Source organism: Calypte anna, chromosome 1 (assembly GCF_003957555.1).
Source record: "Calypte anna isolate BGI_N300 chromosome 1, bCalAnn1_v1.p, whole genome shotgun sequence".
Classification (NCBI taxonomy): Eukaryota; Metazoa; Chordata; class Aves; order Apodiformes; family Trochilidae; genus Calypte; species Calypte anna.
In genome coordinates this window covers 4,061,272-4,204,790 of record NC_044244.1, presented here as the reverse complement: position 1 = coordinate 4,204,790, position 143,519 = coordinate 4,061,272, and the positions used below count along the sequence as shown (strand labels likewise).

Sequence of the window (143,519 nt, the reverse complement as noted above, 5' to 3'; positions counted from 1 at the left end):
AGCTCCCAACTGCTTCTGACCCCAGGATTCCAGCCTGGACTTTCCAGGGCTGCCCTGCAGCCTCAGTGGGGATGTGAGAGTTCTTGGGGGAGAAGGGGGAGGATTGTGGTATAAATTTTCCTGTATATTTGTATATATTTAGTAATTTTTCCTTTTTATCATTACTGTATCATTAAAGCTGTGTAGTTTAGTTTCCAATCCATAAATCTCTCTCCCTTATTCTCTCTCCTTCCTTTATCTGGGAGGGGGATTAATAGAGGTTTAATTGCTGGGCCAGTGTTAAGCTGTGACACTGAGCCACAGAGACTGTCAGAGCTCAACCAGTGCAGAGTGAACCCATGGTCCTATAGGACCTGTAGGAAGGACATGAAAGCCAAGGGCATCCTAGGCTGCATCAAAAGAAGGGTGGCCAGCAGATGAAGAGAAAGAAGAAGAGAAGAGAAGAGAAAGAAGAGAAGAGAAGAGAAGAGAAGAGAAGAGAAGAGAAGAGAAGAGAAAGAGAAGAGAAGAGAAGAGAAGAGAAGAGAAGAGAAGAGAAGAGAAGAGAAGAGAAGGAAGAGAAGAGAAGAGGAGAAGAGAAGAGAAGAGAAGAGAAGAGAAGAGAGAGAAGAGAAGAGAAGAGAAGAAGAGAAGAGAAGAGAAGAGAAGAGAAGAGAAGAGAAGAGAAGAGAAGAGAAGAGAAGAGAAGAGAAGAGAAGAGAAGAGAAGAAGAGAAGAGAAGAGAAGAGAAGAGAAGAGAAGAGAAGAGGAGAAGAGAAGAGAAGAGAAGAGAAGAGAAGAGAAGAGAAGAGAAGAGAAGAGAAGAGAAGAGAAGAGAAGAGAAGAGAAGAGAAGAGAAGAAGAAAGAAGAGAAGAGAAGAGAAGAGAAGAGAAGAGAAGAGAAGAGAAGAGAAGAGAAGAGGAGAGGAGGCTCTCGGGGGACCTAATAACTGTGGAAGCTCCATCCCTGGAAGTGTTCAAGGCCAAGCTGGATGGGGCTCTGGGCACCCTGGGCTGGTGGGAAGTGTCCCTGCCCATGCAGAGGGATTGGAACTGGATGATCTGTAAGGTCCCTTCCAACTCAAACTATTCTATGATTCCATGAGCTACGGTCTGACATGGGAGCAGAAAATCCACTTAATGAAAAAAAGATTTTTTTTCTTCTTAATTATTAACCCACAGCCATGTCTTGCTCAACAGAATCCTAGTAAGGGAAGAATTTATACACCTTCCCTCCCTATCCCTGGATTGAGGCACTTAGTGCTGAGCTCATTATGACCTTAAATATGTTACCTATTACCTTTAATGGCATATTGTAGACTCCTCCACTCATATGCATCCCTATTAAATGTGCTTAGCAACCTGGCAGTGAAGAAATGGAAGTGTCAGCTTCTTCAAATTAAAATAAAAAATCAATTATGCTCTTAGGGGCAGATGGAGATGAAGCTGAATACAATGTACATTTACACTGCTGTGGAAGCCGGGGCCTTGATGTGCAATTAGTGGCATTTCAATCTTACTCTTCCTCCTTAATAGAGAAGGGGCCATTAAAAGAGGAAAAGCCATCCACAAGGCCATTCCACAGTCAGCTTCAGAGAGATGCTTCCAAGTGCATCATTTTCATCTTTGTTTTGTAAAGAAATACATTTATTTATATGATGATTTAATTCTTTGCTGTTATTTTTGGGGGATGGTGGTGGATGGGGGCTGGAAGGAGGGAGGAGAAGGTCGAGTGTAGAATCACAAGATCAATTTTTGTTGCAAGGGGAAGTGTTTGCCAGAGAAACTTGAACATGGATGGGCTTTCCAGCTGCTGTGGGAACATGCCAGGATATTTCTGCCCATGGCTGACCAATCCATATATCTGATTCAATACCAAAAATGTGGAAGTACCCAGCCTGGCTTTAGAGTCCCCTATGCAGGCAGGGCACATGGAGAGCCAAACCAATTCAATATTTTACACACTGTAACACAATTCAGTCATTGAGCAGAAACTGCTCTGATCCCTCAGAGCAATACAGAAACACAATATGTGAGGCACACTTTACATTTTTTAATAAGCCATGAGCTCCTGGTCATCCTTCTCAGTCAGAAGTGTGGGTCTTGTTCTGCCATGGTGGAGACTCCTGTGCTCAAGGGAGAGAAGGCAAAAGGAGAAACAACTTGTTTAGCATCACAGAGTTGGATAGAAACATCCCTGAGAGTGCTGCCCTGCTTCAGGGGTCTGCATCCATCCCTCTTACTGCAGCCTTCCCTGAGACTGCACATTGTGGAAAGAGCTCAGCTCCTCCTGCCTCAGTTTCCTCAGCCTCCCCAACACCAGCTAACCAAACCAGAAGGTTTTTTTCCTGCTTAGCAAAAGCCTGTGAATCCTCAAAATAAATAGGGAAGCAGTTAATAAATGGCTGAAATGAGCAAGCTCTTGAAATAGGAGTGGATCTTTTCTGTAGAGCAGGTGTAATCAATAGGACTCAGCTATGAGCCTCAGTATTGAACCTCAGTGCTGTGATTTATTGGATATAACATGTGCTTCCTTTTCATTTACTGCTAAGGTGGAAGAGCTATTGTTTAGCACTGGGGCCAGGCTTTCGAGGCATTCTTGAGCTGCAGATGTGATGCACTTTGGTTCAGTTTTTCAAGTTAATGTTACAGCCAGACATTGCCTCTCTGCTGAGTAGTTACAACCCTTACACAGCAATTTCTGGTCAACAGACAGTAAAAATAAATAACATTTGGTGATTAAGCTGTCATGAAGACTGCTTTGGGCTGGGGAGTTGCTGTGTGGGTCCTGGCAGGGGGGCTGCAGGGCTGCCTGGCCCTGACACCTCCCATTTGAGGGGACCATCCCTTTGCCAGGGTGTCCCTTATGCTGCTGGCAGGAGAAGGGGTACATCAGGGGACCAATTTTATTTTTTTTTTTACCCCTCCATCTACCATTCTCAGGGCTGGTGTTGTCAAGGAAGAGGTGCAAAGCCGTGTGAGGCTCTAACCTGGTGAGCACTTGCTGCATCTCAAGCCAGTAATCTCCTTGATCTTCACAGCGTTTAAGAAGCAAGACTTTTTTACTGTGAAGCCTAACGAGGGAGTTTAAATTTTGGATTAACTTCAGTGGTGCTAATCTCTTCTTCAGATCATGCCTTTAGCACCTGCCTTCAAAGCGTTGGGCTCCCCAGGGTAAAGCCGATGGGGGAAAAAAAAAAAAAAAGCTATCTGCAAAATGCAGCCTAAATGGGATATCCTTCTCCAGGAGATGGCACTGTGAAACAAGTCTTTCAGCATCCCAGGACCGACATCTCTCTGAATTAGGGCTGATGATCAAACCCCAAAATGACTTAGGTGTAAGTAAGTGACAGCCCAGAGATACCCTGAAATTAAGGTTTTATGGTGACTTTTCCTCCTCGTAAAGATTGAGCATGAGGTGGGCTGAGTGCTCTAAGACTTTGCAGTTGAAGGTTTTGCTGTGTGGAGGGGAGAAAGTCCAGTTCAGGAGCAGTCCCACAGAGGTGGCTGTGCCGGAGGGACCAGCAACAGGAGCTCCACTTGGCAATAAAGATCACCCCAAATTATGTCCTTTTGGTCTCCTTTCTGACATCAAGCTCCTGTCAGACATCCTCCCCTCTTCAGCTGACTCAGTTTGGATACCTCCAACCACCCCAAACAATTCAGCAGAGCCAGCAGCCCAGCTTTGCCTCTTTTGGGGTTTGATGGCAGCATCCCAAAGCCAGCAGATACCTTCCCAAAGTGGAGCTGCTTTGGCTGCTACCAAAGAACTTCTGCCCAGCCTGGTAATGTTTATTCCAGATGAATCTCCTGAGCCTGAATTTTGCCACTTAACCTATAGGAAGGTTGGCTCAGATCCTACCATTTGCACTATTTGCCAGGCTGATGCCATTCCCTCGTGTTTATGACTGTTTCTAAACACGGTGTGCAAAGACAGACCCCATCCCAGCACCACGTTAAGCCTGTGGAGTACCCTTGAGCCCTTCAGGCAAAATTTGGGCCAGGAACAGACACCCAGGTGCACAGCCATCCACACACAAATCCTACAACATCCCCCATGGCAATTATCTTCTGAGCCAGGAGGAAAGAGAGAAATTGGGAGTGTTGATGCCATGAGGACTCTGTGTGCATGTGCTAGGGTTGCTTTGTGTAGGGGACTTTTTTCACATCCCCACCTGTGCCTTAAAAAATGAACAAGCTGAAGATGACAGCCTGGAAAATGCACATTTCTCTTGTTCAGCCATGGTAAATTTGGGGTGGGAATAGTTGCATCCTTTGGTGTGCCCAGCAGAGGTGAGGGCAGGCAGATGATCATCACAGCTTAGGTACTTGGTACTCAGATAAATCTCATTTTCTATCAGTTATCTGCATAAAAACATGTTTGTTTGTTTGTTTGTTTGTTTGTTTTGTTGTTGTGTGTGTTTTTTTATTTGAACACTTCAAATTTCAGCTGTGAAACTTCTATTCCCAACAGGAAACACAAGTTTGGTGTCACGTAGCTGCCAGCAGATGTGGCATTAAACAGCATGGAGAGCAGTGAAACTGATGGAGCCAAGTTGCTTTTAATCAGTTGAAGATCCATCCCTGAGAACAGAGTGTCCCTGAGGCTAAGACAGGAGTTAACCTTGGTGTGGCTTCTTCAACAGGGATTAAATCCATTTTCTATCTTCTGATACTGTTCTGGAACAATTCAGTATCTCTCAAAGTTCTCTTTTCCTCTCCAGTGATGCTCTAAAAAGTAGTATTAAAATGAAACCTCTCACCTATTAATGCAGTTCATGTGCACTAAACCAATTTGTATTCTCAGCTGTGAGGAAGATCCAAACACCAGGAGCTGTTATAGGCATCTTCAGATCAGACCTGACACAAACCTCCACCTTTTCATTCATACCTGAAAGCCTTATTGTAGCAAGACCTTAAAAAAAAAAAATTCCAGAGATATTTTCTTCCTCAGCTTTGCTTTTGTTTTGGTTTTTTTGTTTGTTTGTTTGTTTGTTTGGGTTTTTTGATTTTGTTGTAATTTTTGTTTGGTTTTTTGTTTTATTGTTTTGTTGGGGTTTTTTTTGTTTTTTAAATCCACCTCTTTGGACATCTTCCACAGAGTCAATTTAGATCACAAACTCCTTGGACAAAGATAATGCTTTCCTCTACATCTCTACATACAGGGACAAATATATTATCAGTGCTTCAGAAATAACCTCTAAATAAAAATAAAAGAGGGCAGGGTAGAGAGAAAACAAGGCCAAGGGGGAAGAAGGAGCTCTAGAGAGGTCAGTGGAAACAAAGCTTCTTCAAAGAGCACTTAAGTGTGAATGGAAATAAAGCATAAAGGAATCTGGAGTTAATGGAAAGGGAATGGAAACATCTGAAATGCTGTGGAGTGTCCCTGTGCTGGATGACAGTGGTGTCACCTGCCATCCCTTTTGGAGTCAAATCCTCTGCAGCAAGAGGAATCTCAATGTAAACTGGTTTAGAGCAGGCAAAGAGGAGCAAAAGCACAGGCATGGTGTTTGCAGAGCAGCCTCCTCACAAAAGGATGTTGAAAATCTGAAATGTCACCAAGCTGAAAATGTCACCACTTCTACAGCTAACTGGAGGAACGGGGCTTTGGTGCTTTCCTGGCATCTGTTGGGTTTTTGGGTTTATTTTGAAGTTCCAACAGTGTTCCCTTGCTGGTTGGAAATCCCATCCAACCCAAAACCTGAAAAAAAAAAATAAAAGATGAACTGTTTGATTTGTATGTTTTACATGAACTCTGCTGGAGCAGGATGGGCTGAACACATCTCCATGACGTTTCAGAGCTGAATGCTGTATGGCAAGGAGGCAGATTCTGGTGAAGAAGTGCACCATCTGCATTATTTGCTCTTTTCTCCACTCATCTTCTCCACAAATGTTTGTCAGAAAAAAAAAATAAAATTAAGAATCTTACTTTTCTTCATCTCTGCTTGCACAGCCCCCCTTGTGCTGTGTCTGTGAGGGGCTGGTGGAAAAGAAAGGGTCTGAGGAGAGTGGAAGAGAAAAGGGATGGGGAGGTTCAGGGGTGAATCCTCAATGAGAAACACCAAGTGTGAAAGGTGTTGGTGGTCACAGTGGGACAGAGGAGAGCTGGGGCCAGAGGTGGGAGTGCTCTGCTGGGTCCTGAGTGTGACACCCACCTCTCTGCAGCACCTCCTGCTCCTGCAGGAAGGGATGCACAGAGGATCGTCTGGAAACTCCAAACCTCAGCTCCTGGAGAAGAGGAAGTGGAGGCAGCAATGGCATCTGAGACTGTTTGGTGAGGTTCTAATTTGACAGCTTGGGTGAAGAGGCAGGCAGACACACCAGCTTTTGGACTAATTTCAGGGGGGAAAGGACAAAATTCAGGGCTGGCTGCTACCCCTTCCCTCCAGACCTGTTGAATATGTGAGTGCTGAGCCAGCCCATATCCCTGAGGATGCTCCAAAAGCATCCACCTGCATCCTCAGCTCTGTCAGGCTGAGGAGGAAAGAATTAGGGCTCCAAAAATCCCCAGCAAAGAAAAATTATGCTGCCCCTGGGCAGGGCTGCAGGAGGGGCAGTGAAATCCCTCCAAAATCCTCCCCACAACCCCAGCCCCACTGCTGAGCAAACCTGGGTGGGAAAAGCTCACGACTCGTCCTGGTACCACCCGTCGGGACATCCCGAATGTGTGTGAGGTTTATCCCCATCCTGCCCCCAGGGGATTTTTTTTTTTTTTGACATCTCCAAGAGCAGGAACAGGGCGGGCATGGGGAAGGGGGTGTGGGGGGGAAAGGCAATGTTTTGTGGCCAGGTTTCCCGCCCCTGCATGGGGACCGATTTTCTCGAAAGATAAAAAAAAAAAAAAAAGGAAAAATCAGAAAAATCCCGCAGTGTAGGTGCAAACCATCCCCCCTACCCCCGCACAGCCGCACACACCGCCGCTCAGCGCCGTTCTGCCGCGAAATCTCTGCAACCGCTAAATAACCAAAAAAAGAAAACAACAAAAAAACCACCACGAAAAACCAAAACCCACCCCCAAAAATACCCTAACGTACGCACGACAGAAAGTTGCGCGTCTCCTGCGCGGCGGGAGGGGCGCAGGGGTGCGCACCAGTTGATTTTACATCGTGCCTTTGCTTCCTTGGTTTGTTGTGGTTTTTTTTTTTTTAATTAATTTTTATTTATTTTCCGCATCAGGGAATAAGCAGGTAAGGCTGGAGCGTTGGGGGGGGGGTCAGGGGGAGGGCGAGAGAGGACGCGGAGCATTTTTCCTTCCCGTTTCCCCCCCATCTCCCCGCCTGGAAGTTTCTTGGCGCTACGAAATGGGGAGAGAAACCGAAATAAAAGGTTGTGGAGAGGGAGGGGAAAAATCCGAGGCAGAGCTCCCAGCACTTTCCTGCCGGTATAAAATGCTTTGTGATATTGCACAGAGTGTTTAAAAGCGCGGAGGGAGAAGCCGCGTTGCGCACTGCCCCGCGCAGCGCGGCGGAACCGCGGGATCAATTTCACGAGTGGATTTCTAATCCTCCCCTGGGTTTTTTAGTCCTATCCCCCCACCCACCCTCCAGAGCAGGCACGACTCGGGGAGTGGAGGGACCGCAGACGCGGAGCGCGGCGGAGCCGGATGGTGATGGGGGTTGGGATGTGTATGTACTTTTTTTTTTTTTTTTTTTTTTTTTAATAATTTTTTTTTAAACTGCTGAAAAAGGTCACTGGAGGAGTTGGCTGCTAAATAAAAAAAAAAAAAAAAAAAAAAAGCCCTAAAAAAGAGCGGCAGGCATGCGCACTGCGCGGATGCCATATTGGAATGAGTCTGCCGCGAGTGCGGGCGGAGGGACGGGTCGGCTCCGCGCCGCGCAGCTCCGCGCACCGCGGGGGGTTCGCTGAGGCGCGGAAAAAAAAAAAAAAAAAGGAAAGGGAAAGATCTTTTAAAAAAAAACCCAAACAGAGCCAAAAGCCAAACTTGGGCCAGGTAAGATACCGCTCCCGGCAGCTTCCCCCTAAAACCCTCCCGGCTGGAATTTCCCTTTATTTTATTTATCGGGTTTAGCAGCGCTTGGGTGGAGAGAATCGCTTTATACCCGTCCAAAATTTATTCATTAAAATAAAATAATTTATTACTAAGGGGGGAAGATGGGTGTGGATTTTTAGTCTTTAATTTTCCAAAAGGGGGAAACAAAAAAAAAGAGTTTTTGGGAAGTGTTGGGGGAGCAACCGGTACCTGCGCTGGGTCGGGGCGGTGGATCCCGCTCCGGCCGCGCTGATGTCCCCGGACCAGGGGGCACCCCTGGAGTTGTCACGGGCAGGGTTTGCTGTGCCCCTGCAATTAATTGTAATTAATGGGGTTTATTTTGTGTGTGTGTATGGCATTTGAGATGCGCTCATTCCTCTTCCTCGCCCTCCCTTCCCCCCCTCCTCATTTTTTTTATCTTTTAAAGTAGTATCTCTGGTTTTGGTGCTTTCCCGAGAAATGCTTGTGAGACCTCCTGGTGAATTTTTCCTAAGCTCTTCCCGAGATGCACGTCTCGGGAAGAGTTATTTTGGGGGTACGGGTGGGTTTCTTCTGGATCTGCAGAGGAGAGGGGAGGAAAAAACAAGCTGCTGCAAAACGGCAGCGGGGAAGAAAAGAGAAGGAAAGAAAAAAAGAAAAGCAAGCACTCAGCTGTGCCAAAATGTGCAGCTCTGATACGTACGTGTTTTTTTTTTTTTTTTCCCCGAACTGCGGTAAATGAATATTTATAAAGCTTGTCAGCTCAACATGGCGGGTTAAGGTGTTTTTAAAAACTGCAAATAAACATTTTGGAAAGAGAGAAAAAAGAAGAAAAAAAAAAAAAAAAAGAGGGAAGCCGAGGTGTCACACGTTGGTTTCAACTCTTTTGTTGCTCGGAGAGGTGCGCGGGTGGGTGAAATGCAGAGGGAAGAGGATGGGGTCGGTCCTGGGGGTGTCCACCCCTCTGTCTCCCGCAGGATTCGGTGGTGGGAAAAGTGTAGGATTGGGGAGGAACCATGGGAAGGGGCATGTGGGTTTAGGAGCCGTGTCGATTTGCCTTTGAATGCCAAAATTGCAGACATGCCACGAGAGGCAAAAAAAAAAAAAAAAAAGGGAAAAAAAAAATAATAAAAAACCCGCCGAGAGACACAGCGATGATTTATTTTGCGTTAACAGTAGAGATGTCATGGGATGAGATGTCCTGTTGGAGCTGTCAAGATTTCTCCCCGCTTGCCTCAGCGCAGTCAACCGGGGATGTGGGGGTTGTTTTGTGTGGTTTCTTTTTTTTTTTTTTTCTTTTTTTTTTTTCCCTGTTGTTGAGCAGAAACGCTCTGCAGTTGCTACACGTGGAAATTTGGGCTGCCAAACAAGTGATTTTACAGTGAGGGCTACAGCCAGAGGCTCTTTTGCAGAAAGACCCTAAAAATTTAGCACAGGGGGAGGGAAATGAGGGGCAGCTTTGGCAGAGTGAGTCAAGGGAGAGCTTGTCAGGAGTTTTCAGGGAGTTTGTACCCGTCCCAGCTGCCTCTAGGAAATGTATTTTCCAGGAGAGTGGAGGAGTGAGGCTGTCTCAGAGGCGGGAGAAACTTCCTTTTTCCAGGGCAGGGAGCATTTCCATGGCTGCATGTTCTGGGGTAGTTGTCACTGGAGATTGTAAGATGTTAAACTTTTAGAGCATCTGTGGTTTTGCAGCCCTGGGAAGCTCCAGCATCCCAGGCTGTCAGTGCTTGGGTTGGGATGGAGGAGCCAGAGGTGATGCAGGGAGCTGATCTGCCAGACCATTTGCTTCTTCCTCTTGGGAGATGCTCTCCAGAAACCCACAATACTTTTATTTTATCAGGAGATGCTGTTTACACACCCTGTCATGGAGGTTGGAGTTTTCCCTTCCAAAAGGGCTCTGCTTCATCTTTCCACCCCATTCCCAGCCTCCTCCTCCTCTCTCCACCCCCTACCCCAAGCTTTGCTGCTCAGCAAACTCCATCGCAGGATATGGTAGTGGGGAGAAGGGCAGAGAAGAAGACTGAGTAGGGGAAGAATTGTGGTTTCTTATCAAACTAGCAGAAAATAGCATTAATTCTAAGCAAAGCATCTTGGAAGGTGGCTGTCAAACAGTGGTGGGTCTTGGGTGTCAGAATCCTAAGAGCTTCAGTGGAAGGGTGAGGGGTTTTCTGTGGGGTGGGAAGGGATGGAACCATGGCAGAACAGGAAGACACTTCTCCCCCCACTGCTTCTCATGCATCTCTCCACCCCCAAGTTTGCTGCCCCTTGGACAGGACAGCTTTTGAAATCAGTGTTCTGGGGTAGAAAATGTTGTAGCAGAGTGACCTGGTGGTTTCTGAGAAGAGAAGCAACTTCACCTGGTTGCGTGCTGTGGATATGGGATAGAGGAGGATTGCAGAGGTCTCTGCAGTTCCCTCTGTGTCTGGGGTCTTGCCTTTCTCCTTTTCCCCACTTTTTTTTTTTTTTTTTTTTTTTTTTTTTTTAATCTACGTTGAGGGTTTTGCTTAAAAATGGCAAAAGCAGTCTAAAAATGTCTTTTTCCTTGCAAACTGTGCTTTCTGATGGGAACACCTTGCTTTGGGTTAACGTTGCCCATTTCAGGCTCCTCCAGACACCACCCCACCCAGCTTGGGGTGAGTCCTTGGCTCTTTATCACCTGGGGGAGAACCCACATCAGCCAAAGGGGATATATTTATGGGATGGCTCTGCTCCTCCCCAGTTGTGCTCCTCTTTCCTTCAGAGAGATGTGGAGGGTCCTGTTGCTGCTCAAAGCCCCTGCAGCCACCTCCTGCATCTCTCCTGCAGCCCTAGCCAGGTTAGGGCATTAGGGTTAACCAGGCAAACCTCCTCCCTTGATTTTTTTTTCCCTGCAGCAGCAGGGAGATGCTGGCCACGATTTAGTGCAAGTTGCTTTTCCTCCCAAGAAGCCCATAGGTCCAAACAAATTTGATTTTCTTTGCTGAGGGTAAAGAGGGGGGAGCAGGCAAGGTATGTTTTCTCTCTGGGGTTGAGATTGTTGCCTGGGGAAGCAGGGTTACAACTGGGTTTTTTTATTTATTTTTCTCTTTTATGTATGTATTTATTTTTTTGGTCTCCACAACGGATTATTTATGTAAGGGAAAAAAGTATCCTCACAAGTCTAATAACTTTAGTGCTTATAAAGGATTAGGTCCTAATAGCTCCTCTGATAAGATGGAGGCTCAGTGTAATCTGTCACTAAGTGAAAATCTAAGAGCCATTTAAATAGAAATGGCAAAGAGCTATCAAGAGACTAGTATGTTGTAAACAACAAGGAATTACCTTTGTAATGATTTTAGGAGGTGCATGGGGTAGTGAGGCAGTAGGTGCATTATAAGCCAGACAGTATCAATTTATTTACACACTGAGAAAACATAAAAGTATTCAACAGATGAGATAAGGACTTTGCAGAGGTGGAGAGTGTGTTTTGCACAGCTGTAAGAACATCTGTAGAAGGTGGTGTGTACCTAGATAGCTGTTATTATAAGTGATAATTGACTGGCTGGACAGACATGAAGCATTTATTCAAAGTTTATGGTGGTGTTACTATAAATAAATAAATGCTGCAGGCGTCAGCTCTTCAGGCTGGGGATGCTTTTCCCCTGACTCTTGGCTTGTGCTGTGCTGAGCATGCAGCTGGCCCATGAAATACATATATGTATGTGTCCTGAGTAACTGTTTCTGGCCTTGCTGCAGCCACAGGGTTGCTGGCTTGGGACCAGAGCATCAGCAAGAGGGTGTGAGCATTGCCTTACTGAAGGACAGGAGGTGGTAGAGAAGGTTTTTTAAATTATTTGTTTCTTTAAGGGCTTTTGGCTAAATTCATGCTGGTGTGGGGTAAGGAGAGGTACAGAAAGCATCCCAGGTGGTTCTCAAGGAGGTGGCTGGACCTGTGTCCAAATGACAAGTAAAGCAGTTGTGGAAAACTCTAAAATTTGGGACAAGTAGTCAGAACTTGAAGCAGAGGAGCCAAGAGGCACCTTTTTGAAGGTCCACAGGGAAAAATTAATGTGGTGACCACACCACGGGTTCCAGGTGACCTGAAGGCAGTGGAGGTGTCAAGAGGTTTTTTTATTACTTTATGTATTGACAAATACAGAATTCAGCTGGTGCAACAGGGTCCTCAGTGCTGGACATGAAATGCTGTTGTTGTTCAGAGAGATGCTGTTTGGGAATACTGAATTTGTTCTAGCTGGTTCCTAGGAACAGTTTTTTTTAGGACTAGAGTAGCTGATGGTACATTGTCAATATTTAAACCTCATAATTTGAAACTGTTGATCTTTCCACACTAGTAATCCCTGATGAAACCAGTCAAATCCATCCTATGGGTTTTCTGCCAGCAGGTTTCTCTTTATTTTCTGTTGTCTCAGGTGGGACTCTACAGTGATTGAAAACATTGGGTTGCAGAGTAGGCGAACACAAATATGAACAAAGTCTCTGTCATTGACATTTAACAAGTTTTATTTTGAGATTGGCCTTTTGCAAGACCTAAAACAACACATTCTTGTGAGGGCTGGTGTGGAAAATGTGTTCGCAGTTGCTACGTTTTTATGAATCAGGAGCATCTGCTCTAAAATTAAAGAGTAATAAAAAGAAAAACACCCAAGCAGTTCTTGACAGCTGACCAAGAGATCATTTCTGAGTAGGTGTGAGGCTTAAAAAAAGGTACATGCAGAATCCTTGCTACTTTTACTCTTGCTTTCATGATTAATACTCTTAGCATCTCTGGTGTCTTGTGCAAGGGAGTCCTGTGTTTTGGGGTAAAATCCTGAGACCCAGTTTGAATATAAATTACCAGAAAGTTTTGTGTTAATTTTCTTAGCAAGGAAGGTGAATTCCCTTCAGTAAAATCCAGGAGGTGACATTTTCCTTGCCCTTGCAGTGTAATAGATCAGACAAGATGACCATAGGCTGAGCATCTTTGAAGTCTAAGGAGCCAGAAGTCCCTTGCCAGGACTTTTGGGCAGAAAAAGGTAAAAATAAAGGGCAGGAAGAAATGCTATTTAACTGTTTCTTCGAAAGTCTTTTGAGCAAAGTAAAGGTTTAAGACCGGACTCCACCATGGTATGGGTGATGGTGGGTCATGAAACCTCAATGTCCTGGAGCAGCTGATGTGTTCACTAAGGCACCTCTTAGAGGCAAACAAAAAAGGAAATTCAGATTGTTTTTTCTGAGAGAAATGGGGTGGAACTAGCCCCATTAATATGCCTTCCAATTCTCTGAGTTAAAATGTCTTGTGGAATTTAGTTCTGGATAGTCCTTAGAAGAAATCTTAGCAGGTTTTGTTTTTTGGCAAATGCTGCCAGTCAGTGAAGCTGCTTCTGAATGTAAAGCACTAAAAAGGGATGTAAGCATGTGTAGGACTAAGCCCAAGCTGTGCTGGTTAAGTGAACCAAAGAGTGCCAAGCCCTGAAATGTCATTTTCCCTAAAAAGTGCTGGAATCAGATGGCAGATGTTTCCTGGATTCAGGTTTGCTTTTTTTATGCTTTTTTGGAAAACAGTTCCAACTTATACCAAGCACCACAACATAGAAAGCAGAACTGATTGCCCTGGGTGATGGGGAGTTTTGGTTGATGAGGGATCTCTGAATTGGGTCTGAATTTTTTTTTTTTTTTGTATCCATGTAGTTGGTTTTTTTGGATGATAAGCATCAGATGACATGTTTCAGGATGATAAGCAGCTGTGAGTGTTCTTCAAGTTATTCATCTGAAACTCATCCTGGTTTCAGCTCCCTTTCAGGGCATGCAGGTGGGAGAAGTGAGGGCATTGCACGTGGTTGATGTTGCTTCAGTTCTGTTGTAAAGGGAATGCTGATTGGAAATCAACATTGGGAATGTTGATTCAGTCCTCTTCGTGGCCCTGATTCAGCTGAGAGCTCTAGAAGATGCCTGATCTTAAATATGCAGTGGTCTGAAAGTAGTTGGTGATGGTTGGGTCCTTAGTGTGGGTAGAAGTGCTTTACTACAGGAGGAGTTAATTGTGGAAATTGCCTGTTTTCTCCTAGAGAAGGTGACAGCCACCTAGTAGGTGACACAACAGCTGGAAAGGAGAAGGATTGGTACACAGGGACCTTGCTCTCCCTGGTCTGGCACTTTACACTGAGATTCATGTCCATGGAAATAAGATGTAAAATACCAGGACTATGTAAAATCCCCTCCTGTCAGCTTGGAATGTTACTTGCTTGGAATGAGCATCAGTAATGTGAATGCAGAGTAGGGTAAAGGCACCTGCTTGCCTTGCCTGGATATTTGGGGCAGATGAGGGGTTGTTTGGGGTCAGCACCTGATGTTGGCATCCGAATCTGAGAAGCTTCCTCAGCCAGCTGGCCTGGACACTGAGGACAGGATTGTGCTGCTGGGAGGAGGTTGTAGTGAGAGGGGGTTGGTCCCTTCTTGAAAGTGATATAATGAGGAAATGGCCTCAAATTGTGCCATAAGGAAGTCTGGATTGAATATTAGGAGCAATGGCTTCCCAGAGAGGGTTGTAAGACCCTAGCACAAGCTGCCCAGAGAGTGGTGGAGTCCCCATCCCTGGAGGGATTTAAAAACTGTGTAGTTGTGGTGCTGAGGGACATGGTTTAATGATAGACTTGGCAGTGCTGGGTAAACAGTTGGACTTAATGATCTTTAAGGTCTTTTCTGGCCTAATCAGTTCTATGGTTCCATGTGCTCTGTGTGATGCTGAAGGTGGGGATTTCCAGGGTGAACAGGGATGATGGCAAAGGGTACACGTGTGGTAGCTATACCTTGGTTATAAAGCATCCAGGTGACTTGGAAGAAGGGAAATGTAATGAAAAAGTACTTTTTGTTTTAGAGCTTTGACTGAGTCCTTATGACATTTGTGGCAAGTTTTTGCTTTAAGTCCACCTGTAGGTCCCTAGCTTATATTTCCCCATAGGCAGCTAAGAGTGAAATATGGACCTGTCTTGTGTGCCTGCCTGTTGTCTGGGGTTTTTTTTTTTTTATTATTTTTGGTTTGTTTTTTTTTTTTGTCCTAGTACTGCACAGCTTTTTGCTGCAAATGAGTTAGTTTCTCTAATTAGGTTTATTTTAATTTCTGTTATCTTCTCTTACTACTTAATATCTCTGGGTGTATTCTGGACTCTGGGTTGTGCCAGGTAGGGAGGATGAGAAAATTGCCTTGTGAAACAGGTTTGTGTCTGTTGGCATAAAAAGTGTGAGACGTTTGGCACCAGTGCAAGAAGAGAGGAGAGCAAGGACCTGCTGAGTTGTGAAGGGCTGACACCACCTCATATGATCCTCATGTGAGGAAGTTGATGCTATTAAGTCTGGAAAAGGTTCCAGGGAGAACTTCGGGTACTTCCAGTACCTAAAGGAGTGGGAAAGCTGGAGGGGGACTTTTTACTAGGGCATGGAGTGATAGGACATGGGGTGATAGTTTTAAGATGGAAAAAGGGAGATTTAGGTAAGACATCAGGAAAAAATTCTTCACTATGTGGGTGGTGAGACATTGGCCCAGGTTTCCTAAGGAAAATCCCTCATCCCTGGAAGTGTTGAAGGCCAGGTTGGATGGGGCTTGGAGCATCCTGGTCTAGTGTGAAGTGTCCCTGCCCATGCAGGGAGGTTGGAACTGGGTGACTTTCCAACCCAAACCATTCTGTTTCTTCACTATCTATCTTCAGAGCCGTTTTGTTCCTGTCCTCTCCTGTTTCAAGATGGATAATCCAGATCTCCTCTCTTCTGATTTCCCATTTTGCATGCTTTACTTCCAGACTTAGTAATTTATTTTCTGTGCTGCTGCAGAAGTGATACTGGTGCTTGACTTCTAGAGCAGAAAGATCTCCTATTGAGTGTCTGGGGCAGGAGAGCAGGAAGGGACTTCCATGGCCATCTCTTACCCCGGGGAAGGATAAACTGCACCAAATTATATTTCAGGATTAATAAGCATCTTAACCTCTCCAAAAAACATTTCTGTGCGCTCTTCACATATTCTTCCCACTTCTTCACCAGTTTTATTATTAGTGATTTCTTCTCATGCCCAACTCAAATGTTCCCTCCTGTAGTTCAAACCCAAACTTTCCTCTTGGTTCCAACAAGAACATAGAAAACAGGTTATACTCTTCCCCCATTCATGTTTTTTTATATATTTGGACATTGTGAACATCCCTAGTTCTCCAGATTTGATGGGATTTGTTTCTTCCACCCTAGGGTACATCTGAGCCAACACGGCACTGTTCAAAGCAGTAATTTGCCCCTCATAAAATCCTGTGAGGTGTTTAATATGGAAGAGAAAATGTTGCTTGATGTAAGTGAAAACATTTGGTGAGGAAAGCTCTCAAACAACAATAATAATAATACTAAAAGGACAGGAATTAGGAAGAAGTGATCCTTAAAAGGTTTCCAACTGGTACTTTGTCTGAGAAGAGAGACAGGCTCTTTCTCTGGGAGGTGAAAGCTGTTCCTTGATGTGTTCAATAGCCCTCACAAATGAGCCTCCATTTGCATTGTGCAGATGCTCAGAGGGTGTAAATATTGTGGCATGCTGCCACCAGCAGTCCTGCCTGAAGTGTGGTTTTATTTAGGGACTTTTGCCCAGAGGAGGCACAGTGTTGCCCCCACACATTCTCATCCTAAATCACAGAGAATCACAATTGTCATGGATGGAAAACACCTCTAAGATCTCTGCATCCAGCCATCAACATCTTCCCCAATAAAATAACTAAAGTACATTTATCAGTGTCTGTATCACCATGCCCACTAGAGCATCTCCTGAAGTGCCTCATCTACACGGTTTTTAAATACCTCCAGGGATGGTGACTCCACCACCTGCCCAGGCAGCCCATTCCAGAGCATGACTACTCTCTTGGTAAAGAAATTGTCCCTAATATCTAGTCTAAACCTCCCCTGGTGCAAATTCAGGCCATATCCTCTAGTCCAATCGTTATTTACTTAAGAGTCCAGCACCCACCCCCCCCCTCCAACCTCCTTTCAGGTATTTGTAGAGAGCAATAAGGTTTCCTCTCAGCCTCTTCCAAACTAAACATTCCGAATTCCCTCAGCCTCTCCTCATAGGGCTTGTTTTCCAGACCCTTCCCCAACTTGGTTGCTCTTCTCTGAACTTGCTCCAGCAGCTCAATGTTCTTGTAGCCAGGGGCTCAGAACTGAACACAGCACTAAAGGCAGGAGGATGATTTCCAGCATTGCCCGTGAACTGGATTTTGGGGAGCTGGAGACTGGATTTACCATTGCCTGCCTGCTCTTGGAGGGGGTCTCTGAGCATTGCAAAAGGTCACCTGCATTGCTGGAAGCAAGGGATGGAGATCCAGACTTCTAGACCCAGAAGGGGTTCACTGTTGACTTGATGTGAGCTGTTAAAATCAGAGCGTGGTGGGGTTTGTGCCTACTGGAAAGACTTCATCTCAGTGATTACTGGGGATGGGGTCCAAAGGGGCATGGGTATCAGCAGGCAAGGGAGGCAACCAGAAAGGCTGCAATGAGCTGAGTTTTGGGTAAGAAGTCTAAAGGAGAAAGGAGGTGCCATAGAGAAAAGTGCTGGAGGGTGGGCAGGATATCAACATTTTGGTTTTTGTCCTGACTCCTGGTTGATGCCCTGGTCTCAGGTTATGTCCCTGTGGGTGAGAAGATAGCTTGTTGGGTCACCTGAGAATGGAGGGCATGATTCAGGATCACTCTCTGGGAGCCAGTTCTCACATATCCTACATCTAATCCTTCAGGGCTGAGTCCTCCTTCACCCTGCTCCACACTCAGGGTCACAGAGCATCTGAGCATCATGCTTCTTCAGTTTGCTTGCTGGCAAGTTTGGATGGCTAAAATCTTAGCAAGTGCTGTTCAAAACCAGGCACCCCCTGAGGGTGTTTTGTCTGATCCAGATTTGGGGTGATGTGGGTGATCTGAACTTCAGAAATCATCCCTTGGAGGTGCTTTCATTTAGGTGCAAATGATCGACTAGGTGAGGTAGGCTTGGTGGGCATAATTTCTTGTGCTGTTTTCTGGGGATTTGCTTTGATGGAAAACCCCAAGGTGAAGTCAACACTGGAGTCAGGACCTGGTCTGGTATTATCTGTGTCATTCTTAAGCTTCTGCTCCATCTGCTCAGGCTTGGATGCTCCCATATGAGGTGTGGGGGCATTTCCAGAGAAGTGGAGTCACCATTGCTGAAAGTGTTAGAAGACATCTGGACGTGGTATTTGGAGACATGGTGGTGGTGGTGGTGTTGGGTTAAGGTTTGGACTTGATGATCCTAGATGTCTTTTCCAGCCCTAATGATTCTAAGATTTCTGTCAATCCCAATTAACCAAGCATGTGTTGGAGGGAGAACACAAGTTTTTCAGGACTAACTTAAGGGAGAGCCATGGAGTTTGTGTGTGTGGGTAGGGGACCTCACCTTGCAGGGGATTCCTGCAAAGGAAGGAAATCCAAGGTGGAATCATCAGAAGATGAGAAATGTGAGATGGTGCAAGGAAGCCAGCTCTGACACACAAAGAGACAATGTTGATAGAGATGAGAAGGCAGTGAGTCTGAGATCATGGCATGACAGCCGTGGGAAGGAGGAAATAAAAGAGATTTTTTTTTATTTAAATGTTGCCTGGCTTTTTCTGCCTGTGAATTAGGAGTCAGGATTTGAATTAAATACCAGGGGAAATGGGGGTTGCATGGGGAAAAAAAAATCAGATCCATGTGAACCACCACTGTGCAGAAACAATGAACAAGAGATCTGGAACCAGGGAATGTCCCCCCCCCCTCCCCCTCCTGCCCTGCTCTTTCAGATGCATTTCTTAATATTTTTCTTGGTGTTTCTGCCCAGTGTACCTCTTTTCCTGTTGGTTCCCATCCTCTGGGTTACAGGCTGGGTCTTGTAGTCCTTAATTTGGTTCCCAATGGACACGTCTTCAGACTGCCAGGGGAGGGGGGGTACAGGGGTGGGTGCTGCTTGTTCAGTCTTGATGGTTGCACGGCAGTCAGTGTGCTGCTGGTACCAGTATGGCTGGGGACTCTGTTTGAAGTGTTAATTAGCAGCAATTAATAAGAAGTGAAAAATTAATACCCTCTGTCAGCTTTCCGTGCTGGTTAGTTAGATCAACACTGGGGCTCAGAGCTATCTTGAAGCTTCTGTTTGCATAAGAGTTTTGTGATGTTTTCACACAATATTGGCAAAATACTTGAATTCTCTCCTACCATAGTTATACCCAAAATCAGGAGGTGAGCCATGGCCTCTGACAAAGTCAGTTTTCTCAGGATGTAGATCTCTCCACGTGACATTTTGAAAACAATTTATCTTCAGTTAAATTACATTAAAATACAGATCAAACCAAACAAAAATCTTTTTGATATTGCTGCCTCTGGCTGAGAGATTCTGCATTGACTCCTCTGAATCCATGTGGACTCAAGTCCAGCTTGTGGCCACCAGGGATGGATCCCAGCCATGTCCTGAACACCTCAGACAGGTTCCTGCTGATTTTTCCTCTCCATTTTCCATTTTTGTTGTGAGATTCTGTGACCCAGGGGAATGAGCATTTCTCATGGGTCTGGTGGCAGATTTTGGGGCTTGACTGCGTATGAAGCAGCAAAAAAAAAAAAAAAAAGCATCATCTGATTGGATGTCTTCAGCTTTCTGTCAGTTCATAACTTTGTCTTCTCAGCATCACAGGACCATCACAAGATTTATCTACCCTATGAAGCAGCTTATCTTTTTTCTTGGTATTTATATTGTTACCCCTGAGTTCTGTTTGAGCTGATTGATTTGTTGTGTTTCAGTGGATGTCTCTGTTTCTCTCCAGTCTTTTTTTTTTTTTTTTTTCAGTAGACCAATATTGCCTTTGATCCTGGTCCTAGACAAAAATGAAAAGAGCTGAATCCATTCAAGGTTTAGCTGTTGCTGATACTTCGCTTCCTCTCACATTGGCCAAGTTTGTTGTAAAATCCTGATACTTCACCGATTTGTTGTTAATTTAGGGAAGTATTCTACACCAAAAGAGAAGTGTTTTTGGACTTTCAGTGGACTGATTAGTTCTGGTTTCAGAGTTAATTGAAACTTAATACACACTGGGGATGAGTGATGTGTATGTTCTGAGGTTTGCTGCACTCGGAATACTCATAGCATTTAATGCACTTAATTCATTAGCAAGTCTCATGTCAACAAGGAATAAAGACAAAGTGCTGTAGTGGCCATCACAGTGGGGGAGTGATCATTATTATTTATGGACTGCTCAAAGTATATGAAGCACTTTGCAGAGAAACCTGCAGCCTTGCTCTGAATTGGTTTACAGTCTCCTTTTAAAAAAATACGTATTTTTTTTCCTTTCATTAAATGTGTTTCTTTGGAGGGAGGGGAATACAGATTGCTGATAGGGGTCTAACTGTGCAACCAGCCTTCAGTTGAGACAGTTTCTATCACCTGCCTTCGTAATTTGCTTTCACCAGTGATGCTTTGTGAAACAGCCCTGCCTTTAGCATGGTTCATTTGCAGTCACCATGGTGCTATTGTGATTGCTCCAACTTGGGTCAGTTCATGACTATGACACTCTTGACATGCTCCTCGTCTTTTTTTTTCACTTCTTCCTGTAACTGCTCACACTTGTCACCATGAGGGTAGTGGAAAAATGGAGCAGGTTGCCCAGGGAGGTGGTTGAAGCCTCATCCCTGGAGATATTCAAGGTAAGGCTTGAGGAGGCTCTGAGCATCCTGATCTAGTTGAGGGTGTCCCTGCTTACTGCAGGGTGGTTGGACTGGGTGACCTTTAGAGGTCCCTTCCAACCCAGATTCTTCTGTGATGCTATGTCCATTTCATAGGTTTCATTTGAACAGCCTTAAAAACTGGGAATGAAAAATCTATTGCACAACACTCAACTTTTTTTTCTCCTGTGCCCAGCTGGTCTTCCTGAGTATTTCTCCTGAATAGTAAAAGCTGAAAAAAATCTCGTATTTTTTTACAGTCTTATTACCTCCTTCTTTGCCTGGTCTCTGGCAGTAAACTATTTTCCTACTTGTAGTCATGCTTCTTGTAGAACATTTGGCTTCAGTGCTGCCAGTGTTGTCCTCTCCATCGTATAGTCTTGGAGGCATCCACTAATAAGCAGGATGAGTCCTCCCACAGTGTGTATTCTTGACTCACATTTTCCCTACTACCTTTAGTGTATCTTATATGAGCAGCTGCTTCCCTGTGTGCCTATAACCTGAACCCTTGGTTTTTCTTTTTCAGTCCTCCTCTGACACCTTGTAAGTCATCACCATCTCAGAGTTTTACTGAAAAACTCACTTTGGAGTTTTTTTTAACCTTCTCCTAAAGGTCTGTCTCTGGGTAGTGCTTGCCCAGTGGCTGACTCTAGCTGGAAATATAGATCTCAAATAGTCTGGTGTCTGGTTCAAGATCTAGTCAGACTGTATTCCCTTTCTTCTATCATTTTTCATCTCTGCATGTTTTTATTCCACTTTGTATTTACTGTGGTCATTCTTTCTAGGAGGATCTCCTATGCCAACATAACCCAGTCTATATCTGATATAAAATATCTAATATTTCCCCCCCCTTCATGGTACTTACTGGTGCAGTTCCCTTAGGTCAGTCTTCAGTCAAAAGACAGCTGCAGCCAGCACTGTTTCATTAGGGTATCTAAAATTTTCATTCTGGACTTTATTTTCTTGAGTTATTCCTGTCTCTCCCAAGTACTTTCCCCTCAGTGTTTCCTGTTTCATTATCACAAATCTCTCCCTTCAGAAATCTGAATATTTGTGAAATGAGGTGGTAGCCATTGAAAAGTTGGAATTCAAGGGCTGGGATTACTGAAGGATGGCTGAGTTGACCTTTCCTGCCTTTTTGGGTTTTTTTTGGTATGGGTCATGCCACCTTACAGGCTGGCTCTTTCCTCTCCGATGGTGGTACAGTGAGCTGGACTTATTTTGAGATCTGAATCCTGTGGATGCTATTTTTTATGGAATCCCACCATTGATTAGGATGGAAAAGATCTTTAAGATCATCAGGTCCAACCATTAGCCTAGCACCCTGCCAAGTCAACCTCTAAACCATGTCCCTAAGCACCACACCTACACATCTTCGAAATATCTCCAGGGGTGGCGACTTGGCTGCTTCCCTGGGCAGCCTCTGCCAGTGTCTGACAAAATTACCTCATTATCCTCTTTTTTTTTGTTATTATTGTCATTGATGTTACAGTATTATTCCCATGGGCTCCTTCATTGCCATTCCTCATCCAACTCCAGCTTCGCCTTGTTGGAGAGAGCAGGGTTGAGGAGTTGCAGTCAGCATGGGACAACGTGAAAACCATGAGGAAAGGCTGATTGAACAGAGCACTAATTTACTTACGTATTTATTTGTTTTTCTTTTACCTAGGTCCTCTAGGTGCTCCCTGCTGCAGGATGAAATAGGAAAGCAAGGCTTCTGCCTCTGAACCATGGAGACAAGGGCATCTTTCATCGCCAGCATGCAAGAGACCCAGCACCTCTCCCCAGAGAAGGGTCAGAGCCCAGCCAATGGCAATGGGGAGCAATTTGATTCAGGTGAGCTCTCCTTTACCTCCGTGGGCTGTCTGCACTGGTACAGCCCTCCACCTGGTCACCAGTAACGGTGGGGACAGTGGTGTTGCCAGGGGAACACTGGGAATGGTTGCACAGCTTGAAGGCCTTTTTTTGAGTCTTGGATTGGGCCATGTCCAGTGGTTGATGGGTTGGGAAATTTTAGCTTTTCTTCTTCTGGATCTCTTCTACAGGATGTAGGAGCTATTAAGAATTTAGCCCAAAAGAGTTAGAAAGCCTTTTCCAGGGCATCATCTTGTGTTCTTCCAATTTCCCCACCTATTTTTTTTATTTTGTTGAAGTTTTGTTGTCAAAGAGAGGAAATGAAGATTCAGAAATTACAGCATTTCACCTTTGTTTTGCTCTTCATCCCCTTTTCTGCACAATTTTTGGAGTGCTTCGGGTGAGAGGGCTTCACAAACATTAAACCAGCCAGTGGAGAGCTGGGTGCATGTTGCCTTTCTGCTCATCAGGATGATTGGATGCTCAGTAATGTTCTGGGTTGGGCACCTGAAGCTCAGTATTTACTGTGTGAAATTTGGGCATTGTCATGGTATGTACAGAAAAATAAGTGGTAGCTTCTGGTGATTTTTACTGGAATTAGCTGCTTCCCATCTTTTGTCCTAATGGGAGGAGACTGTATGTTATGGTGAGCTTGCAAATCATGGCTAGACCCAATCTGCTTTCATTCTGATACCAAAATGGGAGAAACCCTCTTTATGTCTTCTCTTGTACCATCTCTACTGCTGATCACACCCTGGGCTGAGTCAATTAACTCACCGACCCAACAGAAAGATAATATTAAAAAGTGAATAATTTTCTGCCAATTTTGTGAGTTGTACTGGCTGGAAGAAGAGAGAGGTTCAGAGCATGTACTGGTAGGAATGGGATCTCTCCCAGTGGTACTGAATTGGTAATTTAGCTTATCTATAACTTGTAGCTTCATCCTTGCTATTGGGGCATGCAATGGGATAGGCATGGGGTAGCTCAACTGATGAACTTGTGGAGGACACCACTGAGCTATCAGTCACCTAATCATACAAAAATTACCATTTTTGCATTGTGGTACTTGTGGTGATGCTCATAGGCTTGAATGCTTTTCCAGAACTTGCTTGAATTTCTGTAAGAGTTATTGTTAACAAAAGGTTTCTGAAATGTAAGTGGTAGATGAAAGTCTGAACTTGCACAGGGCCTCCTAAGGGGCTGCTTGAAGGTTAATTCTATGGAAATAGATGGCCTCACCAGTGACAACTCAATGATTAGGGAAGAGTGGCTGAAAAGCTGCTGAGTGGAAAAGGACCTGGGGATGCTGGTTGACGGGGGGCTAAATGAGCAGCCAGCAGTTTCTCCCCACTGAAGACAGCAAACCCCTGCTGGAGCAGAGGGGAACATCTCAATCCTTGTTGTTTATGTGATGTGGACCCTTCTCTGGAGGTGGGATTCATGTCCTCAAATTCAGACATTTCCAGAGGGGACACCTGCAGCTTCATGTAGTCACCACTGGATCCATGTAGGTCCATGGGAGAGAGCTAGGAGCCTCTAGGATGAGGTCAGTTGGCCAACCATAGGCATTGGTGTTGGAATGAGAAAAACTGGCCTGTGGTGCCTTCATTTCTTTGGGGTACGTATTTTGGTGACAATCCCAAGGCCATGCCAGGGGTTTGTGGTTGATAGAGTCCCATCTGCCCACAGCTGTCAGCACACTTGGGGGCTGAACTTCTAAAGCATTTCTCTTCTCTATTCATTCAGAAGTCATGAATGGATCTGTGTGTTATAAATAAGACAGCTCAGCAACCCACCACAGATCCATTCTTCTTCAGTGAAGCCTGGGAAAAATCTGTGTTGCTGAAGCCACAAGTTTTGGGCCTTTTATCCCCTTTATTTCCCCAAGCCAAACATCCTGGGAGGCTGTTAACAGCTGGAACAGTTGCATTTTTACAGTGTCAATGCACGAGCACTTTAAAGCCATTGAGAGGCTCACAGATAATGATAAATGAGGCTCACAGATAAACTTGTTGGTTTTATTTGCCATCCTAGGCTTGTTTACACATCACTGTGTTGCAGGCTTAGCCAGCCTTGACTCTTTCATTAAGAAAGAGTCTCCAATAATGGGAGAGGGAGCTGAATAAGTAAAAAAGGCCTAATGCCAAATTTGTCATCTCGCAGGGATGCTCTGTGAAATGCTGGCATCTGGGGCTTTGCAGCTCTCCAGCATAGCCAGGACTTTGTTCTTGGAGTGTGTGACTTCAGAAGCAACAAGGAGATCAGCTTTGATAAACATTACTTAAGTGGGCTCAGTCTCTGTTGTCATATATCATGAGAATCATAAGAAGGGCATCATTGAGAGACTTTGCATTTCTCTGTCTGTGATTTAATCAGGGGATCTCCTGGTAACTGGGACACATCAGCAAGAGGTCCTCTTCTTAGCAGCAAGGGTTTTTCTGGTGGATGAGATTTGTGTAGAGTCCTGTTAAGGGCATGAATAGGGTTGGGTCCCTTGGGCTGATCTCATTCCTGGACCGTGCTGTCTCTGCTCTGGATGCCCTCTTGCCAGATTCCTAGGAGGGAACAAAGCCTGTAATAAACCATTTTGGAAACTTACAGTCCCTTCAGAATCCTTTATGATAAAGCTAAGCAAAATAAAGCACTGATAGTGTGATAAATGAGTACTGTGATATTATTTTTACAGACCTTGTAAAAGTAATTTCCTGATAAAGTCTGGGGATAAAACACAGTTAGAGTAGTCAGGCTTGTGATGTGTCAGAGAAATGGAACAAGGAGAGAAGGCTTCAGCTTCTATGCTGCCACCCCCTGGGGTCTTAAAGCCTCTCTGGGTTTAGAAAGGAGTAATTTTGGTGAGACACTGGCCCAGGTTGCCCAGAGAACCTGTGGCTGCCCCTTATCTGTGGAAGGCCAGATTGGATGGGGCTTGGAGCATGCTCCATCTGTGGGACACCTAGTGGGAAGTTTACGTGCCCATGGAAATAGATGATTTTTAAGGTCCCTCCCAACCCAAACTATTCTGTGAATCTCTGGTTCTATGATCTGGGTGATCTGCTTTTAAACAGGAGCTGTTGGGAGTTTTGCTGGACTGCATGGTGGTGGGACCTGGTGGTGGGAACAGTGGGTTCAGTGGGTCTCTCCATGCTGGCACATGACAGAGTAGGTCATGTGTAATAAGATTATGAAGTACATAAGGACTTGGCAATTTCTGGAGAAGATTTTATCACCCTGCTCCTTGCAGGGGCTGGAGGTTGTATACTGAGCTGCCTAAAAATCCCTGCTTTCACTGTTCTGCAGAATGGCTCCTCCAATGAGACTGCCAAGGAAGGCTGAACAAAAGGAGATGCTTGTCTGAAATCACCTAGCAAGGTAGAGCCAAAAGGCAGTAAAAAAACTGGAAGTGTAGAGAGGGCATCATGGGCTGAGAGTAATGCCTCGTGCTCTGCAGGAGAAATATCACAGAATCATAGACTTTGGTTGCAAAAGACCTTTAAGGTCATCAAGTCCAACCATTAACCCAGCACTGCCAAGTCCACCATAAGCTGTGTCCCTCAGCACCACATCTGCATGGCTTTTAAATTCCTTCAGGGATGGTGACTCCCCCACTTCCCTGGGCAGCCTGGGCCAGGGCTTGAAAACCCCTTCAGGGAAGAAAACTTTCCTAATATCCAATCTGTACGTCATTTGGCACAACTTGAGGCCATTTTCTCTTGTTCTGTTGCTTTTTACCTGGGAGAGAGACGAAGTCCCACCTTGTGGCAACCTTCTTTCAAGTATCTGGGCAGAAGATGAGAGAGCGTAGGGCTGGAAATGTCATGTCCCTGTCAGATGCCCTGAGGTGAAGATGTCATTGGGGTTGCTGAGCAGTCTATCCCAACACCACAAACATGATAGGATACAGAAGTTGAGAACAACCAGGGAGAAGGGATGAGCTTTTAGCTTTTGATTTCCATGTCAGGTGTTGTTGACTTTCAGTGGCACGGGGACTGCTTGTGCTTAGGGTGGAAAGTTGCTTAAGCATCAGAGTAATTTTAAGCCTGGTCTGGTTAACCATATCTGTCCATCTACTCGTGGTCTCATGTGCTTCATTTTGGAGGCTCAGCCTTTGAAATCTTTGCCTCTTCTCTAAAATACTAACTCTGCAGGGTTGCAGACATTTCCCTGGTCATCTAGGTTGCTTGTCTGCATGATGGAGACGAAGGAAACTCTTATTTCACTTTTGCACTGAGCTCCTACCTTGTGTTTAAGCTGTGGCTTGTCTCTCAGTCAAGAATAAACAGACCCCTCATTTGGGGTCAGATACCACAAAAAGAGTCAGCTTCTATACCTGGAAGATTTTTTGCAATGATTGGAAGAAACAGAGCAAGGCCCATCCAGTATTCTTCATTTGAATTATCTATTGTCAGGTTGTAACCATGGAGTTGGGAAATTTCTTCTCTTGCTGAGTTGAAAAGTCACCTGGTGGCTGCTTAATCACAGGAGTAAATGTTGATTTACATCTTCATATTTAAGCAGGTTAATTGAGTTTAAGGCAAGGAGTCAGACCTCAGACATGATGCAGAAGTGTGGGAAGTGTTTAACAGCCATGACAGCTCCGTACTCCTCCTTGACTTCCCAGACAGATCTTTACCCTCCACCAGCTCTGTCTCCAAAACCTTCTTCTGATACATTCCCTCCCCCCTTGCCTATGTAAATCTGGCTCTGTAGGCAGCAAATAAAACCTGTGTCTTCTTCTTTTAATAACGAGAGATTCCCACTGCACGACATAATTTTCTGGTCCTGAAAACTGAGAGACCTGTAGCAATAATTGCAATAAATTAACCCTGCCTTTTTCTTCATAAAACTGTCTGGGGATGTTTCTTAATCTGGTTTGTCATGAGTCACTTTAATTACATCATGGCTACGCTGATGAATGTTTGGGCAGGTAAGGGTCTTGCAGAGTTTGCCTGATAAATGCCTACTGCAAAAGGGCTCGTTGCTGGACTGTAAATATTTTTGCTCTGGGGATGGAACTGGATTTGTGAGATTGCTTGGGAACAAAATGAAAACAATCAGATTTGGCTGGTTCTCTATAAGTGAAAGAAGATTTATTTTTAATTATTGCCGTGTGTGCTTCAGCGATGGTTTGAGGCCTCAGCTCTGCTCTGCTCAGAGTGGTTATAACAAAAACAAACAAACAAAAGTCGGAAAAAAAAAAAGGCAAGAAAATAGAGTAATAGTGGTCTGGTGAGGGGTGTTGGGGGGCTTAGGGGAAAGCAGATGTAGCCTTGGGGGAAGAGGGAGGCATGGAGGTCTTGGCTGAGATCTTTGGGTGGAGGGATGCTGAAGAAGGGGAGAGAAAGGGTGACAGGACTGGCTCTTGGGGCTTTTAGGGCTCAAGGGTTGAGGTGTTCCTTCTACACACTTGCTCAGCCAACAGAGACAACTTCTAATATTATCACCAGGGCACTGCTGTAATTAACAGCACTGGGTGACCTGGTTTTAGGGCACCCTTGCACCCCAGTGATAGTGGACAGGCAGCCACCTCCCATGCAGCCAGTGAGTTGTCAAATAGAAAAGAAAAAGAGCACAAGTGCCTGTTGCAGTCTGATGGGTTTGTTGCCCCTCTCTGTGATAGCAGAGTCATTTCTGGTTTTGAAGTGTTGGCTGCTGAAGTCCCAAAATCTGCTTGGAAGTGTAGTGAGAGTCGGTCAGAGCAGATGAACACAGATCTTTAAGCCAAGCTTTCTGTTTTCCCTCGTGTTGGTGTTGGTTGCCGTTCTCACCCCGAGCTCTTTGGCCCAACTTTTGCCCCCCTTTGGCTGCATTTTAGGCTGCTTTTCTTTCTTTTTCTTTTTGCTTTTTGAACAGATGAGGGCTCCAGCGTTGAGGACACGGACTTCAACTGGGATGAGTTCCTGGAGGAAACAGGAGCCAGCGCTGCTCCCCACACCTCTTTCAAACACGTACGTGCTTCAGCTGAGCCTCCTGGGCATTGCACATGGTCTTTTTTCTGGTTTTAAGGGTAGTCCCTAGAGAACTGAGGTGGGGCCTGAGCATTCTGGGGAGAATTTGTCCCTCTGGGGATGTGGCAGCTTGTGTAGGTATGGGCTCCAGCCGGTGTTAGGTGAACTTGGTGTGTTTGCATTATCTGCAGTCACAGCTTGAAGCATTGTGTCTGTCCATACCACTTGTTTGGATTGAAATTTTCTGTTTTTGAGGGTTTCTGTTGATCTCCTTTGGTTTAAAATACATCAGTTTTGTTTTTTTTTCTCTTCTAGTTTTTTTTTTCTTCTCTGTTCATTACTATCCATCCCTGTAGAGATGCATCTCACAAGAGTGTCTTATTTCTCCAAAGTTGTTGTCTTTATGCAAGGTTTACTGACTAGCAGGGTCACTCAGCACTAGAGTCCAGCATGGCCCATAGGAAACCATCCCTCATCCTCCTTTGTGGAGATGTTGTGAGTGTGAGAACCATGTGCTTGGGTAGGTAATGCTTTTCCTGGGTAAATGTAATTGACATTGACAACCATGGTAGTTCCAGAAGGGTCTGTTGCTCTGGTCCATGTTAGCACAAGTAGCGTTCAAAATCTCTGAAATCTTGACTGATGAAGAAGATCAGAGCCTACTTTGAAGAAAGGACTCTGTCTCCAAGTAGAGCCCATCATGGTCAAAGATATTGTTAACTGGGACCAGCTGCTCCATCCACCACCAGTTGCTGTCCCTCTTCAGCTCCATGCGTGTGGTGTCACATGGAACAGAAATTAAGCTGAGACGAGTTCTTCAGTGGCAGAATTTTCCAGGACATCTTTGTCATTCAACCACAAGACTGCTGTCAGAGATACTGAGGCCTCCATCTGAGTAAAGCCATGACAAGTCATGGTGGTTCTCTGTCCTCACTGCAAGTCCCATGAAGGTGGTGCTGCTCATCCTCCTACCTGACCCATCAGATACAGGGAGCAGCCTGTTCTGCTGCAGCTGTTGTGCTAGGTCTTCTCCCATCTTCACTTGTATGGTCCTCTGGAGGATGTGTATATCTGTAGCAGGGAGAGAGGGGTTTTAGCTGGCAGAGATGCCCTTTGGGAACAGTGTAATTGTGCTGTAACAAGAGGGAACCTTCTGAAGTTGCATACCAGTCATCTCTTAGATGTAGGCACCTGGTCTTACCATTGATGGAGGGCCTCTTTGGGACCTTGCATGATGGGGTATATGCCAATGAAGAAGGAATGGTCGTGCCCAGATGAATTGTGAAGGGTTGGTTGGATTAAGGAGCACAGTCAGCTCATATCCTATCTCAGCTGTTCCTTAAGGACAGCATTATCTTGCTTAGCCAGGGAGGAGGCTCTGCCTGCAAAGAAGCAAAGGTAACACCATGTCTTTCTCATTTTCTAAGGTTGAAATCAGCCTTCAAAGCAGTTTCCAACCAGGAATGAAGTTAGAAGTGGCCAACAAGAGCAATCCAGACACATACTGGGTGGCTACAATCATTACAACGTGTGGACAGCTCTTGCTGCTTCGTTACTGTGGCTACGGAGATGATCGCAGGGCAGATTTCTGGTGTGATGTGATGACAGCAGAGCTTCACCCTGTTGGATGGTGTACACAGAATAACAAGGTCCTGATGCCTCCAGATGGTGAGTTCTGTGTGGGTTTTTTGGTTTGGTTTTTTTTTTTTTTTTTTTTTTGGGTCGTGCTCTGGTATTGGGCTGGACTTTTACTCTCCAGATTTGTAGTTGATCTGGTCCAGATCCTCAGCTGGTGTTGGGTGAGACAGTCAGAATCAGGTCCCCATGGTGATAGTTTGCCATTTGGAAAGGCAGTTTTGCTCTGATTGGTACAACAGAAGGTGTTCCTGTAGGAAGTTGTCTTAGCCAAGAAACTTGCTGCTGAATTGCAGAGCTGTGGTTTTCAATTAAGGGAGAAAATTCCCCTCTTATAGGAAGGAGGAGTTAAACTCAGAGTGGTTATAAACTAAAATAAACAAGACCACGTTGGGTGTAACCAAAACCAGAAGTTGGATGTCAACTGAAAAGTTTTGCCCTGAAAGTTTCAAAACCTCCCACTGATGGATTCTTGCAGCTTTTAATGCCAATGGCAGATACCAACCCTAAAAGACAGCAACATTTGGTCAGCATAGGTTAGGACACATCCTAATTTTCAGCTTATAGGTACACAAAAGCTGAATGGAAGAGCTGTAGGTTGCTGAGTGGCCCATGTGGAGCAGTTTGTTAATATATTTTGATCCTATTAAGAAAAATACAGGTTTATTTGGCTGGGTACAGCTGGGAATCCCTACCAGTACATAGCTCAAAACAGGGGCAAACTTGGGAAGAAATACATTAGGAAGAAATTCTTTTCTGTGAGGATGGTGAGACTGTGGCCAAGGTTGCCCCAAGAAACTGTGGCTGCCCCATCCCTGGAATTGCTGAAGGCCAGATTGGATGGGGCTTGGAGCATCCTGGTCTGGTGGGAGGTGTCCCTGCCCATGGCAGAGGGGTTGGAACTTGGTGATCTTTAATGGTCCGTTCCAACTCAAACCATTCTGTGATTCTGTGAAGACAAACGTGTCTGAGAAGGCTTTTGGCTTAGCACTAGTAAACTGATGTGAGAAGGTTTAGGTATTTTATTTGTCTCTTACTACTTTGCATTATGTGGGATATGATTGGTCTTGCCTGAAAGGTGTACAGCATCACAAACTAAATCACCAAAATGCCACCATCAAGGGGAAAGGGATCTTAACAACTGTTGTAATTGAAAGTAATAATTGTTTTATAACTGGAGGCAGCTGCTTTTCATGGAATCTTGGAATCTGCCCTTTGGGTTAAGGGGATTTTATGTGAATTTTCTTGCTTGACTGACTGCAAATGTACAGTGCATCAGACCCCCTTCCTCCCCTGTCTGGGTGTCGGAACTGTGTACCAGGGTCCTAAATTTGGGAAACTTGCCACTTTTATTTGGTTGGTTTCAGTTTTTTGTTTTGTTTTGTTTTCCAATTTTCTTTCTCCATGGAGAAAGACCTTGGGAGTCCTAGTGGACAGTAAATTCTCCGTGGGACAGAATGTGCCCTTGTGGTGAAGAGGCCAATGATATCCTGGGATGCATTAGGTGTGTCCAATGGGTCTAGGAACATCATTCTCCCTCCCTACTCTGACCTGATGAGACCACACCTGGAATCCTGCATCCAGTTTTGGGATCCCCAGTTCAAAAGAGACAGGGATCTACTGGAGAGAGTCCAACAGGGAGCTACGAGGATGATTAAGGGATTTGAGCATCTCTGCTATGAAGAAAGACTGAGAGAAATGGAGTGTTTTGCCCTGAGAAAAGAAGGGTGAGAGGGGATCTTAAAAATGTGTATAAATGTCTGAGGGGTGGGTGTCAAGAGGAAGGGATCAGTCTCTTTTTGACAGTGCCCAGTAATAGGACAGGGAAGAATGGGTATAAACTGGAACATGGGAAGTTCCACCTCGATATGTGGAGAACTATTCTGTGAGGGTGACAGAGCCCTGGCCCAGGCTGCCCAGAGAGGTTGTGGAATCTCCTTCTCTGGAGATCTTCCAAACCTGTCTGGATGTGTTCCTGTGTGTTTCTGCCCTAGGTTATCCTGCTTTGGCAGGGGAACTGGACCAGGTGATCTCTAGAGGTCCCTTCCAGCCCCTAACATTCTGTGATTCTAGTCTCAGTGAATAAACTCGTATTGAATATGTCTTAGTGTAGTTTTCAGAAAGAGTAAAATCAGTGTGTAGGTTGTAATTTCAAAAGAGATTTAAACATTTAAGATGTTGAGTCATATTTTGGAATGAGGCATCTAAAATGCCCAGGGGGATTTGATCCTTCAGGACTTTTCTTGTAAAGGAGAGAGGTCCTAAATGTGCTCATAAATTGCATAGACCCTCTGGGTGATGGCCTGCAGGGTTCAGAGGTGGGGTTTCAATAGATCATGGCTCCCATTGGGACACCAGAGGGAAGAAGCTGAATTTTCAAGAGTTCTTGTCTTCTAAAGGGAGAACTGAGGTTTGACCAGCTTTTAGAAGTAGCTTGTGAATTCTAGACCTGGTGCACATACGTATCTGGAGTTTGTCCTGGGTTTAGCAGTTTTCTCCTTAGAACTCCATGGAAGTTGTTTTGGTTTTTTTCACTTTTTTAGCATGGCACACTCTTTTGTTGCCGAACTCTTAGAGTGAGGATATCTGCTGGCAAGACAGTGCAAACAGTGTTCTCTGTCATTAGGGTCTGAATGAGGCTGCATCTCAAGTGCTGTGCTCAGTTTGGGGCCCCTCACTACCAGAAGGACATTGACCTAAAGTGGGTCCAGAGAAGAGCAACCCAGCTGGTGAAGGGTCTGGAGGAGAAGAGTCTCCTCCGTGTGAAGAGAGGCTGAAGGGAATTGGGAATGTTTAGTTTGGAGAAGATGAGGATGAGAGGAGACCTTATTGCTCTCTACAAATACCTGAAATGAGGTTGTAGGGAGGTGGGTGTTGGACTCTTAAGTAAATAATGATGGGATTAGAAGATATGGCCTGGATTTGCACCAGGGGATGTTTGGACTAGATATTAGGGACAATTTCTTTACTGAGGGAGTAGTCATGCTACGGAATGGGCTGCCTGGGGAGGTGGTGGAGTCACCATCCCTGAAGGTATTTAAAAACTGTGTAGATGAGGCACTTCAGGAGATGCTCTAGTGGGCATTGTGATACAGATATTGATAACTTTTATTAATTTTATTGGGGGAAAGATATTGGTGGTTGGTGCAGTTGTCTTTTCCAACCATGACAATTATGTAATTCTGTAGATTTAATCAGGAGTTCAAGGCTTTGCTTAAAAAGCAGAGCTGCAAGGAAGGACTTGAGTAACGGGGCAAATACCAGCATTGGGACAGTGCTGTCTGTCTGGAAGTACAAATCAGATTGGTCTGATTGGCATCACATTTCTGAGATGACTGCCTGACTAGAATGGGACAGAGTAATAGGATGAAGAAGTTCATTAGATGATGTAAAAAAACAACCAAACAAAAAGAACCCCAACCAAAAACCCATGCCAGTTCAGTTTAGCAGATCAATAGACCTTGATTTAATGCTCAGCACACACGGAGCTTGTAAGGGGAAGCTGCCAAATAATTACAGTTTGTGATCCCAATAGAAGGAAGTAATTTAATTTACAAACCATAACGTGGTCATTTATTGGGTGATGTTAGTCTTGCATCATGGTGCCTGGCAGTACGATGTCAGGTCCTGGTATGTACTCCTGTGACATTACAATGCAGTGTCCTGGCATAGGACTGACCAAGCCAAATACTTGAGTTTGCAGTGAAATGTATTGGGTTATGATGGTGAGAATGTGTGTGTGCCAGTGGGCTTCAGCCTCCACCTCCTCCTTCCCTGCAGGAAATCAAAAGAGTAAAATTGTAGTTACTTCAAGCTTTGCCATTAATTATATTTTTCTCATTACAAATCGGTGTGTAATTTGAATTGCAAACTCAACTATCCTGGCAGAATAGATCTGTTTACCATTCAAAGCAAAATGAAAATTATTTAAATTAGTTAATACAGAGCTCATTTGAATGAATTGGATGTTTATTCATGAACTAGCTGAGGCAAGTGTGAAGCTGTCCTTATGGTCTGTAGCTTTGGCACTGATCAGCTCTAAAGTCATGTCCTGGGACAGGGATTTCTTTTTTATTGCATATTAACTGTGGTGTAGCTTCTGGTATCTACTGCCTGATGTATCAGAGTGTGAAATTTTCATCCTTTCTGCCAGGACCCCTCAGCAATAGTGATTCAGATTAAGAAGAACTCCCTTCTTCAGAGTTCATTGACAGTGTCAGGGCTGTGGTTGCATAGCAGGATTTGATTTTTGTGCTGTAGGGGTGGGATGTGACATAAACTTTCCATCAGTTAGTGAAAAGTTCCCTTTTATATTAGCCTGCATGGGAAAAGGGGCAGCCTTTATCCCCTCCAGTGTCTTACCCAAGCACTGTCCTCCTTGGCACAGAGCTGACGTGCTTGTTTTTCAGCATCCTCCATCTCTTGGGGTATTTGACCTGTTGACCATTAAAAATGAAAGTCCAGCTCAACTTTCCCTTCCTAGGAACTCCTTTAGCTGTGGCAGGCAAAGAGGTCTCTTGCCCCCTTTAGCCTATTGTGTCCATGTGCTGTTTCCCTTTGTTGATGACACTTGGGTTCATGACCACAATTACCATGGAGTAGAAGAGCAGCATGGAGAAGCCTTCTAACTAAATTATGTGTTGTGAACCACATGGACAGTGGGGGACATCTCTTGATTGACACTTGGGTGTTTCTGTGCAGATTGCAGACTCACAGCTGAGCCAACAGAGCCGAAGCTCTCCTGGCATCATCTTCATGCATTCTGAAGATGCTGGACGACAAGATTGTTGTGTACACTTGTAATTGCCGTGGTGGTTCTGCTGTAATGGTGTTGACAGATGGAAATTCAAATAGGGCATTTCAGTCTGCAGATCCACGTGGTGAGCTCCAGTCTGCTCACTGTGCAGGCTGGAAGATGGAAGAGACTGGAGAGGTAAAGAAATAAAGCAGGGAGAGAACCAGGTCTTGGTTTTGATTTTTATGATTAATCGATACAGATGAGGAAATCTCTGTCCTTGAATTGAGTGATGAAGGTGATCAGTGGTACTGTGATTGTGTGTAGAAAAGACACCTTTAGTTCTCTCTTACATTAACATAAGGAGGATTAAAGCTGAAAAATTTGATCCTGGGATGAAGTGAGTCCCTCTTGAAAGGTGCTGAGCATCATGGAGTGAAATATGCATGAAGAGTAGTGGAAATAAAGCATTTGGCTTGCCAGGCTTTCTGAGAAGGTGATCATCATCATTTGGCCACTATTTGAAAAAGGTCTTTGTGTTTCACTCAGGTCAAGGTAACTTACAGCCTTGATCCAGAGTAAAGGAGGGGACTTCGACTCAGATTCGAAGTGCTGGATCTGATTATGGGCAGGGTCTTGATAAAAAAGGAGAAAACTTGTGCCACAGAAACCCTGGTTGTCTTCAAATGACAACTTTTTTTTTTTTTTTTGTTTTTTTGTTTTGTTTTTTTTTGTTTTGTTTTTTAGATTTTTGTTTTGTTTTTTGTTTTGTTATGATTATCTGAATTTGTCAGAGAGCTAAATCCTGCTCTGAGATCACTGGTGTAAAGGGGAGGAGAGACGTGAATCTGGTTGGCCACATCAAAACTTAGGGGATTGGGACTCACCAGACTCTGCATAGTCAAGAGATGGTTGGCTGCATTGCACAGCCTATTGGTGTGCAAGATGCCAGGTGGATTAATAGATAGAATAATGAAAAAAAGTTCACTTGGAGCCATTTTTTTCCATTTAATCAGTGTTTGGGAGAAAACAGTGATGGATGTAAAAGTCAGAACAGATGCTGGGGCTGGGCTATAGGTGAAAGTAGTGGAATTCAGAGACAAGGGGGCACAGGGCATGGGAACAGGAACAGCAAAGAGAGATGGTGAGATGGGATCAAGGAGAAGAGCAAACCTTGAAAAGTCACTTTCTGCATGGGGTGTGGATTCCATGTCATTCAAAACTCTGTAGGTGCACAGGAGGCTTTTTTGAGGGGCACAGTTGTTGTTAGTGGAGGTGTGGTCCATACCCTTGCCTTTCAGCATCATCCCTGGAGATCATGTGTGTCTAAAAAGTTTGTCTGCAGGTTCTTCAGAAAGTAGCTCTGGGACAAAGTTCCTGAAAATAGATGAGGACCTCCAGAGCTGCTGTCTCAGAAAGTACAATCATGGGTTTATTTTTTTTTTTTTCCAGCAAAGCCAACTTTCCCTTGGTAATCTCATCTCAGAGGAAGTAAAACTTAAACTATGCCTTCAGGTCTGAGGTAGTGGTTCAGGTAGAGGGATCAGATGGGCAGGGTGGACTTTTTATCCTGGTGAGGACTTGGCTCACTTCCCACCAACTTATCTGAGATGAGTTTGCTTTTCTTCTGGTGTAATTGAGAGCAGATCTGGCTCTGGTCTAGCTCTTTCACTAAAGGCTCACCTGAAATATTACTTCCTAAGAGCTTGAGGCTGGAGAAAATCAGTAAGCATTCACTGAGCTTATGCTGTTTTACATCAGCTAAGAACAGGGCCCTCGAGCCAAGTAAAATGAAACTGGGAAATCTTCTTTGGCAGCTTGTACTGTCAAAGACTGTGGGTATTTCTAAAGTACTACATAGATTTTTTTAATCTCTTTTTTTTCCTCCCCAATCCTTATTTTCTTCCTCTGTCGAATTCATGTTTAGACTAAGCTAGTGTAAATAGATTGCAGGATTTCTGTATTTTAAATACTGCAAATGACTCCTAGTGCAGGGTTTTTCGAGTGCTTTTCAAGTCGACTTCAGCAGAGTATTAATTATGCAGGGGTGACGTTAGCATAAATAACTAGTCAGCAAATAAATGTCAATTAAATATTCTATTAGCATAGTAGGCAGCTTTATGCATTGGCATAGAACATTTAGCAGATTATACTTAACGAGCATCTAAAAAAATAGCATATTTTTTTTTCTTTGCTCTCCTAATAACAGGAGAGGAGAGAACGAGGGGTAAGAATAATGCCAGCTTTGGCTGAAGTGCCTGGGGGTGTTTAGGCTGAAATTTGCCCTAGTAATACCTGTGTCCTTTGACTGTGTTACCTCCTGGGAGCTGGCAGCAGCTGGGAATCTCTGGAGCATCTCGTGGCTCAGCATCTCTCCACCAGCCCCATGTAGCCCCTCACAGACTTCTTCCCAAGAAGAAAATAATTTTCTTTACAGCATCCATGGGAGTTTTTCCTTCTCTTCCTTGACATGGCTCAGATGGCTCGGTCTGGGATATGAAAATTCAAGAGTTGTTAGCCCATTTCTCCTGTGGCATCAGGATGATGTTGCCTTGATGAGGAAAATGGTCTTTTCCTTGCTGTGTGAAGCTGCCAATCTTTTGCATCTGCTGCTGGCTTTAGTTGCTTTCAGAGGACTTGGTACTGCCAACTGAGGCTGTTTTGGGGTAAACTGAGTGTAGCAACCCCCTGTGTGTCTTTTGGGAATAAAAGTAATTTGTTGAGCTATGGTGCAAATGTGGCAAAGCTGGAGTAGGGGGGCAAAAAGTTGTGCAATTTATCACTGGAATTGTTCAAAGCCAGGCTGGATGGGGCATGGAGCAACCTGGTCTAGGGAAAGTCCTCCCTGCCCATAGCAGGGAGGATTGGAACTAGATGTTCTTTAAGATCTCCTCCAACGTAAGCCATTCTATGTTTGGGATTCTGTGATTCTATGAAATACAGACTTTTTGAGCATCTCCAGGTCTGCAGACCAACAGTCCAACTCTTTTGTTTTTCCTTCCAATATAATTTTTCAGGTCTGGACACAAAGTTGCCAGGTTTTTTTGTAGGGACAAGATGTCAGGCTTGTAAGGTGGGCTCAGAGTAAATGATCCTGGTGTTTCTGTTGTGAAACTCAGACAAAGAAACACATTGTGAGTGGGAAATGCAAGGTGTTCACTGCTATGACTTTAGCTGGGACTGCCATGAGTGATGGAGGCTGTTGAGGGGAAAAATCAATGCTTGGTTAAACATAGGTCCTTTTGTTTCAGGTTTTATGGAAGTGCAGTGGAGGTGCTCCTTAGGGAGTGTACCTACCATCAAGCTCCCAGCCTTGGCTCTGAAATGACCTCCTGGCTTAGGTAGTGGGAAGATTTCCTCTGGGATGAAGGATGTTTCCCTTCATCCCCATCAGCTGGGATCACTCTTTGTCCTTTTCTGTTGAGATTTTGGTGGAACTGACTTAGAAAAGGTGTTTTTTCCCCTTTGCAAAAACCATAAATGTGAAGCTTCTGTCTCATCAATATTTTCCTTTGGAAAAAAGACCACGGGTTTTTTTTTCCCTCAAAACTATCAGGACAGTTGTTTCTGGAGTTAAATACCCAAAGTATTTTCTTCATTTGCAACTGTGCCTTATGCAGTTCATTTGTGGGTGATGCTCCTTCCTTCCGGTTAGGCTTTGTCCCACAAGGGCCTGGTCTCTCTGCATCCCAAGATTCCTTCTCCTCAATCCCCTGTGAGATGCTTTTATACCTGGGGAACCCAGTCCTTGCTGAAGATCAAGCATTTGAAAAATCAAAGTCATGCAAAATGGTTCAGATTTCCAGTTAAAAATAAGCCCAGAGCTTGCACAGGAAGCAGGCTCAGTTTATTAAAAGCAAGAAAAGAGCACACTTTAATCAAAACCTAATTTTGCAGTAAGAAGCCATTTCAGCAGAAACAAGCCGAGTTTCCAGGGACAACAACATCTGCTTATGCTGTATTTTTATTTATTTAGTCACACAAACAAATAGAGTAAGGGAAACAGGAGCAGGCCTGACCCAGACAGCTTGTGATCCAGCAAGGTTGGGCTACTTGCAGTGACTGTGGCCACCAAAACTGTGTGGGGACCACCAAAGTGCCTCCTCGGCATCTGTTTTGAGTGGGTTTTTTTATATTTCAGAATTATTTGGGGAAATGAGATTTGGTCCAAACCCAGGTTAGGGGTCAGGGCAAGTTGTTAGAGAGTTTCACTGCTGTCATTGTCCTTGCACAGTCCAAATGCAAGTCCTGGATTTTTTGCACACTTATAGGTGGAAAGTACTTTCATTTGCATCTCTTAAGGATATCCTGTCCTCATTCCTGTACTGGACTGAGTCTAGATAGTCCAATAAAAATAGTAAAACAATATGACATAGTTTTACAGCTACCACTGAGGGTAGTGTAACTCTGTCCATGCTGGGGTGTTGTGGAGCATTGGTTTCATCTGGATCTTGTCTGACAGCCAAGAGAGGGTTCAAGAAAGGGTTTAACCAATGGAGTGAGGTTTGATAAAAATGACTCAGGCACATGAATGCTATTTCTGACTGCTTTTCCCTTGCCTGGATGGAGTCTGTCTGCCCTGACTTCTATTTCCATGTACATGGTTCCTTCCTCCATAAAGGGAAGATGTTGGTATTCCCATAGCAGGAGTAGGGTGAAGCACCAGTGTGCAATGAATCCCTTTTGGGTGGTACAGGGAATAATGCACTTCCCATCCCTTCCTCAGTCCCTACCCACAAAACCAGCAGGTTGTATCATACATCATGTGCAGGGGCAAGTTCACCTGTCGGTCTGTGACCAGCTCAGCTTTCCCACATCCTTTCTCAGCAGCTCATAAGGCAATTGACAGCAGCCCTAAAGAATTAGGGTGGATAAAAGGGAGCTAGAGGTTTGAAGAAGTTACAGGAGTGGTTTCAAACAAAGAAAGAGACAGCAGACAGTAATTGCACTTGAGAGCTGCATGGAGTGCCTGTCACCTAACATCCAGCTATAATCTGCCAGCAACCAAGCCAGTGAAGGGTCTGGAGGAGAAGTCTTAGGAAGGAATTGTGATTATTTATTCTGAAGAATAGGAGGCTGAGTGGAGACCTCATCGTTCTCTACAACTACCTGAAAGGTTGTAGGGTGGTGAGTGTCAGCTCTTCTCCCACATCACTGGTGATAGGATAGGAGAAAATGGCCTCAAGCTGAACCAGGGAGGGTGCAGATTGGATATTAGGAAAAATTTATTAAATGAAAGAGTGGTCAGAGGTTGGAACAGGCTGCCCATGGTAGTGGTGGAGTCAGCATCCTCTGAGGTGTTAAGAACACGTGGATGTCCCACTTGAGGACATGGTTTAGTTGGAGTGGTATTGTTGGGTTGACAGCTGGACTTGATGATCTTAGGGGTCTCTTCCAACCTGTTCATATGATTTGAACTACAACTGTCCAATTATGATTAAAGAAGCAGGGCCTTGTGAACAAGTAACAGTGGAGCTGACGATCAGTCTTACTGCAATGAAAACTGAAAGCTCTGTTCTTTTGTAAATGATCTGGATGGAGGTGGTGGAAAGAAAAGCAGTGATTTTGTGGGACTTTGACAAGCTATAAATATATCCTGAGTGAAACCAGTAGTGTGGAGCTTTATGAAAGCTTTAATTAATAAATATTTCATGCCCACATGGTGCTTCTTCAGTAACGCCTGCTGTCAGAAAAAAGCAATAAACAAAGAACCTCCTTCAGGGTTTGTTTGGGATTTTAAATTAAATTAATTTAATCAACTTTTTCAGTCAAGCTTTATATTAGTTCATTTCTTTACACAGCACTGTACTTGGATCTGTTTGTTTTCTCCTGATACCTGCTCTCTACTTGGGAGATGCTTGAATATCAAAGACTGATTTGTTTCATCCTGCCTCTGCAGTGCCCATCTGGGTTTTCAAGGCAGAGAGCATCATCTGACCTTATCCTTATCCTACAGCTTGAGGGATCAGCAATCCTCTGCCATCACAAGTGGAGGTGTTGTGGGACCCCAGCTGAGGTTTTCATTATCCAGCAGGGAGCTCCCTTAAAAGCATGATGGCCATTTCTGAATGCAAGCAGTCAGGTATCTTTTGAGTTTTGGGAGCCCTCAGCACCCATTTTGCTGCTGCTTGAAGGACCAGAACTATCCAAAAGTGCTCTGGGATCTGGGTTCACGTGAGCAGCAAGGCTTGCACACTTCTGCAGTGGATTTCTCCAAAGATTGCTTTAGGGAGATGAAAATGCTCTTCCAGCTCAGGACACTGGCAGGCTGGGGCTTGTATTCACTTGTGCCATTGCTTTGTGATTGAATATCACAACAAATACCCAGGCAGAGATCAGGATATGTGTTTCCTCGGTGTCTCTGTGCTCCATGTCTTTGCAATACTTTAAAAAAGTTCCTCAAAGACCTTATTTTCCTTTGGAACAGCAGGACTGTGGTCAGTTGATTCTTTCACAGCTGGACCAGGCAGGTGAAGAACAGACAAGACACAGCAGGGTGGTAAAAGCAAATGTGGTCAGAGGGGTAGAGCCAGCTTTGGGGAGGCATCTGTGAACAGAGCTGCTCAGACTTGGACACTGATGCTCCTTTCCATGGGATGTAGGGCTGGACACAGGTACATGGAACAGGGCATTTCTCACCTGCTCTTACCAAGAAAGGGAGTAAAAGTGTTGGATAATAAAAGTGTTGGATAAACTCCTCTCCCCTAGTCAGTGATCAAAAGCAACTGGTTTCAGAAGTGGGCAGCTTTGGGAACTGAAATTTATCCCTTATGGCTGGATGGTGTATGTGCCCATGAGATTTGTGCCACACTGTCACAAAACAGAGGGGCTGCAGTAGAAACTGAGGAATTTTGCTTGTCCAAACCCATGTAGATCTATAATGCATTTATTTTTTTAGTGTTACTTGGCCACATGTGAGATTGGGTCTGCATAGATTAAAGCCCAAGCCACGCACACAGCAAAAAAGTTCAACTTTGGCAAAGACTGATGGAGCAAAACTCCTCCTGCTGGGCTGCAATCATTGACTGATCCAGCCCAAACCAGTTTCTACAGCAGCTCCTGGCCTCCTGCAAGAAAATCACGTTTCAATGAGTCTTGAGCTCCGTTCAGGATGCTCAAAAGGCTTAGGATGAGCAGTTGAGACCCCATGGCTTTGCCTTCTGTTGCTCCCAATTCTGGTCACAGTCCACAGGATAATTGCAGCCGTGGCTGGGACTAAGCCATTGGTTTTGGACCTGACATTTAGTGCAAGTTGTGCTGGGGGAACAAAGATATGGGAGGAAAAGAGTAATTGAAGCATGAGGCAGAGACTGTGAATGAGAAGCTGTATTTCCACCGAAATACCGGAGGAGAGCAGGCATAATTTTTTTTCTGTGAGTAGAGATTTCCTAAGATTTCTTTCTTTTTTAGCAGCAGATGAAATGGGGTGGATTTTCAAAAGGAACCTTTGCCACCATTTCAGGTGAAATCTTCCTTGAGTGATTCATGTGAAAAAAAACTCCTCCCATTGCACAAAGAGCAGAATCCACCTTTCAAGGTAATTAAGTGCCAAAGGATGGAAGAATGTAAATTATTTTACAGTTAATGAGTCCCAATGAGTCTCCTAAGAAAAAATCTGGTTGAGAAGACAATATGTTTTAGAAGTCCTGGCCCTCTTGCTTTGTGTTGAGCCACAATTTCACATCATCCAATGGTATTTGGTGCAAACCTTGTGAATAGAGATTAATGTGCAGAACAGTTGAGATCTGTGATCATGTGCAAAATGGTAGCATTGACCCTGGAAGCATAAAACTGGATGCAAATCACTCTTTTTTTTGACATTGTCAACTTACCTAATGTCCAGCTGAGTAAATTTTTTTACAGAATGTTCTTTAAAAATAATAATTGAGAGCTTCTAAGTAGCCATTCTTGGTAATTGCATGTAATTTCCCTTCCTGTAATTTCCCCCAGAGGAGTTATGGAATGGAAATGCTATCTTGCTCATAAGAGCAGGCCTAGGTAGTTAATCTGGTGGTATAAGTAAACCATTGACACACTTAAATAATGGCCACTGGAGACACCTGTGGACACTTGGAATACAAATGATGGGTTGTTTTTTTTTTTTAAAGTTAGACACAGCTTGGACCCTTTATCTCAGAGAAAGTGACTTTCTGTGCATGACTGGTGGAGCTGGGAGAGGTAAATAGCACAAGGGACTTTATCCAGAGAGTGCTGCAGTTGACGTACACTCTTTTTCGGGAGATCTTTCTTGGATCAGGTTGAAGATTAAGTTACATCTGTTCAAGCTGAGCAGATACGAGAGGATTTGATGTGCTCTTTCAGGCCAAGGACAAGCCACCATGTGTAGTGTCATGTCTTCAGCAGAGTGTTCCTTCAGATGCACTGAGGGGCACCTTAGATTTTGTTGGTGAGGAGCGTGCATACAGCGAGCTCAGGAAGCTGCTAGTGGCAGATGCGAGCGCCAGCGTGATCCCAAACCAGCTGTGACTTGCAGTTGATTTTTCCCTCATTATGCATGATAATGTGGGCTCCCAGTCACTGTGGAAGGGGCTTGCTTCCCAAAGCAGACCATATGCTCCTGGAGCCCGTGGAGGTAGCTCTTACGCAGTGCAGAGATTTAAGTGATGCTCCCATAAAGCTTTTTCCCGGTGGCAATTAAAAAACGGTTCCTCTAACCCAGATTCCAAATTCTCTGTCAGTTCTTTACCCTTTTGTGCTACCTTGGAAAGCTTTTTGCTGCAAATTTCTGTTTGCTCTTGTTTCTGTTTGAGTTTGCTCACAAAAGAAAATTAAATCCAACCAGCAAATAAGCTTAAGGACGTGCTGAAAGCCTTCCTGATTGATGGTTTATTTTGTGTTGTCAGGCAGAGCATCCACCTCCTGCATTTGTAGTAAAAAAACCACCCAACTTTTTCCCACACTATCACTGTTGGGAATGGATGAAGAAACAAGGGAAAAGTAATTTTCAGGTTGTAAGGTGAAAATTCAGATTCTTTCTAAAGTGCTGGAGTTCATCTGGAAGATGTATCCAGGAAGAAGTTTGCCAAACTCAGGAAACTATCCTCCTGGGTATTGTACGAATGTTACTAAACAGGCTCTGTCATGATGAATATGGAGCCTAAAGAGGGAGGAATCCTGTAATTCTGCCATGCTAGGGAACCCTGGGAAGGCCACTGAGGAGTCCCTGGCTGTGTGAGGAATTTACACCCTGAGCCCTTGCCTGCTAAACCTACTTCTTTCGTAGGGTCTTGCTTTGTTTTGAGCTGTTCTGCTGTTGCCCTTGGACTTGTCAGCCTGGACATCAGCAGGTGGCTCCATTTTTAGACCTTCCTTCCTGTAGAATGTTTACAAAGTGTGTTTAGAAGCTAAAGTTGTAGAATTCAGAGGAGGTTTGCAGAACTGTGGAAATGCTGCAGGCATTTCAGCTCCTGTAACACATCTTCATTTTAGTTCCAGATGATGTCTTGCATGATGTTCCATGTTGATCTCTGGTTCAGATCTAAACTCTTCAAAGTTTGGGGGGTGTTTTTGATCCTGGGATTTACAGTTCAAGCCCATTCCTGGTTTCAAGTGCGGAAAACTTATGTTTAGCGAGCGCAAAATGAGCCTTGATGGAGCAATTCTTTGATGGTGTTGCAGTGATTAATGTGAATTTACATTTTGTGCATAGGATGTTAAGCACCTCATGGGGCCTGGCTGTGCTCAGGCTGCACCATTAATTTGGGGAAGGATGTGTGATGAATGCTCATCAGGTCTTCAAGGGTTCTGCTTCTGGTGCTGACATCACGCAGCCGAGTGGCTCCAAAGTGATTAAATGAGGTTTGGTCATTAGGAGCTGGCAATGCAGTTCCAGAATGCAGATTGCAAAAAGAGTTTCTTAGGTTTTCTTTAGAAACAGAAGTTGCTGCTTTGTGAGGTGTCAGAAGGTGAAGCCATATAATCGTAGTTTGAAAAGGTTGAAAGGGACTTTATGGATGATGTAAAAAATCCCACTGCATGGGCAGGGACACCTCCCACCAGCCCAGGCTGCTCCAAGCCCCATCCAACCTGGCCTGAGACACTGCCAGGGATGGGGCAGCCACAGTTTCTCTGGGCAACCTGTCCCAGATTCTCACCAACCTCACAGTAAAGAATTTCTTCCTAATATCTAATTTAAATCTCAATTCTTCTAGTTTAAAGCCATTGTCCTATATCCTACTACTATGTTCCCTTGTGAAAAGTCCCTCTCCAGCTTTCTTGTAATACTTTTTCTTTTGTAATTTTTTTTTCTTGAACTTTTTACAAGGATGTATAGTGAAGTCACGGTGACTGAGGCTTGTTGGCTATTTCCATGATAATTTTGGATTGTGCTGGCTTATTCTTGGGTCATGGGGATGGTTAGATTTCCAGTGTTGACCCATGCTATGAGTGTGAGCAGCAAGATTTGGGGAGAACCATGAGCAAATCCTTAAATATAGGACCTTGCACATCCTACTTTGCTGTTGATACCTCCTAGGACTGTAGTAGCCACCTTCTGCCAGGGTTTTCCCACAAGGTGTAATGGTTTGCTTTTTACTGCGTTGGTTGTGTTTCAGAGGCAGAGTTTGAGGCTGTCAGTCAGAGAGATGTTTCACCTCCCTGTAGCCAGAACAGCTGATAATTCCAGAAAATGTGAGTTGAGACACTTAAATTTTAGATAGATTGTATAGGCTGAGATGAATCGAGACTTGTAGGGTCTGTCTAAAGGCAGAAGTGAAAAAAAATGTGTACATTTGGCTATTGTCTGGATTTCATCTTTATCTGGTAAATTTGATAAAACCTCTAAAATAACCTTCCATTTGTTCTATTTTATTTTACTTTTTTTTATATATATATATCAGTGTTTTCCACCAGAGCTAATAGAGTTGTATTCATTATTCTTCTGTAGTGTACGAAGCAATACAAAGCACATAATAAATTGCCAGCATCCCCACTAGTTCTCACCTTTCTGCAGAGGATGAAAAATTAAAAAAACAAACCTAAAGTGGATTTCTTGGACATCAGGTCCCCTTACATGTCTCCTGTGTTTTGATGCTTTTGTTCAGAGTGGGTATTTGCTGGAGACTGTTGGCACTGCCAGGGAAAAAAGGTAATTGTGCAGTGAATTGGGTTGTGCTTTCTGTAAGAACATTGTGCTGCTGTAAATTTGTCACATTTTACAGAGCTGTCTCTGAAGAGCAGCCTTCAGAAGGTGACTGTGGGATTTAGAAGTGAGAAAAGGCACTTAGGATGTGAGATAATTGGATGGAGTTTGGAGGCTTGAGGTCAGAGCCCTGGGCACAATATTTATACTGCAGTGGCATCCCCTGACAGAATGGCCCCATAACTTTTAGATGTTGTTATACCACAAGCATCCATTTGAGATGGATTTGAGATCCCAAAGAGATAGAGCATCAAAATGCCTCTCATGTCCATTTGCAGAGGTGAGGCAAGGGGGGAGAGTGTTTGGCATTTGGATCAGCATCAGGTAACCTCCATCTCTCCTCCATGAGCTCCACTTCCTGGCATCAGAGAGCTCTGGTGCAATGCAGGGTTATGTGGAAGACCCCCACCCTAATTCGTAACAACTACTCACAAGGTCCAGGGTGTGCCCAGGGGTGGTCAGAGATACTGATTCAGGGTAATTGAAGCAAGCTGAGGGCTGGATTACAGTAATTTCTGGATATGGTTCTGAATTCTAGCTGAGATGGGGATGCATCTTGGATTTACTGCGTTTTTATACGATAATACAATCATTAAAGCTGGAGAAAAAATTAAAAACCCCCCACATTTAGGTTGTGGAGTAAAGCTAACTGTTCTAGGTCCCACTTTACCATGACATTAATGTTTTAAACACCTCCAGCGATGGTGACTCTACCACTTCATGGGCAGCCTGTTCCAATGCCTGACTATTCTTTCAGTAAAAGCATTTTTCCTAATATCTAGTCTGAACCTCCCATGGCACAACCTGAGGCTATTCCCTCTTTTTCTATCATATGTAACTTGGGAGAAGAGGCCAACACCCTCCTCCCTACAACCTTCTTTCAAGTAGTTGTAGGGAGCAATAAAGTCTCCCCTCATCCTCCTCTTCTTCAGATGAAACAACCCCAGTTTCTCAGATTTGCTCTTCAGACCCTTCCCCAGCTTCATTGCCCTTCTCTGGACATTCTCCAGCTCCTCAATATCTTTCTTGTAGTGAGGGATCCAAAACTGAACCCAGAATTTGAGGTGTGGCCTCAGCAATGCCAAGTACGGGGGAACAATAATTTTTTTTTTTTTTTAGATGGACATAACTTCTTCCTCTGTCTGAGTATCTCTTCTGGAACTAGTACATTGGGAGCATATGAAATAGAGTAGGTGGGCTTTACCAGGGTGATGATGGGCAAGCAGCATTCATACATCCTTCCTAGTGGCTTTTGAAAATTTTAATTTAGGATTTTACAAAGCGTTTGGGCATCTCTGTCTCCCTGCAACAGCAAATCTCTGTCCCTGCAGAGGTGGCTGAAGGCTGCCTTGGTTTTCATCAAGCTTGGAAGGAAATAGCTGAGCACCTGCCTGCTCAGGGCAGTTTTGTGCAGGGAATCTGGTGTATGGACTCTCATCTTCTGTAGGTGCACACATCACCCCTCCGCTGCATTCATACTCTGAGCTCTGTATCTTGGGCTGCTTCTGAGAACATAAGGTGCTGATTTTGCCTGGAAAACAGACCTATTATGGCTTTTATTTATTTTTTTTAATCTGTAGACTATAAAAAATGAATTCAGAAATTACAGTGAAAACACTGCTCCCCCCCCTCCCCTCCCTGAATTGCTGATTTACAAGGTGTTCATTAAGACTCCTGGGTCTGCAGGTTGGGATTTGGAGCTCTCATCCCACATGCTCCCTCTCCTCTGCGTGCTGAGCATGGAGCTTAATGCAGGCAGAGGAGCAAAATAATCAAGGAATGTGCATGGGGGGGCTTGGGGTTAAGTGGTGAGAGCTGTGGAGTTTGGATGCTCATTTTCACAGTGAGCCATCACCCTAATGGACATGGATACTAATGACAGAGGAACCCCCGTGGTTATATGGTTTGCTCAGAGCTTTGCTTGGCTTTCAGAAGCATCTTCCAGGAACTCTGTGTGTGTGTCTGAGACCATTTCAGTCATCTGTTCCTGCTTAATTTGTAATAGGGTTGTTGATAGCAGTGAAATGTAGTTGCCTTGTACCTAGAATTGAATCAGACAGGGAGCAATGTTGTTGCTGCGTGTAAAGAGTATATAATCTCTGGTTAGGTGAGAGTGAAGGTTATAAATTGTGGAGAAATAAAAATTATTTGCTCTGAGTGCTAAACTGACCTTTGTAGTTATGCATCAGGTTTCTGCCTAATTTATCACATTGGTAACTGAGAATGGAATCAGTCTCTTTTTTTTTTAATTTTTTTTTTTTACCAACCATAGTTGGTTGCTATGACAAAATCAGAATAATCATCCTTTATTCATGCCTGCAGATCCAACACGTAACTGACCCAAGTCAAAATGTGTCTGGAGGATCTTGTGTTCCTCAGTAAGCAGCCAGGTGGCTGCTGGTCACAGTTCCTGGGGATGTAATGTTTTTTTTTTTTTTCTCTTGCTTGGTACCCAGCCTGGGTGGCATAGTTTCAGAACTACATTCCATATGATGTTACTGAAAAAAAACCCCACAAAAACAACATAACTTCAGAGAACAAGTAAACAGGGTTACACATGGTAGTAAATGCTCTGAAAAGTTGAATGCTTCATCACTGAATGCCACCCTGTTGAGGTTGGATGGCTGCAGGTGATGTGTAGTTATGCTGAGGGGTCAGGTGAATGAGTTGGTTTCATCTCTGCAAGGCCAAGGATGGGAAGAGATGAGTCTCCTGCCATCTCCCACCTGCATCTCCCTCTCCCTCCTCCCCACTTCCAAGGAGGTGGTCCCTGATTGTGGTTCCATGAAGTCTTCTTACAGTGAATGGGTGTGACAAGTACAAACAGAGCTGATATAAATGTGCTGCTGTTCTTTATCTACATAATCTGATTGAAATTGATAGGTGATGCCACCAAGATAGAGCAGAGCTGCTTCCCATTAATGAGACACTTCTCTTTATCCTTTTTTTTTTTTCTTCAATTTTAAGTAATCCAGTACGAGTAGAGTATTGATTTTAACTGAAGGGAAGTAATTAATCACAGTACTTATGAGCAGACAATTGACTGCAGCTTGCATGCAGGATGGGAACCCGAGGCAGTTGTACTCAGTCAGTCAGGGCAGACTGGTTACAGGTTCATGGCACATGGGTCACTGTGCTGTTGGGATATATTAGGCAATTTTTCTTCTGATTTTGGGCAGTTTAACTTACAAGCAGAAAACCAGAGCAGCAAGCTCTCAGGAAGACTGTTCTGTGTTTGGGGTGAAGACAGATGAACCTACTGGGTAGAAGTGCCTCAGCAGGTGCTGGTGGTGATATTCCTGCCAGATTTTCTTGGCAAGGTGTCTTGGTAGGTGTCCTGAGCTGCAGTGGGGTTGCTGTAGAATCTTGCACCATTAAAAAAACAAAAAGCAAAACTTCTTTGTCATAGCATCCACCCTGCCTGGCTGAAAACACACGAGCACTTTTCTCCCCACAGCATCCCTTATCTGGGAGCTTTCCTTCTTCCATCCATCATTCCCACAGCTGGCTTGGAGATGCAGCTCAGGCCAGAGGAAGCTTCAAGGAATGAAAAGCAACTCCCAACCCCCCAGCTGCTTTTTTATTGATAAAAAGATAACAGTTAATTAAGGATGAGAGAAACCCCAGGGGAATAGTGCGTGCATGTCTGTGAAGGACTCGAAGGCTGTTGGGAAACAAAGCCTCCTGTGGACAGTGAAACAGGTTTTTTGCATGTGACCTTTCTTGTTTTGACTGATAAAGAGTAAGTGGATCAGTTCTGGGTACCTTGAATGGCAGCAGGGAGGATAACAGTTGCAATTCAGTGTAATTGCATGGAAAAAATTATATCTAAAAACCCCTGTTCATGCTTTTTTTAATTTTTACTTCTCTTTAGTTTTTCTAATCCAAAAAACATGCATGCAGAATCAGGTCTGCAAGGATTGAATTCTCTGCATTGACCCTTTCTTGTCCCATGACCATCAAAAATGCAACCTGGGTAATTTCTTAGGAATGGGACCAGGTGTTTTGGGTAGCCCAAAAACCCAGAGAATATTCTGAAGACAATTAAAAAAATCATGCAGAGTATTCTTATTATATGAAGAAGCTCACATGTGCTAAACAATTAATATTGATCTGATTTATGTAATTTTCAGGGTTTTTTCAATTAAAAATATTAGGTAATTAACATTTAAAAGAGCTGGTAGATAGCTGACAACTTCAAGTAGCATCTTCTAGCAGTAAACAAGAGCCACAGATCCCACTCTTCCTTCTAGCACCTGTTTATTTATATTACCTGTTGTAAATCCATTTGGATGGGAGCACAGTGCACTGCTGGCTCCAGGAATGTAGGGTTTGAGCATATATATTCTTTAATGCAGATGTGCTTATAACTTCTGGTCCTCATGAAAATCCCTTATATAAAATGTATTTGAAGGGTTTCCAGATTTCAGGCAGGAGTATGGAAGGTGATGCCTGGGCTCTGAAGTTGTTATCTCTTGGTATTTATGGCTGCATCATTAGGAAATCAGATCAGCAGTTTGTGATGCACTTTTTTTTCCTTTGCACTGCATTTTCATGAGTTTGTGATCCAAGTCAAACCACAGAACTCTACTGTTTGAGAACAGAAACTTTTGTGAAGTTTTAGGTAAGAAAGTTGTTTGAAGGTGTCTCCAGCTTCACTTGACTTTTTCCAGGGAGCCCCCAAAAGAGTCCAGAATGCATTTATTATAGAAAATACCCTTGAAGCACATAGCAGCTTTTTCATTCTTAATTTATTTTTGATTTATTTTATTTTTGAAATGCCTGATGGAGGGGATTTTGTACTAGGTTTGCAGGGCATGCAGCAGAGGATATTCCCTGCCCTGGGAGACTCAAAAGCAGCTTGGACACAACCTGAGCCCTTTGTGAAGGGGGGAGCACAACACTCACACCCTCATCTATTTTCACATCCTGTTTGGTTCACCAGGATGTATGTAATTCAATCTGAATGAAAATGTGTGGATTCCACTGTTTTCTGTGAGAAAGCTGTGTTTATCAAAATGGAAATATTTAGTGAGAACATGTCAGTTTTGACAAATTGTTTTGATGGGTGAAGTCTAAACAAATTGTTTAAGTGTTCTGTGATACTTTGATATAAAGACAACTCATTTTGACTGGCATTTAGACCTTTATAACATAGTTATAATATTTACAGGTTATGCCTTTTATAAGCTGTAAATATTGCATGTGATAATTTTTAAAATAAAATAAAACAAAATAGCATTATAAGGCTTCTATATTTGTGCAAAATGCTATTTACCTTTTAAAAACTGCATATCTGAACTACCTATAGAATATCTGTATATAAACTTCTGAACATTATGACTGGTTTAGATTTATTTTTTAATATGAAATCCAGATATTATATCTGGATTATAAAATATGAAAATCTGGATATATCCAGTTATTTCATAACTGACTGACAAAAATTACCCAAGTCCAATCTGGTTAGAAGTCCTTTTGTTAACTATTTTTGCTTCTTCTAGTTTTAGGAAGGAGTTAAATTTTTAGTAATAAGAATAGCTGCCCCAATGAGAGTGTTAACACTTTGCTGGCTGATCTAAAAGATTTGAAACCATTTTATAAAGCTGTTTCAGGTGCTGTTCTTTCCCCACATCATGTATGAGAAAGCTGAGATGCTGTTTAGAGGTTGATGGGGTCCAGTGGTGATTCTCCAGCAGAGGTGTCAACAGATTGGAGGTGATCCTGCATTATTTAAAAAAACACAAAGCAACATGAAAAACTTTTTGTTTTCATTTTTTCATTACAGATAAGGACAAAAAGGAGCATAATTTGATGTTATTACTTGTCTTTGGCCCTGGTACTGGTGGCAGCAGCTCAGGTCCTCTCTGATGAGCTGGTGTTGGGCAGGGTTGTACTCAAGGTGCTCACATCCTAGGTACAGGTATCAGTCATACACTGTGTTATTTTGTGTTATCATTTCTGTATTATTTTGAAGTAATGGCACACTACTTGCTCTGTAGTTCCTGGTGGCTGGAAGCCTGATCTTGGCCCACCCAAACTTTGTTTGTGCTTCTTACACTTTCCTTTATGTCTGGGAAGGGCAAGGAACCCACAGGGTACATAAAAGAGGAGTAGTGTAACTCCATAAAGTATTTGTGCTACTCTTAATTCCTTTTACTGAATGCAGCAGTTCACATTCCTTACTCTTGCTCTTGCCAGTTGAGGGAGTGGTTTGGGGGGAAAAAACCAACCCTCATATAAAAGGCAAACAATTAAAAAAAAGTGCATGTTCTTTCCACTGTCTTCTCAGTCTTTCATATTTCAGGTTTTGCCCTGTGCTTTGCACTGCACATTTCTTGCAAAAAAAATAAATTAAGAAAATAAAAATGAAAATTAGTATTTTCATATAAACCCACGGCCCTGGGAGAAGTGGCTTCAAGAAAAACAGCAACTAGTAGGAGACTAGATGAAATGCCAAGAGTTGGTAATGTAATAATAGTGTCTCATATTTAGTGAATGGAGCACCTGTGGCTCAGTGCTTTCATGGGACCGTAAATGTTCTTTTAATCTCTTATTTCTCTAGAGAGGGAGATAAATCTGAACCCATTACAGGCTGGGGCTGAGGCAGGGCAAAGAGATTTACAGCAGCACAGAGGCAGCAGGTTGTGCTCCAGGAATGAAGCTGCTGTTCTGGCTCTCAGGCACATGGTTTGTGGGATGGTGTGATGGCAAATCTGGCCTTTTTGGAGAGGTATTTGCATGGTTTTCCTGGTCAGCAGTCACAGTGTAAGGGGAAAGGGATGGGTTGATGGTGAAAACCTGGTGCAGAGTGAGTGGTACTTTGGATGTCAAGCAGGGATGCTGCCATGGTGCAGGGGTTTGGAGCAGTCAGGTCCAGCCACAGCCTGGAGTTGGGAAAATCATAGAATTATGGAATAGAATCATAGAATCATTCAGATGGAGAAGACCTCTAAGGACAAGTTCAACCATCAACCCAACACCACCAGCCTACTAAGCCGTGTCCTCAAGTGCTACATCTGCATGTTCTTTCAGCATCTCCAAAGATGGTGACTCCACCACAGTCCTGGGCAACTTGTTCAATGCCTGAGCATTCTTCCAGTAAAGAAGTTTTTCCTAAAGCCTCCTGGTGTGATTCCTAAAATAGGTTTTCCTAAAACCTCCTGGTTTTTCTTAAACCTCTCCTGGTGCAACTTGAGGCCTGGTGAGGCAACACCTTGAGTACTGTGTCCATTTCTGGACCCCTCAGTTTAGGAAGGATATCGAGGTCCTGGAGCAGGTCCAAAGGAGGGCAACTAAACTGGTGAAGGGACTTAAGCACATATCCTATGAAGAGAGGCTGAGGAAGCTGGGGCTGTTCAGCCTGGAGAAGAGGAGGCTCAGAGGAGACCTCATCACTCTCTACAACTCCCTGAAAGGAGGTTGGAGCCAGGGCGGGTTGGGCTCTTTTCCCAGGCAACTCTCAGCAAGACAAGAGGGCATGGTCTTAAGTTGGGCCAGGGGAGGTTTAGGTTGGATATGAGAAAGGATTTCTTTCTGGAGAGGGTGATCAGCCATTGGAATGGGCTGCCCAGGGAAGTAGTGGATTCTCCGTGTCTGGTGATATTTCAAAAGAGCCTGGATGTGGCACTGAGTGCCATGGGCTGGGAACTGCAGTGGGAGTGGATCAAGGGTTGGACTTGATGATCTCTGAGGTCCCTTCCAACCCAGTTGATTCTATGATTCTATGATTCATTACCTCTTGTTGTGGAAGAATGAGACAAATGAGTAAAAGTCAGAAAATGGCAGGGAGACAGAAGGGGAGAGAAGAATGGGAGTCAGAGAGGTTTGGGACAGGGTAAACTGAGCAGATGAAGAAGTGGGAAGTATTATTATTATTATTATTATTTGAGGGATGTTGGATGTTTATTCGTTTTTTGATGGAGTTCAGCCCTGTGGAAGGGGAACTCAGTTTTGTATGTACTGCCACTGCTTTGGAAATAAATAGTCTTAATGTGGAAAAATCCCATTTTCTTTCCAATTTTGGAATTTGCTGTAATATCTGCCAGACTGGGACTTCTGCTCTCTGAATACCATTCTCACTGGAGGAGACAGGAGGGCTTTGTGTTTTCCCACAGGAGGGACACAAAGGCTGCAGCAGGGCATGGAGACTTGGATTTTACTTTTTGCTGGTGTGGATAATTTCCCTGAGGTGTGTAAGGAGGTGGCAAAGCCTGGACTCAGCCTGGGTGATGAGTCTTGGACTGGGTGCATCACCACAACTGCTCCTCCGAGAGTAGGGGGAGAAATGTGAGATCTTAACTGAGTTCTTTTTGGGGTGATCCAGATCCAGATGGATCTTACTCTTTTTGCAGTGAGTGCAGTCTGGACCAGAACTGTTGGCTCTGCTATGGATGTGCTTTGGCCCATCAACTTGCAGATCTGAGCTCTGTTTTGGGCTGCTGTGCTCTAGGGCAGGTGGTTCTGTGGCATTTTGATGGCAGGAAGATGCTTTAAAGCCTTTGGCCTAGGAGCTGCAGAGGTGTGAAAACAACCACGCACACCAGCTCTGAGATGAACTGAACCCCATCCAAAGGGAAGAGGCACATCTGCCTACACAAGCTGTGGCTCCAAAAAGGGCTTTTGGTGTTGCTTGCTAAGCCTGGAATAAAAAGTAGTTGCAAGAAAATTGGCATGTCAGAAGCATCTCTTCATGTGATGCATGCCTTGTGTTGGGGCTATGCTGTGCCTAATGTGGTACAAGCTCTGACCAATGCTTTATCCACGGGGAGAGTGTTGCTAAAACTTGTCTCCAGTCTGGGTTATCAAGTGTTTAATCATGATTTAGCTCACTGGAAACTGATTCAGCTCACCCAGTGGCCTTGGCATCCCTGGGATCACTACACTGAATCTGCCTTTCTGCTACTACATCTCCCCTCATCTTGATTTGTTTGCACTCACTGCAATAAATTGGGATGCAGTTGGCCCACCAAGGTCTCGGGCCATTCCACAATCTCATATTGGTCACTTCTCTGCACAGTAGACACCTGTCCTGGTTTGGGCCAGGATAAAGGTGATTTTCTGTCTTGTACTTTTGCTTTCAGCTCAGTCTCTTGTCAGGAGCTGCACTTGCTGAAATTCACAGCAAGTTTCTCAGGCAGTGTCTGCTGCTGGGACTGATCCCACTCCATGGTTAGAGTTACTGCTGGAGAATGGGCTGCAGAGCCAAGGACACTGCTCAGCTCTGAGGAACATTTTACCCTCCAGAAGGAATAAAGAGGTCCCACCTGCAACCCTCCTGTGGGGAGGAACAGACAAGATAGATGCCAGAATTGACCAAACAGAGTATTTCATCCCATACACCTCATACTAAGCATAAATTTGAGGGATCACGAGGGTCAAACCCCTTCCTGCTTCCCCTTCTTCCCCTCTCCCTGTTTGCTTCAGCATCCTGGGAGGATTCCATCCCTTCCTCTGCCTGTGCTCCTGATCCATCCCAGCATGAATCTGTGTGTTCCTGCCTCCAGCTCCCAACTGCTCCTGACCCCAGGATTCCAGCCTGGACTTTCCCAGGACTGCCCTGCAGCCTTGGTGGGGATGGGAGAGTTATTGGGGGAAAGGGGGGAAGGAACTTGGGATCAATTTCCCTGTATATTTGTATATATTTAGTAATTTTTCCTATTTATCATTCCTGTTTCATTAAAGTTGTGTAGTTTAGTTTCCAACCCATAAGTCTGTCTCCCTTATTCTCTCTCCTTTCTTTATCAGGGAGGATTAATAGAGAGATTAGTAGAGAGCATCTGTTAATTGGTTTAATTGCTGAGCCAGTGTTAAACTGTGACAACATCGTGCAGGACCATGGGACTGGCACAAAATGGGTCACTGTCAGATCTGGCAATAGTGGGACTTGTGACTGAGCTGTGTGCTCATAGAGCATCAAAACCTCCTGCTGGAGGGGACCAATGTCTCCTCTGAAGACAGGCCAGGAGAGTTGGGATTGTTCAGCCTGGAAATGAGAAGGCTCTTTTGAGACTTTACAGCACCTGAAGAGGCAATAGGAAAGCTGGGGAGGGACCTGGAACAAGGGTATCCTGGGACAGGACAAAAGGGAATGGTTTCAAAGTGAAAGACGGGAGATTTAGATGGGATATTAGGAAGAAATTACTTCTGTGAGGGTGGTGAGACACTGGCACAGGTTGCCTAGAAGAGTTGGGCTGCCCTATCCTTGGAAGTGCTCAAGTCCAGGTTGGATGGGGCTTGGAGCAACCACGGCTGGTGGGAGGTGTCCCTGCCCATGGGAGGGGACTTGGAACTGGATGATCTTTAAAGTCTTCTCCAACCCAAACTAGTCTGTGATTCTGTGGATCAATGGGCTTATGTTACTGTTCCCTTGGTCAAGCAAACCATCTCTGCTTAGAGTATAATTTCCAAAGTAGCCTCAGTGTAGCCAGGGTACCCCAAATACTTTTTGTTACTGAGCTTTTGTGGAACTCCTTTCTGCTGTGGGTGACCATCCCTTCCCAAGGTGCCATCTTCACATGTGAGCTGTGCCTGGTGAAGATTCTTGTGTAACATTTTGCTTGGTCCTTGAAGGCTTTTTGCAGGTACTGTAATGATTCAGATTCACTTCATTAGTAATAAAAACTGTTTGCATAGTAATGACTTGAACGTAATACTGAGAAGGATGATTATGGTCTGAAGGCACAGAAAAAGGTGCAAATCCCCATTCCTAAAATTTCCAGTTAAATCTGTTCTTTCCCTGAGGTTTTCAGATTCCTTTTATCCATATCACAAAAGGAGAATAAAATAAGATAAAACACAAGGTACTAGATTTTTTCAGAGAGAATGGCTCTGAAACCATTCAGAAACTGGGAATAACTTTTTTCCTTTTTCACCTGAATATTTTTAGCCTGAAAAAAAAAGGTCACCTTGGAATTTCTGGGCTTTGGAAGCCTGTAATCCAGAGTTGAATGTAGAGAAGGGCACCATCTTATTCAGGTATCAAAAAGCTGTGAGGTGCCATCTTTTTAAAAAAGATGAGGGATTTTTTTTAATTTTTTAAATTTTTTTTTGAGAGAGAGGCATAAGAAGGGGGACTGACTGACAGACAGCAAGATCTGTAAACCAGGCACCATTAAGATATCTCAAATTGGGCATCTGGAAATGAAGGCCCCCTGAAATCTGTTGACAACTTTGAAAATCGTAGGATTTTTTTTTTTCCCCCTCCTGCCAGCTTTGAAAGTTTGAACCATGTTCTTTTTATCACATTTGTCATTCCTTAGTAATGAAGCTCTGGCATTCAAAATTTGGCTGACAACTTTGTGGATTTGAGCCAAAATGAAGTTCAACTTGCACCTTTCTCTGATGCTCCCAGTGCTGCTCACAGGGAGAGGCAGAAGTCTGAACTAGAGGGACTCCACTCTCATTCATTATGGCAATTACTCTTTTTTCTCTGATGCCAAAATGAGGCTTGTTTCCTTTACTCTAATATAGGTAGACAGGAACAGATGAGGTATATGCAACGGGAGTGTTGAGAGAGAGTGCAGTGTATAAACCATTTCTTCTTGGGCTGTCCCTTCGTCTGAAATAATTAATGTACAAGTCATAAATCCTCTGGAAATCATGCAAAAGCAGTGCTTGAAAAGACTTAGAGCAGTTCTAGGCAAATTTAGGTATTATTTTATAGAAGCTTAAGCCTAGCACTTTAAAGTTTGCTAATTTTAAGTAAGTTTAAATGCACTTTTAAGGTCATTGAGATCTATAAACCAATGGATGGTTGAAGTGACAGAAGGAGAACTGGCTTTTGGGGAAGGAGCACAACTCAGGCATGAGGTGTGGATGTACAGCCTGCTGAGCGTGTCTTCTGTCTTCATCCATGGCCAGCTGTATAGATTGCATAAGATATTTAGTGTATGAGTATGGGCCAGAGTCCAGGTGTGCCAAGGTACCATGCTGGAAGCAAACCCAACCATGAGCACATTTTGTGGCAGTGTGATACAAATGTTCTCAGGCAAATCCAGTGTTCCCTTTTTGCATTTCTTGATTAATTTTTTTTTTGGCAGCAGGTGGTTGGAAGGATGCATTCTGCAAAGGTTCAGGTTTGATGTTCTTGTCTGGAGGTAATAGTAGCAATATTTCATAGAATCATAGAATCATAGAATCCTTGGGGTTGAAAGGGACCTCGAAAGATCATCTAGTCCAACCCCCCCTGCCAGAGCAGGGCCACCTAGAGCACTTCGCATAGGAACGTGTCCAGGCGGGTTTTGAATGTCTCCAGTGAAGGAGACTCCACGACCCCCCTGGGCAGCCTGTTCCAGGGCTCTGTCACCCTTACAGTAAAACATTTTTTCGAATATTCAACTTGAACCTCCTATGCTCCAATTTACACCCATTACCCCTTGTCCTATCACTGGTCACCACTGAGAAGAGCCTAACTCCATCTCCCTGACACTCACCCCTTACATATTTGAAAACATTGATGAGGTCACCCCTCAGTCTCCTTTTCTCCAAACTAAAGAGACCCAGCTCCCTCAGCCTTTCCTCATAAGGGAGATGTTCCACTCCCTTAATCATCTTAGTAGCTCTGCGCTGGACTCTTTCAAGCACTTCCCTGTCCTTCTTGAACTTCCACAATGCTGTTTGCACTGACAGTCTGGGGTCCTCCCATTCTAACCACTGAGCTCGGACCTTCTCAGAGGTCCCACACTTCAGGTTCTGCATCATCAAGGAAGGGCTCAGCAGTCACCAAACTATTAAAACATGAAGAAATCCCACCCGGGTTGGTGTGAAAGCTCAGTGTGCTTCAATCTGGATTGCTCTTGGTTGAGTAAAGTATTTGCTGAAAGTGAGGAGCAAAGGACATTGCTTCCCCCGGGCAAAAGATGAGGGCTGCTATCATTTAATTGGGGACCTACTCTGGTTGATTACAGCCCTTCCTGAGCTCCCCCTTGGAGTAATGGTCTTTAAACCACATATCCAATTGTTTGTTCAAGATGAAATGTTTTGATTTTCAAATGCTTGGGATTCTTTTTTGTAGGTGCTGCTATGTTAGCAGCATAATTATATCACTGTTGATTATCTTACACATAAGCAGGACTTTTTGGGGAGACAAAAAGGTTTTGGGGAGAGAAAAAATTAATTCCCAGTTATGGAACTCAAGTCTAATTTCTGGATTTCTGAGTGGAAATGCACAATGCATTTGAAGAGGCATCTGAATCTCTGAAGCTGAGATTTGCTGAATTGCCTCTTGATGCCCAACCTTTGCTCATTTCAACAAGAATTGGACCCAAAGTTGACCCCCAGTGGTGACATTTATGTGTTTCAGTTCAGATCTTCTGCAACAGTGTGAATACAGATCCCAAAAGTAACTCATGCTCATAGAGTTCAGCTCAGAAATTATTCAGCCATTTTTTTTTTAATTAAAGAGATTTTCCTCCTAAGTTCTTTTAAGTCTTTCTTCTCACAAGTGTATTGACTCTGTAGCTGACATACGATATTCTCAGGGTTGATTTTTCTGCTTTGTGGGTGCAAGCACCCAGGGTTTCTGTTGTCCTGTTGAGGAACTGAAAGCAGGTACAGCTTTTTTTTTTTTTCCGTAGATCATTAGCAAATGTACAAAAGGACTTTATAAATCATATCTGGGCCTACGTGGTAAGCAGGAAAGGAGTGGTTACACAATCAGTGGTGAGCTTTGAAAGGGAGAGATGGAGATGATAAAGTGTGCTGTTGTAAACTGTGGTCAGTGGCTACAGTGGAGCAAGATTTGGGTTGGGAACATTCTTTTCACTGAGAGGGTTGCAAGGCACTGGAACACAATGTTCAGGGAAGTGGTGGCACCACCATCCCTGAAGGGATTACCTCTTCTGTGAGGATAGGCTGCGGATGTTGAGGTTGTTCAGCCTGGAGATGAGGAGGCTCCAGTGAGGACCTTGTAGGGGTCTTCAGTACCTAAAGGGGCTACAGCAAATCTGGGAAGGGGCTTTTTATAAGGGAGTATAGTAATAGGACAAAGGGGAATGGTTTTAGGATGGAAGAGGGCAGGTTTAGATTAGATATTAGGAAGAAATTCTTTAGCCTGAGGGTGGTGAGGCAGTGGCTCTGGTTGCCCAGGGAAGTTGTGGCTGTCCCATTCTTGGAAGTGTTCAGGGCCAGGTTGGATGGGGCTTGGAGCAACCTGGTCTGGTGGGAGTGTCCCTGATCATGACAGAGGGCTGGCGTTAGGTGATCTTTGAAATCCCTTCCAACCAAAAGCATTTTAGGATTCCCTGATGATTCTGTGATTAAAAAAGATGGTGTTGGTGCTTAGAGACAAGGTTTAGTGGTGGAATTGGTAGCACTTGGTTAATGGTTAGGCTTGAGGATCTTAAAGGCCCTTTCCAGCCAAAATGATTCTGTGATTTTAAGATCTTCTCTTATTTTGGGATGTAACCACGTGCATGCATTGGCCAAGGAACTGGACGACGAGCCCGCTCTAGACTGCAGTCAGAAACTTCAGAGCTGGTGTGAGCCCTGAGGAGATGCCTCTGAAAATATACGTGGCAAGCCTGTTGCTGTTTGTTGTGCTAAGCTTTTCTTTTCTTTTCTCCTCCTCCCCAGCCATCAAAGAGAAGTACATGGACTGGACAGAGTTTCTGATCCATGATTTGACCGGCGCCCGGACTGCACCTGCAAATTTACTGGAAGGCGTATGTATTAGATTGCAGTTTTATCCCATCTCTGGTGTCACAGTGTGCAGGGCTGTGTGCTTGTAGTGTTTGTGTGCTGGCAGCTGGGGCTTCTCCAGCCCTGGCCAAAAATCAGTGGTGATGTTGCCTTGACTCTGCTGGCTCTTCTTCTGACCCAGGGATGTGCTGGGTGTTCTGACTTGAGTGCTTAGAAAGTTAGGTATGCAAAAAAAAAAGAAAAAAAAAGGCTGGGTGGGAGTCTGTAGAAAGGAAGCCACAGCCCTTCAGGACCTGTTGGATCCACCAAATTGATGACCTGAGCTTTCAAGTCAAAACATAGGCTGGAGCAGGTTGATGGGGCGCTCTGTCAGATTTCTGTCCATGTGGAAGGAGCTTCTCCAAGGACATTCCTTTCACTTGAGCAGAGCAGTCAGATTTAGCAGGGAGCTTGGGTGAGGTGGCCTTAGTGGTCAGGAGAAAGGAAGGGGCTGGTTGGTTTTGGTGAAACCACATGGCCCAGTCTGTGCAGCATATTCCAAGGTGACTTGTACATGGGGCAGCCTCAACATGCCTTGATATCTTGGCCAAAAATTGCTACAAATTCACCTTTAAAAGCTGTGGGATGAGGGCACCTTCTCTCCATCAGGACCTGGCCTACTTTTGTGTGGATGCATCACAGGAAATTTCTGCACAGCATCCCCAGCATTGGACACTTTTAAAAATTAGTTCTTCAGGGTGCTGGGCCATTTTTTCTTGACTATGCTCTTGGCAGGGAAGGTTGGACCATATGATCCTTGAGGTCCCTTCCAACCTGGCATTCTGTAACTTGGAGAGAAGGCAGCCCATCCAGCAGGAATTAATTCCCTCTTCCCTTCTGTATTTAGACTGAAAGGGAAGGCAAGTAGGCTGTTGACCTTTGAGGGAACACTCATGTTTGGCTTATGGAAGTGTGCATCCAGGAACCATTTTTGGTCATTTTGCCCCAGGGACATCCACATCCTTTCTCCACATGGCTCTACCAGCTGCCTGGCAGGGCGAATTTGTAGTGTATCATCAGGGATTTTTCCCCACCCAGTCTGTTATCTGAACAAGCTCTGGCACACCCAAAATAATGCCCATCCTCACCCAAAATAATGCTGCACCCCCATTCCTGGAGCACTCCCAGGAGGCACACACAAAACCCATGTCCAGCACCTGTCCCCATTGTGAACCCCTCCCTCCCCTTTCCTCAGGTCAGAGAAAAGAGGCAGAAATGCAGAGAGAGAAAACATTGTGTAGGTTTGAAACAGTTTCTGCCACTCTTTTTTTTTTTTTTCCTGATGTTTTCTGTAATCTCTGTGCTTAGTGCTGTCTGTGTCGTGCAATGTCTGTAACCCCATGTCAACAAATTTGCTGTTGGTGAGTGCTGCAGATTATTGTTGGGCTGTAAAATCAATAGATTTCAGACTGGTTGGGTTTTTGTTATTATTATTTATTTTTTTTTTACATGCTGGCTGTGTATAAACAGAGTTCTTATGTTATGGTAACTTTAATATTTCATGCAAGCCAATTATTAATCATAGCCATTCAGTTCTCAGGGGTAAGTGACAACCTATTGGCTTCAAATTTAGCACACAAATCAGAGAAGCAATGTTGGCTTGTTTTACAGCCAGGGATTTATGACAATAAGTTAAATCATTACACCATCGTTTCATATTAATGTTTTGTTTCAGTGAAGCATTTGTGCAAGGGAAAAAAAAAACCCACATTAAAATAGATTTCTTGTATATTATTAAATTCTGACACTGCATTATGCCATGAAATAATACTTGAAGAGATTATACAGGTGTTTGTAGCTTACATTACAAGGGAGTGATTTATAATGGCAAATATATTGTTCTAAGAAATATCTATTAATCATGGAGCTGTTGAACACTGTATGTGTGATAGGGTTATAGTTAATTCTAATTGTATTTTTTACCAAATTCTCATTCTGTTGCCTGCATTTTAGGGTTATGAGAAATGTAGTCCAAATTGGTTTCATTATAAAATTTTTAATATTTTCAAAAATCTGTAAAAAAAAGAGAGTTTTCTCCTCTCTGGTTGTTCTTTTTTTTGGTTTTGTTTTTGGGTTTTTTGGTTTTTTGTTTTTGTTTTTGTTGCTTTAGAGTTTTTTTCCCTACCCACCCCTAGAAAGAACCATCCTGGACATGCTCTAATTTACAGAATTAATATTTAAAAAAATACTTTGAAAGGTTTATACTGTTTAATTGAGCAGAAGTGGAACAAACACACACACAAAAAGTTCTTCTTTTTAATATACTTTGCCTGCTCTTAGCATCTCCTTTGAGTACCAATGTGGGTAACTCTTGGGGTGCTTTTCACTGCTGCTCTTAAAGCCCTGGAACTGAGAAATTGCATAAGAATTGGAACTTGCATTTAAAAAGAAAAAAAAAAATCTTACAGTTACAGTGGTGGGGAAATGCTTGACAGCAGAGATGCTCACAAGCACGAAACAAAAGCACTGAGCCCCAGAGGCATCATTCTGCAAAGCATCTCATGGTTTTTTAATGCCTGTGGTTGGCAGCTTTGCAGGTGTAAAGTTAAGCACATGTGTTAAGTGGTAGCAAAACAGAGATCACAGAAGATACTACACAGTGTGCAAGCAGACAACCTCATGCACTGAGGTTTCTTGAGCATGGATCTGTCAAATCCTCTGTACTTTGGGGTTTGGTCCCAAGGCCACTTAGCTGATGTAAACGTGGCATTGGCTTGGGGTTTTGGAATATCCACCATAGACTCTGATAGCTGTGGCAGTGAGGAGTAATTTATGTGCCATTGGTGCTCTACATCACCAAAGAGGTAAAACCTTTGGTGGGGAACATCAGTGCACAGAGGGCAGTTTCAGGGTCATGCCCAAAGCAGTCACCCTTTAGATAAATGTCAGTGTCCAGGCCTGTGATTGGTTCTTGCTGGCTGCAATCAATGAGAATTTGGTTTGAAATCTTCCAATATAACTGGGCTCTGAGTTGTTCAGGAGCACCCTAAGTGGATGTGCCTTCTGAGCTCTTCCACCTTTTGTTATTCTACTTTTTGTTGTTGTTGTCGATGATGCTGGTTGAGAAATTAGCACAACTGTTGTTTTCTGTTTTACTTCTGAATTTGCACTTGGAAGACATTGGGTAAAATAGAAGAAGAACAGACTGTTTGCTGATCGCTTGGATGATGGTGTGAAAAACAAAAATAATCTTCTGCTGTCATCTGTTTCCTTGAGAAGTCTTCAAATAAAGTTTAAAATAAGGAGTTTTGCTTCTATTCAAACAGCCTCTGCGAGGAAAAAACCCTGTAGACCTCATTACAGTTGATTCCTTAATAGAGCTGCAGGATTCCCAGAATCCCTTTCAGTACTGGATAGTTAGTGTGGTTGAAAATGTTGGAGGAAGATTACGCCTTCGCTATGTGGGATTGGAGGAGACTGAATCCTATGACCAGTGGTTGTTTTACTTGGATTGCAGACTTCGACCAGTCGGTTGGTGTCAAGAGAATAAATACAGAATGGACCCACCTGCAGGTAAAGAGCCTCCTAAAAATGCTGTCTTGTCTTCATGGTGTTTACTGATGTTTTGAGATGCAACCCCATTTCTGCTTCTCCAGCATTCACGTTGCTTTGACAGTAGTTTCGAGCTGGAACACAGATGGTATGTGATAGCCATCTGATTTAGGTTCAAGATGGGTCAGCTAAACTGTATTAAATTCATTTAATTGATTCAGTTGAGTTGAAAGGAAGCAGTGTCCAATATGAGCAGCTTTGTGTGTTGTTCTGCCAAAAGACAGAGCTGATGAGGATGGTCCAAGGATGTGCCTGGTTGCCCAACCCTTTTCAGTAGCATTTCAGTGTCCAGGTCTTCCTGTCCGTACTGTAGATACCTTGGTGGAGGCCTCACTGGTAGCCAGTCTTCTGTTGTCTCTATCAAGTCTTAAGTGACACCTTCTAGGCTGTAACAGGCTCCATTTACTTTCTACCAACATGTCTCATCCATTTGTCTTTCTGTGGTCACACACATTTCTCTTGAGTAGCAGAAGATCTCCATGAAATTTCCCTGAGTGGTTGTAGAAATTGTTTTGGGGCCTTTATGGTCCCTTTATTGTAGGTCTTTAATGTTCTGCTGTGGTGCTGGACTTATGGGTTGTCTTTTGCTAGAAGCAAAGAAGATCCTTTAAGTAAGGGTAGATGGGTCTTTGAGGTGTAGAAGACCACAGATTTTGTCCCAAGTTTTCTCCTAGGGGGTGAAGTCTTTGCAAATCTGTCAGTATTTGCAAGGCTTTCAAAGTATTTGCAAGCGGATTTAGCATCTGGAGATGGTGACTTGGTGAAGCAGCTCTCCAGAGCTGAGTTTGGGGTTCACAGCAGCTTGGAAGGAGGGAGATAGGGACTGCAGGGACCTCTGAAACTGGAGGTCACAAAACCAGGGACAGGAGCCAGACAGAATCAGGCACGAACAGGTTGGGCCAGGAGGGTGGGAAAGGGCAAGTTTAGGGATAAACAGCTGGAATAAACTCCAAAGAGTGGGATTGGCTTTGGCAAAAGGAGCAGGATCAACCAGCAAGGCAAGAAGGAAGGCAAGGCTGAGTAGAAAACAGGTCATCAAGCTGAACATGAGCTAGGGACCACAGCAGGGGCTCAGGACTTCTTGCAGAAATGCTTGCAGTGGCCTTCACTGACAGGTTCTGGGCTGGATCTGAAGATGTGCTTCCATCCCTTACAGTGGGGGATGACTGGGAGAGTGGATTTTTTCCACCACCCAATAACATTAGGTCAAAAAATTTGGGAGAATTTCTGGGCAGTTGGGTTTCTCTCTACTTACCTAAAGCTTTTGGCTCTGCATTGGTCTGACTTGAGTTGGCTGAGTAAAGTTGGTTGATGGATTTCTCTTGGAGCTGAGATCTTTTTAAACATCATAGTTTAGACTGTTGCAAGCATGGTCTTTGAAGCAAAAAGTGTGCAACATCTGTAGTAATCATAAAACTCTGTCTTATACCTGGGGCCAGGAAGCTGTTTGCCCAGTCCTGGGGAGCATGGCCCCCCATTTGCTACCTTATTGCACCTCCAAGCTGGATACCCCAGGGCCACCATTTCCTTTGCAAGATGAGGTGCTTTCTTGGTTAATGCACAGATTTTGACCCACCTGAACTATTCCACCTTTTCCTGTGCAGGTGAGCAGCTTGCCAAGGTCCTTGCCACATTTTCCTTGTGCTGTGGGTGAAGTTCTTCCATGGGTGTCAAGTGAAAGGTAGCTCTCTTTTGGGTGGTTTGTTACACATGATTCAGAGAGGTTACCCCCATACATGCTGAATGTGATCCAGCAGCTTGCCCAGGTGGCCAAGAAGGCCAACAGCATCTTGGGTTGTATCACCAATAGTGTGGGCAGCATTGTACTGGGCATTGGTGAGTCTGCACCTTGAATCCTGTGTAAAGTTTTGGGCCCCTTTCAACAAGAAGGACATTGAGGGGTCAGAACATGTCCAGAGAAGGGCAACAAAGCTGAGGGAAGGGTCTGGAGCACAAGTCCTAGGAGACAAGGAGGCTGATGGAGATCTTACCGCTCTCTACAACTACCTGAAAGGAGGTTGTAGCCAGGTAGGGGTTGGTCTCTTCTCCCAAGAACAAGAGGAAATGATCGCAAGTTGTGCCAGGGGAGGTTTAGATAGGATGTTAGGAAAAATTTCTTCACCAAAAGTGTGGTCAGACACTGGAACAGGCTTCCCAGGGAAGTGATGGAGTCACCTTCCTTGGAGGTATTTAAAAGATGTGTAGAGGTGGTGCTGGGGACATGGTTTAGTGGTGGACTTGGCAGTTTGCTAGGTTAATGGTTGGACTTGGTGTTCTTAAAGGTCTTCTGCAACCCAGTTAGTACTATGAGAAAAAGAAGTGGCTAAGATATGTCTAACAGGTCAGATGAGACATCTTTTGTCATGAGCCTGTTTTTTCCAGTTAGAGGATTAAAAGCACCAAAACCTGTTTGTCTAACTTGAAATCTGCAGCCAGATGAGATGACTGCTTGTTTGAAAACAGGAACAGCCTTTGAATCTATATCAGAGCTGTTATGAATCCCCTTCAGAAAGATGCTGAGGACACACAGCTCCTCCCAAATTGGTCTCTGTGTTCAGTTGCTATCTTCAGTTGCTGAAGATGTTCAGAGTCCCATCAGTTCTGCAGGTTCTGAAAGTGCTTTCCCTACCCTTGACTTGGATGCTGCTTATATTTCCCTCGTGTCTGGGCTGTGATATTTATGTCACCCACAACTGGGACCCACGAAATGGGATTTCACCTTGCACATCACTTTGAGGTCAATCTTTCAAGATACAAAACATCTCACATAAAGGAGATTCCATGGATCCCTCTGCCGTATTTTGGGTCTCTTTTCTGAATCCAGCCACATCCTAGTGCCCACTTAATGTACAAGAATATGCAAGAGGGATTGCATCCTGGCTGTCTTCTCCAAATAGCAACTCTCAGGGACTTTCTGTCTCACAAGCCCTAATAACTTTGAGGCAAAGAGGTCATAGGATGTTTTTCCCCTCAGATCTGAATCCAAAATAAGCCCCCTTGAAAGTGCAAATTGGCACAGGCTGCTTGAGACAGAGCCACTGATGCTCTTGCCTCGACTGCTCATGCAGGGAAGAGATCGTTTCATTTTATCTTACTTAAAGACAAATTGGCAATCACTTTAATTTTTAATTGCTTGCTTCTTGTTAACCTAAATCCAAGTTGACACAGTACACTTTGCTCAATTACCTGCAGCCCCTATCACTTGAACAAAGGGCTTGGTGCTCTTTGACTGATGTGATTTAGTGCCTATATTCTTGCCAACCTCATTAAATGCACATATGATATTCTTTGCTGTTTTTTTAAACCATCAGACTTGTCTTGATCTCTCGAAGTTTGCTGAGACTGGCCAATAAAGTTACCTTGGGCAAAATCACCCAAAATGCCATTTTCTTCCTCTTTCCTGTACTTCACTTCCATTAGGGTAGAAACCGAGGGTTTTCAGCTTGAGGGGGAGCATCCAACAGTGTTTTCCAAAACACAATTTTATTTTTTTTTTTTTAGTTGAAACAACACGCTGGCTGCAGCTTGGGGCCAGATCATGTTGTATAACCCTGTTTTCATCATTGAAGCCAAAAAAGAAAGAAACAAAGTGACTCTTTCCCCTCCTTCCCTTCAAGCTGATCACATCTCCTGCAAGTGACAGAGAACTGGAGCAACAAGGCTATAAAATAATGAATAGATAAGGAGTGAACTTCTTCAGACGTGTGACCTGCACACTTTGTAAACGAAGACTTGAAATGAATATTCCCATTAATAACCATATAGTTGAGGAATTAAAAAATACAGCCCCAAGAGGTTAACATTTCCCTTTAAGGGTGTTTAAATTCATACTCATGTCCTTGGTGTCTGTTCTGAAGTAGTGAGGTTTGATATAGTGGAAGGATGAATACATCCACTTCCAGTGAGTGATTCTGCAAATCCTGTTTTGATAAGGTCTTAAATCTGTTGAGATCTGAGCATGAAATTCTCTTGTACCACCAGTGCTAGGTGAAAACAGTGCTTATCAATTCCTTTTTTATATATATTTTTATTTCCTCTTTCAGAATTGTAAGATGCAGCAGTAAATCTTTCTTAGCTAGTAACTATGTATGGTTATTAGATGTATGGAATTTAAATGCAAATTAGGCCAAATTGAAGGGTGATGTAAGTGTGTGAAGCTTTACACTACTCACTCTGCATCAAGGTGCAAGTTTATTACTGAGTAAATGTTCAGATCCATTTTAATAATTGTTGCAATCTATCTACCTATCTTGTCTACTTAAGACCTTGTTATGGATGTTCTGCAATAACTTGTTATGTGCAGGGTACAATATGCTTTTTAGGGCAGAAGTAAATCTAATATAATGTTCTTCATCATGCTATTGTTTCCTTTATTGTTACCTTTGATGATTCATAGGCACTTCACTGCACTGAGCCATAAAAGGCTTCTTAATATAATGATTTAATAATATTAAACCTATTTAAAGGAACTCGCTGAAAGCAATGTGAATGGGCACAAGGATGTTACCTAAATGTATAATGATGAAAAATCATGAGTGTAAGTCTTGGAGTTGGTGTGATAACCTGGCTTGACTGTTGTACCAGCAAATGAGTCTGGGTAGAGATCGAGCTGAAATGTTCCTTCCCACACCCACCCACTGCAAAAAAAAAAAAAATCCCTCAATCCTACAACAATAACAGTAAAAAAAAGTCTTTCCAATGAACAGAAGCCTTGTAAAGATATTTCTGGTTTTGTTCAAATATAACTTATATTGGTTGAGGACCTGAGGCTCCTCAAGCTGGAAAACATGAGGTACTTTGAGAATTGAAAATCAAAAGAGAGTTTTTGTTATTTTCAAGTAATGAGATAGTACCTGTTCTCATTTCTTGAGCAGAGGAGGAAGGATGTGTATTTTTCTGGGTTTTACTCCAGGATATAAAACATAATCCTCCACCACTGTGCCCCTGCTAGTTGCTTTTGTGTTGAATTTGTCCTTGCTGTACAGCTCGGAATATACATCCTTGTACTGCTCATTTCTGTGACATGTAAACTTTAGTCTTTCAAAAAATGTTTGATCCTCAAGCAGTCACCTCTTGGTTTTGTTGTTTGTTTTGTTGTCATCACTTTAGATATCTATTCTCTGAAGACTATATCTGAGTGGAAATGTGCTCTGGAAAAATCCCTTAACGATGCAGCAAATTTTCCTCTTCCGATGGAAGTGTTCAAGGTAAAAGAGACACATTTTCCCTTCATTTACAGAGCCCACAAAGAATAAATACCATACAGTGGTCAGTGGCTTATGGTAAACTTTTTCAGGAGAGGCTGTAGCTCTGTTTCATCACCCTGAAAGGTCACGAGTGAGATGTTTGTATAAAATACAGGATTTTGTGGTTAGGGTTCCATCCTAAGACCTGATTTCTTGCAGTCAGTGTATTTAGGGTCGGGGGGGTGATCAGCATTGAATTCCCCAACTTTTTTTTTAATGTGTCTTATCCTGTTAGACCTGTGCAAAGGCATTGGATACAACAGTGAATTTTAAGACAAATATGGAAGTTGACATAAGCTGGACAGATTTCTGTGAGCCTTACATCAAAATTTTCATCTGATCATAAGCCACAAGGCAGAGAAGCCTCCTTCAGGGACTTACAGTGGAAGGGGGAGATAATTTTACTCCCACATCTTTTCTTTTTCTTTTTCTTTTTTTTTCTTCTCTTCTCACTCTGTTTTTTAATAGTCAGAGATGTTCTTCATCCCTGAGGCACAGGCTTTAATTTCCCATCCAGATCTGCACTGGTATTCATCATGATGGCTCCAGATAATCCTGATTTCTGTCTGGTTTGGAACAGCTGCATCCTGGCTGTGCTGTGGAGTGATGGGCAGCGAGCTGGTGGCTTCCAGGGGAATCCTGATTTCTAGCTGTGCCTGTCTGGTTTGGAACAGCTGCATCCTGGCTGTGCTGTGGAGTGATGGGCAGCGAGCTGGTGGCTTCCAGAGGGTGCTTGGGGGGGTATTGAAACCTAGTGGTGCCTCACTGTCTCTGGTGTCACCTCCTGCTTGGGGATCTGGCAGATCACTGTGCCCTCCCGCCACATTCCTGGCTCATTTCCTCTGAGGATCTTCCCTCTGGGATCCTTCACTTCCCCTTAAGGAGCATTGCACTGGGATGCTCCAGAACCGTGCAGCTGGTGCAGATGTGGCACTTAAGGACATGGTTTGGTGGTGGACTCCTAAGTGTTAAGTCTATGGTTGGACTCAGTGGTCTTAAAGGTCTTCTCTAACCTAAATGATTTTGTGATTTTACGATTTTAAAATTGGAAGAAGGCACTCAGTGTGTCCCATCCTGGCTGGGATGCTGGGAAGCTCCAGGTCTGCCTTCACCCTTTCCTGGGGGATGTGCTTGCAGCTTCCCATGATGGATCCAGGCTCCTGGCCCAGCTGAGATGCACTTGAATTAGCACCATTAATTGGGGAATGCTTTGCTTCTGGCCCAGGCAGTGTCTCATTTGCTTGCAATGTGAAAGCTCTGCTAGGCTGGGAGAAGTGGGAAGATTTGTGTGCTCTTTCGGCATGAACGTGGCTTGGGAGAAGTCCTGGGTAGTGATGGGAGTGGCATGGCAGGAGTTTTGATTTTCTGCTGTTCATCTCAAACCACAGTTCCATCCACCAGCTCAGTTGAAGTTTCAGGATCAAAAATGCATTGTGTGAGGCAGGGCTGGAGTCACAATGGGGAATGTCTAATGTATTGATTTTATTCCTGCCTATATGAAGGAGGGAAGAATGTTTCTGATGAGGATCATAAAACATCCTCTTTTTTTTCTTTTTTCTTTTTTTTTAAAGTTTATAACTAACAGCTGTTTTGCTGCCTTTTCTCAGCATGCCTCTTCTCAAACCCATTTATTTTAATTATTGCATGAGGGTTGTAAATTTAAATTCAGCAACTCCCAGTTGCCATGCCATGCGGTTCGAGCTTGCTAAGATGTTCCTCTTAGAAGACAAATACAAATTCCAATTGCAAGACTTTGGAATGCTTGAATGGCCCAAGAAGAGAGTTACTTCAGGGACAAATGTGACAAAATGGTAGGGTTAGGTCAATGGGACTTATTTATTTGTAATGTGAAAGCTGAGGACAAGATGAGCTGAGTTCAGTGTCTGGTGTTACCTGTGCCCCAGGTTCTGGTGTTGGGAGGGCAGGAGGCTGAATAAATTGTGTGTTGGCCTCACTTTTCCCCATCGAGGGTGAATCAACCTCATCTTGTGCTTCTTAATGAAGGAGAAAAATGGGAGAGCTTGTCCATGGCCATGAACAAGTTTTCCTTTAGTAATGACTTAAACATGGGTTAAGGAAAGACTTTAGGAGACTAAATGAGAGTACACTTGTCTGATCTTACAAGATAAGGTTGTATGTATGTGCAGGAGATTATGTGAAGGAGAGTTGCAGATCCCAGCAAAAAGTGTTGAATTCAAAGTGTCTTTTATAATTTTCTTTTTTTTTTTTTTTTTTTCCCAACCCAGCACAGAGGTAATGTCATTACACAGTGCCTGGGGCTCCATGGTACTGTAATTGTCTTGAGGTGTAAAACATGGGGTTTGAAAGCTGGCAACTCTTAATTGATGTTTGGGAAAGCAGGAAATGTTTATTTTGGTGGACGTGGTAAACTTCACACCACTTTATTCCACATTTCCCCACAAAAATCCATCACTGAGGAGAGTGTGTGCTTGCTCTGCAGGTATGAGTGGTCCTTGTGGATATCTGACTGGATTAGGATTGAAGTCACTGTTGTCCTTTGGTCTCCATGGCTGTGGGCAGTGTCACTCGTGTGTCCTCAAACTGGTCCCAGGTGTTGGATCCAGGAGAGCAGATTTCCATTTACAGTGCAAGGAGTGGCTTCTCTGATGGGTCTGTCAGGCCATTGCTGCTGTCAGTGGTCATGGTCTTTGGATTTGGTGTCATAGGACTGGGTTTTGAGCCCTCATAAACCAAGGATTTTGAGCCTGAATTATCAGCTATGGCAGAGCCATAGTTAGAAGTGGTGATCTTCAGCAGCAGCTCCAGAAATCCTTTGCAAAAGTGCATCCTTCATCCCTTCTTGGCATCCAAAGAGAGGACACCAGCCACCAAACCACATGAGCTGGTTTGCAGAAGTCATGGAGAAGGCTGCAAACTGTATCTTCCTTTTTTCTGGTGCAGTGTTCCATTTCTCCAAATGCTGAAAGTGTTTGAAAAATGCTTCAGGATCCTTTGAGAAAGAACGTGATGTTCAACTGCCAGAAAATGCTGCTATTATTTAGCTACTAAACATAGTGTTTTGCTAACTGCACATCCTGGAATAAGTTTCTTCTTCACAAAAGCTTTTTTGCAGCCCACCTGCTGCTTTGCTGTTCTGTTCTTTTCAGAAAACATGTTGATCCTTAAAGAAAACTAAATGCAGAAAGGACTTTCAAAGGTGTTTCAGTGGTTTAGGAGCACAGATCCTTCCAAAAAGCCACAACCAAGGAGATGTGTCCTTTGCTGTTTCTGCTCTGATTTCAGGGTGCTGTAGGGATCTCCCCATGCTTACCTAAGTGCCAGGTCCCAAATGATGTCTTCGGCTGCAGAGGATGCCTGAGAAAACAGCCAGGGTATAAATGAGGATGGTTAAATTGTTACCAAGGCCTGATGACAAGATTAGTGTGACAATTTCAGCACTTTCCTTCAGTGAAGGTGTTACTGAAGCCTTGCATCAGGAAGCCAGGCTGCAAACACACCACCTTCTAGACTTAGTATTTATGAATCAATGCATTTTTTTTTATAGTTAAATCCTGTAGCTTGGCTAAGATGAAAGCTGGACACAAATCATGGGTTTTAATTTCCTAATGAGAGGTAGATAGCATCCTAGGGATGTTCTCTGACATCCCATTAGGCTTCTCCTGGTCTCCTGTGCTGTATCTCTGGGTCCCATGCAGATCCCGTGGATCCTCAGGTGTCATTCAGCTCACACCAAAAATCTCTGTATGGGCAACTAAATCCTGCCCAGGATTTGAGGGGCTCATCATCTTCCCATGGGTGGTGTGTATGGGCATCCTATTTGCAGTTCTCTCTGATTGCTGTAAAGTGGGTCCTGGTGGCTTGCTTGGATGGACCCGTCACCAGCCACACTTCAAGACCAAACTTATCTGAACTGCTTGAAGAGCACAGATGCTTAGGAAGGAGAGGTATTAGCTAAGAAGGTGACAGTTCCTGATTTATTTGTCCCATTCCACTTGTCTCCACCTGCTGGTCCTCTTTTCCTAAAGGTGGTTTTTTACTAGCTTGAAATTGCTTTCTTTCTGGGAAAAAAGCCCCCTCTACACTATGTCCAGCCCATTGTGCTCCTATTTCTGGCTGGAGTTTATGGATGTTTCCTGTAATCGTTAATAGTATTAATTAATGGTAAGGCTAATGACATTGAAGGAAACAGCTGGTACTCCCATGAGGAGAATGATGGAGGGAGAACCCATCACCCAGGCAAGAGCTGCCCCCTGAACTTCAGACTGGAATGGTGGTTCTAGTTCTACTCTTGACAGTATGAAGACAAATACTAAACAGGATTTCTTCCCCCACCTCTAAAATACATTTTTGTTGGCAGATGAATTGTGAATTTTAATTCTAAGACTAAGATGGATTATTTCTCCAAAGCTTCAGATTTATTTTTATTTAAATGGTGGGTAACAATGAGAGCAGCCCTAAGAAGAAGACTTGTGGGTGGTGATCAATGAAAAGCTCAATGTGAGCTGGCAATGTGTGCTTGCAGCTCAGAAAGCCAACCCAAACCATTCTGTGATTCTCTGACCTCTTAAGAGTTAAGAAACCCTTTGGGTATTTTCTTGGAATTCCGTGGTATTCTGAAGGAGTTGAAGAGTAGGATAGAGAAACCCAAGGGTTACTTCCTGCTCAGAGACAGGATAGACTTGAAATATGGATAGACTTGAAGTCCAACAGGTTTTTCTATACCAGCTGGGCAGGTGCTGATGCAGCAGCTGAAAATGAACACGCTTTTGGATGCTCTTGGAAGCCAAATCCCAACATACGCCATCCCCAGCCCCTTCATGCCCTGATGGCTTGGCTGCTCCTTGCAGCCCATGCTGTGCTTTAATAACCCACCAGTCACCATGTAGTTTGCAGGCTGCCAGATTATTTATACTCCATCTGTTCTTCCCCATCCATAGCACTTCCCAGCTCTTCTCCCTGACTGCTGTTTGCCCAGGGTTGGAGACGTGCGTGGCATCCTCATCCCTCTGTTCTTGGGCTGCCTTTTGACCTGCTCCTGGTGTGGCTTCCTGAAGCCATTTATCTTTGTAGGACCTAACAACCATAATGAGGAGTTGACCACAAATGTCCTTGGAAACGTAGCTGCCTTCATGGCTCTTGGGAAGGAGGATGTGTCCCCTGTCAAAGGTGCCAAAGTGGAGGCAAAGTGGAGTCTGGTGGGACCTCTGTGGACCAGGGAGAAGTTCTGACCTCTCTGCAGCTCCCTCTTGCCCTCAGGCTTTGCAAGGAAGAGGGCAGGGAGAGCAATAAAGGGAGGTGAATGAAGCCAACTTCCATCTGAGATTCCTTGAGAGTCTTTTTGTATGGAAGTCAGGGTTGGAAGAGAAAAGCTGGTGACAGTTTAAGGAAAGCAGACAGGCTGAGTGTGAACCAGGTCCCTCAGCCTTCTTAGTCCCTCTGGCTTTCTATTTAGCACATGTGGGAATGGAAACCCCACAAAATGTTTTTTTTTTTAAATCCATTACATGTTGGGGGCTCAGGATGTCAAAAGGGCCTGATCCAGTGTACACACTGCATCCAGGCTCAGTGTGGGGGAGTTTTTGCATGGCAAAGTGAGCTCTTGGCACCCACATCCTTGGGCATGACCGTGCCACTGAGAGGTCTCAGCACCCTCAGCTGGAGCCTGCTCCCAGGTAGGGGGTACCTGGAACTGGTGAGGATGTGTTCAGTTCTGGGATCCTCACTCCAAGAAAGGCATTGAGGTCCTGGAATATTTCCAGAGGCTGGTGAGGAGCCTAGAGAAAAAGTCATATGAGGAGTGGCTGAGGGAACTGTGCATGTTTAGTTTGGAGGAGAGGAGGCTGAGAGGAGACCTCATTGCCCTCTAAAATTCCTTGAAAAGAGGTTGCAGGGAGGTGGGTGTTGGGTTCTTCTCCCAAGTGAATAATGACAGGACCAGGGGAAATGGCCTGAAGTTGAGGCATGGGAGGTTTAGACTGGATATTAGGAAGAATTTCTTTACTGAGAGATTCGTGAGGCACTGGAATGGGCTGCCCAGGGTGGTGGTGGAGTTGCCATCCCTGAAGGCATTAAAAAACATGTGGCTGTGGCATTATTTTTAGTTGGCATGGTGGTGCTGGGTTAAGCCTTGGAACTGATGGTCTGAGAGGTCTTTTCTACCTTTGTTTTTCTTTCTATTTGACTTTCCCACCTGTGAGATGGGACCCATACCTATAACGCAACCAGGACTGGTGTTACTTGTGGAGTGGCTGGGCAGTCCTGAATGCTGCAAGTTGTTAAAAAAAAAACAAACCCAAACACACACAAACACAAAGAAACCCAAGTGGATGCCTTTCTGTCTCTTTCACCTCTTGCCTCCTGTGCATCCAGCAGGAGCTGCGTAGGAGGGAATATTTGTCCTAATGCCATCTGCAGCAGGCCAAGCCATATGGAAAAGGTGTATTTGGATTTAGACTGGCTACTCTGCAGTGTTGCAGTTTCCATGGTAACTGGGTTTTGGGTTGGTTTTTTTTTTTTTCAATTTTTATTATTCAACAAGAGGAGCTTAAAATCTGTAGGACTAAATTTGATCCTTGGCAGAAGCATCCGCACTTTTCAAGGGGCTCTTCAGGAGGTGCAGTTGGTAGCTGACTCTCCTGCTCCTTACTTCAGGGTTATGGTATCTCCAAAGCTTCCCTCTCAGCACCCTTTCTGCTTCATCTCACCCCAGATCACTGTGTTCTGGTCTTCCTCTGACTGCAGTTGTCAAACCAAGGGACAACTTGCCCCTCTTGCATCTTGCTGGGGGATTTCTGTCTCCCCACAGAGAGTGTCCTTAGGTCAGGCTGCTCCATGTTCAACAAAGGCAAATGGTGACTTATAAACAAGAGAAGTTCATCTGCAAATAATGCAGATTGCACTTGGGAGGGATTCTTTATTTATTTTTTTTTCTCAATTAGAAAGAAGAAAAAAAAAAGTAAATACCAGATCCTTGTAGAGGCAGCTGAACCACTGCTATTACTGTGTTTGTGTTACCACACATGAGCTTTGTGATTAAAATTTAGGCTATCAGAAGCAGTCAGTTTCTTGGACTATTAGAGAAAACACTGGGGGAAGCTATTTCTTGGAAAAAAAAATAGTAAATAGTAAACCAAAATCAAATAGGATGTTTCAAATCATACCAGATGGGGCCTTCTTCTTCTGTGTCTTTTAGTGGGGTGATCCAAGGGGGATGTGACTGAAGGCAATAGGATTTCACACCATTTACAATTGGTGAGGATTAAAAGAGGCTCAGGTTGATCATTTATTAAGTGCTCATTTTTTTCTAACAAGCCTCTCAACTTTGCAGCTCTCTTCAGACTTCTGAATTTTTGCATGAAGTGGCACCCTTATAAATCTGACTAGCACAGGCTGAAAAAGCTTTGAGTTTTAGGGTATGTGAAAATCAGAGTTCAAATTAGAGCCTTTTCCTCTTACTTATACACTGTGTAAGCTGCTGGGTTTGAAATGAGATGGCTCCAATGCTTGAGCAGAATTGGCTGAAAATGAGCATTTCTCAGCCTGCAGGCAATGCCCTTCCTTGGGTTTGTGGACACAGCTGGAGCAACCCCGGTCCATAGTTCAGTTTCCATGGATGTCAGAGGCAAAAGCAGCTTAGCCAAGCCCCTCTGCTCTGTCTGTATCACCTGGTGTGCTGTAAAATTAACTGATCTTCACCCTTTTGGTGACCAGAACACTACTATGACATGGGAAGTTCGTGTTTGCTTACACTTAAATGACATTTGTTGAGTAGAAATATTCAGAAAGCAGATGCAGGAATGTGTTTAGGTTGCAGAAAGAGCAAGTGGCTATGATGATTTTAAACTTTTGAGGGTTGGGGTTTTGTTTGTTTGTTTGTGGGGTTTTTTTGTTTGTTTTTTTTATTTATTTTATTTCTTTTTATTTTAAACCTTTTGAGTTCAAGACCTAAGAGCATTGCTTTAGTGACTTTATTGTTAGGACCTCACCATGTCACCTGCCCAGGTACTTCCCTAAAGCTTTTCAGCATCCTTATCAATCTGGAAACTCTATAAATCTGTGCATGGGTCTCTTCTGGAATGATATTTAGGCTCCCAAGTCACCTGACATGTTTGAACCCTGCACTTCTAGTGACTCCTTAGCTCTGAAGGAGTAAATTATGCAACTGCCTCAGTACCTAAAGAAAATGTTTGGGAATTAAGAGCCTGGTTCCCTTCCCAGCACTGTTACTGACTTGTTATTTGCTCTTCAGGCATTCCAGCTTTCAGCCCTGCAGGTGTTGCTGGTTGCAGGGAGCTGTTGCAAAACCCATCAGTATTTTTGCAGAAGGGTTGCTGTAACACATGCCAGTGGAAGATGGAGATAATGATGCAGATGCCTATCAAAGTGGGGCTGTCTTTTGGGTGGCCCAGGGGGTCACAGCCTCTGCAGGATGGCAAATCTGCAAGTGCATGATGCTGAAAAGCTGTGGGGCTGAGTTTAATTCCTTCTTCTGGGGGTTGTGGGGAGAGGTGTGGGAGCCCTGGCTTTTGCTGTTGTGTTTGGGCTGTAAGTGACAGAAGTTCATTCAGCAGAGGGTTATGCAATTTTCCACTCATTACCCATGAGCATCCTGGCAGGCTCTGAGCCATCGTGTTGGAGTCTGTGACCCTTTGAATAAGCAAATGTGTGCTTGCAGCCCAGAAAGCCAACAGCATCTTGGACTACATCACAAGAAGTGTGGCCAGCAGGTTAAGGGAGGGGGTTCTCCCCCTCTGCTCTGCTCTCATGAGGTTGCACCTCCAGGGCTGGGTCCAGTTCAGGATCCCCCAACACAAGAAGGACACGGAGCTGTTGTATCAAGTCCAGAGGAGATCACAGAGGTGATGAGAGGGCTGGAGCATCCCTGCTATGGGGACAGGCTGAGAGAGTTGGGGTTGTTCAGCCTGGAGAAGACTCTGGGGAGACTTCAGAGCACCTGCCAGTACTTGAAGGGCCTGCAGGAAAGCTGGAGAGGGACTTTTTATGAGAGCATGGATTGACAGGGCAAAGAGTAATGGTTTTAAACTGGGAGAGACTAGGTGTAGGTTAGACATTAGAAAGGAATTATTTTGTGTGAGGGTGGTGAGACACTGGCACAGGTTGCCCAGAGAGGTCATTGCTCCCCCATCCCTGGAAGTCTTCTAGGCCAGGTTGGATGGAGCTTGGAGCAGCCTGGTTTAGTAGGAGGTGTCCCTGCTCATGGCAGGGGAGTTGGAACTTGAGGGTCTGTGAGGTCCCTTCCATCCCAAACTCATTTGTGATTCTCTGTTAATTACTTGTACCTACTTAGCAACCTAAGTTGGATGTCCCTGCCTACTGCAGGGTGTGGGACTAGGTGAACTTTAGAGGTCCTTTCCAACCCACATTATTCTCTGATTCTATTTCTCATGCTACAGTTTCCCACTTTGTTGTAAGGGGTCTCTTCTGCATCCTTATGGATTGTTGCTCCAGCTTCCTTGCCTGCTTTCCAGCAGCCAGAGGTTATTTCCATCACCCACTGAAGACCTCTTAACCCTGGGACAGGCAGTCTGCTCCTGCAAATCCTTGTGGTCATTGGGGCAGCTCCTGGGAAGCATTGCCCATGAGCAGGAGGAAAAGTTCATCATGTACCAGGCTATAAAATCCTCCAGCTGCTCAAAACCATTCTGCCTGCTCATTTCAAAGAAAACTGAAACTCACGTGGAGAAGTTACTAGAAAGTAATGGCTGGTGACATCCTTGTAGTTGGCTTTGAAGGCTGTGGAATAGCTTTGAAGGGTTGGATTTTGTCACCCATAATAATTTCAGACACTTCTTTTGCTCAGCTGCAAAGCCTGGTGGGACCAGGGGAGTGTCTCACCCCTCCTGTCCTCTTCTCGTAGATCATTTTATTAAGCAGGCATCTTCCCTGTCAATGTGAGTAAAGGGAGGAGAGAGCAGTTCATTATCCAGTGTACCACTTTGAGCCTAATGATAATTAAAAGGTTTGCCTTCACTTCTGTGGAACCTATTCTTAGAAATTATGTAAATTAATTGGAGTTTTGAAGAGGAGCATATGCCAAATCCTAAGTAATTCCCTGCTGGCTGAGGCAACTCCAGCACTGGAAGTAGAGAACAGCATCAAGATTATTTAATTTTTTTTCCTTTTTGTGGTTGCAAAAACTCTAAGGCTGCTCCAGTAAATTTTTATGCCTCTCTTTAGCAAATAGAGGAGAGAGATCAAATATCCAGACGCTGACCATTTGCCAGAGAGGTACAGTAAAAAAGCCTTTTTCTCCCTGAAAGCTTTGCCATCTCAAAAATGACATTTAACACAAGCTTTTTACTTCTGCAGCCCTTCTCCAAACAAATGTATGTTCCTGCTTGAAAGAGAATTTTGATGCTCAAAAGGGAAACATACCTGAGATCCCATGAGCTCCCCTTGTGAGTTCCCTCTTGCTGTTAATTTAATGGGGAGGATATTTGCTTTCCATGCTGAGTGAGAAGGGAGATTGATCCTAAGATCCATAGTGTGTGGAGGAAAGAGGATATGCTTTGGAAGTAAAATAGCTATAAATGTTAATAGCTTTTATTTTTTTCTTCTTCTACATGGTTATTCTTTCCCTTTGAAAAGGCAAAAAACAAATGGAAGCTAAATTTGGATAAAGACAAATTTGAAAGAACCACAGAAATTCATTTGAATAAAAATGAGAGGCAATATGGTTTGGTCTCAGTATATTTTGGTCTCAATCAACAAATCACTTAGAGTGGATGGGACTACTTGTGTGTTTAAAGATAAACATGATTAAATAGTTCTGATAGGAAGGTTCTGCAGGTTAGGGGCCTTCTGCAGGAAGGGGCCTGCAGGAAAGCTTGGGGAGGGGACTTTTCACAAGGGTGTCTAGTGATAGGATGAGGGAAAATGCCTTTAAACTGGAAGAGAGGACATTTGGGTAGGACATTAGGAAGAAATTCTGCAGTGTGAGGGTGGTGAGACACTGACCCAGGTTGCCCAGAGAATCTGTGGCTGCCCCATCCCTGAAAGTGTCCAAGGCCAGCGTGGATGGGGCTTGGAGCACCCGGTTTAGTGAGAGGTGTCCCTGCCAATGTCAGGCAGGTTGGACCCAGTTGGTCTTCAAAGTCTGTTCCAAACCATTCTGTGATCCTGTGGTACCTCTGGATGTACATTTTGCTAAGTCACCTTTTCTTTACAACCTCACTCTAAGGATGAAAAGATGCTGGGCATGGATTCTTCTGCAGGAGGAGGCAGCTCTCCAGCCCAGGTGCTTTTTGCCTTTGGAGATCTGAAATTCAGTGGTGGTGAGGTCTGATTTTTGGAGCCATTGGCTTTTGCCAGGGGAAGCCTTTTCAGTAGTACAGAAGGCAGTTTTGATAACCTGTCAGGTGCATCCCTGGTACTGAGCAACCTCTGGGTATGAGAAGCCAGATTCTCTTCCCTAATTCAAATTCGTATTCAATGAAACTTGTTGTAAAGCTGCTAGAAATGGGTCTCTGGTTCCTCTGGGGCTTTAGTGATGTGGAGGTGATTGCCAGCATGCTCAGGTATGTCTGATGGTTACACTGTCCCAAGCTCTTGAATGTCTGCTCCTTTTTCAGCCATTTGTTCACTGAGCTTTGGGGCCTTATGGCTAAAATCTTCCTCAGTTTCCCCATCACTATATACTTACCCTGCTGTGTGACTCAATTATTTTCTTTAGTAATTTTTTTACTGCTTTTTGGTTCTCAGAGAAAAGGCTCCCTAACACTGCAGGCTGGCAAGGTGAAAAGAACAATTCTTTTAGCCAAGGTTTGGAGCTTGTGGAGAAATCTTATCATTAATGGCAGCAGGGATGTAAGATCCCAGAATAGAAGTTGTGAAGGCTGCAAGTGAAGACAGTTCTTGGGAAAAGCAAGCACAGTGTCATGCAACTTTGGATCAATAAAAAATCATTTTAGAACAAGAATACAACACGTAGCAATGAATGTAGATGGGAATGACATTGCTAACCATTTACTGGATCACAAGCTTTCTGCATATATTTTGGAGTTGTCTGTGTGTGTGTGTGTTAAATATAACATAATCTCCTTTTATGCTTGTATTGACTAATGCACAGATGGTTTAGAACTGCTGAAGGACATTTTTATTGAATGAACACAGAATGTGATCATTACTCTGGGATTAGGATGCCAGCTTGAGCACCTGCTAGACAGGGGTCATGAGAAATGGACTGATTTGATAGGTGTTAAACACTTAAGTGGGGGCAAGGCAGGGAGTTGAATCTGGGTTTCTTCTAAGTTCTGGGTCTGCATCCCTCTGCCAACCCCAAACTGCTTTTTGCAACCCTCTGGGTGCAGCCAGGTTTCATCCCAGGTGGAAGTGTTGCAGTGGACATGTTCTTGAACACAGTTAACATGTTTTCCCACCAGCATGTTCTCTTGTTGCCCACATTTTGGGTCCGAGTTCACTGCCTGGTCCTCCATCCACCTTTAGCTGTAGAAGAGACTTTTCCATCTTTCATCAAGTGGAAACCAAGCCCATGTTCTTATTTTGGTGCCCTGCAGGGGCTGGGAACCCACCAGGGTAAATCAAGGCCATCCTGAGATGTTTGCACTCCTGCTTTGTATTACTCTGGGGTAACCTCAGGTTGATCTCTGGAGCTCAGGTTGCCCTCAGATGGTGGTGTCTGACTGCCCAAGGTTGATTTTCAAGTAGCCATTTCTCAGGCAGTTTCTTATTTTAGTGAGTCTGATCTCCTTCTTGAATAAGTTTAAGTTAGATGCTACCTATGGGATGGATGCACATTGTGCTTTAGATGTGATGGGCTTGGTCCTGCAGGTCTGTCCTCTCTCTAGCTGTGTTTGGGTTGACATGAAAAGAACAGAGAATTAGGGGTACCCAGTTGGAGCTGGGATCATTCTGCTGATCACCCAAGTGACAAAACCCACGTGGACACGTGTAAAATATCTTTGCAAAGGTGTCAGCTCCTCCTTGGTGGATGATGCTGCCACACTGTGTGTTCCTTTATTCCCATCTCTTCCCACAGGACCATGCTGATTTGAGAAACCACTTCTTCACTGTAGGGATGAAGCTGGAAGCAGTCAATATGAAGGAGCCATTTCATATTTGTCCTGCATCAGTGACCAAGGTGAGCTCCATGAGAGGGGGGCTGAAAAGAACCTGAATAGAAACTTCTTACTGATTTCCACTGTATTTAGGAAAGCCCAAGAGTGTTACTTCATCGTCTGGAGAACACATCAAGAAATATGTTTAAAATCCATGGGTGCTCCAAATAAATGGATTGTTTCTGTCCAACAGGCATCACCAGGTGATGCACAACTATATTTGCACTCAGATTCCCTGGGGAGGAGCATGTCTGCCTTCCACTTCCCTGCAAAAAAAGGGATCCCTCTTTGATCTTTCTCACTGCATGCATTTGGGTTTTCCCTGCACATCTAGGGAACTTTTCCAATAAAACAGCTGGATGGAGGTGGTACCTGGATGTTTAATCCATAGTTTCAAAGGAAAGAAAGAGGAAGGCTGTGGGATCTCTAGAATCTCCTCTAGTTCCTGCTCAGGTATGGGCACACTGAGTGACCTTGAACCCCAGTGCTTTCCTTTGCCTCAGTTTACCCATCTCTAAAACTCAAAGTTCAGTGTCTTTGATAGAAATACTTTGATGAAAAGCATTAGGTGAGAGCAGGAGTGGTTTGATTTCAGGCTCTGTTTTGGCTTTCCACATTCCCTCATGTTACAGCAATTTTAACTTCTGATTTTGTTTTCTTCTTTTTCACCCCTCAGGTTTTTAACAATCATTATTTACAAGTGACCATTGATGACTTGAGACCTGAAGCCAGCAAAATCTCAATGCTTTGCCATGCTGATTCCTTAGGGATCTTGCCAATACAGTGGTGCCTTAAAAATGGAGTCAATCTCACACCTCCCAAGGGTTTGTATTCCTTCTCGGTGATTTGCAGGTTTCCTCTGAAGGAAATTTGTCTCTTCCTAGTGCCTTTAAAACTGTGATGTTTTTTGCTGCAGAGCATCACCCTAAGTATCTCGAGCTATCACAGCTCTCTTGAATCACTGGGGCTGTTCTGGCTCTTGCCACCCTGTGAGCATCTCTGCAAATGCATCTTGCTGGTGTATTGATGTCCCTGTGCTTTGTAGTCCCCAGCAGCCTGCACCAGAGCCTTGTGAATTCCTGTAAAATACATCTTAGTGATGCTTTGTGTGTGGAGAGAGCAAAAGGAGCATTGAGAGTCATGTCATGCTAAAAGCAAATCATCTATCTCTCCATAGCATCCACCTCAGTACAACACTAAAGCCAAGCAAAGCTCCTAAATCTCAATGTCTAAACTAAACTCAGGGCTGTCTTGCCCAGGAGCGTGCAGGCATTTCCTTAGCTGGCTCAAAAAATCCCAAATTGTTAGCAGTGTTCAGGTCAGAGCCAGGAGAAGGAGGCTCCAACCGTGCTGTTTCCCAACTTTGTAGCCGTGCAGTTAATTACTTCCAATTTCAGACAGCCACCTGTGGTGCCCTGGTGATACTTCTTCACTTGCAAAATGTGTTGGCTGGCTGGAATTTTAGGGTTTTTTTGAAGCTGGCTGGGGTGTTGACCCTTTGCCAGAAATTGATGTTGCTTGGGAGAAAAAGAAATGCCTGGGGAGGGGAGAAAAATCCCACTTAAGGTTTGCACATGCAGATTGCTTTTAATTTTGGAAATTATATGCTGCTGCCAAACCCAGGGAAGCAAAGGATTATTCTCTGCTAGGTTCAGAGTCCTCTTCCATATATCCAGAGTGCCTCTTCAGCACATGTAATGTAAAATTCCCAGCATAGTCCTGAAGTCCTGAGCTTGCAGCTGCATATGGGATGTGTCCATAATTACTGTGGTGCCTTTACTGAAATAAATGTGCTGCTTCAATCTGGGTGTAACAACCATGCCTGTGTAAGTACACACTGATATTGTCCAGAAATGCAGCTAAAATGAAAGTCAATGGAATGTTTTTTCTTTTTTCCCACCCCAAATTCACACACAGCTTCCCCCAGGCCATACAGTTTGCTCCAGACCATGGGCCAGACACTTCTCTTTACAAGGTCATGGCCTGATAATTTCCAATCCCAGCTGGCACAAAGCCAGCCTGAGATGGGGTTTTATAGGTTGGGTATCTGCAAACTCTTGTTTTAGATGCCAACATTCTTAGCAGTAGCATCTGTTAGAGAGAAATACCTCAACTTGGCCAGTAAAGCCTGAAGGGCAGGTGGGTATCTAGTGGCATGGTTGGTGAGAAAGCATAGGAAAGTCTCCCCTGGCAAAAATAAAGTTTACTTTATGCTGTCTGATCAGAAATCCTAGAGGGAAGCTATTAAAAAAAAAGGCATCAGGCAGCTAGATGCATGCTGTGTCTTGCTGTATTTCTTGTACTGTGTATGAGGGCTGGATGCCTAAACTGCATCTTAGCATCTTGGGTGTCAAAATCCTTTTCCATTGGCAGAACACAGGCTTTGAGTCATTAAAATATAATCAGAAGTGGGAATTTTTTGCAAACCAAACAACAAACCACCAAAAAAACACACAAGCCACCAAAAAAGGAAAGCAGAGGGAAAGTGGAAAGCAGAGGGAAAGTGGAAAGCATCCAAACTCCCACTGATGGAGCCAGATTTGGATAAAGAAATAGCCAGGACTGATAGGAGAGGGATGCACTGCTGTGAAAGTGAAGTAGGCTGTGGTGTGAGCTGGCTGCTAATGAGAAGGTCTGCAGGAGGAGGAGGAAATCCCACCATTTCCATCTGCATCCCTGGACAGCTCTACCTGCCCTGGCATGTCCAGAAATGTCCTTCTTGCACATGGATTTCACCAGCCTCCTCCAACCCCAGCACTCATGTGTTCCTGACCAACCTCACCCTCAACAGAGAATAAGTTGGCAATATTTGGTGTTGCCCAAAGGCAAGAGGTTCCTATGGAACAAAAAAAACAGTGAAAGAATTCCTTTTTCATTGTGTATTGTAATCGTTTGCTTGGGTTTGGTTTGGTTGGGTTTTTTTTTTTTTTTTTTTTGGTTTTGTTTTCTTTTTTGTTAATTTGTTGTTGACACCTTCTCTGCTTCTCTGATTTTCAGATCAACTCATTTTATTTCATCAGAGCACTGTGCCAGGTTGGGGTATTTGAGTTCAGAATCTCATAGCCATTCTCTTGCCTTTTTGCCTCTCAGGCCTTTGTTGAAGCCAAACACGCAGTAGATGAACCCTGAACAGGAGGTGCAAACATTTGCTACTAGAAATAGAGAACAGTATTTTCCTGTGCAGTGCCAAATATGAATACCCATTTACTGCTGCTGCATAAACATTGAACAAACACTGTTTATATTTATTAGAGCTGGATTTATAGACCACTTCCCTTTAGAGTAGCACCCATTGTTCCTTTTTTATGAGATATTAAAAGAGGGGAAAATATTTCAGTAGGACTTCTAGTTGGAAAGCTCACTAAGGAAATGCCACTTTCAGAACCTCCAAATACATTTCTGTTGTTGTGTTTGCTACTTCTTGTATTTTGCCCTCTACTCTGCCCTCATCAGACCCCACCTGGAGTATTGCATCCAGTTCTGAAGCCCCTTTTGCAGGAGGGACACGGACATGTTGGAGTGTGTCCAGAGAAGGGCCACAAGGATGCTCAGAGGAGGGCTATGGAGCACCTTTCCTATGAGGACAGACTGGAAGACTTGGGGTTATTCAGTCTGAAAAGGAGAAGGCTCAGAGGAGACCTTATTGCAGCCTTCCAGTATCTGAAGGGGCTACAAGAAAGCTTGGGGGGGAACTTTTTAGGATGTCAGGTAGTGATAGGACCAGGGGGAATGAATTCAAACCAGAGAAGGGGAGATTTAGACTGGATGTTAGGAAAAAGTTCTTCACCATGAGGGTGGTGAGACACTGGAACAGGTTGCCCAGAGAGGTGGTGGAAGCCCCATCTCTGGAAGTTTTTAAGGCTGGACAGGGCTCTGAGCAGCCTGGTCTAGCAGGAGGTGTCCCTGCCCATGGCAGTGGGGTTAGAACTGGATGATCTCAAAGGTCCCTTCCAACCTTGAAAATTCTATGAATCTTAAATAACTGCTGAGAATTGGTGTAGAAAGCAGTGATTTTTCACATGTTTGGGGAGCAGCAGGTAAATCACACAAGCAAAGCTTTGAGCTATGTTATTACTTGATTATTTCTTCAGCTAAATCTTAAAGGATTAAAAGTAGGTGAATGCCATGTGCTAATGGAGGTACTTGTTACATGCTACCTCTCCACATGCTAAAGGTGGTGGCTTATATCATGTTGCTCCATAAAAAGTCCAGATACAGGTCCAGGCTGCTTTAAATCCAATTCCTGAGTATGGTCCTCTCAGAGTCATCCTTGTTAGACTGTTGAAGCAAGTTATGGCAAACCCTCTTACTGCTTTCCCAAGTTTCCTATCTGTTCAAATCCACAACAAGAGGGTCTTCTCTTGTCATTTTGGTAGTGGTGAAACCAACAGGTGATTGGTTGGTGACAGCACAGTTGAGTTTTTACACCTCACTGAAACTTTGTCATAGAATCATAGAATTGGCTGGGTTGGAAGGGACCTCAGAGATCATCAAGTCCAACCCTTGATCCACTCCCACTGCAGTTCCCAGCCCATGGCACTGAGTGCCACATCCAGTCTCTTTTGAAATATCTCCAGACACGGAGAATCCACTACTTCCCTGGGCAGCCCATTCCAATGGCTGATCACCCTCTCCAGAAAGAAATGTCAGTTTTCAACCATTCTGCCAAGGTCTTGTGTAGTTGCAGATAAAATTTAAAACCTGTCTGGGAGGGTTTTAAACCAGAGATGAGAGGATGTGCAGGACATGGGCTGGTTTTTGGGTCCCTGAAGCTGCAGCAGCTGTGGTGGATCAGGTGAAGACAGACACAGAACAGTGGTCTATATTAATTCACCCACCCCATCACCCACCCATCCATCACCCATCCCATCTTCTGGAGTCCATGGAAAGTGGGAGGGACTTTCACAGGGCAACTCATCAGGAGGACAGACATGAGCTCTAGGTCTGCCTGTTTGTCCCTTGACTCTTTAGGGAACCCAGGCCCAATGTAGACATCTCCACTGCAAACATCTGTATGGGATCCAGGAAATCCCCTTCTGATACAGTGATGTGCATCTTTCTTCCTGTTTTCCGTTTCATTTTGTGAAGCTGAAAAGTCTGGAAAATGAATAACTGGAGAGAAAAAAAAAGGGAGAAGAAAGGGGAAGAAAAATACTGTTGCAGAAATTGGTGGTTAGAAAACAGTGCAAGGATACTTATTTTCCATATGAAAAAAATCAATGTTCTTTTTAATTAATTGTCCTGTTTCACTTGCATGTGCATTTTTGTTTCTACATTTCTGGTTATTATTTACTTTCATGCCCCACAGAGACAGGCAGCTGAGCTCAAGGCTTTATCTCATTAATTTGTTTGTCCTGGATGCAGTAATTAGGATTAGAAGTTCATTTTATCCCAGATCCTTGCATCTTAGCAGCAGGATTAGAACTTTATTTTCAAAATTTTTACCTCATTGTTTTTTTGCTCTGGATGACTGATGGGTGACTTCACCCAGTATTCCATTCCTTTCTTGCCTGCAAAAATTATCATTATTTCCATAGTCATAAATGATTCATCCCCATCTCATCTTGAGTGTTCCTTCTTGGCTATCAATGAAAAAGTCATTCAGGGATGTTCTGTGAAATGAGGCCAAGCTCGGGTGCGAGGCAAGGAGATTGAAGGGAGAATTTGGCCTTTAGGGGACTCCTGAACATTTGCAGTGAGAGTAATTCTGCATTAATGTTATTAGAATTTTAGCAGTATTGTCACAGGGCTCTGGACAGGATTTGCTCTTAAGAGCTTCAAGCATTGTAAGAGACTTGAAAGACTTGAGGCAAACAAAAACTACACAAAACAACCCAAAAATCAAACCTGTATGTCCCAAGTAATAACAGTCAGGTAAGAAGAATGAATGAGCAAATGTCTGTTTTGCTTCTATGAAACTCAGAAATCAGAGACTTGTTTGGGGTTGGAATTTATCTTAAAGATTATTTAGTTCCCATCCCTCTGCCATAGGCAGGGGCACCAGTGTTGCTTCCCTGTTTTTGGTAGAAGCAGAGGCTGAAAGGAGCATCTGGTTGCTGAAGCTTTAATCTGGGAAATGTGTATTCATTTTCATGCTCTGTTCCAGATTTCCAAACAGCCTTGAATAATGTTCTTACTGTGGTGGGAGTCAGCTCAGGAAACCTGAGATGCTGGAAAGTCAGTGATGGAGGGTAGAGCTATGGCAGTGAAGACAGAGGAGAATTTATCTCATGCTTCAGAAGAGAGGATGGCTCAGCTTCTGATCATGCTGGTCCAGTCCCTGTTTGTTGTTGAGGCACCCCTGTGTTCCATAATTCCCTCTTCTGATGGATAAAGGAGAAAAAGAAGTCCATGAGCAGCCCCACTTGGAAACTGAGGACAGTAGCAATTCTTGGTAGTTATGGATGTATTATAGATGCTCACAGGAAGGGAGAAATAAGGAAAATCGATGTGTTCTATTAGTTTTTCACAAAGACTTGGAGTTTTCAAAGTGAAATGTAGTAGTGGGTGCTGGAGAAGCGTTGGTGTCACCTCTCATGGCTTGTGAGCAGACATCCAGAGAACTTGCCTGCTGGTACTGCACAGCTGACTGAGGTGGGATGGGATGGGATGAATCCTGAGGCTGGTTGTGTCTGTGGGGGCCATTTTATGCTTGCTCTTTGCTGTGAAGTGATGGCTGATGGCACTTCCCTGTTTCCCCATCCTGCAGGTTACTCTGGCCAGGACTTTGACTGGGCAGACTATCAGAAGCAGTGTGGAGCAGAGGCAGCCCCTCACCCCTGCTTCAGAAATGTAAGTTCTCTCCTTGCCTTTGCATTGCTCCTCTCGTGCCCATATGTAAAAACAATATCCCTCCCAGAAAAGCTGCAGCAAGGCTTTGGGAGGTTCCTGCAGCCACCATGAGGAGAAAGAAAGCAAGCCAGAGGTGTGTTCTGGGTCTCCATCCCTAAAAGGGATTTGATTCATTTCATTTTCCTGCTCATCATGTCCTCAATGATGTTGTGCAGCATCTAGCACAAGAAGGATCTCAACTGAATATTACAATTAATTACAATCCTATGTAAAAAAAAGAAACTAAGTAAAGCAATTTCATTGCATCCCCTTTCACATTTTAGGTGTTCTTTCTAGTTCCCAGGGGGATACACTCAAGCAAACCAAATGTGTTTAAAAGCTAAGGTTGAAACTGCTCAGCTTGGAGTGTGAGAAGAGTGATGAACCTGCATGGATGTCTTTGGGACAGCTAATGTGGTTCCTGGACACAGCAACAGTGATGTGAGAAGCAGCACATCATTTTGTTGGAAGCCATCAAGATTCAGAGCTTTAGAAAAAATCTGCTTAAGGCTTTTTTCTGTCAAGGACAGTCTGGTGTGGCTTGATCCACAGATATTCATCACTCAGTGAAAGGCAGATGTAGCCTTCAGCCTCTGCCAGTAACCTGGTGCTCTTGTTGATGCTCCCATCAACAGATGGAAGCTGAGATCCCATCAATAACTGGGAATGTGGCACTTCAGATGAGTGCAGAAGGGTTTACAAAATGAAGCAGTCTTGTGTATGGAGGACAAGCAGGTTCCCCTGGGAGTTACATAGATTTTACTCAGAAGTTACAACACTGGGGGACAAGGTGTTGGTGCAAAGCAGAATGGAGATGTTCTCACAGGATGCCAGTCCTGCATCTTTTTGCATGGCCTTCCTCATCTGCACTCTGAGGGTGATGAGAGACTGGCACAGACTGCCCAAAGAAGTTGTGACTGCCCCATCCCTAGAAGTGTTGAAGGCCAGGTTGGATGGGGCTTGGAGCAACCTGGTCTAGTGCCAGGTGTTCATGTCAGAGAGGTTGGATCATGATGATCTTTAAGGTCCCTTCTAACCCAAATTATTTTGTGATTCTATGATCTGTTGTGGCCCAAGGGCAACCTTGCTTGGAACACACCTCTGAAGGTGAACTGGTGCATTTGAACACTTTCTATTGATTAATATAGAAGAGCTGTATCATCTACAGAGTTTTACCTGGCAATCAAATCAAAGCTGGAATTTCTTTGCCCCATTTATTATGCTGTCTGGTGCAAATCCCTCTCCCTCAAGGGACTTCAAAGATTTCCCCAAGTGCTGCAAGAAGCTGGGCAATGCTGCATCTCACCAAGAGAGTGGGAACAACATCTCATTTCTGCAGTTCTGCAAGCACCCCTCCCTTTTCTTCTTCTCTTTTCCTTTTGTCAAGTAATGGATCTGTGCTCTCAGCACTGAGAACAGTCTCTGAGTAATAGCCTCTGACGATAAAATCTAAGCCCTTCTTCCCCCACACTGTTTTTTTTTTCTTTCTTTTTTTTCTTAAGGGAATGTTCATCAGATGAACATGTGTCTGTTATTCTTCTGCTCTCAATAGCCCAGTTCTCTGCAGAGAGATGTGATCTCACCCTTATCATTTGTGCCACCTCCCTGACAGGTCAGCCCATTTGTTCCATGCAGACACATCTCCCACCTGGTGCCATGGAGCTGGGAGGGGATGTGCTGGAGCTGTTTTCCCTGGGGGGGACATATTCAACAAGGGGAGGCAGTTATGAAATGGATTGACATGCCCAAATCCTTATTAAAATAAACTAACTGTTTTGCCATTGATTTGGGGTGAATTAGCCTCCAGCCGCGGACTGCGATGAAAGGAGCTGGTGTGATGATAAATGATGGTTCCTTGTTAAGTGACATAAAAGGCATTTAACCAGACTCACCCTGGTTTTCTGCAGTCCTGCCTGCTGGCAGATCTTACAGGGAGAAGCTGATCTATGTGCTGAGCAAGGCTTGTGGCAGTCTTAGCAATGATTGAGACCAGCATCATGTTTTTGGGAGACCTCTTGATGAGCAGAGAAAAAAAAAAAAGAGAAAGACCAAATCCAGAGTTTCTTGTCTCACAAAGAGCTCCCAGTGATTGGTTCAGAGTGAAGTTCCTGTGATTTTAGGTGCTGTACAAGGAGCAGAAGGGTTGAATTGGATCAGGTCCAGAGGAGGGCTATGAAAATGATCCAGGGGGCTGTAACACCTCTCCTGCAAAGCCAGGCTGAGGGAGCTGGGGTTGTTCAGCCTGGAGAGAAGGTGGCTCTGGGGAGACCTAATAGTGACCTTCAAGTATCTGAAGGTGCCTACAGGAAGGCTGTAGAGGGACTGTTTGCAAGGATCTGGAGTGATAGGATGAGGGGCAATGGTTTTAAATTACAGAAGAGTAGATTTAGATTGGATGTGAGGAAAAAATTCTTTACCTTGAGGGTAGTGGAAAAATGGAACAGGTTGCCCAGGGAGGTGGTTGAGGCCTCATCCCTGGAGATATTCAAGGTGAGGCTTGAGGAGGCTCTGAGCATCCTGATCTAGTTGAGGGTGTCCCTGCTTACTGTGGGGGGGTTGGACTGGGTGACTTTAGAGTTCCCTTCCAACCCAAATTATTCTATGATTCTGTGACTCTATTTATTTGAGTTTCCAGTTGCTCCCATGGGATTGCTGGATGAAGGAGTGGTGTCACTTGACTGTGTGCATAGAGAGACATCCAAGTGCCCACAGTTGCTGTGGTGCAGAACAGGTAGGACAGAGGGGAGAAAAATGCAAGGAAAGGAGGGCCTGGCATAGCCACAGGTATTGCATCCATGTGGTTTAGGGATAGTAGTGGTGGGAATATTGGGAAGAGACTGAGAGTGAGTAAAAGGACTAGGGACACTGGAAAAGGGACAGAGGTTAAGCATGAAAGTGAGGATTAGCTTGGGGCTTGAGTTGTGGAGAAGGTTTTGGGAAGGACTGTAAGGTCTTGTGGTTCCTTTGGACTTGGGGTCACCTGCAGCAGCTACAGATGGGAGTTCTGGTTACACAGCTGGCTCCATCTACACCCACTTGTAACTGGTGGACTAACAAACCTGATGTCTGCAGAGAAGGATCTTACACATTGAGCTAAAATAATCCATGAATTAAAACATACTGCAGTAGGTGATGAAACTTCTCCAGCATCACTCAGCATGGGCAACTAAATGTATGAAGTTTCTCTGTTCTTAGGCAAGATGTAGGAACCCTTTTTTGTGGTAGCCCATCAACAAGTAGCCCATCAAGTGCCGGGTCCTCCACTTTGGCCACAACAACCCTATGCAGCGCTACAAGCTGGGGACAGAGTGGTTGGAGAGCAGCCAGGCAGAAAGGGACCTGGGAGTCTGGATTGACAGGAAGCTGAACATGAGCCAGCAGTGTGCCCAGGTGGCCAAGAAGGCCAATGGCATCCTGGCATGTATCAGAAACAGCGTCACCAGCAGGTCCAAGGAGGTGATTCTGCCCCTATACTCAGCCCTGGTAAGGCCACACCTTGAGTACTGTGTTCAGTTTTGGGCCCCTCAATTCAAGAAGGATATTGAGGTCCTTGAACAGGTCCAAAGGAGGGCAACCAAGCTGGTGAAGGGACTCGAACACAGATCCTATGAGGAGAGGCTGAGGGAGCTGGGGCTGTTCAGCCTGAGGAAGAGGAGGCTCAGGGGAGACCTCATTGCTCTCTACAACTACCTGAAAGGAGGATGGAGCCAGGCAGGGGTTGGTCTCTTTTCCCAGGCAACTCTCAATAAGACAAGAGGGCATGGTCTTAAATTGTGCCGGGGGAAGTTCAGATTGGATATTAGAAAGAATTTTTTCACGGAAAGGGTGATCAGACATTGGAACGGACTGCCTGGGGAGGTGGTGGACTCTTCGTCCCTGGAGACATTTAAAAAGCGACTCGATATGGCACTCAGTGCCATGGTCTAGTGACTGTGGCGGTAGCTGATCAAGGGTTGGACTCGATGATCTCTGAGGTCCCTTCCAACCCAGCCTATTCTATGATTCTATGATTCTATGAACAACAGGACACAGCAAATACACCACTAGCAGACATTTAAATACACTTGGAGCTGGTGTGGAGTAATCTCCTGATTGGTCTCTGAGAGTTAAGGAATAAGCCATCAAATACTTTGATGAGAATACAGAATAAACCACCAAATACTTTGCTTTCTGATTTGTTGCCATCATTGTTTTTTCTTTCATATGGGTGTCGAGGGCAGCTTTATTTTCAGTCTGGATGCTTGACTGTTCTTCAGTGTCTCCAGCACTTCCAGTGAAAAGCAGACCATGCTAAATATATGCTTCCCAGTGGACAGCCTAATTAAAGTCATGCAGTGCTGCAGTGCCATGCTTCAGTGTTGGTCCTTGACTCTTTCAGACATCCTTCAGCCGTGGCTTTACCAAGAACATGAAGCTGGAGGCAGTGAACCCCAGGAACCCTGCAGAGATTTGTGTCGCCTCCATCACCTCAGTTAAAGGAAGGTTAATGTGGCTTCACCTTGAAGGTAAGTGCTGGAAAATCTGCTTGTGTTTGTGGGGGTCACTGAAACACTGATGGGCTTGTTCTTCATGCTCTGCGCAAAACTGCATCCTCCTGCCTTTCCTGCTTATATGCTGTCCTGGTTTGGGCCAGGATAAAGGTGGTTTTCTGTTTTGTAATTTTGGTTTCAGCCAAGTCTCTTGTCAGGAGCTGCACTTGCTGAAATTCACAGCAAGTTTCTCAGGCAGTGTCTGCTGCTGGGACTGATCCCACTCCATGGTTAGAGTTACTGCTGGAGAATGGGCTGCAGAGCCAAGGACACTGCTCAGCTCTGAGGAACATTTTGCCCTCCAAAAGGAGAAAAGGAGTAAAGAGGTCCCACCTGAAACCCTCCTGTGGGGAGGAACGGACAAGATAGATGCCAGAATTGACCAAGGAGAGTATTCCATCCCATACACCTCATACTCAGGATAAATCTGAGGGATCACGAGGGTCAAACCCCTTCCTGCTTCCCCTTCTTCCCCTCTCCCTGTTTGCTTCAGCATCCTGGGAGGATTCCATCCCTTCCTCTGCCTGTACTTCTGATCCATCCCAGCCTGAATCTGTGTGTTCCTGCCTCCAGCTCCCAACTGCTCCTGACCCCAGGATTCCAGCCTGGACTTTCCCAGGGCTGCCCTGCAGCCTCAGTGGGGATGGGAGAGTTCTTGGGGGAAAGGGAGGAGGAACGTGGGATCAATTTCCCTGTATATTTGTATATATTTAGTAATTTTTCCTATTTATCATTACTGTTTCATTAAAGCTGTGTAGTTTAGTTTCCAACCCATCAGTCTCTCTCCCTTTTTCTTACTCCTTGCTTTTATCAGGGAAGGGGCATTAATAGAGCATCTGTTATTCAGTTTAATTGCCAGACCAGTGTTAATCCATGACATATGCATAGACCAGTAATACTTTATATAAAGAATTTTCTTCCCCTGCTCTCTCCCTGAGGAAGTCACAAGATCTTCCACCCTCCCATCCATGTGCACTCAACCATCACCATCTCCACTGATGACTGAAGCCTTCTTGCTGTCATCATGATCAGCATCCATTCTGGGTCCAGGTGTTTGCCTCACCTGTGCAGCTGAGATGTCCACTGTCATTTCCAGCAGGCACTCATGGGATCTCCTGTCCCCTTGCAAACACATTCCTTACTTCCTTCCTCTTCCTTTCCCAGTTTTTTGTTCACCTGGGCATGGTGAACCTTTTTGTATACCTGCAGGATATGCTGCTCCTCACCGTGGCCATCACATACTCATATTTTTCATCCCTGTGACTGAATGATTTCTTTGTTGATCTAAGAGAGCTCTTGTAGACAGGAACTCTATAACACAGATTGCAGAAAGCCATCACCCCATGGAGAAAACCACCTCTGCACAAGCAGTAGTAGGAGAGTGCTGAAAAACTAGCAGAGCATAATAATGTATCAAAACTTCAATTTATACCTTTTTTGAAATGAGGTACAGATGAGCTCATTTTTCATGTGATTTTGCTCCTGGAACTTTCTCAATTCATCTGGGCAAAGGCTTCTTAGTGTAATTTAGAACAACACAGGGATTCTTATAATTATTTCTTTAAAGACAGTGTTATTTGTAAAGACACTGAGAGCAAAAAACTGCTCATTTCAGTGTCTTGATAGTCACTGTGATAAACCATAAAGTTGCAGCGTGCATCATTGTCACAATATAGTTCTGTTTTTACCCATCAAGGTAACATGGTGTCGTTTGAAGCTACATGCTTCATCTATAATGAATGTAAGAGCTTCAGTTTCCCTCTGAAATTGATAGTAATTGGGTCAGCATCACCTACAAATGTAATATTCTTTGCTTTCTTCTGGAGCACCATGAAAATATTAAAGGCAACTCTGGTGGCCCATAGTCCAGCCCATCACCAACCTCTGGAAGATCTGTGCTTTTGCCTGATGAATGCCCAAGGCAGACATGCTGTCCCTTTTGCTGCCACCTCTGACACAGTCAAAAATCAGCATCTTGCTGGAACCCTAAGCTACCATTATGACACATGAGATGTGATGCTTAAAATGCCTCCACCCCTTTGCTTGCTGATTGCCAAATACTGTGCAGCTCTGCTACTGCATTTCTGATAGATCCCAGTAGATGTTTCAAGGCATCCCTGAGATACTGGGCTGATGGAGAAGCATCTCTTAAACCCATGCTTCATACAACTCCAGGAGATACAATGGCATTTTATCTCAGTCAGCTGGGAGGAAAACAAGGCCCAGTCATGTTCTGCAGCTCAGGGAGAGGTGCATGTTGTTGGTATCCCAATATCCTAACAGGAAGAAAGGATGTAGAGGAACAAAGCTTGTTCTGGGCTTCACATTGCAGAGTTACCCTGCAGAGAGGAGGATCCAAAAGAAACAGAGCAAGTCTTCCCTTTGCTGAAGTCAGTGACACCTGCTTGCTCCATGTGAGCTCTGTAGCAGGAGGTGGGAGGGAGGAAAATTGTCACCCATGTCTTTTCTGATGGTCCCCAGTGTCAGTATGTTGGCTCATGAGTAATTCTCCTGAAGTTCATTAAATCCAGGCTGCTGAAAATGTTGTGGACCCTTAGTCTTGGAAATGAGTGCAATTTAATTCGGTCCTTCCAGCTAGGAAGAGGTTAATAGGGCTACAGAACATAGTCAAGCACAGGATTTCAGGAGAGGACAGAGGAGCAGGGATCATGGCTAGGGGTTCTTGCAGAAATCCCATGTGAGATGGGATCAAGCCTGATCTGTACAAAAAGTCACTTTTCCTCCTCTGCAAGATGCTCAACTTTTGGGGCTGGAAGACTGTGGAAGCCAGGCTGAAAATAACCATAGAACTTCAGCAGCAGCTGGCATATCACCTTCATCATCATGCTGCATTGAAGAAGAAATATTTCAGCATCTGACTTTGTGCAGAGCCAGTTGTACAAAAGGAGAGGTTTTTCATCAAAGCCCTTGAAGTCAGTAAAAGCGTTGTCAGGGAACCCAAAGTTACTCCTGTACTAGAAGCTTGCTCTAAAGTAAAAGAAAGACAGATGTTCTGGGGCTTCTAGCTCTACAAAAGTAGCATTGGATGGTAGACAAGGCTTTCCTGATGCTTCCTTGGTAAATTCTCAGAGATTTATGACTCAGTTGCTACCTGAAGGGAGATCCTTCCTGACCTGAAGCTTGCAAGGTCAAATCATTCATGCTTCTCTTGTCTTTCCTGCACAAAATATTTCTTTGTGGTTTGGGCCAGCTGAGATCTGGGGAGAGCAGAGTTGCAGGTGAGGGATGTAGAGAGTTGGGTCAGCATCTTCAACATCTTTGATGTTGGTAGATCTGTGCAGTGGTGGGTTTTGTTCTTTGCATCTGAGATAGCTGCCTGCCTTCTTACTCAGGGTGGCAAAAGCTCATCTGGGCATGGAGCAAATGTTGTAGTTAAAGAGCTGTTGTTAAAGAGCTTGTTTGAAACTTAGTTTTCACTAAGGCCAAATTTACACCCATCTGGTCAAGGGATCTGGCCCATTTTGGCAACTTCCTTTCTTCAATGGCCAGGTGCCTTTACTTTTAGATGCAGATTTTATGGGGTTTGGGAATCCTTTTTCTTTACACACACACACACACACACACACACACTGTGATATTTTCAAAGGGACTTGGTGTCCACTAAACTCTTGCCCATTATAGTAGATAGGAAGTGGTGGAAATGAGTCTTTAAATCAGCTGGTCCTTCAAGACCCTGGAGAGAGGTAGGGAGAGGGCCACACACTCCCCCCTCACTCTTCCCCCTCATCTCTTCCTCCCCACCTTTTACTCTTTTAATATCTTAAAGAATGTTGGTTTTTTTTTTCTTAACAACTTGTCATAAACAAAACTTGCATGCGTGTCCTTGTCTTTTGAGTTGAGTGATACAGATGCTTTGTTTTATATCTCAATACCAGGAACAGGATGCCCTGTAGTATAACAAGAAGATGCAAAGGCCTGCAAAAATAAAAAGAAGTCTTTGCTGCTGTTGAAATGCCTGACTATGGGACGCAGAGCCCTACACTAAAATCAGCCAGTAAAGAAAAAACTCTGCTTGCAGAGCTGTAAAAGGCTTGAACGCTGGCATAGTTTTTTTTTTTTACTCCATTAGTGCACTATTGTTTCTAACTGATTATTTATATCCTGGAAGCAGCAAGACTCCCCAGCTACCCTGGGAGCCCATCACTGAAGACCTCGGGTCCCACCATTTATCATGGGCACGTCTGAAGCTTTCATTGTTGCCCTCCCAGTTTCGCTGCTTGACAGCCCAAACTGCAGCCATAAAACAGGAGGCAGTAGTTAAAGCAGCCTGGCGTTGGACATGAGGGAACATTGCTTCATAAATCACACTTTGTACAGTAGGAAAACTCTGTAAACTTCAGGGTGAGCATTTGATGAGCAGGGGTAGTGTTCCCCTGTGGTGGAAAAGAAACCTGGGGCTGATCCGTGGCTCCACGCATCCCAGGCTTTCTGCTGCTTTCTTACTCATCATCTGCATTGTTAATTTTTACTGCTTCATTTTAGATTTTTAAAGCTGGAGCTTTCTGGCATGAATTTATACAAGTAATAACGTACACTCACTGCACAGCCTAGTAGTTTGAGGAAAACCCTTTTTTGTTAGTTGCTTCTCTGGGGAGGTTTCCCATAATTTTCCTTTTGAGAGTTTTCCGGAGTTACTGTCTCATTCTGCTCAAGATCTGTAGGAGGAGATGGAAGTTTTCCTTACCCTTTGACCAATGTCCCAGTTCTCTTTTCCATTTAACTTCTCAAGTCTGAGGCCATATCTTAGTCTGGAAAGACAGCAGAGTAAAATGCAGTAAATGGAACTAATGAATTTCACACCAGTTGTTTTCCACTTGTGGGAGTCAAGCCAAACGAAGCTGTAAGATGTTGGAAGTGGAAGGCAGGGTTATCAGTTGCCAGGGGGAAAAAGCAGTCCCTAGGAGGAGAGGGGAGCTGTGAATATGTTTTACAAGAGGAATAGTGATGTTGCAGGGGAACAAGCATGGTGTTGCTTCCTTGCTTGTCAGGGTGGCTGCAGCTGTAGACTTGAAAGCCAAAATGCTCACGTCACATCTGTTGTTGCTTGCAAACAGGAAAGTGCATTTGATCAGGTTTGGGTGTTTTGGTTGGTTGGTTAGTTTTCTTTTTTTTTTTTTTTTTTTTAAGAATTACACCATAGAACAGCTTCAGTAGTGACAATAGTGGATTTTCCCAAGTCTAGGGATATTTCAATAGGGACATGTGTTGATCTCTTGCTTTGTTTAGGGCTTGCTCACTTTGTGCACCTCTTGCCACTGGCTTAAGCAGTTGTCACATGAGTTCCTTGGCTGGTTAGGTGAAAATGTTTTGACCTCTAGGGAGTGCAGTGTTCATCAGGTTCAATGACCTCTTGATATTTTGTCATGGAGGGAAATGTTTTTGCAGGGAATGCCAACAGTGGACACCTTGTATAGAGGCTCAGCTGCTCATCTGGGCTGTTGTGTCCTGCATCATGTGCCTTCAACCCATCTTCATCCCTTTGGCATATCCCAGGGAAGCAGAGACTGTATCTTCAATGTATAATGCATGAGCACGATGCAGGGCTCAGAGGAATACCACGAAGACATCTATGAATCTATGCAGACATCATGATTTCATTTTTTTTAATTATTTCCTCCAGCACTGTCTGCACCAGCACCTATTTTCCTGCTTCCTTTGGGTTTTCATACACTCACACATTCTGAAAGTGTAGCAGGTTTATTACCGAAGACAAGATTGATCCAAATTCAGCATCTCAGCCTTGGTGCCATTCCCATCACAAAGTTCAATTACTGTTTCAATTACTCTACAAGCCCTTGATGAACATTCATTAGTGGGAAGTTCCCCATAGTCATCTGGCTGTGCAGAGTCAAACACTGCTGTGTTACACAGGAGGCAAAGATGCTGTAGCAGATGCAAAGTCAAGGATGCTGCAGGGAAAGCTGCTGATCCTTTGGTCTCTTTTTTTAGGAGATCATCTCATGCTGGTGCTGGAGCTCTGGGTCCCAGGGTGAAAGTGGCAGAAGGGGGTGAAGTTGTTGTCCAGGCTGTGCCAGCACAGGCAGACTTGAATTGGAGTAATTAAATGGTGTCTTGACTCAGGAAGCAGAGGTGTTTTCAAAAGCCCTAATAACCTAATAGCCAAACTGGAAGAGGTTTGCTTTAAGCAGAGACTTGCAATGTTTGGAATCAGTGTTAGACTGGAGATCATAGAATCCTAGAATGGTTTGGGTTGGAAGGGACTGTACAGATCATCTGGGTCCAGCCCCCCTCCAACCTTGGCCTTGAACACTTCCAGGAATGGGGCAGCCACAGCTTCTGTGGACAACCTGTGCCAGTGTCTCACCACCCTCACAGGGAAGAATTTCTTCCTAATATCTAACCTAAATCTACCTTCTTCAAGCTTAAAGCCATTAACTCTTGTCCTGATGCTACATGCTCTTCCAAAATGTCCCCCCTGAGGTTTCCTGTAGCCCCATTCAGGTACTGGAAGGTGCTCTAAGGTCTTCACCAAGCTGAACCACCCCAACTCTCTCAGCCTTGTCATCTGTCCCACGGGGTTTTTTTTTTATAATACCTCTCTGTTACTGGGTGATTAACTCATGTTTCATGAGCAGTGAGGAGAACTCATGGCATCTCTGTACAGAAGAGTTGTCATTGCCCACCCTTAAAAAAGATTGACTCAAGGACAAAACTACACAGAAAAGCTTTATTGGAGTGTTGGGGCATAAAGGACCATCACCTTAGCTATCATCCTGTTACAGGCCATGTGCACTCTCTAATCACTAAGAGCAAGCACCCAACTGCTCCTCTACTAACTTGCTTGGGCAACTCTACAAAGAAAAATGAGGGGTCAGTCAGGCCATCCTGCTGGGGAAAGTCATGCATGTTTAACCCTACTGGGTTTTAACTGCCTCACTGCACACCCTTAGAGTGTCCTTAATGGGGATTTTCTCTGGAATCACATCCCACTGTAAATGCAGCAGCCTTATCATTACTGCCTGTGCAGAACTGTAGATGAAATGATGCCTGATTTTGATGCAGGGAAGCAGATTTATTTTTTTACGTGTTTCATCATTTACTCCCCTTGGTTTCTGATGAATGCTTGAATAGCTCTGAGCTTGGTATTCCCGTGTCTAAATTGCATTATAAATCTGTGCTTATAGGTTTACAGATGCCCTCTCCAGAGTACATAGTTGATGTAGAGTCTATGGACATTTTCCCTGTTGGCTGGTGTGAAGCGAATGCATATAACCTGACTCCACCACACAAAGGTGTTTGTAAGTACCTGGAAACCTCAAGCAGCACAGATATTATTACATCCAGGGATTTATCAGGGAGTTTGTCCATAATCCAGTTCTTGAAATTACCAACCCAGCTAGCAGACTGGTAAACAGGCTGGAAGTGCTCTATAATAACCAGTAATCTAGTTAGTGACCAGTCTCTTCAACACGGGGATTATGCAGTTTGTACTGTGAGACCAGTTTGCCAAAAAAATGTGGGATTATTTTTTTTACTTTTTGTACTGGAAAGGTCACTATGTCACTGGGAATTCCATGATGTGACCTGTGGGTTTGGTGTGACCTGTGGGTTTGATGTGACCTGTGGGTTTGGTGTAACCTGTGGGTTTTCCTTGTGGTTATGGGAGTGAAACTCCCTTTTCTTCCACTGAGCCCAATTCACTTGGACAGCCGAGTGAATTACAGACCCACAACCTTCCACTGAAAAAACCCCAAAATATAGGGTGAAGTGAGCATAAAGTGGCCAAAGAGATGCTCCATCTAAACTAAGAAATGTTTACTGCCCCCCAGTGATTGTGCATCTGCCCCTTCCCAGGATATCTACCCATTATTTCACTGCCCTTACCAGCTCTGAGATTTCCCTAGTATTTAATTTCAGTATCTCCCAATATAATTAAGCATAGAGTGTTTTGTTCTGCCTACTGTACTTGTAAAGACCAATTTCTTAATCTTTCCTTTGCATTTGAAGGCATTTCATGAGTGCTTAGTGGCTTGGTGTTCCTCTCCTATGCCTCACAGATTCCATCCAACCCCGATCTCAAGTCACCAGACGACAAATGAGCCCTGCTGTTTACATTAATTAACATCTGAAAGGCAAATTTTAAAATGTGTCAACCCTTTTGAAGAGTTAAATATGGTTAAGTTAAGAATCAGGCAGCTGGGGCCTAATTTGGCAGAATAGTGCTATGGCAACATTATGCAGCCTTATCACAATTTATAGCTGGGGATAAATTATGCTGGAGGTAATCATGCTTGTAAAATGTAATCTTATCCATATGTGTTTCTGTATGGAAAAATATTTGTGTTTTTACTTTAAATTCTTTTTTATGCTGATCCTATAAAACACGATATTAGCATTCCAGAGGAAAGATTAAATGTATTATTACATCTTTAAAGTAGGTTTTAATGATGTAGTGACTTAGTTTAAAAATGCCAAGAAAAGATGGCGATAGTAATTAAATACCATTTCATTGTGTTAGAAGTGGTTTTATAGGCAGTGCATTTACTCAGCTCTTCATGTGTTATGGGTGCACTTTATAGGACAGGAGAGTACAAACCTATTTTTATTTTTTCTTCCTCGCTTCATTTCTGCAGTGCGAAGGAAGAGAAGGATTGCAGTTGTGCAACCAGAAAAGCAGTAAGTTTTTATTATTTAAAGTTGCATTTTTCCTGAGATCATCCAGGGGGTTGTTGCACAGCAGCTGGGTGACTTTGCTGACTACTGCCCAGATCCTGTAGAAAGTCAGCAAGGGAATTCTTTTAACTCTAAAATATTTATCAGTGTATTAGAAAGTCTTCGTAATACATTTTTTTTTTCCACCAGCTAGGGCTGTATAACCAGCATCTGATGGCCAGGGAGGGATGCTTATGGAAGATGGACACCTAGCAGGAGGGCATTTCCCCATCTATCCCTTGTGGTTCTTAGAAATGGAAATTTAAGGGGTTTGAGAGTGAATGTTTGCAGCTTGAAAGGCTAAAGCTCACAGACTAGAGCCTATTTTTGGAGGCAGGGTGGGTCTGACTCCTTCTGCAATGTGCTGGCACTGGGCTATGATAAACCATGTGGAAGCAGGGTGCTGGTGTGTATCTCTCAGTCCAGCCTGGAGGGTATTTCTGCCCCTTTACCCTGTCTGACACTTAAATACACCAAATTGCTGTTTAACAGGTTACCATCCACAGTGCCTGTTGAGAAAATACCTCATGACCTCTGCCCAGTTCCTCAGCCAGACACGACAGGTAAGACTGCTGGATTCCTTATTTCAAGATCCTGTTTCCTGTCTGGAGGGGGACGACCCCAAAAAAGGGGTGGAATGTGTCCTAGGGGTGGGGAGATGGGACCATGTCCTCTTGGAGGTGATGTGGAGCCTCTTACAGCATGTGAGGGTCTGGTCCTCCACGTGTGAACATTGTTGCATCTTGCTGGGACTGTTGGAGTTGTCCTGCAGTTTGCCCATTGTAGCTAACGAGGTTAGGGACAGGCTAATGAAGCTAATGAGGCCCTGGTGGAGATGGATGCAACCTTTTAATTGGCATCAGTGAAACTGCCTACACCAGAAACTTAATTGGTCCCCATTTTAGCATCGTGGCTGGGTGGAATGGCTGCTCCAGGCAAGTTTTTCTCCTCCTCAGCCGTGGCAGGAGGTTCTGAGAGGGCAATATTCATCCCTTTAATTGCACAGACTCCACAGGAGGAACAGGATTTAGCTCACTTCATTTCAGCAGACTGCAGGACACACATTGGCATCCGAGCCCACATCCCAGGGCCCTATTACAATCAAATGGGGAGAAACAGGCTCTTTTGGGTATAAGAACCAAAAAGTGAATAACTACTTGAGTGGCATGTGAACCATATCTAGAACTACCTTATTCTGTCCATGGGCTTTAAAGGGGCCCAGAGTAATTTGCCCAGACAAAGAAGATGATTCTGTAGACTCATGTTGGGTCAGGGGAATGATGCTGTGATGCTTACTGGGTTGGGCAGTAGATGTAGAAAGGTTTTTGGAGCCCTCCACCTGAATTTTCTCCCTGAGCCAATTCCGAATCTGAGAGATGCAGCTCAGACATTCCCTTTCTGGCAAGTTGCAACTGAGCCACATCTGCAATGTGAGTTAGAAAAGGGCCTCAGGTCATGTTAGGAATTAAACCCTCTCCAGATTCTCCTTCCAGCAGGGTGTGCAGCCAAATCAGTTGCTAGTAAAAGCAATTGCTTTTTCCCTGTTGGACAGATTGTAGTAACAGCATCCCTCTCCCTGCCTGTCCCAGGGAAGACTTTCTGTGCTTCTTTTACTTCTCTCCTTCCCACACCTCAGAGGAAGAGATTTATTGTAAAGAAGTGCTACAGACACGTCTATGCTGCTTTCTCCTTGCAGGCACCATCAATGGGAGATACTGCTGCCCCCAGCTCTACATCAACCACCGCTGCTTCTCAGGTCCATATTTAAACAAAGGCAGAATAGCAGAGCTACCTCAGTCTGTTGGGCCTGGCAAGTGTGTGCTGGTCCTCAAAGAGGTATGGCTCAGCTGTCTTATTTTTGGGGGGATTTCAGGGAAAAATATGGGGCTTGGGTTCACAGGCCCACCATTTGTAAAGAAGGCACCTGGAGCTCCTCGATGGTTTCTGTAAGTCAAGAGGGTACATGCATGGATTGTGGGGTTTGATGGGACAGGCGACATTTTTGAAACATGGGGAGTTTTGTTGGCTAGGAGCAAGTTTTGTCTGAGTGTGTGCAAGAGAATTTATGTTCTGATTGGAGTAGTATGTTCTGTAGTTGTTGCTACCAACCTGTTAAGCAGCATCCATGGTGCTGTTGGGCCAGCAGATTTGGTGCGAGTGGCACATTTGTGTGTGTGACCATGATCCAATGGGGTCCAGACCATCAGGATCCAAAGTGAGCTGGACAGAAGGCCAAGCAGGGATGTGTGTGTGATGCAGTGAGTAGAAGCTGTGGTTTGCCCAGCTCCTGCAGAATGAAGATGGGTTAATTACACACAGCAAGGATAGTAGAGCACCACCATCTGTTCACTTCATCCTGACCCAATTAGTGCTTGCTTTGGGACAAATCCAGTGTGTTGGGTTCTTGCTGTTGACCTTGGAGAGGAGCTGGCTAGTTTGAGAAAAAAAGCATTATTATTATTGTCCACATACCTTACAGTCCATACACAGATGAAAGTCAAGATGACTGCAGGTGGGAGAGGACAGCAAGGTGGTAGAGTTTGGGAAGCAGAATGCAGTTGGTGCCTTGGGCATCATTTCAGTTTGACTTGGATCTTCTAGAAATTCAGATCTCCCAGCTTTCTGTTCTGTACCTGTATAAACCCCACTTGACATGGGTGCAGGGGCATTCCTGAGCTCCCTCTGCCTTGGCTGGAAGGGCACGGGAACTTCTGGGTCTCCGTTTGTCTGATGTATTTGCAGGATCCTCAGTGCACTCCTGAGGATGCTTGCAGTTGTCTGAAATGGGATGAATCCCAGCCCTCAACAGAAACACCTGCAAGGTGAGATTCCTCCCTACTCCCCATGAGAAAACACCTCCAGAGAGTTCTGTAGAGTGACTCCTGTGTCCCCATCCCCTCCATGCACTGCTTGGTACATAGCAGCACTTTTGATTGTCTCACATGGTTGAAAGCTGTGCCTGTGCTGGTGGGACACTTGGTTCTCAAAGAAGCAAATCAAAAATAGCCCTTGGCAGAAAGCAGAGTAAAGTGGTTGCAGAGCAGAAGTTGACAGCTGCCAAATTTGAGAGCAAGTCCATAGCAGCTTGCTGGTGGGGAGTGTTGGCAATCTGCTGCTGCTGAGAAACAGGCAGTGATAAAGCAACCTGGGGGAAACATGAGGCATGCACACTTCCTGCTCATGTTCCTTCTTCCTTTCCTCCTGGAATTTGGATTTTGGAAATCTAGGTAGTGCAAAGCTTCTTCCAAACTCTCCCCTAGTATCACAGGGCTTTGCTGCCTAAACGTAACACCAGCTTCTCCAAATTCCTCAAGACCGGTTGCCAGCTGGGAGAACCAACCCCATTTTCCTACAGAAAGGTTACAGAAAGCCTTTGTTCTCTGGCTCTGCCTCCTTACAGCATTGCTTGCTGAAGGAGCAGACAGCAGTGTCATTGAGATGTGGGTTTTTGGAGACATGAACAATTCCCAAGGAGCAGGACAATGGCAATGACCCATCACTGGTCAGTGTTATTTCACAGATAAATTCAAGCTCATTCTGATGACAGGAACCAGGTCCAGGTTCTGGAGAGGGAGAAGACACATCAGTTTCTGCTGAGACAAGAGAGGTGTCAGCAGCTCAGAGAACCATGGGCAGGGGTGAGCATCAGGGATATCCAGCACCTGGAGGAGGTGAGAAGTGGCAAGGAAGAATCTGTGCATGGGGATGACTGTCCCAAAAGGACTGCAGAGCTGAATGATAGAAAACATTGAAGGAGAAATCTTCTGCAGCCCAAGATCACAACCACAAGGCTTTGCACAGTGGAAGAGCTCACAGGGGTCCCCATCCCTCCAAATTCAGTGCTGAGCTCAGTGCCTTTATCTCTCTTTTCACCCACTGCTGGTGTGGCTCTGAGAATTCAAATTCATTATAATTATCTCTCTTACACTGTCTAGGAAAATTGCTGGCCATTGTAAATTATGCATCAGTAGAACTTGCCTGGAATAGCTAAATTATACATGGGCTTTACTTTGGGAACACAGAGAGGAGGCTGGGAAAGACAACTTGAGACAACAGCTAGGAAGGAAGACTGGAGTCAGTAGTAGTCTGGGGAGAGCTTTTTACATCACCCTGGTCTCTCTCCAGCCAAAACTCACTGCCTTTAGGGACACTCAAGTTAAAAATCTGTGCCTGTTGCCAGCCAGTTCATAGTGGGCAGCAGTCTCCTTGACAGAGATGCTGCTGTGCTTAGCACTGATGGAAACCACAGAGCAAAAAGCACTGAATAACCAACTCCTACCCCATTCTCTGGCCTGAGTTACCTCTAAAGCAAGAAGAAGCCAGATGTCTTTTCCCCAGTAGCACCAGGTGGTGAGAGACCTTGCTCTTGGCTGAGTGTTGAGGGTGTAGCTTCCCATCCTCTGCCTTCCTTCACACTCAGCCATGAGGGTTGCAACCAAAAGTGCAGCACAGATGGAGTTCATGATGCTCCTCAGCCCTTTTTTTTAATCTCAAAGTCTTTTCCTTCCTTACCTCCATCACTGGTGCATTGATCAATCTGGATCCAGCTCCAGACAAACTACTGGATTAAACAGGGCTGGGAGATAACCTTACAGTGTGGAGTAGGAGCATCCCATTCCCTTTGAGCAGCATGGGCTGTTCTTCCCACCTGGGGTGTCAGGAAAAAAGTGTCACAGATGGGTTTGCTTTTGTGCAGCATCTCTTTTCCAACAGAAAAGGCATTTCTGTCAGGTTCTGCTTTATTACTGCATCCCCTGGTTTCTGCCCAATTGCATTGTCCTAGGGTTGGATTCAGAGGTTGTGAACCCTACAGGGAAGGAATTACTAAAGTGCCTTCCAGAATGTCAGCCCCTGAGCAAGATTTCCAAGTGAAATCTTGAGAGGAATTGCAACTTACTTGGTAGTATGGCCTAAAATACTACTTTTAATTCTGTGTGTGTTTGTGGGTGTGTGTTGTTGCATCCATGCAAAGCCTGAGATGAGTAACAACTCTTGTGCTACCTAATGCCAAACTTATTTTGAAATTCTGGCTGTCCATTCTTCCTGATGCCAGCCCAAATCTCTGCTGAGACTGGGTAGTTTCTTGGGGTTCCTTTCACCCCAAGAGGCAAGTGAGGTGGCAATGCCTGTTGTTTAACATCAGCTGCAGTGCTTATCTCATTCCTGAGGTACTTGTTTGAAAAAGAAGTTGAAACTTGGAGCCAAATACAGCAGAAACATCAGCTATTGCCATCCAGCAACTGCATCTGGGCTGAAAAACAGTGACTGTATAATAGCCAATATGTGTAATAAATGTTAACTTTAAATTAAATTAAAATAAACATGTTGTCAGCTTTGGATTTGGTTCTTGGGTCAGAATATCTGAAAAATGCTTCTGAACAGTTCTTCCATCTGTGCCAAAAACTTATTATGGCAACATTGTAAAACAAAGTGAGATGCCTTTTTGATGATCTGTAACCCACCACATCTTAGGGAAATATGTTGTAAATATTAATTATCCCCATTTCTTACTGATCTTACTATTTTCTAATACTCTTTGCTCTTCTCAGTTTCAAAAGAAGATGAACTTCAAGGTAATGTGATGTCCAGCTGATGCAGACAGGAGGAATGAGCCAGCATTTGCACAGGAAGGTTTTTGCTCTCTGCAGCTTGAATTTTTGAAGCACAGCACGACTTCTTAGGGAGAATTTGCATAATTAAATCATGGTGCTCAGAAAATCAAGTAGCTTTTACTAAGCCTTAGGTGTATGATCCAGCCAGGCTGATGGCATTGTCATTAATGATCAGATTGGGTGTTGGAATGGCAGGAACCTATAATCTCAGAAAGTTATCAGCTACATTTTTACATGAAGGTTCATTAATATCTGTGGCCTTCAGCTCCTCTGTAAAAGTTCTTCCAACTCAGGATGTGGTTATCTGAATTTTTGAAATGTCATGGACTTTCCTAAGCATGTTGGCACTTACATGCTACAGCCTTGACTATGAAAAAAGCTTGCTTTTAGGTGCTTGATTGTCTATTATAAAGAATTCTGAAGAATTCTTATTTTCTTTCTCTCTGTGTCCCACAGACATACATCATTATTCCAAGGAAAATAAAATAAATGCTTATGGAGCTGCCTGAGGGTATTCTGGGAGTTAGGATCTCTCTTAGATAGAAGGTATGGGCTTACATCTCATGGAGGAAGGAAGCTGAGTTTCTCCTCACAAGGCTAGTGACCATTGGGTGACCATTGGGCTCTTGAAGAGGGGAAGAGGTGTGATGGTATTGAACTGCACCTCATCAGTGATACCTCCTGAGAAGGCTTCATCCAGAGTTGGGACTATTAATGAAGAGGGGGAGAGATGTGAGAAACGTGTGAACATCACAAAGGTTTGATGGGAAGAAAGGTGCTGAACTGCCCAGTGACACCAGGCACATCCAGAGGTGCTCAGAAAAGGGCCCTTGTGCACTTGAAACTCTGTGACATGGAAGACTTTATAGCTGTCAGGTGCTTATAAGGTTGGGGAGAAGCTCATGAAGGTGCTGTATGATGATGCTCACTGATGTGCCTCCGACCTACTTGCCTGTGGAAATCCAGAGTTCATCAGTATCAAAAAACCTCATGGATGGGTAGCAGCAAGGTTGGTGGTGTCTAAGCCTCTGGTCCAAGGTACCACCAACCACACCACTGTTCTGCTAAAAAGGGATGAAAGCAAATGGTCAAAATCTCAGACTGGTTTCACAGCAACCAAGGGAGTTTAGAGATCAAAGTTTGACAAGACTGTTAAGGGTGAAGTGGCTTTCCATCTCCAGAGAGAGCTGGAAACTGGAAAGCTGGAAACTGGTCTGGGTTTCTTCACTGTTTCTGCTTTAATTCCAGTTAACATTTCCACAAGTGTTCTTGTTTCTCCCTAGTCTTTAATAGTGTGTGATCTGAAGGGATAATGTTGTTAGAAGATAACACAGTTAACATCATGATGGACTCCTGCTGGAGGGTAAAGTGCCAAAGTTTTTTTTCTTAAAAAAAAGAACCCTCAAACATTTCATATTCCCTTAAAGGGAAATGATTGTTCTTACGAAACACTCTTCTGTAAACTGAGTTTAGGAGTTTTACCAAGTGCTGCTGATGACAAGCCAGCTTTGAGAAAAGTCCTGGAATTGTGGATGTCTTTTCAGGGCTGGAGTTGATTAGGTGTCTGGGATAATGCCCAGGCAGGGCCACACTGCTATTTGCAGCATTGGGCTTTCTTTTCTTGCTTATTTCCTAACTGTTCTGACAACTCATCCAGATACCTCATACAAACACCATCATCCTGGTAGAGCAGCAGAGCAGCCCTGTTTGTGGGAATGGGTCAGCAAGAGATGTTTCCCTTCTACTCTTCTCTGTCTCACCAGCAAGAAGGTAGAAGTGTGCATGAAGAGACCTTTCCCAACAGGCTCCTGCCTGGGTGGCTAAACAGCTCCCTGGGTTTTCTGGTCAAAGGGGAACACATCTGATGGTAGCATGGAAGCTACCCAGGCAGGTGGTTTTTGGGAACCCACCTTTGGCTTCCCTGCATTGGGTCTCTGGGTCAGAGCCATCAGTCTGTATGGTGGGTACCAGGCAAGACAAGATGTGATTGAGCAACTGGATGGCCTCACTCAGAAGCTTTTTGTTGTCTTAGGAAGCAGTATGGCTCAGTAATGAGTATTATGGGTTGTCTGATGAGATAGGAACCAGCTGGAGATACATGGGTGAATCTGTGTTGTAGTTTCCCCTTCTGTGAGACAGGGAATGTGCTCCTGCCCTTCCTCATGGAGAGCTTTGAGATGTGCAGGGGGTCAGAGCTGTATAAGATGTTGGTGCTAAATACTGGGCATTGCTTTAGGTATCTCTAATTGCACTTTTTCAAAACAGCAGCACAAGTAATGTTTCCAAGGTCCCAGTGATAAATCACAGTTTGCTTCTAGTTAATAACCGAGCCAGGCAGCTCAAACCACTGCAATTTTACATGGTGCTGTGCAGCATGAAGGGAAGCCCTTGCCTGAAAAGAATTAATCATGTGAGGTTTTCAGAAGATGTGAAAATCCTCAGGGTGCTGGATTAAACAAACAAAACCAAAAACAAAACAACCCAAAACCCAAACAAAACCAAACAGGAAAAAGCCCCACAACACAAACACATTGCTCTTGGCAGTATCACTTAGTCAGGTTTTAATTTTTGGGGAGCCACATTCATGGGTGCTGGGAAAACTTAAAGCTCATTGTTGTGCTGTCATTTGCAAGCCCCCAAAGAATTAAAAGGCATTAGGTGAAGGGGTGAATTACAGCAAACCCAATCTGGGCTCACTGTGGGTCCATTCATGTACATACAATGCAGAGTGTTCAAACACATGGGCTGGTGCTGTTAAAGAGATTGGGTTTTTCTTCTGTTTACCTCCTTAGGCCAAGTGCAGACTATTAAAGCTTAGATTCCCTGAGCCAAGAGTAGGAATCATTCTTATTCTCAGAGACTTTGGATTAAATGGATTGGCACATGTGTTTTGTGGTGCAGAGTGGACACACGCTGGTTTTAGACACACCTCCTGCAAATGCTTTTTTTGTGAAGGCTTCATTATTATTCTGTTAATGCAGCCAAGGCACACAGCACTCAGATGCTCAAGTGTATCACTGACCTCAAGTGTGTGAAATTCACCCTCTCAGTGTGTCCACGTGACTCTCTACCTGGTTGAGCCATCAGAAGTATTTTCGTTTTTTATTGAATTGAGCCAGCCTGGATGCAAGGAGTAGAATTTGAGAGTCAGAGAGGGTCTGACTCAAAGGAAAATACTGATTAACAGGAGATTTGGGGGGTTAGCTAGCAGCATTTAATGCAGTCACCATATCAGACTGATGTGACCTACAATATAATTGGCACATTGTTCCAGCCTGGGACCTCTTCTCATTTCATCATGCACTTATCCTCTACAGCTTTGCATCTAAATCAGCACCTGAGAGCTGCTGCTGCCTCTGCAGCACCTGGGATCAGATTCAGTGTGGTCAAGGACTACTTCTAAACCCATCAATGCTGTCCATTGTCTCTCAATAGGTTCTCAGCATGGTGATCAATGCAGCTTACAAGCCAGGGAGTGTTTTACGAGAACTGCAGCTAGTGGAAGACCCTCAGTGGAATTTCCAAGAGGAAACACTTAAAGCAAAGTAAGTCTTCAGTGTGTTCTCTTTTGTTCGGGAGGTTTCAAAAGTAGTGGAACTGGCTGGGGGAAAAAGGAAAAAAAAGTTTTTTCTCATTGTGAGAGTTTTCTAATTATTTATTATTATATCATTATTATTTCTAATAGTTGTTTTGCTCCGTTTCATTATTTGACTCGTTCTTTAGCAGCTTCAGAAATGAAATATTCACCTGAACAGTTCAGCTCTGTTGTCTTTCTCCAAGCAGCCATGCAGAATTTGATGAAAAATGACATGTTTATTAAGTGAAGTCCTGAGTTTTATGATAAGCTGTTCCTATAAGCTTGGGTATTATTGAAATAGCTCAGTTCCTGGCTTTCTAAGTATAGGAGGATTACTGCTTTTAATATAGAACCTGTCACCTTAGAACCGTGAATGGCACAAAATTAAAAGTGCAAACAAAACAGCAGGGATACATCTTTAAGCTGGAAAGTGAGTAGGACAAAATACAATCAGATCTGAGATTTAGGTCAAGATTCGAGGCCTTTCTAGAATATACATTTCAATTCTCATCTAATAACTTAAGAAACTGCATCTAGAAAATACTAAATTGCCCTTTCCTACTTTGAATTTTCCCCTGTGTGTGCCCTTTCTGTGCCCTTTCTGTAGTGGGTGCTACACTTAGGATGTATCTCAACAACCATTAGTCTAAAAGAGGGTGCTCTCACCTAAGCTTTCTTCAGAGTCCCTCCAAAGAGCAATTCCTCCTGCTTCAAGATAAATGTCAACAAATAATTCTTTGCAGACATCTCTCTGCATTGACTCCCTTGGTGTCACCTTGACTTTTGGAGTACTTCAGAGTTAAATGCAGTGAATCTCAACTTTTGTGCTGAACTCTGTTACTCCTTTTCAAATAAAAGCAATTTTCTCTTGCTTATTTGAAATCATTAGCTGTCAAACATGACACTATTGATTGCTATTGTATTTGATCTTTGGCCATGCAGATATTGCAGAAAGTTCCTGTGTGCTCTTATTGAGGGAGCAAATTGAGAAGCTTTTTTTCTGCTTACTTGGAAACTGCTTTTCAAAAAGAGGCATGTAAATAGAAATGAAAAATTGCTAGAAAATCCTACTTTTAATTTGCTTCTTTCACCCATGTGGAAAGTCTTGCATTTGTGTTTGTCAATTGAAATTTTGTGGATGGAAATCTCAAAGTCATCCTTGTGCATGCAGATATTCATTAGAAACAAGTTGTTGTCCATGCCCTGGTTCACACTGATTCCAGGCTCTCACACCTTGTACTAGCCAGTATCAGGTACTGCACTGCTACAGGTGCTTGGCAGTTGTGAAATCAAGTTGTTATCCCCCATCTTCATATCCTGTCCTGCAAACAGATGAACTCATAAGCAGTTTTCCTATTAGCAGTATCCAACATAGGACTTGGTTGGAATTTATCATTTGATTGTGGGGCTCCACCTTGGGCAGAAGCAGCAGTTTGTAGGTCTTAAGGTTGCTAAAATCCTTATTTCTAATGGAACACACCCAGGAAAACGTTCAGATGACCATCAGGTGCCATGGATGTCTTGTTCCTGATAGTCAGCTATGTCTACAGCCCAAACCACTGAGACCCCAGGCAGCAGCTTGCTGACTCCTGGTGTGCTTAACCCCAGGGAGACCAGCTCAGTTATGGGTACATGGGCTGCTATGGATTGTCACTCATCCCTATCAAATCAACTGTTCCTCCTCCCTCACTGTTTCCCAACGTGGTAATTATACTCTCATAAGGACTTCTGGCTCTGTTACCTTTTCCTATCATGCTCCTACCCATTACTTCCTCTGTCTTTTTCCTCCTGCCATCTATTTAGCAAAGCAGCCAGCCTGGTGAGATAGACCCTGTATCTAGGTAGCCTACCAGATAAAAGATTATCCTGTGCTTTGCAGCAAGGAGGTTTTGTATTTCATGATGTTCAGCTGGACACAGGCTGTGTATGAGGTCTTGGATGATGGCAGCACCCTCAGCTCTTCAGCAAGTCAGGAAGCATCTTTCAGCTTCATTGATCCACAGAATCCATCATTACAGGCTGAGAGCTGGGACATCATGTTTTGGAGTGGCTTAGAACCCTGGAAAAAACTTCATAGCAATGTTTTCTCATTCAGTGTGGCTTTCTCCTCTGACTCCTGAGGAGATAGAGCTGATGGGGCTGGACATGGCACTGTAGCTATCTGGCTTCTGAGGTTGGAGCTGGCTTCAAGCTGGAGCTTGAACTGGAGCTGGCTGGTCAGACCAGCTTTCCTTCAGGTAGTTTGAGTATTTCCTTGAGCAGGTGTCAAAGGTTTGACATGCCCTAAAACTACTTGGCTACCCTAGGCCTTCATTCTGTCTTCCATCTTGACTTTGCTTGAGCTGCTTCATCAAGAAGCACACCGGGGTTTTTATTGGATTTGGTTGTGCAGAAGCAGAAAACATGAAATAAAAAAAATTAAAAAAAAAAGAAAAAATTAAATCAGATACCCTGTCTGTGTCTGATGAGGTGAAGTAACTGAAGGAAAACCAGTGGAAGTTACTTAGGTTGTTTCTAGCAAAATTTTCAGCCCAGTCTCCCATGGCATCCTTAGAGCCAAGCTCTGGAGGTGTGGGGTGGTTGAGTGGGAAGTTGGCTGGACTACTGAAGCCAAAGGGTTGTGAGAAATGTTGTGATGTCCAAGGGGAGCCACTTGTTAAGGATGCTCTGCAGAGGTCACTACAAAGCTACAGCTCATGTAATTTGATTTGTCTTCCACATCAGCTCTGCTGCAAGACTTCTGAAGGCACTACAAGGGTGAATTGGTGTGATCAGGTGGCTTTCTGCATCAGATATTTGAGACAGAAGTCATTAGCATCAATGGAATGACTTAAACTCTTTCCTTCCATAATTAAGAGGAGAGTTAAAAAGACAGCTCCTTACAACCAGAACAGTTCCAAGGCCCTTTCTGAATCCTGTCTTCAAGAACACAAAACATCATTGGATGAATAAATAGCTTTGAAGGAATATAACTGCAGCATTCTTAAGGATTTTGCCCAGCCTTAGGTTATCTGCAAAATACTGGTATTCAAGATACACTGAGTAGATTCAATAATATCAGGGTTTTGGTGAAGACTTTAAGGATTTTTGGCATTTGCAGTGGGCCCACACAAGCAATCTTTGTTTGAGACCTAATGAAGTGGGTGCTGGACAATTTCTGTTATTTTCTGCTGATAAAATGCCTCTGGTAGAACTGATACAGGGATATGTTGGTTGTGTGCTGTGGACAGTGAGAGCTTCCTGAAGATTTCTTACGTTTTGCAGACTTCAAGCTAGCAAGACAAACGTAAAAATTCTTGCAAAAGAGCAGATAAGAGTTTTTGGTCTCCCAAAAGAAAATGTAGGCTTTTAGCCACTGAATAGTTCAAAATAGCCTCAGTGATTGTCAGAACTGTGGATGAGACTTTTGAAAATGAGGGTAGTCTCAGTATTCTTACTGTTTGAAGTGCCTTCAGCATGAGGCTTTTCACCTCCTCACACAATGGTCCCTGACTGGAGCTCCTAGAAGACATTTTGTTCTCCTGAACCTCTGATCTATTTTATCACCAAAGGAGGCTTCAAAAGCAGAATTATACTGCCAGCAAAGTGCTGTTTGCTTAATATTGTTGCTCATGGGTCAGCAAAGATCCTGAGCATATTTTTCATGGAGTAGTTTCAGCCATGAAGGTTTCTCCAGTTTTGGGGATCTGAGGACAGATAAAGGAAGAAAGGAAAATTTCCTTCTCTTTAGCTGGAAAGTGCTTTTTAAAAGAACAATGATTTCTGAGGAAACAATATGTTTTGCTTGTCGTGGCTGTTTTCCAAGTCTCCAGTGTTGCCATGCTGTGCATGTTACTTACTGCTTAACAGTGGTTGGAAAATAGAAGTCCTAGTATGGAAGCATCAGCAGGAATATCAGTAGTAACTCCTTTTCTTGACTGATGCTAACAGAAAGGGTTTTTCTGATTATATCCAAAGGAGCTTTTTCTGCATGGTTTTCCTAGAACAGCTCAGATTACACTTGCTGGTGTTTGTGTTAAAAATCTTTAGTGTGTGAGGACTATGGAAAATATTAACAGATCCTGGTTTATAGTTGAAAGAGGCACTGCCAAATCCAAAATCATGCAAAAAATATTTCTGCAGCCAGTACTGACACCTTGGGTTATTGAGACTGGTTGCTACCATCATGTTGATCTCTATTTTGCCTTCCATTCTGTTAATTGCTTTGTGTGTTGCATTCAAACTAGACTGTGAAATCAGTCAGTTGTTCATTTTCCTGGTTTCTTCTTTTTTTTTTTTTTCTTTTCCACCAGGCACTTTAGTACAATGGGTCCTTTCTGGGCAGCCAAACACAGTAGGAAGCACACAGTTAGAAAAAGTCAGCCATCCTTGAATAATACCCATCAGGAAGCTTTCTTAAGCCTATAAGAAAGAAGATCAAGAGACAATGTGATTACAGTGCTTTTGCAGGGAAACAAAACCAGATGCAGCCTTTTTATCCTAGGACTGAATGTCAGGACAAGGACAAATAAATAGAAGTTAAATCCAGACACATCCAGACATAAAATGAGGGTATCAGTACAGGTGCTCCTGCTGCCAGGATTCTTCCAGTGTGGAGACCTTTAGAGGGAGGGTGATACTTTTCTGGAAGTGATGATTTAGTTCAACCAGAGTTGTTGGGGTTCAGGTGAAGGTATATTCAGAGATATTCTGCACAGGAATCAGACTGTCATGGGCCTCACCGGCCTAATGATCTAAACTTAATGGCTCCTGGAGAAGTAATAAGGGCAGGAGTCTTTTCAAACACATTGAAAAGAAATAGAAAACGTTTATAAGCAGAGACATTTGAATGGCTCTGGAGTTTGTTCTTTTGCTGCTAGGTATTGCCAAACCCCCTCCAGCCAATCTGCCTGTGCAGCTGTTTCATGGGGAGTCTGGGATAACAGTGTTCTGTGTCTGGAAGGAGCTTCTTCCATTTTATGTCATCTGTCCAGGTCTGTCAGGATGCATGAAGAGTTGGATAATTAAGCCATCCATTCATTCATTCACTCAGATGAATGTATCCACTGTTTTCTTCAGGACCAAAGGTCCTTGCTCAGGTACCAAGAGGGATGTCAGAATCTGGTGCCTTGCAGAAATGCTCATTTAGGGTGTAGAAGAGTTTGGTGTTGAGGTGATTGTTTGGATCAAGTCTTTGCAACATCAGGATGGTTGGACTTGGCAGTTCTCAGATCCAAATTTAATTTAGGTACCACAGTTTCAGAACTTTTGCCCATACTCCAATCTGTCCAGAAGGAGCTGTTGGGAGGAAGAGCAGCAAAAGAGGTTTTCTCATTTGCTCTGTGCAACTCAGTAAAACCTTCAGAGGGGAACCTGTGTATTTAACTCACTGTGTGTTTAACTCTCCAGCTACATCTCCTTTGTTTAACCTTCTCCTCCTCTTCCCCTTCCATATCTGACTCTTGGCAGCTGCTTCCCTGCTAGGGAACTGTGGGGTCTAAATGCACTCTCAAATGCTTCATCTCATTTTTCCTTGATGACTCTGTCTTTTATTGCCATCCATCCAGTAATCTTTCTTTCACTGTCTCTCCCTCTTTTGTGTGTGTTGGTTTTCTCTCCTCTAAGCACACTTTCAATGCCTTAGTGCCAGGCACTCGCCTGATTCTCTCTGCTGTTGCATTCCTCAGGACGTGCAAGAGATGTTTTTAAAAAACCTTATCTCACTGTTTACAATAGCTTCGTACTGCTATTTAATAAATTATGGGGATAATTGGTTTTTCAGGGTTCACATCTACAATGTGTTACAGCGGGGATGTGACTTAATCTTCCTTAGCCATGTATCACTCAGAAACACTTCATATAAATCTCTTAGTAGCACATGGTTAACAAATTTAAGACAAACTTTTCACTGCAGAGTTGTTCTCTGAGCATTCCCTGTAGGAATCAGTTTTTAGAGCCTGTTCCTGCAGTCCAGTTAAAGAGACTCCTGATGAGTTCCTTGGGTTTTGTGTTGCCTACATCTCATAGTGATGAAGTCACCCGGTCCCTGTGTGGCACAGCAGTTCCACATGGATACTTCTACTCTGTTTGTGTATCCCAAGTAACCACAGTTGGCACAATGGAATTAGGGGCTTCTTGTGAGCTGTATGAGAGCTGCCTTGAGAAAGATGGCAATGGAGAAGACCAAAGGTGTCTTGAAGGCTCATAGAAAAAGTCTCCAGTGCATCTCAAACACAGGATGGTGACCAGACAGCTCTGCAAGGTGTATAAGCTTCTCATCACAGTTTATATGAAGAAAGACTGCATCCCTCTCCCCAAAACTGTGTTGTTGGTTGTATGGGCTTACTGTCCTGTGTAGTATCTTCACCAAGACTGCTGTGATTTTTTTCCCCTCTTTTGCTATATCCACTGATACATTTTATCTGTGTGTGTTTTGCCTGTGTTCATCCCTAAATCATCTCCACAGTTCTGGTTCCAGGATCATTTTGCCCTGCCTTGCCTTCCTCCATCTGAAACGGAACCACAAAACCAAGCAGACCTATTCTGCCTGCCTTCCCAAAAGTTGTGAAGGAAGAAATCTCCCCAGCAAAAGAGTCTGGTCTGTAGTATTGGTGGAAATGGCTTGACTGGTGACATGGGGTCTTTCACTCTTCTCCAGGTACAGGGGGAAGACGTACAGGGCCACGGTTAAGATCGTGCGAACGTCGGATCAGGTAGCAGATTTCTGCAGAAGAGTCTGTGCAAAGTTGGAGTGCTGCCCCAATTTGTTCAGTCCTGTTCTAGTGGCCGAAGTCTGCCCAGAGAACTGCTCCATTCATACTAAAACCAAGTACAGTGAGTACTGGCCAAAATGTTTCTTATTGCTAGCTGGGAATCAGAGCAGTGGGAGACTCTGCATGAGCTGGTGATGAAGAAGAGGAGTTGTGTGACAGCTTAATATTGAGTAGGATTCATCTCATCTAAGAGCAGTCCTTGAGTCCTGGCCAGGATGTGTCCTGATATGTCTGTTTTAAAGTCTTTGGGAGTCTTGACTTCGCTTCATATGTAAAGTTAATACAAGCTGAGATTTAATCTGGTACATATGAGACACCTTCGTTAGGTGAGATGAATCCTGTCCTATCCTGTGAGAAGTGTCTGTCATACACACCAGCACAGGCCAGTAGCACAGTGCCAAGGTGGTGGAAGAAGTTTGGTAGCATTGACTCTCTGCTTGAGGTGTTCAATATAGAAACATCATCCTACTTATTCAGGAAGGCTGAAGTTAGGCACATGCTCCCAATTTTTTTGTTGCCAATGTTACTGATATTTCTGGCTCTTAAAAAGATCAGGAAAGTGGAAGTGTCTCCTGTCTGCCTTCCACAAAGGTTTCAAGAAACCGTTATGATTGGTTTAAACTAATTAGAACAAGGAATGGGCACAGGAAGCTACTCAGATCACTGAATATGGGTTTCTGTAGGAGTCTACACCTGAGCTAGACTGCTGGCTTCCACTGGGAGTAAATAGCTGAAGGAGTACAGCTTCTGGAGCTCCAGCTGAGATTGTCTCATTCAAAGCTGGTGCTTGTATGTGTCTGCAGGAATTGTTCCTCAAAGCTCTATCGATTTGATGAAAAGGTTCAGTTCAGGGATAAGCTTTGACATGGGTGTCAGGTGCCATTGTAGTCTAGGGGTGCTCCAGCTGGCGAAGGACAGAATATCTGTTGGCCTCAGAGGATACTGTAGACCATGCCAAAAAGCATCTAATGTAAGATCAGAAGACTCTCACATCCTTAATTTCAACTCAGGACATGAAACAGCTGAAGGCAATATAAACCCATCCTTTCATGCATTGAACAAGCATACATAATTCAGGAGAGATGACCCTTTTTCTGCTGGAAACTTCAGCATCTGAACTTGTGTTTAAGACTGTTAACTCATTCAGAAGGGCATTGGTCCAAGTCTGAAAGATGATGGCCTCTCTCTCCTTCCATATCCCCCTTTGGCTCACTGGAAGCTTTGCCTAACTACATACTGCAGGGTTAAATTCTGAGCTCCTCACTCACCACTAGTAAATGTGTTTACATAAGAGCTGTAACACTCTGTTAGTCTAAGGTGACATCTTATATTTACACTGGGCATTTTTTCCAAGTCAGTGTATTTTAAAGTTTCTTGTAAATGTACACCTAGAGTGCAGTACTGAACCAGGAACAACAAGCAAGCCAAATATTCCTCCTCTCGGTGGCTGAAGGTTTTAATGGGCATTTTGCTTCATGTCTCCAGCTTATTATTATGGGAAGAGGAAAAAAATCATTAAGCCACCAATTGGGGAAAATAAGAACATGAAAAGTGGACATGTCAAGCCAACCAGACGCAGGAAAAGGAGGAAATCCATATTTGTGCAGAAGAAAAGGAGGTCGTCAGCTGTCGATTTGAATGCTGGAGGCTCTGCAGAGGTGTGTATTGCCCTGGGATAAGGCAGCAAAAGCCCCTTGGGGCTCTTTTCCACCTTTTAAAGGACTTGTCAAAAAACCTTGACACTTCCATTTTCTGTTTTGAAGCCCTTCTTGCTACCCTGGTCTTCTAAGGTCAAGACTGGTTTTATTGGGGCACTTCAGGGGCCTTTACTCATGTCTGTTCTAGAATTAGAAGATGGAGTTTTTGCTTCCACCTTAGCTCACTAGCTAACCTGCTATCTAATATTATATCTGTTTTCTTTTGTTTCCTTATAAACCTGTAAGCCAGGGAGATGAACATGTTGAATTCTTTGTGCAGCATATAGCAGAGTGAAGGAGGTCTGTGATACATGTCTCGGATCTCTAAATATTGTAAAAAATAAAAGCAACTCTTGGGCCATTATGTTTTCAACAGCTTTTATTTTTCTCATTATCCATTCATAATATTTTTTGTTCACAATGCCAAACAATAGATGTTCTGGAAGCTTTAGAATACAAGCAAATGGTTTCTGTCCCAAATATATGGTATTGGAAACCTCAGTCTTTCCAGTATGCTGTGTGATGTGGTGGGATCCCAACTTCAGCAGTGATTCATGTCCAAATACAACCCAGGGCAGACTCAGTTCTGTGTGAACCATTCCAGGATGGTTTTCCTGTGATAGCAGTGACAAAGCTCATGTGTGGTTGTGCTTCCTCAGCTGAGTGCCAGTGCTTGCTGCTTTGTGTGATGTAAAATAAAACTGATTTACATAAATTCACTCTGCTTCATCTGGAGGGGGATATTTTAGGTGGCTTTCAGTTGATTGTTTGCATTTCTGTGACTTGGTCCTCATCTAGGTGCAGTTCTTCTTCATTTCCTTAGATTATGCCTGCCTCAAAGGGATTCAGACTGAAATAAATTTGTGTTAAGTGTAAATCAACCATTAGCCAAGTTTTTCAACCAGTATAATTAATGTCATCTTAAAGTGTTCTTTCACTGAGCATATGGCTCGGGTGCACACTCACACTTAGATTGGAGCTGAGCTGTTGAAGACATTGGGCCACTTGTGTATATATAAAGTTTAAAATACACATTTTCCATCAGTTGGTGTGTGCCTGCAAGCCTTGTGTGACAGAAATAACAAGAATCTGGTACAATATGCTCTAAACAGAAATTTTTGCTTCACCTTCAGCCTTTTGCTTCACGAACCCAGCAGTATTGAGCTGCGAGCAGGGAAAACTGGGTGAAGTCCTCTGTCCTGGGCTTTACAGATATTCCATCTAAGAAATCAAGTAAAAGTATACACTTGTACATCTAGATATTTATAAAAGGCACTAAAATTTCCTTCCTTTCAATACCAATGACACACATGACAATTTGAAGCAAAGCAAAGGCTTAAATTCAATCCTTTATGTGATTTTACTTCAACTCAAGCAACCTGAATTTCATTTTTTTCCTTTATGATTGCCCATTTCCCCTTCTTATGCACATCTGCAGGGCCACAAGGTTTGAGATGCCAACCCAACAGAGGAACATTTCATGCCAGATGGGTTATTGCCATTGACCTTTTGTTAGCAGCAGAAGAAGGATTTGCCCATCGTGGGTTTGGTTTGTTTTTTTTTCCCTCTACATTTTGCAACAAATCTAAATTGAGAGCTGATCTGTTTAGCCCTATAATGAAAACGAGATAATTCCATTAAAATAAATGTTCCCCTGAACAGGCATGGACACAGGTATGCAGCTGGACCCATTGCCTTTGGGTTTGGCTGCCCTATTAATCTCCAAACCTGGATGTTGTTTCTCTGTAATCCAGGAGAGCGAAGACGAGGAGCCGGATGCCATGGAGGATGAGACGGGAAGTGAGGAAACCAGCTCAGAGCTCCGGGATGATCAGACAGACACCTCCTCTGCTGAAGTCCCCTCTGCCAGGCCCCGCAGAGCTGTCACCCTCCGGAGCAGCACGGAGTTGGACAGAGCTGCTCCCACCGAGAGAGCCCGACGGAGCCGGAGGCCGCAGCCACACTCCTACGGTGAGATGGAGAAGTGCACGCAAGTCAAGGAGGTGAGAGGGCCCTCTAAATTCTTCCCAAATGGATGGATGGAACTAAATCTGGCTGGCAAACAGTTCTGAGTGATTCATGATTCTCTTTAGTATCTTAATTCATGATTTGGATGAGGGGGTTGAGTGTACCCAGGGTACATTTGCAGATGACACCAAATGAGGTGGCTGAGTCAATATCTGGTGGAGGGTAGGGAAGCCTTACAGGGGGACCAATGGGCCAAGGTTAATTGTGAAGTGCATGCATGTCAAGGAGGTGGGAGGGCCTTAATTCTTCCCAAATGGATGAATGGAACTAAATCTGGCTGGCAACCAGTCATGAGTGATTCGTGATTCTCTTTGGTATCTTTATTCATGATTTGGATGAGGGGGTTAAGCGTACCCCACAGTATATTTGCAGATGACACCAAACAAGGTGGCTGTGTCAGTCTGCTGGAGGGTAGGGAAGCCTTACAGGGGGACCAATGGGACAAAGTTAATTGTGAAGTACATGCAAGTCAAGGAGGTGAGGGGGCCTTCTAAATTCTTCCAAAATGGATGAATGGAACTAAATTTGTTATGAGTGATTCATGATTTGGATGAGGGGGTTGAGTGTACCCCACAGTACATTTGCAGATCACACCAAACAAGGTGGCTGTGTCAATCTGCTGGAGGGTAGGGAAGCCTTACAGAGGGACCTAGACAGGTTGGACCAATGGGCCATGGTGGCTGTGAAGTGAATGCAAGTCAAGGAGGTAAGAGGGGCTTCTAAATTCTTCCAAAATGGATGGATGGAACTAACTCTGGCTGGCAACCAGTTATGAGTGATTCATGATTTGGATGAGGGGGCTGAGGGTACCCCACAGTACATTTGCAGATGACACCAAATGAGGTGGCTGTGTCAATCTGCTGGGTGGTAGGGAAGCCTTACAGGGGGACCTGGACAGGTTGGACCAATGGGCCATGTTAATTGTGAAGTGCATGCAAGTCAAGGATGTGAGAGGGCCTTAATTCTTCCAAAATGGATGGATGGAACTACATCTGGCTGGCAACCGATTACGAGTGATTCATGATTCAATTTGGTACAACCTGGACAGGTTGGACCAATGGGTCAAGGTTAATTGTATGAGGTTTAACAAGGCCAAATGTCTTGCACCCATGGTGAGCTACAGACCTGGGGAAGTGTAGTTAGAGAGCTGTAAGTTGGAAAGGGACCTGGAGGTATTAGTGGACTTAATATGAGTCAGCAGTGTGCTCAGGTGGCCAAGAAGGCCGATGGCATCCTGGCTTCCATTAGGAACTCAGTGTCCAACAGGAATAGGGAGATCATCCCTCTGTGCTCAGCTCTGGTGAGGCTGTATCTTGAGTCCTTCGTTCAGTTCTGGGCACTTCACTGTAAAAGAGACATAGAAGTGCTGGAGAGTGTCCAGAGAAGGGCAGGAAAGGTGATGAAGGGCCTGGAGCACAAGTCCTATGAGGAGCAACTGAGGAGCTGGGGTTTTTTAGTCTGGAGAAGAAGAGGCTGAGAGGAGACCTTAAAGCTCTCAACCACCTCAAGGGATGTTGGAGCAAGGAGGGAAGCAGCCTCTTCTCCTTGGTAAATTGTGATAGGGCCATAGGGAATGGATGAAAGCTGTGCCAGGAGAAGTTTAGGCTGGATGTTAGGAAATATTTTTTTCACTGAGAGGGTTGGCAGGTATTGGAGTGGTGGAGTCACCATCCCTGGAGGCATTTAAAAGGCATTTGGACCTGGTCCTTAAGGACATGGTTTAGTAGTTGATTATGGTGTTAGTCAAAGGTTGGACTGGATGATCTTGGGGGTCTCTTCCATCCTAAACATGCATTGATTCTGTGAAATTAACCTTCAGTGCCAAGCACTTCTTCACCAGAGGACATCCCTGACCTGGTTCTCCACACATGGTAGTTTTCTTTACAAGATCTCTTGGTTTTGTTGATTTTTTTTTTTTTTTTTTTTTTTTGTGTGTGTGTGTGTGTAGGAAATTAAGCAAGAAGAGGAAGAGAAGCTCATCCTGGACAGTAATCCATTGGAGTGGACTGTGACTGATGTCGTGAGGTTTATTAAACTGACCGACTGTGCACCCCTTGCCAAAATATTTCAGGAGCAGGTAGACATCTTCATCTAACTCTTTGTGTCTGCGGTGCTTATTCATATCACACACACAAAAAAAGGAAGAGCAACACCTTGCCACCTTGCTAGCTGGGTCCAGGGCATTGACAAGGAGATCATTATGAGAGTTTAGATCCCCTTGGGCCAAGCTATAGCATAAATTTTGACAAGGCAGGGCAAGCCTTGGAAACTTGAATCAGAGCTTTGCCAGGTCCTCAGACCAGAAGCACTCTTATCTGGGGTGCTTGTGAAAAGCAGAAGGTTTTTAGACTTTTTGTGGTCATGCCAAGGTCCACAATACCATGCTGGTGTCACACAGGCACCTCAGGGTACCAAGAACTGGTGGCTGCTTGGTGCCTAGCAAGCTGTCTCTCTTGGCCACATGGCTTCCACCCTGTTTTAAAATATTGGCCTGGGAAGCAGAAAGCTGCTACTGGAACCCAAAACTGGCTGCCTGAATTTTGTCAATAACACATAGATCCCTATGAGGATGTAGACACCTACCTCCCATCTCTGCCCCTCTGTAGATCTGTCACCTAATTTTAGGAGATGCCAAGCATCTCTCCATGAAGCAGATGGGTTTGCAGGAGCCAATGAGCTTCATCTCAGGTCAGTGTGATCATGGTAATTTTATATATAAACAGCCAAACCCTGGCTAAAAGTAACAGCCAAGTGAGGGGCAGTGCTAATTCTAGTTAGAAGGAAGCAAATGTGGTTAATTAGGCCATGGCTGATGGCAGGCAGTGGGATGGGCAGCTGCACATTGAACACACCTCTGATTCTTCACCATGAATAAGTGTCCCAGAGGAGAGCTTTGGCTGTGAGAAGCTGAAATGGGAGTCTAGAGCAAGGCTGAAACACTCTGTAGTGAGATGAGATGCTGGCTTCACTGCCTCCACCATTTGTTAATCAGCCTGGAGTGATGCCAGGGCATGAAAGCCAACCCTGTCTCTCCTTTGCCAAGAGGTTTATGGCACCTTTTAATCAAACACAGATGACTGGAGCTTTTCCTTGTGATTTGCAAGGAAGCTCTGGTGCAGGGGTCCATGCCATCAAGCTTCAATGGAGGAAGAACTTGAGCCGTGGACAAATCAGTGCTTAAGGTGTCCAAATCCTCCTGGTGTTTAGTGCTAAACAGGGACATCCTGGGGAGTTCATGTTGCCTGTGAATTGCAGTGGTTTTGCTGCACTTAGACTCTGATCCTCCCTAAGGGATAAAAAGCAGTTTTGTGGCCTGCTGGTCTGCTTCTCAGCCCATTAAAGAATAAAGAGGATGTGTGCTCCTAATTAAGAAGAGGGTGATAAAGCCAACAGAAGTCCCTGGTAAAATGGCTTTCATCATGGGGTGCTAGTTCATGGAGTTTGCTGCATAAATATGCCTGAAGGAATGATGTGACCTTCAGAGGTTCCTGCCAGCCACTTTCTAATTCTGGGACATCAGAAATTGCAAAGGTTTCAGGTGGCCCAGGCCCTTCTGTCTTTGTTGTTCAGCAGCTGATGTGGAACAAGACAAGTCCTTGGTAGACCAGAGGACACAACATGGAGCAAGGCAGGCATAAACCTGGGCTGAGCAAATCATGGGCCAGAAGGGATGGGGAAAGGCTATGACTTGGCAATAGGACTAGCTTCAGTTTCTCCATGGCACTCATCTTTTGTCTCCTGGTGGGCTCTTCTGCAGCCTTCCTCTGCTTTAGTTCCAGAGTCATAAAATGGGACTCATCAGATCTTTATGGACTCTGCAGAGCTTCTGCAGAAAGTCACCCAGTATGTCAGCAGCTGGGAGGCTTTTCCCAAACTGAGGCCAAGGTGAGAGCGTATGAAGACACACTAGAAAAATTCTGAAAAAGCATCAGGAATCCCAGAGGAAGGAGAGGACAGTACCAAAGCCAGGAAGAAAGGGCAGGGGGCAAAACCACCTTTAATTTTTGGAGCAAACTTCTCTTCTTGCTTCTCCAGACCTGGTTATGCTTTCTGTCCTCCTGAGTCCACAAACACAACCATTTTCCATGTCTTTTTCTTCCCCAGGACATTGATGGCCAAGCCCTTCTGTTGCTGACACTGCCCACAGTGCAGGAATGCATGGAGCTGAAGCTTGGTCCAGCCATCAAACTCTGCCACCAGATCGAGAGAGTAAAAGTTGCTTTCTATGCACAATATGCCAACTGACTGCACTTCTCCATTTTCTTTCTGCCCTCCTTTTTGTTCCCTCTCTTTTCCAACATTTCAGCTTGTTCAAGGGGCTTTTTCCCCTCCTCTCCCTTTTATTTTCCAAGAACACGTGGAATTCGAAGCAAGGGGAATTAATCTGTAGAGAAGAAAAAAAGAAGAAGGAAAAAAAACCACAGAACAAAACAAAAAAACTAGCAACAAAACGGAAATATTTTTTTCTGTACTTGTAAAGCACACTGAAAGACTGCTGGCATCTTTCCTCCTGAACCAACCTGCTACACAGTGGTGCAAGGCCAGCAGGGATGGTTTGGCATTCATTAAAACAAGCTACCAGTGGCAGATGGATTCCCAAGGAGGAGGGTGGGACTTTAAAGGATGGTGATGGTTTGTTTAGGTCAGTTTTGGACACAATTTTGGACACAATTATTTCAACCAGCTCTAACACACTTCTTTCATATTGAAATGTGTGGTCATTGGTAGCAACACCTGAGATTTACTGCAAGTTGGATTTTAGTGATCAGTGGGCTTTTTTCCTCCCACCTCTCCAGTCTTACAACAAGAAAAAGTGTTGTACCAGTCATATGCTGGTTGTTAATCCTGAGAGACTTGTAAAACAGGTCCCATGGTCTGTGTACAGTATCAGACAAAACTGCAGTAACTGGCAGGGCTGCAACGGGTTGGTTCGTGGTGTCCCATCCTGAGCTGCACTGCCATGCACAGTGAGCCGAGTCTGATGGGATCTGTGCACTACTATGTTCTTCTACAAGAACATGCACGAAAGCTTCCAGAGGCAAAGCCCATCCTCTTAAATCCAAATCACTCTAAAGGCCTGACTCTGATCCCCTGTGGACTGGAAAATTAAAACAACAAAGGCTGTTTTGATTTAATGGTGAGACTGTGGGTGAATGCTGGTTTCATTTGCACCTTCATGAATTTGGTTGCTAGGTGGGAATAAAAAGCATTAGTGTTTTCAGGCTGTCTGTACCGAGGTGCTTTAGACCAGCTGAGGATCTGGGTCCAACACAATTTATATAAAGCCCTCAGATTGTCCCAGTGTCACCCTGGCCAGTGAAATTGCAGGCTTGCTTCATGCCAAGCTGGGTGAGCATCAGAAGGGGTGAAAGAATGGGTTGGACACCTTAAATTTGCCTCAGTCATATTTATAGAAGTATTTCCCATTTACTTTGCAGGGATACATGTCCCCCATCAGTCATGTTATTGAGCCTGAATTTGCTGTAACTCAGCAGAGGTTGGTGGCATCACAGTGATGTAGAATTCTCCCAAAAGCAAGAAACAAACTGGGAGCAGGTCTGAATTCTGCTCTTAACTTTCAGGTGCAAGTGAATCCTTCCTTCAGAAAGTTAAATGGTTTCTTCTGAGTTTTAGCCTGATTTTATAGGAAACCACTGACCATAACGAGACTCCTGTTAAAATGCTCTGGTGCCAAAGCTCACTCAGTGAAGCCCTCTTAAAAAGAAAATGCCATTTCTAGCCCCAAATCTGAAGGCTGTGCTTAGGGCCACATTAAACTCCACCTCAAGCACTTACCACGTGGTGAAAGCAAACTTGGATCAGATAATCCTGCTGACCACTGTGGGCTCAGAAGAACCTAATGATAAAGACCAGGCTACAGCTGCTGCTTTCTCCTTCATCACTTTTCTCCTTAAATTCTTTGGATTAAAGAAGGAAAGCCTCAGAAATAAATACTGTGGACTAAATCTGTCTCACCTAGGGCATGTGTAGGCAAGAAGCATTGACTTCCTTTGCCATGTATCACTGAGGACTTTCTAGTCTGTCTTTCAGCAACTTTCCTGATTTGCCTCTGAAGAACATGATGGGTGCAACCACTGCAGGCTGGACCAGATCCTCTGAACTCCTGAGACTTCAAACATTTTTTGCAGCAGGACTGGATCTGTTCTCAGCTGTGATCTTGTTGTTCAAGTTTTAACTGACTGACTGGAACAGAAGCAGTCACCTCTCCAAAACAGGATTTTCTTTTCTTCCTCAGAAATCCAGGAATAAGGTTCTGTAGTGGTACAGGCATCAAAAAACTGGTTTTTAGACTGGCTTTCCTGCTGACAGCAGCAGCAGGCAGTGTCCATGCAACTGGTTTGATAAATGCTTCAGATCCCTCTTAGGGTCCCCTGAAAACATTGTTGCTTGTTCTGTCTCTGAAGCTAAAGGGATTGTGCCAGCAAAATGAGAGCTGAGAAAAAACAAGGAGGGTTCTTCTCCTCACTTCAGCCTTGTCCCTCCTATGGTTGGTGTAAGATCTGTCAGCAGGAGAGAGCTCCCAAAGAAGAGGAGAACTGGCATAGGAGGACATTTCAAGAAGGCAGAAACCTGATCCTCAACTTACCATGTCCATCTTCTTCTGAGCATCCTTTTTCTGGTTTGGGAGTTTCTGGCCCCTGGGGTTTGTCAGAGACATTGAACACTTTATGGGACATGTTGCAGGAACATCATTGCTTTCTCCATCAGCCTGCTAACTGTAGATAATCCTATGGCAGCTAACAGGGAGGCAGAGTTGGGGATTAGGCAGATGCAGGCTGAGATCAACCAACCCTGATGTTGGGCAAGCAGGTGATGGGTGAAGCATTGAGCCCAGCATGTGGGTGTTTTTACTGATTGTTCAGGGAAGTAAAATCCCATTTAAAATTTGCATATTAAACAAAACCAAACAAACAACCAAAAAAAAAAATTTAATTTTAACTTGCACTGGCTCTTTTATTTCCTTTCAGGCCCCCTCAGCACTTACCTTGAGAAAATCATCCAATTCCTGGTCTGCAGGCCCACAGCACCAGTCTCTAAAATTGGATTATTGCATTAAGCTATGGGAATGTCCATAATTCCCTGGCTGGTTGTCCCACCTTCCTCCTGCTGTCATGGATTCTGTTTGCTCACCTAGAAAAAAAAAAAAAAACAAAACTCTCTTGAGTTTTGACCTCTTCTTTCCTTTCCAGCTACAAAACCTCAGCTCTCAGTCCCACTCATGGCTCTTTTTTCTCAGTGCCAGATTGACCAGACCTTGGCTTTTTCTACCTCTCAGAGGCATGATGGCCCCTTAGCTCTGAGAAGTATTTCATGGTCTCCAGCTTCACTGGGTTAACCATATGCAATAGCCTTGATAGTTTGGTTTTGAAGGGTGCAGGAAATCTGGAAATTCTGTGTTCCCTCAGTAACCACTGAAATCAGTGCAAATGGTTACACACCGTGTCCCCAGTGAAGCATCAAGCAGATGCATCAGACCTAGCTGGGATGGCCTGACCCACACTGTTAGAGGTATTTGAATGTCTGGTGGGATTTACAACAATTCTAGGTTGGACATCTAAAACCCATTGATATTTCACTCTGCATAATCAACTAATTTACCTTGAACTGGAAAGTCACCATTCCTTGGCTTTAACCTTCAACACTTTGTAGTGTGTGGTGTGGAGCAAACACCATCTCAGCTCTTTGGAGGCAAACCAAAGCTCCCTTAATTAACATTTGGTAACCTGAAAATCCTGCCTTGATCTTTTCAGGGCTCAAAAATGAATTTGGCAGAGTTGCAGTGCCATCTCAATGTCATCTCAGTACTGTCAGGGCACTTCCAGATCCTTTTTGGTTTTCTGGTACATTGTATCTGGAAAATGATGGACTCAGGCTGTGTGCCTCCCATATCCAAATTCAAGTGCCAAAAGAGAAGAACATGCTGCAACTGAACACCATTAAAACCAGCTTCATTACATGCAGATAAACACACTCTTAAGGGCTCCATTTTGGTGCTAAGGTTTGTCACACTGTATAATTTTCCATTGCTTGGGATTACAAAGCTGGTTCCCTACTCTAGGAAATATTTTCTGTAATCAGCAACATCTTAAGCATTAGGGTTTTTTTTCCTTGTGGCTGTAGATTTTTAACTCAAGATACAATCAACAGATACCCCTCTCCTTATCATAGGAGTTTTGGAGAAGTTTTATGCAGTAGATTTGTGTAAAAACTCTTTTAAAATATGGATGTATGCATCTTTTCCCCTCAGTAATGTTCTTTGTCACATCAGCTGACCCAGAGCTAAGGAAATGTGTTGCTCAGGATTTAATCCAGAAGTAACTTGGATTAGTGGAAGAGCTCTCACTGATGTGTGGGCTGTAGATCCAGGTCTTCAGCAAATGTTTTCATTTAGAAGTAAAAAAAATGTGCAGTAAATTAACATAAAATTTAAACACCTCTCTCTTCTAACAAGCCAAAATCCAGCTGAAATCTGCTGGATTTAACAAGAGAGGGCTTGAGTCCAGAGGTACTTATGGACTCCAAGTAAAGGAGCAGAAGCATTTAATATTCTCATTTATTCTTTGCTGTAATACCCCAGCAAGAAGTGCAGATGATCTTGATGGCTGAATTTAGAATGTGATCCAGTCATCAGAGATGAGAACTTTACAACCCAAGAGTCCTTTAAGTGTCAGCTGTCTTGCAGAAAAAGAGTCATTTTGCCATGGTTTGGTGCCATGCACTGGAATTTTCTTGCAGAAGAAGACTTAGGAACTGTAAAAAAACAACTGGGGGGGGGGGTCATAATTTTAAATACTTGTGGCCTTTCTCTTGTTTTAGTCCTTCATGTTAATTCTTACCTTGAAAAAGATCTCATGTTCCATATTTAGAACTCCAGCCTCTAATGACCCATGTCCCAGCAGAACACCTTTCTCTCTGTCATCACACTCCAGATGGGCACGAGGTGGCTCTGCTGGCAAGCACTGGAGTCAGGTGAGACCAAGAACACCTTGCTGAAGGAGTTACCTGTGCAAACTGAAGGGCAGATGTTCTCCACAGCTCACTTTTGGAGGAACAGATGTTTCCAGTGATGCTGTGGCTGAGTAGGTCATGTAGCTCCAGTAGGTGAATGCAGCAGCTCGGTTGCCATGTGGCTACCCAGCCACAGATATTCCTCATCTTGGTATCTGCCAAGGATGTGGGAGAGGGGAGGGATAGCCTTGGAGAAGGGGAGAGATTGGAGTTCTGGGCTTGAGAACAGAGAAGGCACCTCTCACCACAGGGAGACACATCTGTGGTCCATGAGCACCATTCCTTTGAGGCTTTTTTCGTAGCAAAGATGCTTTGAGCCCCATCAAGGGCCAGGTGAAAGGAAGGAAGGAAGGGAGCTGGCAAAACACTCAGAGCTATAATGCTGAAAGGTTCATATTTTGTTTTCCAGGTGGAGATACAGAGATTTGGCTCAGGTGATTTTGGTCTGCTTGGCTGTATAATAGGGTAATCAGGCTTGCTTCCTTCTATCCAACTCCTGTGCATCTTCTGGGTTTGGTGGAACTTCTTGCATCTTCCAGACCTCTATAAGAAATGCCAGGGGCTAAAACTTGAGCTTTTTCCTGTAGAAAAAAGGTGACACTGCCCTGAGTTTATGGGTCTACAAAACTTTTAGCTCTGTATTACCCCATGAGGGGACAAAAATGTTCATTCCCAAGTCACCCCACCTGCTTGTTGCTGCTCTGGTCTCACTGAAGATGGTGACTGGTGATAGGACAAGAGGAAATGGGTTCAAGTTGTGCCAGGGGAGCTTCAGATTAGATATTAGAAAAAAAAAATCTTCTCTGAAAGAGTGATGGAGCATTGGAACCAGTTGCCCAGGGAGGTGGTGGAGTTGCCATCCTCAGGGGTATTGAGGAAATGGGCAGATGTGGTGCTCTGGGAGATGATTTAGTGACTATGGTGGTGTAGGACTGATGGCTGGACTTTTATGGTCTTCAAGGTCCTTTCCAACCATGATGATTCTGTGATTCTGTGGTTATATCTGCTTATAAATGTGTGCATTAAATTTTCCAGTCCCTGTCCCAACAAACCTGGTCAGGATGTGCTGGCATATACAGTTATTCCAGCAGCCTTCACCTTGAGGGACCTGCTTGCTAGAAAACCCTTACCTGGGAATGGTATCTTGACACCTTCATGTACACAGGGATGTCAGGTACAGCCAAACATTTGCTCTGTAATGTGGCCCAACAGAGGTGAAAGTTTAAGAGCAGGCTCTAAGGGGAGCTGAGTCTTCTCATGTACCGTGGTGGGACTTCAATCCTTCTTACTGAACAGAAATCAGCTCCACAACCAGCAGGTTCATTTCTTCCGTGGTGCTGCACATTGGAAGGGTTTGACTTGTTTTGCATTCCAGTTTGTACTGAAGATTTGCTTCAACTTTTTGTGTATATAATCCCTTTGATGTGTTAGGAATACGTCTGTGTGTATATATATGTATATATGTGTGTGTGTGTATATGTATGTGTATATATATACATATCAATCAATCAATGCTGGTGTTTTTACTTTTTACAGTTCACGGGGCAAAGGGCATGTTGTTAGTTTGCTGTAAGATTCTATTCTGTATATATCTTTTCATGTAAATAAGTGAAAATCTATATTCAGAGTTATATTTTAATTTTTATTCAGAACAAAATAAATCCCCTTTTTACTTGGAACAGTTGTAAGCCACATTGTTAATAAAGTAACAATAAATCATAGCTCGTTCTCTCTCCAGGGTGGTTTTTGTTTGGCTGGGCAGTGAGGGTTGTGGGTTGTGTTCTGATGGATTTGGTTCATCCCTGAGGAGGGAAGTTGAGAAAACCATCTGCTTGGCTTCACTGGTACCAGTTTATCTCCATCTTGAGTGGCCTTGTGCATCTTCTAGGATGTGCTGGGCTGGATTTGTGCCTTGTGGTGTTAGACACTTACAGAGGCATCTCTGGAGGCTCCTGTTCTGTCCCCTGCAGTAAGCTTTGGGTTGGCCACATCAAGTCTGGGGAACTGCTTCTCTTTTTGGAGGACATTAAGAAAAGTTGGGCTCTTCGTTTAGGTTGATGCTGAGAGTGAACCTGAACCAGGGCTCAGTCTGACATGGGTGGGCACAGATAGACAGGAGCTGTGGTTCCTCAGGGCAGAATGAACCCATAATAGGGTGAGTTCCCAGGCAGTGCAGGTTCTGTCTCCGTATCTGTATTCTCTTCATCCTCCACCCTGATGAACCCTGTCTGGACCACAGTTTTGGCCTCTGAGCCCTTGAACCTCCAGGGAGGAGCAATGCAGCCTCCCTGGCTCAACCTTCCATGGGTGTCAAGCTGCAGGGTTTGTGTTTATTTGCCTGCAGTTTCTTTCCAGGGAAGGTAGAACATGAAACAAGAAAGCTGTTGGGTGAGAAAAGACATGAACATCTAAGGACTGTTTAGGAGAGTGAAAGGTAGAAGGATGAGAGGAGCTGCAGATGGTAGGACAAGACTTGCAGCAGGGCCACAGCTCATGGAGTAAGGGACATAAAAACTAAAACTTTGCCACTACTGCAGGTACCACCCTGCAGTAGTGGCAAAGAACTATTTGTGGAGTCCCAGAGGTGGGCTGCAGAGATAATTAAATGTTTCACCAAAAAAAAATCCTTGTATTTCTTACGTGTTTCATACAACAGTTTCTTTGCAGTTGGAGGCTCTGTTGAGGAGCATCTATGAGTTCCAGCTTTGCAAGCAAGTCATCTCACCTTTCAGAGCTCTCAATGGCATCCTGAGTGCTGTCCAGAAACACTCTATTTGTTAGGCTAGCTTGGCTACTGGGCATTTGCCACTGGTCCCATCACCCATCCCCTGTGTCCCAGTGAAGGGGGTGGCACCCACCCTGAGACAGCAGCATCCCATCTTTTGGTGTTTGGGGGGAGAAAGGGAGCACCAAGTCTACAGATTTGGCTAACAGGAACTCAGGTGAGCTTTCTTTTGATTTTGCTCCATCAATCCCAGTCAGGTGTCTCTTGTGGTTTCAGCAAAAGAAAGAGGATAAACAAAGTTTTCCTTGTTTCTCTTTTTCTCTCAGTTCATTGAGGCTGGATAAAATACAACCATGAGCAAGCAAATGGGTTCAAGGTGATGACAAAAGGATCAAACCACTGGAAATAATTTTTTTTTTCCTTTTTTTTTTTTTACAATGTCAACAAATTCTTTGGATGGGAATCCTTCTGTCAGGCCAGAACCACAGCCCATGCTTGGAAATGATAAAAAGTACAGATAAAGAAGTGACCTGGCTGAAAAAGCCCTAAAAATAAAGCATCAGACAAATGGATAATGATATGTACTGCTTGCTAGACCACACAAGTCCTCACTTAAAAGTGATGTGGAGAATGAGAAGGATTTATGCAAGGAAATAATTGTGATCCAAGCCTGATGGTGAAATAAATCTAAAAGAACAAAAGCTTGAATGTTTTACAATATTACACAGAGCTGAAAATAAAACTCTATCTCCCTGCAGCTTACTACACTGTCATTTAAATAAGTAATGCAAAGGTTAGACACTGGTTTTTACATTTCTGCCCCTGCTCAGGGAACACATTCTCAGAGATATGCAAAGAGCTGATCTTTTAAGAATCCGATGCAAAGTGATTTTAGTAAAATGCTGGCAAAGATATTCCAACTGAGCTGCTTGAAATTAAAGGTCAACACATGAAATAAGAGCTACCATATATAACTTCTGTAGGGAAGGAAGATCTACCAGCCTTGCTTCTGACACCTCAGGCCAGGAGTTTGGAGACCCCTCTGATTTTAGTGTTGCAGGTTTTGATGCACAATTAATTTGGGCAAGATTTTTAGGTACTTCACCTGATCTGTGGACACAATCAAGCACTCCTGTAAGCAGCAGTGTGGACACCAACGTGTTGTCAACCAACCCCTAAAAGAAAACGCTGCCAAAAATAAATTTGGATTTTCAGCTCTCTGGGGTAACCCTGTCTTTCTTTTCTGTGTACAGAATGAGGAAAAAAAAAAAAAGGGAGTCTTTCCTGGGGGTTTTAGGAAGACTTTCAAGACAAATAATTATTGTTTTTAATAACCATATTGTTGCTGTTACTGCTACTTTTGTTAGCTTTGTTACTGCTTTCCTAATTTCCAGATTCATGCCTTCCAATGCAATTTAGTGATTCTCCAAGTCCCTCAACTGCTGCAATATTTGCTGAAGAATGCTGCACCTCTTGCTGTAGTGTCTGTACTCAATTACCTTAAGTTGATTTTCAAACCACATCCCAGCTGAAGCTGTAATTACACTGTCTTCTCTAATAAGTCATAAAATCTTAAAAACCAGTGCTGCAGGACACCTTGAGGTGTCAGCTTGCCCATTTCCCTTCAACAAGGAAGGACTAATGAACAAATCTTATCCCTGTTTGGCATTTGTTTGACCCGACCTTTGGATGGGTGTCAAAACGAGACCTCTGGCAACAAGTGATTCCTCAGCACTTCTGCAGCGTAAGAAAAAAAAAAGGGATGGGGTTGGGATGATGAAGTGGAATATGCCCCAGCAACACCACTGAACTGCTGGCAATGCTGACTGGCCAATTCATTTTGCAAAGGTGTAGATGACTGGTGGTTAATGTAGCAGCTAATAAAAGCAAAAGCAGAAAATTCAGAGTTAAGATGGATTATATGTGAAGTAAGCAACTCTGAGAGTAATTTCCATCCTAAGTCCTTTCTTGGGCTGCAGCAGGAGAAGTGTGGCCAGCAGGTTGATGGAGGTGGATTTCGTCTTCTGCTATGCTCTTGTGAGACCCTCTGTGCAGTGCTGTGTCCAGTTCTGGAACCTCCAAAACAAGGACGTGGAACTGCTGGAGCAACCCAGAGGAGGCCATGGAGACCATCAGAGAGAGAACCTCTTCTATGGAGCCAGGCTGAGAGAGTTGGGGTTGTTCAGCCTGGAGAGGAGAAGGCTCCTGAGAGACCTTAGAGCACCTTCCAGTAACTGCAGGAGCTACAGGAAGGCTGGGGAGGGACTTTTTCTAAGAGCATGGAGTGATAAAGACATTTTTAAACAGGAAGAAGGCAGAATTAGGTTAAACATTAGGAAGAAGTTCTTCACTGTGAGGGTGGTGAGACACTGGAAGGGGCTGCACAGGGAGATTGTGGACGTCCCATCTCTGGAAGTGTTCAAGGCCAGGTTTTTTTCCCCTTTTTTTTTCTTTTTTTCTTTTTCTCTTTTTTTCTTCTTTTTTTTTTTTTTCTTTTTCTTTTTCCTCCTTTTTAATTCTTTTAATAAGAAACAGCCTTTCTGTTTCCATCTACAGCTGTTAAGCTGCAGTATCTGTGTGTGTGTCTCTGTGTAGGAGTCTCCAACCCACTGTGAAACACAAACCATAATATCAAGTCTTTGGCTTTCCTTAGATCATTTTTTATCTGATATTGAATTAAGTAAAGAGCTTAATGTTCCAAGTGGTGTTTGGGGAGTTCCTCACACAAATTCTGTTATTGCTGTTAATGGGATTTGTGCAGATTGCTTTGAAGATGAGTCTCTTAATGTAGAATAGGAAAAGACATTCTAAATTGTAACTTATTTCAGACAAATCTATCTTTAATTTTTACTGGAGAGCATTAGGGATGGGAGACAAAGAAATATTTGCTGCATGTTTTGAGATATTACTATTATTGACAGGCATGTCAGGGCAGGGTTGGCTCAGAAAATCCAGTAGGTGCTTTGCTGAATTATTAGAAATGGGAAGAAAGGGTCTTTTGGTTTTAAAATAATGATGAAATTTGGTGACGTTTCAGAGAATACAGAACTGGAAAGAAATAAAACATTTCCTAGACAACATCTTAGATTGCAGCCTCAGTACTGGTGGAAATCTGAGTTTGAAGAGCTGATATCTCAGTCTGCAGCTTGGTGGTATCTCCCTTAGTTACAGCATCAAGTGATGACCACCCTGGTTTTAAGATGTAACTAGGAGTGGAAAAGAGCAGGGAAAAGAAAGTTCAGCTGATGGAACTCTAGAGAAAAAAGCCTTGAGGATAGAATCCAGAGTTGTGCATTTTATCATAGAATCAGAATCATAGAATCATAGGGGTTGGAAGGGACCTCGAAAGATCATCTAGTCCAACCCCCCCTGCTAGAGCAGGGCCACCTAGAGTACCTCGCATAGGAACGCGTCCAGGCGGGTTTTGAATGTCTCCAGTGAAGGAGACTCCACGACCCCCCTGGGCAGCCTGTTCCAGGGCTCTGTCACCCTTACAGTAAAAACAATTTTTCCAGATATTCAACTTGAACCTCCTATGCTCCAATTTACACCCATTACCCCTTGTCCTATCACTGGTCACCACTGAGAAAAGCCTAACTCCTTCTCCCTGACACTCACCCCTTACATGACTCCAGAGAAGAAACAGAGCAGGTTTGTATTATATGAGCTAAAACCAGGGAAGTTTGGGCCAATCTGGTAACCTGTGGGCAGAGGCTTGCAGTGACTGAAGACAGAGCAGGGCATCATTAGATGATACATTATTTAACTTTTAGGTGCCTGGGCAGAGAGCATCTCACCTGACTCCAGCCAAGGCTGGAGCTAGTGATTACCTGAGGACATCCAAGTCATTAAACGGGATGGCAAATCCAAGGAAAAGTCACAGCCTCTTGGAGGAGCAGCTGTAAGTGGCATTTTGAAGGCATTTTGAAGTCTCCTCAGATAGTGGTATGTTGAGTCCACTCATTCAAGTCCCACCTGGATATCTGCTTGCAGAGCACGAATGCCTGGACCAGATGCAATCACAGACACTGATAAACTTACAGACATCTGCATGTGGGCTTCCACAAGCCTTAGTGGGACAATCAGGGTCCACACATCTTTTGTTTCTAACTCTGGAAGAATGCATGATAACCACACTGGTCCAGGCAGTTCCTCTAAGATTAATGAGCTGTTTAATGTTGGTTTTCTCACTGCTGATCTTGCAGTGAAGATTTGTGGGCTGCTTCTTTCTCAGATCCTTGCAGTCCCGATCTTTTATCCTCTGATCTGGATGATAAAGTTGACAGGAGCTATATAAATTATAGTCTTTGGAGTATTAATTGCCTATTTCTAAAAGATTAATTACAGAAGATCTCTTACATTCTCAGATCAGTATTAGTGAGACACAGTGTTATTAAACCATATCTCTTCCTGAGTCACCCAGTCCATTCTGGATGTAAACAAGTTGGCAGTTTCTGAGCATGGAGGTGCATGGAACTTGGAGGAGGAGGAGACCTGATATGACCTTGTGTGAACTTGTCATAGCTGCCTACAAATAGATTTGGGGTCTGTAGTAAACGTGGAGCAACTCAACCCATTTAACCCACAGGCCAAGGTTACACTGTCACCTTATATTCAACACTCTTCCTGCTTCAGTGAGTGGTGCCACCCTCTCCCTCTGTCATTTCCCCTTCCTGACTTGGGCTGGCATCAGTATTTTGGCAGCTGCAAAACTCTTCTAGCTAAAGACTAACACATTAAAAAGCCATCCTATCTCTCAGCTGGCTCGTTTTTCCAATCTGTCTATCTGCCTGGATGCACAAGCCCTTCATTCAGCATTTTGGGGTGGGTAGGAAGAAGCATTTGGGAGGGGAAGGAGGAAAGAATCATCTCGTTCACTTGCACATGGATTTACAATGAAATCAAGGATGGGAGTTGCCATAGTCCTAGAGACAAGGGCAGACATTTCTCCATAGCACATGCAGGGAAGGAGAAGTTTTGTGTCTCACACCACTCACCTTGCACTCAAGTGTCCATAAGCTGAGCAAAAGCACCACCAGACCACGTGCAGAAAATCTCCATCCCAACTAAATGATTTCACTCTGTATTTCAGAGCCATGCTTCGAAGTCATGAGAAGCAATGCAAAGGAACCACATAGAGGTGATGAACTGAATAGCTGAACTTACTAATTTGCATGCAGAGACATGCAGAGATGTTTCTGAGACCAAAACAAATAATTCCATGGTTAGCCAGTTTGATTTAGATCTCTCCAGTCCAAGGCATTCTGTTGACAGATCCATGTTTGCTCCATAAAACCTCACCAGTCTTCCTCTCCTGACCTCACTTTGGATTTGTCACCAGTTATCCACATTTTTCACTTGGACAGAACTTTAACTTCTTGTATTTTTGCTCCATTAAAAAAAGTTTTTCTGGTTTTAAAATGTCATTTCCCTGTCCCATCTCCCCCCAAAAACCTGAGGAGTTTCACCAGCACAACTTTGTAACCATCCAGTCACATACACAAAGTTTGAGGTCCCAGATTGTTCTGAACTCTGAAGTTCTGGAAGGAATGTTGAGGCATTTTCTGCAGGGTCAGGAGATACCTTCAGATGCATCTGATATTACCAACTCTGTTAAAAGCTGGTTTATTAGTGGCTGCTGTTTCTGGTGATGTATCTATTGTACAAACACTCCCAAAATTATCTTTGTAGCTGTTCTTACTCTGTTCTGAATGTTCATAACCTTGAGATGTTGTTTGCTTTGCTAATTTATTCTGTAATTCCTGACACCCTGACCCTTGTAGGTTCCTCCTTTCCTCCCACTGCAGTCTATCAATATCACTTCATTTTAGCTTTTCAGGCAAATGCACCACATCTAAATTGTTTCTGCAGCTGAGGAAGGAGACAGCACCTCCAGAGGGCAGTTCATCTCTTCTATTTAAAACCATTACCAAGGACAGGATGAATTGTCTTTTATAGCAAGGGGAGACAAATGCCTCCAAGGAACACCTAACTTAGTCAAAGTATCTAAATTTTGGAAACCCGAAGCCAGAGAAGTCTCATGACAAAGTTGCTTTGGGGATAAAAATTGATTTAGTTGACTTTGGAGTCCTATTATTTTTCCCTACTTCCCTTCCAAGTAGTTTTGGCATATGTGACATAGAGAAACCTTGGCCCCTCTGAAATCAAGAGTCTTCATTGCAGAGCAGTTCTGATACATGCTTCTGCTTAACAAAAACTGAATCACCTTCATTCAGACTTGTTTTGACCAAAAGCTCTTTCCAAATTTGCTCTTCCTTCAGTGGCAGCCTCACCACTTTCTGTCCAGGTGAACATCACATCAAAGAGATTTGGGACTGACTCTTACAAGCAGCGTTTTATCTCCCAGTGTGCACCTAGGAAGCTGAAGTCTCCCATTCTGGTACCATCCTCAGGGATATTTTTTCCTTTCACAAGAGCTTCTGTCCTCATGCAAGTCCATGTGGCCCATCACAGTCTCAGCACCATCTCTAGAGAACTTGTTCCTAACATCCAATTCAAAAGGACTTCAGTTCAAGCTGATTATCTGCCAGTCATCATCTTCGGACTTCTAATTATATCCTAAGCATGTCACTCTTTTTTTACATTCAATTCATTCTTGGACAGCTGTTAACTTCTCTGTCTCCATCACAAATTCATGCCTAGCAGAAACAGGTTTCTTTTACTGTCCCTTCAGGGATCTGTTGTTCTTTTTTACCTGTTCAGTTCCTTAGGCACATCACATTAAACTCTACAATTGGTTTTCTTACCTCATATCTATATGATCACCATTCAGAAGCAGCTGTGTCCTAGATCTTCAGCTGCACAGAGAAGAGGGGTCTCAGGGGACTGCTCAACCAACCCCAAAGGCCTCACTGGAAGTGGGGCTTAACACCCAGAGCAGCACAGTGCTCTAATACAGGTAAACAGCTTGAAGATCAGCACCTCATCCCAAATACACACCTGGGACCTCCAACAGGGAAAGACTGGCTGGGTGTGGGCTTGACAGTAAAACTTGTTTTTCTTGGGTATAGTTCATAAATCAAATCCAGTCCTTCCCTTTTTCTTTGACACTCACCATCTTCTTTTCCCTATGCCTTGGCCCATTCCTGTGCCCTGGGTTCTCTGTTCTTTCCTATTTCTTAAGTCAAGATCAACTCTTTACACATTTATGGACAACAAAAAGCACCTTGAAAGTTTTTAGAAGGAAACATTCAGCTTTATCTTCAGGCATCTCTAAAAACCTGGCCCTAAGGCAGTAACTATTTACTTCAAGCAAAAGAAAGCACTTTACTAAATAAAATTATTCCCTTATAACATAATTCCCAAGGTAGAGTGGGAGGAGAGGAAGGACAGGATAAGAGACTTTAATTGTCTCCCTTTTCCAGCAGGAAGCAAGCAGAAGGGATAATTGTTAATTGCTGTTAATTGTTAATTGCTGCCTCCTCCATCTGCAAAGCTTTCATTAGGAACTAATGAAAGCTTAAAAGAGCCTGAATGGGTACATTGTTCTCTGACTCTGCAACTTTTTTTCTTTTATAGCAGAAAAGGAATAAGTTTTCCACTGACATTTGCTCAGAAGGATGCTCAGAGCCCTTCCACATGTTTTTAACCATGCCAGAGGAGCACATCCCTGTGAAGAGTTTAGTGGCTTCCAAAACACGATGAGTATTTTGACATTATTTTGTCTCTTACCCACACTGCTTATCTCATGAGAGCAATCCTTGTCCTCCAGGAGTGTGTATTTAGTGGTTTTCTTCCAGGAAAAGTCTTTTGGCAGGAGCACTGGAGCATAACTCCAGAATTATGTCTCAAGATGCATTTCTGCTGTGGCTTTCCTAGAATGCCCCTGCTCCCAGGAGAGCAGCTCTGCCAGGTCACCTGGGGATCATCAGATCTGCAGAAAGCCTCTGCTCCTTGCCCAGTAAATAATGAACATGGTTCCTGTTGTCATCCCACAGTGAGGACACTTGCTCAAATCAATCTCACGACTCTAGAGAAGGGGAGGGTGATGGGCAATGGGCAGAACCCCCTAGAACAGGAGCTTTAAGGCACCCACTGCAGTTCTGTCCCCATAGCATCAGGTCTTTGGGTAAGTCTAAGGGCACTTCATTTGGAAGAAATATTAACACTGGGCCTTAAAAAAGGAACTGAAAAATCAACTTTTAATTCCCACCATTATTATTATCCTAGGAAAATGTTCATGTGTGTGTCTCTTTGTTGACAATTTGTTCATCTCCTCTTATCAAGCCTTTTGCCTCATTCAACTTCATTAATTCTTATTTTTATCAGATCTGGAGGCCATTGGGCTGGATGTGGGTTAGGAAGGTAGCAGATGAGTACCAAGAGCTGTACTGGAGGAGCTCCTTGCCAGCCACTGCATCTCCTTCGTGTGCCTCCCCATCTATAAGATGTGTAAAGTGCTGCTTAATAAACTCCAAGAATCTTTTGAGTTCTTTAGTGGTGAGTAACTAAATATTGTGACATACAATAGCACAGGGTATAGACATATCATAGACTTCACACTTTTATGTCACACTGTCTATTAATGTGGCACTCCATGGTGACATTGTATTTACCAAGGACTTCCTGGGAGGAGGTTTGAAATTTTATTTAATAATTTTTTTTTCTCAGGCCTCAAAACTGTTAAGCTCAGTGTTTATCTGCAATGGCAGAGGAAGGTGCTCAGTGAATGGTAATGGTAGGTCTTTAGTCATAAAAATAACCTTTCTTATGCTGAGAAAAAAAATACCCTATGAGATTTTTCTGGCATTAAGGCAGTCAAATTGTCTTTTTAAATAGTGTGGAAATTTACAGATCATAAAAAATAGAGGGAACAATCATTGGAGAGTGTATGACAATCTGGCAATATGGAAATTACAAATTTTAATACTTCCCTCTGAGTCAATGAAATATGCAAAAGAACAACTGCATAATACAGCAAGCTCTGCATAATCCCTGGGTAGCTGGAGTTAGCAAGATACTCTATCCTGGTTGTTTGTATTTTTTCTTGTTTAATAACAAATCCACCAAATTACTTCAGTGGTGAAGAACAGAAAAATCCTCTCTGAAGCTGAATTGTTTCACAAAGCTGCTTCATCAAGTACCCAAACTGAATGATGCTCTGGTAGCTTCTGATCTTGCTGCTTTTAATTGCAACATGAAAAGTCAGTTTGCCTACATTTGTGCAGCTGCACATTTGCCATAATGAATTTTCCTGGTGATCCATCAGGGCAACTTTTGTTTTTCTCCAGCAGAAACCAGGAAGGCATCTGAAGCAGTGGGAAGGTCTGGGTCTGCTCTCTGAACCACACTCACCTGCTCCTGCCTGCTTTCCTTTTTAAATCAAAACACTTTTCTGGCAAATTTGGAAGACATTTGAATGGATACCAGATTCAGGATTCCTCCCTCTTTGGTAATAAAACAGCAGATTAAAAGACCATTTGCTTCTTTAGAGAGTACAAAATACTTCTGTAACCAACACCAGTGTCATGATGAGAAGGAAATGATGTTCCTGCAACCTGCATCCCTCTGCTAGGCA

General features: G+C 44.0%; 1 protein-coding gene across 1 annotated transcript; it reads left to right on the top strand.

Moving 5' to 3' along the window:
* The first annotated feature begins 22,289 nt into the window (after positions 1-22,289).
* SFMBT2 (Scm like with four mbt domains 2) lies at positions 22,290-126,471 on the top strand. The gene is made up of 20 exons (XM_030456681.1): positions 22,290-22,456; positions 28,325-28,419; positions 29,847-30,087; positions 60,525-60,613; positions 63,896-64,142; positions 69,291-69,388; positions 82,428-82,529; positions 83,183-83,330; positions 89,216-89,298; positions 93,716-93,842; positions 101,033-101,146; positions 102,482-102,524; positions 103,053-103,123; positions 104,257-104,396; positions 111,608-111,717; positions 118,387-118,562; positions 119,987-120,159; positions 121,956-122,201; positions 124,175-124,303; positions 126,331-126,471. Exons 1-20 carry the CDS (start codon positions 22,351-22,353, stop codon positions 126,469-126,471), a joined length of 2,679 nt encoding a protein of 892 aa, XP_030312541.1. The 5' UTR covers positions 22,290-22,350.
* Positions 126,472-143,519: the final 17,048 nt, after the last annotated feature.

Bases quoted from the DNA above. Each gene is read 5' to 3' on its own strand.
- SFMBT2 (XM_030456681.1), top strand. From the start codon at position 22,351: ATGGAGACAAGGGCATCTTTCATCGCCAGCATGCAAGAGACCCAGCAC. The intron at 60,614-63,895 runs GTATGTATTAGA...CTATTCAAACAG, and splicing joins CTGCAAATTTACTGGAAGGC to CCTCTGCGAGGAAAAAACCC. The intron at 103,124-104,256 runs GTAAGACTGCTG...TTCTCCTTGCAG, and splicing joins TCCTCAGCCAGACACGACAG to GCACCATCAATGGGAGATAC.